Source organism: Quercus lobata, chromosome 8, assembly GCF_001633185.2.
Source record: "Quercus lobata isolate SW786 chromosome 8, ValleyOak3.0 Primary Assembly, whole genome shotgun sequence".
Lineage (NCBI taxonomy): Eukaryota > Viridiplantae > Streptophyta > Magnoliopsida > Fagales > Fagaceae > Quercus > Quercus lobata.
The window spans coordinates 17401459-17543100 of record NC_044911.1 but is presented as its reverse complement, the minus strand read 5'-3'; the positions used below and the strand labels follow the sequence as shown (position 1 = coordinate 17543100).

Sequence of the window (141642 nt, the reverse complement as noted above, 5' to 3'; positions counted from 1 at the left end):
TGGGACACGGGCATCCTTTTTGTCCTCATGGTTTGCGCCGTCCTTCTGGTTCTCTGTAGCAGGTTAGCAAACTGCGTGATACATAGATTTTCAAGGTTGAGCCTGTAATCAAAAAGCATGTTGGCTACACAAGTTTCCACGAGCTCCTTTTCTTCGTGGTCCCCATAGCAGTCTAGGGACACATCTTCAAATCTTTTAATGAACTGGACGGGATCCTCTCCAGGTCTCTGCCTCACCATTTGCAGGTTCTGGAAAGTGATCTTGTCTTCACCAGGATAATATTTGGCGCAGAATTTTTCCATCATCTCATCCCAGGTTTTGATGGACCCGGGTCTCAGCGTGGTGTACCAAGTGTATGCCCTATCCATTAAGGACTTGGCGAATTCCCTTAGACATAATTCTCTGTCTCCTGCATAGGGGCCCATAGTGTGGATAAACCTACTCACATGTTCCACAGCACTTCCATTTCTTCCATCGAAAGGATGGAACTTTAGGGGTTCGTACCCCTTAGGGTATGTTTGGCCAAGAAGTTATGGAGGGAACGGGGGATCCCAAGAGAATTTCTTGGGGATCCTTAAGAGTTTTTCCCTTTCTTGCTCCAAGAGGGCATTGACATCTGCCAGTGTTAAGTACTGAGGGTTGGCTCTTCCTCCCACTGCTGACCCTCCTTCTGGCTGCGTTCCATCTTGGTGACCAGTAAGGGGAACATTATCTCTGATTTCCTGTGTCCTGCCTTCTTTGAGAATACGAACTTCTTGCTCCAGATCCTTCAACATTGCTGTCATCCTGGCCATAAGGTCTGGTTCCTGCCTTGTGTGTCTTTGTTCTAACACAACCCCCTGTTCTACCAGGGGTATCCCACCTCCTTGCCTGGAAGCTACCTCGTTTTCTCCTACGGGCTCAGAGGCCGTAGGTGGCACATTAGTTCCTTTGCTGTTTCTTTGTCTTGGAGGCATACTCTGTGAAGGGATTGCTTCTTTCCTCTCCTTTGCCCAGTCCCCAGCAGAGTCGCCAAAATGTGAGAATGCCTTTTTTTTGTGACACTCAGGCCCAAGGATCCCGGGCCTAAATAAAAGGTTTGGTGAACCGGGCCTTGACTCACCGTAGCTAACAAGCTGTATAAGAATCAAGTGATATACAGGGGATGCTCCTGACAATAAAAAAAAAAAAAATGACAAGCAAGGATATTCGTATTGAAGAATGCCAAAAAAAACAACAAGGTAAATTCAAAAGGAAAGAAGCAGGATTAGCAAAGTGATACAAAATTAATGCTAAGGGGATCCTGGGATTAATGAGGCATATTTCATTAATACATTGTCTGTTAAGTTACAGAAAACTCACTAGGACGTGATACAAGGTTCAATCAAGGTTAAAAATTATAGTCTTGAGTGGCTATTTTAGCCTTCAAAACTTGCAAATTTTGATACTCTTTGAATCCGAGTATGTGCAATAGTGGCTTTTACAGGATACCGGGAAGCAATGTTCGTTTTCCCTTAGTATTTTTCTTTCTCTTCACCACAGATTTACTGATAGTTTTTTTATCTAGAAAATCTCTTCTTTTTTGTGCTTCACTCTTTTTTTCGCTACCATTTCTTCGCAACCCATCCCTTCCTTTTATAATGGAGTTTTGGTCTTCCCGGGGAACCGTTGGTTCCCTTGTTTTACCTTTTTGCAAACAGAGCACGTCCTGTACCTATCACTCGGTAAGTCCCCTTTTCGTTTTTTTCTCATTCTTTCCTTCTTTCAGCTCTGATTCTTTTGAAAGTTCTTGGTTGGCCATCTTCTTTGGGACGTGCTGAGGTATGCCCTTCTCGGCATCCCCGTTTTTGGCAGTTTCCACTTTTCCCTTTTCTTTCCCATCTGGGCGGAATCCTGTTCTGCCAACTTGAAAGCCGCTTGTTATCATTCTTTTTTTCGTGCTTCCCTGTTCTGGTTTCCCGAGGTTTTTTCTATCTGTGCCATGAGAGGTCGCTGGGTTCTACTAGCGCTTGTGTTCTTTTGCTTTTGTTTCTTATTTTCTTCTTCTGTCTTTTTCTTTCGAGCTGTCCTAGTCTTCCTTTGTCTTTGTGCCTGAAAGGATCCACGCCTCTTGATGGTTCCTGAGGATCCTTACTTCTTATCCCTTGCTGTGATTCTTTTTTTTTTTTTTTGGATGCTTCTTCGTCTGGGCTTCAAGATCTCCTGGGCCTTTTTATTCCTTCATGGGTCTCCTGCATCTGCTACTTTGGGCTTAGCTTGATTTTTCCTTTTGGGCCTGACTCATTCTTTTGGGCCTCCTTCAGTATGATCCTTTTTAGACCTCAACAGACCTAAAAGGAGAAAGAAAAGAAGGAACTCAAAAAAAAAAAAAGGGAAAAGAAAAATAGAGATGAAATGCTATTTTAAGGGAAACATGACTCACCTGTTTGTTTGGATAAAGGAGTGTCTCCCAAAGTCTCTTTATCTGACAATGTTTGAGGAAACACAGTTCTGATGGGACTAGGAGTGCGCTCAAGACGGGGACTTTGAGATGCAGGGATCTTAGAGGTTTCGGGATCCTGAGAATCCTGGGAACCTTGCATCGGTTGCCCGGTCTCCTCAGCCAGGCCACCACTAGGGGGCTCCTCACCCACAATAGGAAATGCAACAGAAAGGGCAGTAACAGCTTCTTTCGAAATTTTGCTGGTCATAAGAGGAGACACCTCCACCTAAAAAAAAAAGGAGGGAGAAGAAATGCTAAGTGAAAACAACGGGGTAATGCTAACAACACAGTGCCAGAGCAAAAGGATGAAAACATGAACAAAGAAAACGCATACCACATCGTCACCAAAGGATTGGCTTTTGCCCTTCTTGTGATCAGACTTGCGTTTGGACTGCAAAGGAAACCACCACTCGTCAGCAAAAAGAAAAATATTACAATAATATGAACAAGTGAAAAAGAGAGAAGAAGGAAAGAAGTCTTGCCCTTCTCTCTCTCTCTACAGATTCTCTAGAAGTCTTTTGCTTACTACGAGTACGCCCAGAGGGTCCTAAAGGGGGCTGGGATACAAAATTAGAGGATCCTAAAGAACCATGGACTGAAGCAGTCACAGGAACCTGGGAAAAAGAAGACTCTACCTTGGTCTTCTTCCGGGTCCTTGAAGCCAAAGGTTACCCGACATCCTTGCCTTCCTGGAATACCAAAGGTGTTTGAGATTTCTCAGTTTTTCTTCTTTTCATCTCAGGACTAACCTTCACGCCCTCTGTACTTTCCTCAACATCAACTGTTTTCATTTTTCCTGGCTTGACATCCTTGCCTTTACCCGAAGCGGTAGCAGCACCTATTGTCTCCACTGTACCTTTCTTAATAGGTACTCCAGAGGAAGTGCCAATAATGAGACTGCAACCCAACCAAGTCTCAGGAAAATCTTGCGCATAAGTCACCCAACCTCCCCTGGAGGCATGCCACTCTACGAACCCAACCTTGCTGCTTATGGCAGCAGAAACAATTCCAGCGGTAGGAAGGGATAAACGCCTATTGAATGTCGGAGCAGAAGCAATACCAAGATTCGGGGTTTCCTGAACTAAACCAGAGCCAACATAGTCAATGAAAGACTTCTGTATTCTTCTCCAATAACGAGTATAGCCACTAGAAGCAAAAACTCCTCTCTGGGAGTTAGGTACTGCAAATTGGGGGCTCCTCCGTGACCAATAAGAAAAGGCCTGCAGCCTCAAGAAATGATCCAAAGAAGGAAGGGACGGCACTACGTCCTAAAAAACTGGAGGAATGTCTTGGTCAATACCAAACTGCCGGAGCACTCGGTGTGCTGAATAATGGGTATATTTTAGGCCACTCAAAGAGGGCATAGGAAGCCAAGAGGGGCTAGTGCAGACAAGATAAGCCAGACTGCCCTCATCACCACGGCGCAAGTCAAAAGTATTACCTGTAGAAGAAAAAAAAGAAGACAACACAGAATCACACGCAAAGCCAGGGCCAAACTCACGAGGAGATCTCCAATGTAAGTTCCTTGCTTGATCAAATAACTCCACCAGATTGAGGCCACCACCTTTCAAGCTAATCCAACGAAAAATAATGGGAAAAGCATCAGTCAAATTGCCACAAAGACCCTTCACTATGTCAGGGGATCCTTGGAATTTATCCTTCACAAATTTCAAATTCCTGCATTTGGCTAAAGTAGCTGCAGAATGGTCCCACATAAAAATCTGAAGGATAGCACAATGAAGAGACGAGGTAATCACATAACAAGAATCACCCACGGTTTCATCTCCATGAAGCTGGTCCAATTGAGAATACAGATGACCCAAAAACAAAGGGGCTAAAGGATATTGGGTACCTCGAGCCAACTTGATCGCTAGTGGAAAAAAGAAAGACTTAACCCCGTACCCAGGAAACTTGCTGAACAAGAACTTGCTAAGCCAAAATGCCAGAAAACCAGCCCACCTCACTTCCTTATTCTTCTCACGAGAAAGGGTCATCACCCATCTCCCCATCCTAGCCGGCTTACCACCAGGAGAGGCAGCACGACCACCAAAATGGCCAAACAATTTATCTTCCACCACAAGATCCTCTTCAGAAAGGTTGATATCAAAGGGACTCTTATCACCAAACACCAGGAGAAGGAAGTTGTTAACCACGTCCTCCAGGGTAATCGTCAATTTACCAATAAAAAAGAAAAAAGTATGAAGGGAAGGGCACCAACGACGTACCAGATGCCTGAGCCCTTTGGCGTCTCTGAAACCCTCAAGATTTCTGGAAATAGCCACTGCCTTTAGGATACCGGTGCGCTCCAGACGACCCACAAACTCCGCATCAGACAGCTCCTTGTCTACCTAGATGGGCCAGCCTTGGATTTTTCCCAGGACAAAATCAAAGAAGATAGGCACCGCCTTTCAAATTTCTTGTCTAATTGAAGGTCAAAAATCTCTCTAGGGTCTGGAACTTGGGCGGAACCGGCAAAACCCGCTTGGCCAAAAAACATCCAGGCATGAGGAGACGGAGGAGCCTCACCATGAGATACATGAGGAAAAAACGGACTAGGAGAATACCAGAGATCCCGTAAAGGGAAGGCCGAACATTCAGTAACCTCATGAGAATCACTCGGAGCGGAACCAGAAGAACCTTCGCCCTCAGAGGGACTGGGGGTACGCTCTCTCCTTTTTCGGGAAGAAGAAAAAGCCGTTAGAACAACACGAATAATGAGAAGAGAAGAAATTGAAAGAACGAAAAAGGGGAAGACGGGAATAACAGAGAAGAAAAGAAAAAAGAGAGACCCAAGAATGAAAGACTCAGAGAAGCAAAGTGATAAGGTGAAACGGCTACAATAAAGGCGCAAAGAGCAGTTGGAGAAGACAGTGTATGGAAAGACACGCCAGTTGCCAAAAATTTAAGTTTGACGAAGGGATTAATCAGCAGTTATTAATGAAAAGTAACGGGAAACGAGAAAAGTGGGTAGAGGAATTTTACCTCAAATACTCAACTGCCACGTTCCGTGCAAAGAGGAAACTGCAAAAAATAAGGGAACGCAATACAAAAAAAGAACTAAGGTGACCAAAAGCAGCAGAAAAAGGCCGGGATCCTAAGTAAGAAAGAAGGTAACCCAAGAGAAGTTAAGAAAAAAAAGGGGATCCTACGAAAATCTTAGAAAACCTGAATTACTCACGCGTGGGCTTCGGGCAACCCACGAGCTCGGGGGGCTAAATGTTGAGGTCTAAAAAGGATCATAGTAAGGGAGGCCCAAAAAGAGTGAGCCAGGCCCAAAAGGAAAAGAACAAGCTAAGTCCAAAGAAGCAGGTACAAGGGGACCACGAAGGAATAAAGAGGCCTAGGAGGCTTGAAGCCCAAACAAAGAAGCATTGAGAAGAAAAAGAAACCCAAGGCAAGAGGTTAAGTAGTCAGGATCCTCAGCAACCATCAAGAGGCGCGGATCCTTCCAGGCACACAGTCAAAAGAAAGACTAGGACAGAAAAAGAAAATAAGAAACAAAGCAAAAGAACACAAGTGCCAAAAAAAACCCAACGACCTCTCATGGCACAAGCAGAAAGAGTCTCGGGGAACCAGAACAAAGAAACACAAAAAAGAGAATGGTAACAGGCGGCTTTCAAGTTGGCAGAATAGGATTCCGCCTAGATGGGAAAAAAAAGGGGAAAGTGGAACTGCCAGACGGTGAGGCCGAGAAGGGCATACCTCAGCACATCTCGAAGAAGGTAGCCAACCAGGGACTTTCAAAAGAATCAAAGCTGAAAGAAGGAAAGAATGAGAAAAACGGGAAATGGGACTTACCGAGTGATAGGCACGGAACAGGCTCTGTTCAGAAGAAGGCAAAACAGGGGAACCAATGGTTCCCCGGGAAGGCCAGAACTTCATTATAAAAGGAAGGGGTAGGTTGCGAAGAAAAGGGGCAGTGAAAAAGAGAGAAAAAGAAGAGATTTTCTAGAGAAAATAACTATCAGTAAAGTTGTGGTGAAGAGAAAGAAAACACTAAGGGAAAAATGAATATTGCTTCCCGGTATCCTGTAAAAGCCACTATTGCACATACTCGGATTCAAAGAGAATCAAACTTTGCAAGTTTTGAAGGCTGAAATAGCCATTGAAGACTGTAATTTTTGAGCTTGATTGAACCTTGTATCACGTCCTAGTGAGCTTTCTGTAACTTAACAAAGAACATATTAATGAAATATGTCTCAGTAACATTATTTTGTACCTCTTTGTTGATCCTGTTTTTCTTTTCCAAATTTATCTTGTTGTTTTGGCATGCCTCTCCATACGAATATCCTTGCTTGTCATTTTACTTGTATTGTAGGAAGCATCCCCTGTGCATTACTTGATTCTTAAACAGCTTGTTAGCTGCGGTGAGTCAAGGCCCGGTTCACCAAACCTCTTATTAGGCCCGGGATCCTTGGGCCTGAGTGTCAAAAAAAAAAGGCACTCTCACAGCTTCACACACATATACACTTAGATTAGGTTAGAGTAAAAATTCTATCTTGTAAAAAAAAAAAAAAAAAAAAAAAAAAAAAAAAAATTCATAACACCATTTGACATGGCTTGCCTTTAGACAAAAGTTTTCTTCACAATTATGATATTAATGTGCATTGCGGCCACTCCAGAAGCTGGAAAGCCATTCATGTTGGAGAAAGAGAATGAACTATCCATGGACAAAAGTCACAAAACTGTGCCCTCACCTGGCGTTTTAAAGAACGTTGGAGTCTTGCCTTCTGGTCCATCTGGGCGCGGAGTAGGCCATGGTAAACATGACCATTAAAATCATCTTTCTTTTCCATAAGTTAGAGTAGTAGGTGCCTTGCACACATGCATTATAATAATAAAGAAAAATATTATTTTTCCTATGTTATCACCAAATTTAACCAAAATAAAGGAATTAAACTTTATGTTGCACTGATTCGGGTAAAAAAAAAAACACTAAAAGAGACTAATGCGTGGTTACTCACCAAGGGTTTCAAATATTGAAACTTTAATAATATTAGAACAATCTAATGGATGATTAATATTTTACAACACTTGATAAATACAGATTTAAATGGAAAATAGAGTGGAGACAAGATTTAAACTTATGACTAACTGTTATGATACCATAATAAATTACTGATTCTAATGAAGGTTTAAACTATTAGAAAATTATGAATTTAACTATCTAAAAATACTTTCAATATAGCTTTAATATTTTCATTATAATGGATGTTCAATTACTCTATTAGGATAATATTTTTAATAAATTTTAATATTTTATATATCGGGCGATAAATGTCATTTATCAAATAAATGCTACACAACTATGAAAAGAGTGATATTTACAAGTTTATCCCTTCAATATTTTTATTGACAACCATTTTTTTTTCCATGATTTACTAAGTTGAAAATCACTTAACACCATTTGAAAATTTCCCAAATTTCCTCGCATTTTACACTATTTTCTTATCAGTGACTATTTAAGCACTTCCTCACGTATAAAATTTCCAGAATACAGTTATTGTGAAACCTATACAGTCAAGACAGGTTACTGGAAGGAAGCAGAGAACATAAAGGTGCAAGGAACTTTCAAATGGTGTAAAATGCCCTTTGTACTTAGGGACAAAATTTTGAAATTTTTGAAAAGTTTTAGTTGTGCTTGGTATGCACAACCTTAATGCTAGTTTTTGTATTTTACCCCAAAAAAAAAAAAAAAAAAATTTACAACTTACCTATCGGGCTATTAATTGGCAGCCATGAGGTTATGTAATAATCAAACATATAGTTATCATTTCTAAAATAAATTATATATTTTATAAGTTTATTACCAAAACCATGTAACACATTAGTCTTCAACTAATTTATATAAAAAACAAAGGGGCCAAAAACTAAGAGTATGAGTACATTAATGATATGAATAAAATCAAGTGACACGAAAGTTTTCATTAATGTTTTCATAAAATTTAAAGTAACATGTTGTAATTAATACCCAAATAAAAATTGTAGTTTATGGTAGGCTCATGTGCAGTGGCAGCTCCGAAAATTCTTTTCAGGTTGGTCATTAAAAAAACTTTAATTAAAAAATTTTAATAATAATAAAACTTGAATATATTAACATCACAAAATAAAAACATACGCAAATACATAAAGATTTAAAATTTCCTTTCACAAGTTTTCATATTTTGAAATCATTGTGTGATATGATAGTTTCACTATCAATGTTATCAACTACATCTTTTTCCATGTACACAACCAAACATTTATTAAGCTACTAATCTTCCTTTCAATTACTAATATATTTCCTAAATAGTTGCTAATATAAAAAATAAAAATAAAAATGCATTATCTTTTTGAAAAAATATACCACATAAATCCAACAAATTCAGCGAAAGACTAAAGCAAGTACTAACAGACTAGCTATTTAAAAAGTGTACATTTTTATGTATAACAAAAAAATAGTGATTTTTAAATATGCCATTTGAAAGCACAATTTAAAAAATCACAATTAAATGTTTGATTTGGGCTTTTAGGCTAATTTGTTTATTTGGCCAATTTTTGGAAAGTGTTATGCTCACAACAGTTTTGTAACATTTTCACAACAAAACCTAGACAGTAAATTTTTTTTGCTATTTAGGATTTGTTACAAAAATATTGTGAACATTGCATTTCTTGCAATTTTTTTGTTCAACATTCAACGGACCAAAATTTTGGAGAGGTTGAATTTTATTTTTAATGGGCTCAAATTTTATTAAGGGTGTTTAGGTTTTTTTTTTTAGGGTGGTCAAGTTTTTTTTTTTTTTTTTCCTAGGGTGATCAAAAGACCCATATTAATTTAAAACTCAAAATTTTTTAAGGTATATTAAAAAAAAAAAAATCAAGGTGGTCCCCTTGTTAGTCCTTGGCGCCACCTCTATTCATGTGAAATGAATGTTGCATAAATTATAGCTTGACACCTCATGTCTCTAATGTGATTCTTTTTCTTTTATAGTCCGTTTGGATTGAGGGGGAGGGAGGGTGAGTAAAATAGAGTAGAGTAGATTTAGCTCAAAATTAGCCTATTTTTAGTCAACTCTACTCTACTCCCCCTCCTTCCCCCCTTAATCCAAACGGGCTCTTAAGTAACTGTTCTTGCAATGCATCACGCAAGTTTCAACATCTTCTCTATTATCTCTTTTATTCTATGTAAGTAACGTTTCATATCATTCTCGTATTCTCCACTCAAGCCTAAGAGAAATGATAGAGAAAATGCAATCTTTTTCACATTTGGAATGGGCGGTCTTGGGAAAAAGACTAGGAATTGGTGCCCTATCATTTAACTCAAGCACTCCTGTCCTTGAATTTAATCATTGTAGACTACTCTAATTGCAATAATCGAACATGCTGCTACAGATAGACCTGATTTTAGAGACCGTATTCATTATTACTTGTCTTTGTGGACAGATCACCCTTTTATCACCCTTTGCTGCATGATGCTAGGGAAGTATGGCCGCAACACTATTTCTAGTACACTAGAAATGGTTTGGTCTTGAATACTCAGCAATTATACTTGGGTTGCTCTATTAGTCTTCACTGAAACTATCGTAGTAGCACATATATAGGCAGGGGCAGAGCTAGGGGGTTCGAGGGGGGCAACTGCCCCCTGACTCCTTCTAAAAAAGCTCATAAGCACTAGTATGTAGAAACCCTTAAATACTTTTCCCCTTCTGACCTAAGAAAAAAAAACAAAAAAGATACTTAAACAAGAAAATAACTCCAACACCAAAGAAAGTGGAAAATTTACACAGCATAGAGGCATTTAGGGCACTTTATTCCACTTTTAAACCAAAATTGACTTTGCCATTGTTTTAAAAAACTTTTATCTTCTCCTAGGATTTAGCATGTCACTATTCACAACACTTTGGTTGTTTATCCCAATTTTTCCTTTTTTATTTTAAGAAATTTAAATTGTTTGTGACTCTATAACAAAGCATTTGTAGTGAGAAAAAACAGTATGATATATAATTATTGGGTCCATACTCCATATATATGCATATTAATTGCTGCACTAGTCAAGATTAGACAGCAATCAACCATATTAAAGAACAAAGCTGGGAAAATGAAAAATTAGATTACATGACTCGAGTCCCTAAATATGAATAATTTGATGTGTTAAATTGTCACTATATTATGAAAGTTGCAAATACAAAGGTAGTTGAAAAGCAACTATCCTAACCGGGAAGTAGGAAGAAATGGAAATGGAAGCATCAAATAGAGAAAACATTGCATTACAAAAGTTAAACAATTGCATAGTACATACATAATACACCATAAATTAGTAATGCCACAAATAGACAAGCTTCCCTCATGGCAAGATTTGACTTCTAATGATGTCTAGATGATAATAAAAGTACAACATGAAACCAAGAGGCTTCAATATTTGCTTTTAGCAATGTTGGAAAAACTGATTTTAATGTCTTTATGTATTTAAATTAATCTCTTGCTTTGGTTATTATTTGTTAGTATAATTTTTTATGAAAATGAAATACAGTTGCTCACAATGGTTTATACTTTATATTGATTTTTTTTTTATTAAAAAAAAATTTAAAAATATATTTACTTTATATCTTGGCTCCCTCAACTAAAATCTTGGCTCTACCACTGTATATAATTAATTGCTATTTGGCATGTGATGAAGTGCAAATTCGTCAATCGAATTAAGTGCGTCCAGATGGAGCTAATCCCTCATCTCTGCGACTGTAGAAATGGTAAGGTAGCTCCCTCAGAGTGGCCACCAATGTGGTGCCTGCCATAACGTCTCTAATACCACAGTCAGTACAAGGAAGCTCTTTGGAAAAAATAAAGCAATGTAGTAGAACAACAATAAGTATTTCTAGGTGTGTCTCTGTACATTGTGCTGGTGCTTGTGAGGGCCTTATATATGTTTCTATAGCCCCTAGCCATTGTGGCAGTTATTATGACTTTAATGCCTCTCTTGGTAACGCCTTGTGCCCAATAATGCGGACTTCAATGGGCTTCCAACGGTCCATACAGCTGTCTTTGTAACCACCCAAGGTATTATTGCCCGTATTGAATGGCTTTGCTACCTCCGTCAATGATGTGGACATCTGATCAGCTCATCCTAGGGGATAATCTTGTTGGTAATAATGACATCGTCCATGGAAGTTAAGTTCGTCAGTTGCATCAGGTGCCCCTCAGGCTCTGTGGTCATCCATGTGGCAGCGATCACCAAGAGGCGAAAGGTTTTTTTATTTATTTATATATTTTGTCTCTTGGGATTTCCCTCCATATTCAATGTGTAGTGGCGACGCTGGGTGTGTTATGGCCACGTGGCGCAACCTAAGGGGTGGTTTTAATGCTCCATTTAGTGTGACTCTCAGTTTTCTTGTTATTTTTTCAGTTTTCTGTGCTTAGCTTTTTAAACTTCCTTCCTTCTCTTTCTTCCTTACTTTTCACTTTCCCTTTTGCTCTGTGTTTTCCAAGTTGCCATTGCTGACCTTGTGCTACCATTGTTGTTGTGAACCTTCTGCGTTTTGCTCTCTCTCTCCACCGCTTTTGATTCATGGCCTCTTTCCTCCCACGATTTTTCTTTAAGTAGATAACTCTGTGGCAATTTCTTATTTTTCTTTGACTTTTCTGTGTTTTTTGGTCTTTCTGGGATTTTTACCCTTCTTCTTTTTTGAGTCCTATGCTTAGTAGCTCTGAGGTTAGGGCCCTTTGTCCCTCTGTCTCTTTCCTTTTCGCCTGGTTAGGGGGGTCTTTAGGTATTTTCCCATATCTCGAGAAGTTCATATTAGAGGGTAATGGCTTGTGTATAGTATTGGGTGACTTGCTACTACTGCTTCGTCAATCAATTGATTGGTTTGAGGGTTTGATAAGGGAGCGGGGAGTGATGTTAGAGGTGAGGTCGAGCAAGTTAGAGACTGGGTTATCATCTAATGATAGACCCGTGGAGGGGGATACTACCGTCTCTGCCCCTCGAGAGGTTAGGGCTTTCCATACTCTTGAGGAGGTGTGTGGTTTAGATAGCAGTACACTCTCTAGGTTTAAGGACAGATTTCAATTCCCAGATAGGGTTAGGGTCGGTCTACCTAGTGAGGAAGATCGGGCTTGCCACTTCTTCCCTGGGGAAGTATGCTTCTATGAGGTTGCCTTTCTTTGTGGGCTTAGGTTCCTCGTCCATCCCTTTATCATGGAGTTGTTGGGTCACTTTGGTATTGCTCTTAGGCAACTTATGCCTAATTCGTGAAGGATAGTGGTCAGTTGTATGGGGATATGGCTGGCTGCTACAGACGGAGATATGATTAGGGTGGTCGAGCTCATCTACCTATACCATTTGAAAGCATCTAAGGAACATGGGTATTATAAGCTGGTGCCATGGGAGAGGAGGACTAGGATCATCCGGAATCTACCCTCGTCATTTAGATATTGGAAGTCCTGGTTCTTTTTTGTGTCTGGGGACGATTGGGAGACTCCCTCTAACGAAGTTTGGGGTGATCTCCTAAGGCTGCTTCGTCGGTGGAGTACCCCGAATTTAGGTGCGTCATTATTCCTCCTAGCTTCTTAATTTTCTTTGTTTATTTGTCATCACTTAATTGTTTTTCTTATTGTCTTGTGCAGTTAAGAGACGACCCAAGCTCAAAAGTAGGTACAAGGGACGTGTTGAGAAGGCAATCGAGTATGCAAAGACGATCGAGGACTTTGACGATCTGGTGGATCCATGGACTCTTTCCTTCTACTGCCTTGGTCCTAAACCATCTGCTTTTGTCTTGCGAAACTTGGACATTGAAGGAAAAAAATAGTAAGTGTTAGGCTCATCCATGCTAATCTTGTTGTTCCTTTTTTTTTTTAAGTGTTCTCCTTTTGTAGGAATGACTACTAAATTTAACCAGGGAATGTATGCCCGGATGAGGGTTAAGAAGAATGAGCCGCTATCCAATCTTGGGACCAGGGGCATGCGAGTGATGGAAAAGGGGATTCCCATCACTACAGCAACACCGTCCACTCCTACTATCATATCGGTGAGGACGGCTTCCCCGGCCACTTCAATTGAGGAGATTCCTCCTTAACAGAGTAAAAGGCAGAGGACCGGGGATAAGCAAAAGGAGAAAGCTGACACCCGGTCTTCTAACGTTTGGGATGATGCCGGGGTGGTGTAAGCTAGGACGCAAGACATTTTTACTGCCGATGATATGAAGGTGTTTTCGAGAGTGTCGACCAATGAGGTTGTGGGTCGTCATCTCCACAAGCTTGTACAGGTATTGTACTAATGTGATCTTCCATTTTTTTCCTTTTGTGTTGTCTCTAACATTGGTCTCAATTTTTAGGTGCTTGGGGGGAGCTTTCATATCACTTCTGAGTACCTTACTCAGGAAGAAAAGATTACCTCATCAATGTTTAGGCTGGAGGCGAAAAATTCTAAATTGAAGAAGGATTTGATCACTGCTATAGACGAGGCCAACTTTGTCAAGGAGAAAGTTAAGTCTCTAGAAGATGACCTCAGGGCGGAGAGGCAGCTCACGTTGGAAAAGATCACTTCTAAGTACCTTACTCAGGAAGAAAAGAATACCTCATCAATGTTTAGGCTGGAGGCGAAAAATTCTAAATTAAAGAAGGATTTGATCACTACTATAGACGAGGCCAACTTTGTCAAGGAGAAAGTTAAGTCTCTGGGAGATGACCTCAGGGCGGAGAGGCAGCTCACGTTGGAAAAGGATGAACAACTCCTAGCCACTCGGGAGAAGCTGAAGGTCATTGCTGCCAAGGCCATTGAGGGTTTCCAGCAAACTAAGGAGTACAATATTGTGCTCTTTAGAGCATTAGCATTGGAAAATTCTAATTCTACTCTATTTAACCATTCCAGAAAGCCACTTTATCATTATACCATACTATTTTACAATACCTCCCACATCCCAAAACTCTATTTTTATTAAAATATTATTTTTTAATCTTTCTTTATTATTTCTTTCCAACCTCACTTTTTTTCAAACTTGGCATGATTCCAACGGCTCCACCATCACCAATCACCACAACACCACCACCACACCACACCTCCACCTCTACGGCTCCACCATCATTAATCACCACACCACAACCTCCATGGCTCCACCATCATCAATCACCACACCACCACCAAAATGCTTCAGCCTAACTACTTCAGCCTCTCATCATACACATTACACAATTAGAAAACCCAAACCTATTTCAGCAGGCTCGCAGCCATTGATGAATGCAGAGGAACTCATGAACCCAGACACCGCCGATCAACCCCAATCACAACAGGGAAAAAAAAAAAAACCCCAAATCAACCCCAATCAAAACCCAGACACCGCCGCCACTAGATCAATATTTCCTCCATCGTTGATCAACCCAGATCAACCACCAAAATCCCACCAGAGAAAAAACCCAGACATCGCCGATCAACCCCAATCACAACAGGGAAAAAAAAAACAAAAACAAAAACCCAGATTAACCCCGATCAAAACCCAAACACCGCCGCCGCTAGATCAATGTTTCCTTCATCATTGATTAACCTAGATCAACCACCAAAATCCCACCGGAACAAAAACCCAGACACTGCCGATCAACCCCGATCACAATAAGAAAGAAGAAAAAAAAAAAAAAATTCATATCAACCCCGATCAAAACCCAGACACTGTCGCCACTGCCACTGCTAGATCAACATTTCCTCCATCGTCGATCAACCCAGATCAATGTTTCCTCCACCGTGATGTGTGATGTTAATGTTGGGAGGAGGATGATGTTTGGGTTTGAAGAGAGGAGAGAGCAGATGAGAAAGAGAGAAGGAAGAGAGAGAAGAGAACAGAAATAATGAGGGAGAGAGAAATTTTGGGGGAAAAGCAGCTTAAAATATTATTATTATTTTACAATACTGCTATAGTGCAATTCTAAAGATAGAATTGCATTGTAGCAGTATTGCAAAAAAATTTGCAATACTTGCCTTTAGCATTCCCTGATGCAAGACGTTTTGGAGCTTAAAATGCCAAATACACCTTACATATGGCATTAGCATTCTCCAATGCTAATGCTCTTAGTTGGTACTTCAAGGGCTTCGAGCTTCTCCGTTGGTACATGATCAAACATCCTACTGGAGTAGACCTCGAGAATCTTGATATGGAAGTAGTTGATCAAGAGATGGCGACAAACAAGGCTACTCAATCTACTGCTCCTAAAGCTACTCCCGGGGACACTCCTATGCCTCCTCCAGATGGTGACAATGTTGCATAACTTTTGACCCTGCCTTATGTTCAATTTGTTGTTTTCTTTATGTATTTCGCTGCCCGGTGTATTTTGGGCTTTTAGTTATATTTTCAAACAATATTTCTAATTTAAGAACAATGCTTTTAGCCTAGCATTTATGGGCTTTTAATTTTAACATTAAAACAATGGTAACTGCCTGTTGTTTTTGTGCTTTTAGTTATATTCATGATTGCATACTTACTTGCTCGTCACTCTTTTTCTTGTTGTGCACTTTTTGTTACTCTTTTCCTACATCAATACTTTACTTTTGTCTAGGTGGATTTTGTCGTACATTAGCCTCGTTAATAACTTACATCTGTCTAGGCGGAATCTTTTGGCTTTGTTACATCTGTCTAGGTGGAATTTTGTTACTTAGCCATTATTTTTTCTTTTCATGACTTACACCCTCTTAAGGGATCTTGTCATCTTTTGGCTTTGTTTGTAACTTACATCCGTCCAGGCAGAATTTTGTTACTTAGCCTTTTTTTTTTTTATGACTTACACCCTTTTAAGGGATCTTGTCATCTTTTGGTTTCGTCAGTAACTTACATCTGTCTAGATGAAATCTTGTTACTTAGCCTTTTTTTTTCCATGACTTACACCCTCTTAAGGGATCTTGTCATCTTTTGGCTTCGTTAGTAACTTACATCTGTCCAGACGGAATCTTGTTACTTAGCCTTTTTTTTCCCATGACTTACACCCTCTTAAGGGATCTTGTCATCTTTTGGCTTCGTCAGTAACTTACATCCGCCTAAGTGAAATCTTGTTACTTAGCCATTTTTTTTGTTTCCTTGCGAGTTTCAAATTACTAGACTTGCTTGCACTGACACATTAGCTGAATAATTCTTTTATTACTTTCAAGAATGAATACATTTGTCGGTTACATTTATTGGTGGTACTTCTTCAAATGCTCGATGTTCCATGGTCGTGGGAGTCTCAATCTGTCTATGGTCTCCAGGTGATAGCTGCCTTGTTTAAAGTAATGGACGACCCAATAGGGTCCCTTCCATATGGGGCCGAGTTTCCCTTGGGCAGGGTTTTTGGTTGCTAGGGTGACTTTGCATAGGACGAGGTCTCTTATGTCAAGTTGTCTGAGCTTCACCCTCATGTTGTAGTACTCGGCCATCTTCTGCTAGTACTTCGTCATCTTGTGAGAAGCTTTTTCTCTAACCTTATCTAGACAATCCAAGTTGACCCTTAACTAGTTGTCGTTACCCTCCACTTGGAACATCTCTCGCCTAATGCTGGTTGCTCCTATCTCGACCGAGATTACTGCTTCGGTGCCATAAATGAGTCTGAAAGGGGTTTCTCCCGTTGGTGTCCTTGCCATAGTCTTGTAAGCCCACAAGACATTGGGAAATTCTTCTGGCCAGGCCCCCTTTGTGTCGTCCAATCTGGTTTTGATAATCTTAAGTAGCGTCCAATTAGTCACCTTTGTCTGTCCATTTGCTTATGGATCCCCTGAGGATGAGAACTGGTTCTTGATCCCTAGGTTTGAACAGAAATCCCCGAAGCGTTGGCTATCAAACTACCACCCATTATCTGTTATGATTGTCCATGGAATCTCAAACCTGCAAATTATATTCTTCCACATGAAGCCCTAGATTCTTGCTTCAGTAATGGTTGCTAATGCCTTTGCTTCAACCCATTTTCTAAAGTAATCAATGTCAACCGGAAGGAATTTTACCTATCCTTTACCTTAAGGCAATGGGCCAACGATGTCGATTCCCCATTATGCAAATGGCCAAGGGGAGGATATCGCCGTCAGTCTCTCGGCTGGAAGGTGTTGGACATTGCCAAGCCTCTGGCACTTGTAGCACTTCCTGACGAGCTCCCTTGCATCTACCTACATTGTGGGCCAAAAGTAATCCGTTCTGACAACTTTACTTACCAGGGATCTGGGGCCTGCATGATCTCCACAAACCCCTTCCTCTTCTAGAATATACTTGGCTTCCTCTTCGTCTACATACTTCAGGTAAGGCATGGAAAAGTCTCTTTTGTACAGTGTATCATTCAGGATCGTGAATTTGGCAGCCCTCTTCCTGACCTTCTTGGCTACCTTGGCGTCTTGTGGGAGATGTACATCCTGGAGAAAGGCTATGATCAGTGACATCCAACTACCTATGTTCTAGATTGCAAATGTGGAGATTTCTTTGATGCTAGGCCGTTTCTGGACTTCCATCTCCAAGCTTGAGCTGATTGATCCTTCTTCTAACAATACTAGTTTCGCAACTTCATCTGCTACCATATTCTAGCTTCTGGGGATCTGCATGAATTCTACTCGATCAAATTCTTGGATCAGATGCTTCATCAGTCTGAGGTATTTCTGCATTCTTTCCTCCTTTGCTTCATATTCCTCCTGAATCTGCCCTATTACCAGCTTAGAATCACTCTGGATAAGCAGGTTTTTTGTTCTTAGTGCTTTCCTAAATCTTAACCCTGTCAATATTCCTTTGTACTTGGCCTCATTATTGGTGGCCAGGAATTGCAGTTGAACTCCATATCTAAGCATTTCTCTGTCAGGGGTGGTTATGACAACCCCTACTCCCCCCCCCCCCTCCTTTAGGCTAACGAACCTTCGGTCTATATCTTCCACCATTCTGTCTCGTTGGTGAGGCCATTCTTGTTTGGGAGGGTGAATTCAGTGATGAAATCTACTAAGGCTTGTGCCTTAATGGCTGTCCTGGGGTGGTACTCAATGTCGAACTGTCTAAGTTCGATCGCCCACTGGTCCATTCTCCTTGTTGCTTTAGGGTTGTTCATGGACTTCTTGATGGGTCGATCCATCATCACCAGGATAGGGTTCGCCTGAAAATATGGTCGCAGTTTGCGCGAGGCTACTATTAACGCGAATACAATCTTTTCAATCCTTGGATACATAGCTTCAGCACCTTAGAAAGCTTGACTGACGTAGTAAACTGGGAGTTGCTTCTTATCCTCTTCTCGAATAAGGGTTGTGCTCACGGCCATAGCTGATACCGCCAAATACAAATATAAGTTTTCCCTTTCCTTGGATGGACTCAAAAGGGGTGGATTACTCATGTAATATTTAAGTTCCTGAAACGTTGCCTCACATTCATCAATCCAGGCAAAGGCCTGCTTCAATGTCTTGAAGAAGGGCAAGCATTTGTTCGTCGCTCTGGAGACGAACCTATTGAGAGCTGCAATCCTTCCTATGAGCTTCTGTACTTTTTTGACAGTCTTGGGCGATGTCATGTTAAGTATGGCCTACACCTTCTCCGAGTTTGCTTCTATCCCCCTTTGGGACACCATGAATCCCAAGAATTTCCTCGAGGCTACACCAAAGGCACACTTGCCAGGATTCAACTTCATTTGGTATTGTCTGAGGGTGCCAAACGTCTCCTTTAGGTCATCCAAATGGGCAAGTTCTTCTTTACTCTTGACAAGCATGTCATCCACGTATAGCTCCATATTCCTGCCAATTTGCTTGCTGAACATTTTGTTCACTAACCTCTGGTAAGTTGGTCCTGCATTCTTCAATCTAAAATGCATTACCTTATAGCAATAGAGCCCTTGACTTATGATGAAAGCAGTTTTCTCCTGATCCTCTTCAGCCATTTTTATCTGGTTGTATCCTAAGAAAGCATCCATGAATGTCAGTAACTTATGCTCGGCTGTAGAATCCACTAGCTGGTCTATCCTTAGTAGAGAGAAACTATCTTTCGGGCAAGTTTTGTTCAGGTCTGTGAAGTCCACGCACTTTCTCCATTTCCCATTTGCTTTCTTCACTAGGATGATGTTTGTGAGCCAATTAGGATAGTAAACCTCTTGAATAAAGCCTGTTGATAATAGTTTGTTAACCTCGTCTGTAATTGCTTAATTCCACTCTGGGGCAAAGACTTGTCGTCTTTGCTGGACGGGCTTTCTCTCCAGGTCCACGTTCAGCTTATGCTGAATGACTTTTGGAGATATACCTGGCATGTCCTCGTGACTCCACGTGAAGACATCCAGGTTTTCTTTAAGGAACTGGATGAGGCTTGTTCTCATCTCAGGACTTAGTGTCGTCCCTATTCTTTTTGTCTTGGTTGCCTCTCCTTCGACCAGTTCTGTTGTCTCCAGGGCTTCCACTTTATCTTCTTCTTTCTCCTCGATCATCCATGTATGGTTCTTCTTTGCAGCCAACACGGCTTGGTAGCACTCTCTGGCTAGGACTTGATCTCCTTTTATCTTACCAACACCGTTCTCAGTTGGGAATTTTACCTTTAGGCAATAGGTGGATGTGACTGACTTCCGTCAATTGAGTGTGGACCTCCCAATAATCACATTGTAAAATGAGGGGTAGTCTACCACCAAAAAGTCTAACTGACGGGTTAACTGCCCAGGTATGTCTCCACTGTTACTGTCAATGTCACTATGCCCTTGGGATATACTCTGTCTCCACTGAAACTAACAAAGGGGGAGTCAAATGGGCGCAGTCAAATGGGCGCAGTCTTCCTGGATCTAACTTCAGCTATTGAAAGCAAGAAGGTAGATGATGTCTGTGGAGCTACCATTGTCCACGAGGATTCTCTTGGTATTGAATCCTTTTATCGTGAGCATTATGACTAAGGGGTCGTTATGAGGCTGCTTCACACCCCTAGCATCTTCCTCGTCCGTCTGTTTCTGCTTAAACAGGGGTATCATATGGACGCTATTCACCTGCCTCTAACGTGCTTTCCTGAGGGATCTGAATGACCCACCTGTGAATGGCCCTCCTACGATCGTCTTTATCTCCCCAATCACATTCTATGGAGGTTAGGACATGTGATCCTAGTTTCTAGGCGAGGACTCGCACTGGTTTTTGTTATCATCCTTAAACCTGCTAAACTCCCCCTTCTTTACATACTTTTGCAGTTTTCCTTTCCGTATCAACTCCTCTGTCTGCTCCTTTAGGTCCCGACAATCTTCTGTATAGTGGCCATGATCCTTGTGAAACTGGCAGTACTTCTTCTTGTCACAGATGTTAGGGGATGAATGTAATGGCCTTGGCTATTTGAAGTAGTACTCATCCTTAATCTGCGTCAAAATTTTATCAACAGGAATAACTAAAAGAGTGAATTTTACCGTTCTAGGAGTTTTCTCGTCTTTCCTTCTACCCTCATCATTAGTCCGATGATCTGGACACTCCCTTTTTTGTCCTCTACGATCGTCATCTTTCCTTCCCTTGTCCCCCGGCTTTTCCACATCCTTTATGACGGTTAACACATCCTCAGTGTTCATGTACTTCTATGCCTTCATGAGCATCTCCGCCATCATCTTAGGAGGAGTCTTCGCGAGTGAAACCAAGAATACTCTGGACTTCAACCCCGCTTTAAAGGTCGTCAGTTGCACCTTGTCGTTAGCTTCGTCCACCTCCAGGGTCTCCCAAGTAAAGCATTTCATGTACGACCTCAGGGTTTCTTTCTCTTTTTATCTAATGGTGAGTAAATGGTCTGCTGGCCTCTTCGGGCGTTGTCCTCCAATGAAGTAGCGCAAAAAGGCGTTGCTCAACTGCTCGAAGCTGTCGATGGATGATGTTAGTAACTTTGTGAACCACTCCCTAGCAACTCCTTTGAGAGTGGTGGGGAAGGAATGACACAATATTTTGTTAGGAGGCTATTGAAGGCCTAGTGTCGTCTTGAAGGTGTTGAGGTGGTCCTGAGGGTCTTTAAGTCTGTCAAACAGCTCAAGCTGAGGTAAGCAAAACTTCAACAACACAGGATATTCCAAGATTGCTGCGGTGAAGGGCGAATTTGTTGCCCTAACCATTCTATCCAAGCTTCGATCTGTTTTTTCTTTAATGGTGTTCCTCAGCTCGTCCATCTCCTTTCTCATCTCCCGGAGAAGATCCGAGTTTTGTTCATCTGGGGTAACCGGCCCTCGACAGTCACTCCGCTATCCCCTTCATCCTCTCGATTGGCCCTAAACCGATTCTCCTCCTACTAAATTTGTAGCCTCATTTTTTGGTTTTGTCTGGTGAGCTCTTCAACGGTGGCCGCTAGAGCCTAGACTTGCAGAGTTGAGGCTGGAGAATCCTGGTTGGACTCCATCTGAATATAGAAGTTGATGGAAACTACGTTTTCGAATTGGAGTACAAAAATGTCGTCCCCACAGACAGCGCCAAACTGATGAAGTGCAAATTCGTCAGTCGAAGTAAGTGCATCCAAATGGAGCCAAGCCCTCATCTCTGCAACTGTAGAAATGGTAAGGTAGCTCCCTTAGAGTGGTCACTGGTGTGGTGCCTGCTGCAACGTCTCCGATGCCAAAGTCAGTACAAGGAAGCTATTGGGAAAAAATAAAGCAATGTAGTAGAACAACAATAAGTATTTCTAGGTGTGTCTCTGTACCTTATGCTGGTGCTTGTGAAGGCCTTATATATGTTTCTATAGCCCCTAGCTGTTGTGGCAGTTATTGTGGCTTTAATGCCTCTCTTGGTAACGCCTTGTGCTCAATAATGCGGACTTCAATGGGCTTCCAACGGTCCATGTAGCTGTCTTTGTAACTGCTCGAGGTATTATTGCCCATATTGAATGGCTTTGCTACCTCCATCAATAATGTGGACATTTGCTCAACTCGTCTTAGGGGATGACCTCGTTGGTAACGATGACATCGTCCATGGAAGTTGAGTTCGTCAGTCGCATCAAGATGCATTATGCAATGTTCTTTGAAATATCTATTTTGTGGGTCTGGTGGTTCATGGCTTAACCAAAACTATGTATAAAACTCTTTTTTCCTAATTATATATGTAAGAAAACTTAATTGTTCATGAATTGTTCATGTAATGGATGTTTTTTACAATTCTACAATCATCACTATCAATGTGACATATACAGGCCTAAAATAGTTGTAAATTGTAATTATTAAGAACCATGCACTAAACTATGGTAGATGTTGTAAGTTTGTAACGTGTACGTACCAACCTGGCAACCTCTTTGGTAACTTTATTTTATTAGTGTCCGGAACTTTCTTTTCTTTTCTTTTCTTTTGTTTAGGTAACTTTTTTCAATTTTTTTTTTAATTGATTAAAAATATTACTACATAAATATTCCGCTTCTCCCTTCGATCTAGGCTCCGCATTTCCATACGCTTAAGGCATAGCAAAATATCATTAGGCTCAATTCACCTGATATTAACCCCGTTGGTATCTTGAAACAACATGAACTTGGCCAAATGATTTGCTTTCACGTCAGCATTCACCATACCATCAAAACGATCTTAAACAAAAAACGTGGCCAGACGGTTGTATCTAACTATCCCTCTGTTAAATCCAGATTCAAAATTCCGTTCTCTCTGCCATTTCGGGGAAGTTTGGTATAGGAGTTTAAATATATATTTTCAGTTTTTAAATAATATTATATATTTTTATATATTTTTTATTTATATATATTTTTAAAAAATACAAATAATATTACTAGAATAACATTACCAAACGGCTCTTTGTTACCTCAATTTTTTTTATAATTTATTGAAAAATAATACTAAAGATACTAATTTTTTACAAACTACTGATGTGATAAATAATTACTGTAAATAAAAAAGTGATGTTATTGGTATGTTCAAATAAGAATCAATAAGAAGTTAACCACAACAACAGTTTGTAAGAATGTTATAAAATAGTTTATAACTGTAGCATTATTTTATTGAATCATAATGTTAGAACCACAATAAAATTCATAACTTTTATTACAATTTGCTCACATGGTAATTTTTTTTTTTTTTTGGCTGAATTGCTTACAAGGCAAATTATAAGCAATGGAGTAAAAATAATTAACACACAATGAACAATTTATGAGTTTTATTGTGATATAGCATTATTGTTATTGAATTGATCTCTTGAAATAAGGGACAATCAGTTTCATAAGAACTTTCCAATTTATTTTTATATTTTTTGTTCCATTCATTAGAATATAGATCACGTTAAAATTATGATGCCAACGTTGTCCCTAAACATTTCTTCAAATTTTTATTATTATTTTATAACTTCGAAGTCCTTGTCATGACATCCTGATGAGTCCACCGCTTCTTCCAGGTAAAATGTGGTGGTGGCACTTGATTTTCCCTCTTACTGTCATCCAACCCACCACTGACAAACAACGTGGTACCGACACATCCGTGTCGGCAACGCAACACGCCAACTTTCCAACCAAACCACAACACCTGTCCTCAACACACTAAAAACCAAATGACCAAAAACAGTAAACAAAAATAAAAAAACAAACAGAAACCTAACAAATAGAAATATTCAAAGCCTTAAACTTTAAACCTACCATTGCAATAGCTTATTCTTTGCCACCTTTCTCTCCCAACCTCTGATCCCATCTTTTTCTGATCATAGTCCCATTATCACAATACACAAACCTCTCTGCTTTACACACACTCTCTCTAACTTTCTCCATTTCCATTTGTCAAAATAAGGCGCGACGAAACGACGTCGACGTAGTACACAAAATGTCACGTCGTTTCCTCGCCTGTTTTGGCAAAACCGGGAGCAGTAAAACGAAGCCGGCGTCGTCGTCGTCGTCTTCGGCGGAACGTAACAACGTGACTGTCGACGTGTCGGCGGAGGAGCAACGACGGGGTGGGGCGGTGCTGGTGGAGCTGTTCTCGTCTCAGGGCTGTGCCACTTCACCTGAAGCTGAGGTTTTGGTGTCGAGGTTAGGGAGAGGGGACTTTGATGGGCTGGACTTACCGCCCGTTGTGTTGTTGGGCTTTCACGTGGATTATTGGGACTACATGGGTTGGAAAGACCCATATGGGTCGAGCCAATCGACTGTGAGGCAAAAGGCTTATGTTGAGAGTCTCAAGCTCGACACCATGTTTACACCTCAGGTTGTGGTGCAGGGTAGGGCTCAATGTGTTGGCAATGATGAGAATGCTTTGTTAGCTGCGATTAAAGAGGCACCAAGATTCCCTGCTCCTACATTCCAGGTTAGTATATATTCATTCCTCTCTTTCTATTTTGTTGATTCAGATTAGATTACTATTATGTTGTGTAAATATATGTGGCAAGAATTTTAGCAATTGCAAGATTTTTTTTTTGTTACATAAAAAAGAATAATATGAATAATTGCATGTATTATTTATTATGTGATTTTTTTTTTTTTTTAATTTTACTGCATGCGAATGAGTTGTTATACCCTATAGGTGGTCTAAAAATGGCTAAATCCAAAACAAGAACTTGCATTATTCATCACAATCATTTCTGCTTGTACAATTGGTTTTTTTTTTTTTTTTTTTTTAATGTGATAAGTAAGTATATTTGTTTCTCAAAAAAAAAAAAGTGTCCTTGTGCAACACAACACGCATCTAAAAATGGTCACATATTTGACCGTCGAATACACAAAATATTGAATAGAAGTCTTAACCTTTATTTTATTTTTATTTGTTTTGGATTTGTGCCTATATACTCATATATGCTCTTACTTCTTATTCGTCATTATTGATTTCTAAAATAGTTAGTTGACGAGTAGAACATGAATGATTGGTGAGTCATAAATAATATTATAGTACTTAAAATATAGATTAAAAAAATGTAAATCAGAAGTTTTATCAAATTGGGTTCTATGACAAAGACAACATATTAGATGCTAAGGTCAATTCCAATTAGCATTAAGTAAAGTTTATTGCTAAGGAACAAGAAATTTGGAATTTGGAATCAAATCCCTTCTGCACCAAAAATAAATATATGTTAGCCTTGTAATAAAGAAAAATTATAATAGAGAGTTTAGTTAGGTTCAAATTCTAGGATACTGTTAAAAAAGAAAAAAACAAAAGTAGATTGAAGACTTGCCGAACAAGTGAATTTTACAGCTGTGGCATACGCGTTTGTGTGGTGTGCAATTTTAGGTAGGCCGGTGGGGTTTGTGGGTCACTAGCATCTATATACCTGTACCTGTACACCGTCAATTTTCGACTAAAAGTAGTATTTCATTTTTGTTGTAGATCTTGAAAGAAATGTGGACACTCGACCATCATGGTGGTTACACAACACCAAAGTTGGAAAGTGACTTTCTTACCTAATGAGAGTTGGGGAAAGCCACCTGTTAATCTATAATTGAAAATAAGAGCAAAATTTAGTACAAATTTTCATCTACTCAATCTACTTGAACACGATTACATAATTCAATGTCAAATATAGTAAATCTATTGGCAACTATGTCATATCATTATCAACATGAAGATTTAAAATCACTGCGAGCATATGGTAAAATGTCTAGCTTTTCATGCTAATCTTTCCTACCAGGAGTTGAATATTGTATTCACAAAATGAAGCTTAGGATAGAAAATTGATTTATTATCACTATGCAGATATTTTTCAAGTGGAAACTTTGATCACTATGAAAAATTTTATTTGAACAGGCAATATTCCAAAGATCTGGATCAGACTCCTTGCAAGTCTCCCTATCAGGAGCTCTAAGGACAAAGGTGGACAATCGTGGTGCCAATGTCATGGTGGCATTGCATGAAAGCGGATTGGTGACTGACTGTCCAAAGGGTGAGAACAAAGGGAGAGTTCTATCCAATGACTTTGTCGTTAGAAAACTCGAAAAGCTTTGCACTGTTAAAGACATCTCTGCCAAGAAGACAGTAACAGGATCTGTTAATTTCCCCCTATGGCAAGGATTCCATGGCAGCAAATGTGGCGTTACCATCTTTGTTCAAGATAGCTCTCATCTAATTTTTGGTTCACAGAACTTTCAGTTGCCAGATGACATTTGAGATAGCTCATCTGTTGTTTACTATAAATCAAGTTGCGGCGGGCACGATTTAGTCTATTATGTACAGGATGTCTATGTTAGGGTATTGATTTCTTTTCTTTTTTATGAGTTTGCGTTTTTCTTCTTGTTACTGGCTGGGTTTTTATAAATAGGAGATGGAGAGAGACAGCTCCATTAATATATAAAAATCCTTCTTTTTAGGTTTAGAATTGAATTTCCACGTATTGCATTATGTGGGTGAGAGATGTGAGTGAGCAACTTTGATTTCTATGTTAATTTTGTATTGATTGGCTTTTTATTGCTTTTAGATCAAATGTGAACTCTTTCTATATTCATTCTTGGCCTTTATATGCATTGGGAAGGCCTAATTGAAATGGCCTTAGACATCAAGAAATGAGGCAAGTATGTTGTCATCCATGTTTCTGTATATGTCATTTTTGTAAGAATCAAGACGGTAGTTTAATCTTGGTTCTATTCGAAGTTAATCAGTCATTTAAAACTATGCCATTATAGTTAATTATATGCTGTCCGGGCTGAGTTCACAATCACTAATAGATTCAACAGAAGTGAGATATATAGGTGCAAGTTTATTTTATACGAAAGCTGAATGAACATTTTCCAGGAGCTAATTGATGTAGCAGTTTTTGTTTTTGTAGAGAGAGGTAAACCAATTCTCATAGTTCATCCCTTGCCCCTCATCAGGTTTCTCAGCAAATGCTATTAGCCCTGTCATAATCAGCCCAAAAAGCCTCTAGAGTCTCAAAGGGCACACTACACTTAATTAGATCCCCAGCAAGTAGCAACTCAATTGGATTATTACCCTCAAGGATTATTCCATCTCCATGTTAGTCCAGTTTTTAAAATCCAAATATTTTCCTCATGCTAACTTTCTCCAAACAAAAGGCCTCAACGTCTTCCACCAAATCCATCATTCAAGGCAGAAATCCTTTTTTTTTTTCCATTGAAGTGCGTTCACAACCGTGATTCCAACTAGAACTATTATCTTTTCTCTCTCCTCTTCCCTTCCCCACAATTGTCCCAAATGTCCTCTAGAAAACCACTTTTCATCTCCTGAGGGAATGTTATTGGTCCCAATTAGTTTGGCATCAATCCCAACTCCCCAATTCCTATCTTTTCTTTTCTCTATCTAATATATTTTCTTGGTGCCACTCAAATATAGATAAGAATTAGGTCCAGTGTCCAATTACACTGGACCCAATGGTCTCAATCCAAGTCCCTCGAATATTGCTTGTCATGATTTTCAGCAGTTAAGCCCTCCCTGGCCTTTGATTTTCATATATACCATTCGGCTTTTATACCTATCCGGTAACCAATTTATTTTCCACCAAGAGATCCCTCTAATTAATTATGAACTCATTCAATTTATCATTTTTCAACCTACTAAACTCTAATAATTCTATTATCATGGCAAAAAAAAGTTTTGTAACTCTACTGGTTGACACTTTTAGTATTTCTAATAGAGATATTTATGATTTAAATCCCCATTTTTCCCATTGTAATTATTAAATAATAATAATAATAATAATATATCCTTTAGAAAACCCCTAAAATCATCAAATGGATTTCTTGCTCTCCTCCTCGAGGGGAAATTTAAGTTTAATATGGATGGAAGTTTCAAAGGCAATTGAATTTTGGGTAATTATAGATGCTCTATCTCTTCTATTTGCATGGTATTTAGGGTACCATAATCTCATTCTTGAGATTGATTCTACAGAAGTATTTACCATTCTTACTACCTAAATCTATCCCCCTCTCTTCACTAATTCTTTGGTTCTGAACTTCTTTTTAGAAGCTAACAAATGTACCTTCTAAAAAAATCAATAGTATTTAAAACCTATAGTGTTTGTTCATGATGATTACTCTTTATCATCAAGCCAAAATGTTAATTGGTTTTTAGTGTAAGAAGAATTGAATTACATATATCTTATTCAACGACAAAAGACTTTATCAATTGAATTATCTAAAACCTACAATGATTTAGCTATTTGAGAAATATCTATAAATGATGCTTCTTATTTAAATTGGATTTGCCCATTATCTTTGTATTGTGTTTCTATGGGAAGTCCAATAATTATCTACTCCAAGACCGGTTCTGGGTTAGGTTCAATCGGGAACCAAATCCAAAACCAGTCTAGTCAAAATTGGCAAAAAATACTCAAAAACAGAAAAAATTGATCAAGAACCGGTAAAAATAGAGAGCTACCTCTTTTCTGATTCTTTTTACCGTTCCGATTTTTAAAACTATACCAATATATATTAGACTGCTATTTAATTTAATTCTATCTTTTCTTCTTCCCCCCCCCCCCCCCCCCCCCCCCCAAAAAAAATCAATAACCAAAAAAATAAGTGTTTTAAAATAAGAACTCACTACCAATTAGATAAATCATTTCTTCTATAGCCACATAACTTGCCAAAACTTTTGTCACAACTTAACTACTTTATCATGTACAACTTAACTACTTTATCATGTGATCAACTGTGAATGATGGACAATTATTTTTCACATAAACTTACTATTTTTTTCCATCAATCATTATCAACCGTTCCAAAGTCATGGCAAGAATTATGAAACAAGAGTAGCTTCCTTACACTTAGATTACATTTGAAATATGCTTATTTTGTTGAAACTAAAAACTTTTTACTGAAAGTACTGTAGATAAAGGTAAAAATTAGTTAAAATAATACAATAAGACTCATGAATAGTACCAAAAAATACAATAAGACCCATAAACAATAACAAAAATAAACTAAATAATAAAATAAACTGACATTTTAAACCAATGTCAAACGCAACTTGAATTGAGGAGAAACAAAAGCTGTCCTTACACTCAGGTAACAAGTGTGGCCGGTTTTTGCGCAGCTACACCCTTAATAGGAAAAAGTACACTATCTCCTACAAGGTATAATTATCCCCTTAATGGAGGAAATAGTTATTGATCTTTGTTGTCTTATCAGTTGAGTGAGGCTCACCTACTCTGAGAGGGAGGCTACACGCATGCCCTACATGATATAATTTTCCACTTAATGGAGGGAATGGAATCTGATCTTCGTTGTCATATTAGTTGGCACTAAATGTAGTTGCACTAAGGGCAATAAATAATGACCTAAGCACAAGGGCAGAGATCCATGTAAGAAATTAAAGTACTTCCAAGGAAACCGATGAACTTATACTTACGAATGGAGTAAAATACTACTTAAAACAAACAAAGACTAAAAGCCTGACATAAATCAGGCACTCTAGACACAAAAATTTACATGCATTTATTTTCATACAAGCAAAATCCATTATCTACAAGAACAATGGCTCAGTCCAAAATCTGGTATCTTGATCCTCATATTCCTCCACATGGACTTTCCGACTGAGGTCCGTCCATCTTCCCACAACAGTTACTAGATGAGTTGTGGTGAAACATACAACATAACCACATTTTTGTCCCGACAAAAGCACTTGCAGCTGGAGCAAATCACACATTATGCTGAGTCTACCGCTTCAACCTGCTGTCGAGCCAGGTATTTCTCCCTTCGCTCTTTCTGAAAGATACAAGTGTAAAAGAGATAAAACAAGTTAAATAAGATGAGAATTCAAATGAACATTTATGCAACAATAGACATGACAATAGATACGAATTTGTACCCATTCATCTATTACAAGCCCTTCCCCAACAACCCGAGGTCCGGTGTCTACAGGAGGTTTCTTGCGTGTTTGTGATTCAAGAGCAGCCTCAGCTTCAGCTAATTGACGCTTCAGTTTTTCCAATGCCTAGGATGAGATTGAAAATACATACACACACAAACAATGTCATTATGTAACACTTGTTCACCACATACAGTAGTTAACAAAACAACCTTTGACTTACAGGACTATGACGCTCCACGTCTAAAAATACAACCCGCAATATTCGTTCAACAGTTACTTCATCCTTTTGTTCCTCAAACTGCGCAAAAAATGGTCAAATCAAATGACAGATCTTAGGTTAGCACCAGAAAATCTCCTGAAAGCATAAAAAAATAAAAAAAATAAAAAAAGTAAAACTACTGCAATCATGTTTAGCTCAGTTGCACACTTTTAAATTGCTAGTAGAGGCTAAATCCCACTATGTAAATTGACCAAACTGTTATTTGATCCTTTGTTCAAGAAACTGTTTGAAAAAACGGTCCAACAACAATATTTAGCTTTGCATTGCCTACAGTAATGAAAGAAAACTAGTACCACTACTACATTTATATCTAAATCTGAAGAATTTAAACATGCCATGAGGTAGAATTCCAAAGACAGAAAAGCAGTAAACATTGTGCACAAAGGAGAATCCAAAACGGGGCATTAAAACATAGACAAATTATAGGAAACTTGTTAGCAGTTGCATCTCTAACATATGGCACAGCAGAAATAATCTTTAATACTATTTTTTTTAATAGCTATATTTCTTATATATGGATTTCTTTTTTATATCATGAGCACAATTAACATTATAAAAAAAAAAATAAATAAGTATCACTTTTGACTTGGTTCCTTTGGCAATGTCTGAAAACTCTCTAGCACTACATATTTCCTATCCATAAGTATTTGGAGAAATAATTCCAGGACTCCACAATCCAATTCTGTGATCGATGATCTTTTTATTAATGATATGTGCTAATATGCAAAGATTTTGCAACAATGAATATTTAAATATAAATATCTCACTTAAGCAACATAAATAAGCATATTATCTCCCCAATTCTTGTAAGAGAAATTTATGGCTAAATCCAGTTGCCTATATCAAATAAGTTGTTTGTTTAGAATAGTAATCTCTCCCAAAATTAGTAATCTCTCTTAATTTTGAAAGAGAAATTTAGATAAGCTAATAATTTAGCAAACCTATTACGATACTCCAACGTAAGTTTTACTGAAACCATAAAGATTACTCTGTTTTTCAACAATAACACATAATTTTACATTTTAGTTCCTTATTTTATTTTCTTTCTCATCTGTCAATACCAAAAAGTATGTTTTTCCCACAAAATAGTAGACACATCAGCATTATTGCAACCAGAAGCCATTTAACATACCAGCTCAGGTACATAATCTATTCCTCCTTTGACCTTCAGACTCATGATCTTGAACTTAATCTTGCTCTTCAAGTCCAATTGCTTTTCATTGTTCTCAACATGCTCCACAAATTTGAACACTGCCCAATCAAATTCACAAGAAAGAGTGGAAGTTAGATAATATATGGGCAAGTGCAATACAAACATAAAAACAGAAACATATATAGAATATAATTATAATCCCTACCCAACCCCAGTTTCCCTACCAATACAAAAGTGAAATTCCAAACTCCAGAGCTCAAGAATAATACCTGTTGCAATAATGCTCTCTCCAGGAGCAAGGATACCACCAGGAGGACGCATATAACAGCTCTTCGGTGCCGTAGTTTGAAACTAAAGCAAGACAAACAAAACCATTAATTAGATGGCTCACTTAAAGTTATTTTAAGTGCCAAGTATTGAAAATTATTTCAAACCTCATAGAACTAAAACTACAGGTCTAAAATGCTCGATTCATAACACCACCGACATCTTGGGATGCCGCACCACATCAAAATATAGTATATGACTGTAAAACAATAACAACAACAACCAAGCCTTAGTCCCAAGATTTTGAAATCCGCTAAGGATTCACAAAAGACGAATCAGGTCGGCTGACACATTATATGATTATAATACCTCTCCAAAATTCGGCCAATCAGTATTTAAAGTACATAAAATCTAAAATACTACAAACTATCAATACCAATGTAGTGAATCACACGAAACAACATTAAAAAATAGATAAGCCAAAATAAAAAGAAACCAATACCTTACCTTAAACGCCACATGGGACCTACTGGTGTTCTTCAATCTGATCGCGCTCTTAACCTGTTTACCAGGCTCATCTTCACAAAAATACAATACCAAACACAATCAGACAACGAGAAATTCATCGAGATTCACAATTTTGAAAACTAAAAAAATTCAAAACCCAATTTTGCAAGTAACTTTTTTATTTTTTTGTTTTTGAAAAAAAGTCAAAATTGACAAAACAAAAAAAAAGTCAAGAAGGTGGAGTAAAACGACGACGTACTTGGGAAGTAGAGGTTGCTGGAAGGGTCAAGGCGAAGCCTTCGGCGAGGTGGGAGTAGCGATCGAGCAACGGACGACACCGTTTTGGGTGGCGGCTTCGGATTGGACGGCCCCTCCACGTGTCGGCCGCTCAGACTCCCGATGTTACTATGAGTAAGATTCTGTGTGGAAGATGAAGACGACGACGTATTGCCCGACTGCCAAAACGGACAGAGCCTGAACAGCTTCGTGTCAGACTGTGATTTGTGGTGGTGGTGGTGGCTGTGATCCGCTATAGCCATGGTGTGTCGCCAGAACCTTAATCGTGGCGAATCACTATTGGCGGCGCTGGTTTTCTTTTTTCTTTTTTTTTCTTTTTATAACTTTTTGTTAGTTCTTATCTCATGAAGTCTTATTAAATTCCTGGAAGTTTCGCTTCTGTTTGGGGGCGAAAATACATATATTTTTTGTGTGAAGTCTAGGACAAGTGGGAATGAGTGAATATCTTTGTTTCGGTGAGTGTGGTGTGGTGTGGACTCGAGGTTGAAAAATGAAGATGGGGAATTGGAAATTGGAAACTAGCTGTGGGCTAAATATAAAGGCGGATTTAAGAGGTGGCATTCTTCTGGAATTTATTTTGATTTGACATCCGCCCTTCCCTACTGGAATTAACCTTTTCTTTTTCATTTTATTCTATTTTTTCCAAAAGTGTACTAAATATACTTATGCTTAAATAAAAAAATAAGTGAGGAATACGAGTTGTTTTAAAATTTTGTACATAAAAGCTATAAGATAAAGAAATAGGTTATGCCAAACCAACACTTCAATTCATTTTTTATAACTCTCTAGGTATTTATATTAATCAAATTGACTCCTAAAATATATTTTAGTTACCCTTTATGAATAGAAAAATAATGTGATCATCACGTCACCTTATTAAGAAAATTCACCAATTGACTTGTTTTATTGATCACATGATAGTTACATAATTTTTCCACTAAAAAAAATAATAAAATATTACTTTATGGGTCAATTTGATATATAAAGTTTAAGAGTTATAAATAATAATTGAGTAATTTCAGTTAACTCAATTGATAAAACATTTTAAGTTTAATTTCTACTTAGGGCAAGACTTAAGTACAGTACTTAAGTGCTATTCTTTAAATTCCTTTTTTAAGATTCTGCCATGTGGATTTTTGCACATAGAATGAAAGTGTATTTTTTAGTTAAGTAATCACATGGTTAAATCTTAAAAGAGAAACATAAAGAACAGTACCTAAGGTAGTGTACTTTCTACTTATACCATTCTCATTTATACCAAAATATCATTTGATTTCCAAATATGATAATAAAAAGCAATTATCAATGGTGAAATTTGAAACTATTTTTAAAAGAAAATTAAAAAAAAAAAAAAGTTAAAATCTAAGGATTTTTAAAAGAAAAAAAAAAAAGTTAAAATCTAAGGACTTCATTTTATTATTATTATTATTTTTGCAACTAACTCAAAAGCCAGTGTTATTATTACATTAATTTAAGCCTAATATGGGGTTTCAGATTGTACTTTGGGACTCGGAAGTCATTAACTCAGGTTTTAAGGGCGAATAGATGTCATAGGTACAAGTAGTTGCGAACATGATTAAAGAGGCTGCATGAGACACGATTCTGTGAAATATAGCGAATCTCATATACGGGGCGTATAAGGCACTTCCAATCAGTGTGCGACAGAATGTGATATGTTCAATGGAGTTTGCCTTTTGGTTGGAAAGTGGTGTCACGCGCAACAGTGATAGAGTGAAAGAAGCTGTAACGGCATATTTTGTTTCATTTAATTTAGTAGATGTATTTGGTTTGATGATGTAACGGCAATCTTTTCTTGAGTTGAAGGGCACGGTGTTCAATGATGGGTTTATGGATTAGGTAAGATGTTCGTACGGCATTTACAATGGTCGGTTTGGTTTGTTGGTAAGGTTTGGTAAGGGGGGGTTAGGAATTAATTAGGTGAATAATGCCCTTCAATGTGTGAATTCAGTGGATATGAAACCAATTTTGGCTGAGTGGGGCTTAATAAAATAATACTTAACAAAAACAAGGATTAATAAAATTAAAAAATAAAAATAAAATTGTGGTAATAAATTACTAGTTAGTTAATTATTATTACACATAGTTAGTTTACTGTATACATTGATAGTGTTTTTTGAAAATTCGATTTTAGCTATAATTGTAAAGGGTCACTTTTACTAGTGCCTTTAAACATTTGTTAAAAAATTATTTTAAGAAATTTTTATTACTATTTGCATCAAATAAAATAAAAAAATGTGTCAAAAAGTCAATTGTCTTTTTCGTATCTTATAAAAAGTTTTTAAAAATATTTTTTTGAACCAACATCCTTTGAGCATTATTAACTTTTCCCATTATAAAATAGTGAAATCATATTTTTGAAACATGATGATTTTAGCAAGTGTGTATGGACACACTACTCTTACTTGTTAAACCCTTTTTTTTTTCTTGAAAAAGGAAGCACTATTAACTTAGAAAGGCAAATGTCTTTTCTAAAGATGCTTTGGAAATCAATTTCCACCTACTCATTTAAGATTGAGTTTTTTTTTTTTTTTTTTTTTTTTTCACATTGAAAAAGTCTAAGATCACGCCAAAAACAATATAATTTATACCATAGTTGTCTACATGATAGACTCTAAATGTTAAAGGAAAAAATTGTAGGTACATATAAAAGTGATAAACAATCAATTACAATCTAATATATAAGATAATTGTGGCAATTTATATGGTATTATAAGTTATAATTGTCTTTGACATTAGTGGTGAAAGTAAAATTGTTCATATTTGGAACAGGCCTTTTGCCATTTATTGGGAGATTTAGACATTTTTGGTGATATCTTGTATGTTTGTTACTTTGTTTCGTCCAGCTTTGTTGTCTTGTCTTCCAATCTAGTGGTAGGTTCTGATGTAAATATGCATGGGGTGCTTAAAGTCCAAACACAAGGGGAGACATTGTTCAAAATTTAAATTAAATTATAGCTAGTTGGTTGGATTTTAGGAGTATTAAAAAAAATAATCATGTTAATGAGTACACTTAGAATAATTATTAATAAATTATTTTTAAAAAGTTCGACACTATTTTCTTTAAAAAAAATATATAAAATCATTAAAAAATTAATTAATTTTTTATTATCTCATAAAAAAAATTAAAAAAAATTTCCTAAATCAATATCAATAATCATTAACTTATCCCCTACCAAAAACAAATTAATTATACAGAGATATTGATTCACTTTCAATATCGAAGTTAACGTGGTTAGATTCCTTGCAACGTGGTAGCTTGTGGCAGTGGTACTAATGTACTACAAATAATAATAATAATAATAATAAAAACAATAATAATAATAATAATAATAATAATAATAATAGATTCTCAAAAAACAATAATAATAACAATAATAATAATAATAGATTCTCAACAAATTTTGTACATAAAAGCTGTTAGATAAAAAAATAAGTTATGTCAAACCGACATTTCAATTCATTTTTTATAACTCTCTAGGTTTTTATATTAATCAAATTGATTCCTAAAATATATTTTAGTTACCACTTATGAATAGAAAAATAATGTGATCATCACGTGACCTTATTAAGAAAATTCACCAATTGATTTGTTTTATTGATCACATGATAGTTACATAATTTTTCCACAAATATATATATAAATATATATATATATATATATATTGTAAGAACTCAATTTGTAACGACCCCAAAATGGTATTAGGTTCGCACGATAAGGGTCCAAACAATATAATTTGTAAAGCGTGGGCTGAAAGGCTAGGCCTTGGTCACCGGACGGTGGGTAGTCATGGTACTCATAGTGGACGCATAGAGATGAGCTGAGGCTATCCGTGGATCTTGTCCATGAAACTTAATGTTCTTATTCTTTCTTTCCCTTTTCTAGGCACCCTGGTTTCAGGCCCCCTTTTTTTGGTGCAAAAGCCTTTACATTATATAGCCCTTCTCGGTTGATCCTGACCCTTCATCTGTTGGTCAGGCAGGTACCTACTCGAGTACCTGTCCCATCAGCCGCTTCCCCCTACTTTCTGTTAGTTGCAATAACCGAAACCACACTGTTCAGGAGTCTTTTCCCATCAATATGGTTATGATGTTTGTTGGCGCATTCAATGCGGAGGTGACGTCTTTTCTTTGAACCACTCCCACTCTGTACCCTCATGTGGGTCCCATTCTACTCGTCTTTTCTTCTGGGGGCGCTTTGGAGGCTACCTTTGACGACATGTCGCTTTTCCCTTTTAAATCTTGGGATGCCGAGGACAGGGTCATCCTCGGCTGCATCTCTAGGTTATTTGGTCTTTCACTACTTGTCCTCGACAACTACTTTCCTCTGCACGAGCCCTGTGTCCTAATGGAAAGTGGGCTGGGTTATAAGTTCTCTGGCCCCACTTATATATATATATATATATATATATTATTTTATGGGTCAATTTGATATATAAAGTTTAAGAGTTATAAATAATAATAGAGTGATTTCAGTTAACTTAACTGATAAAGTATCTTGAGTTTAATTTCTACTTAGGGCAAGACTTAGGTACAGTACTTAAAAAAATAAATTATGCCAAACCGACACTTCAATTCATTTTTTATAACTCTCTAGGTTTTTATATTAATCAAATTGACTCCTAAAATATATTTTAGTTACTCCTTATGAATAGAAAAATAATGTGATCATCACGTGACCTTATTAAGAAAATTCACCTATTGATTTGTTTTATTGATCACATGATAGTTACATAATTTTTCCACAAAATATATATATATATATATATATTATTTTATGGGTCAATTTGATATATAAAGTTTAAGAGTTATAAATAATAATTGAGTGATTTTAATTAACTCAATTGATAAAGTATCTTGAGTTTAATTTCTACTTAGGCAAAACTTTTTTTTTTTTTTTTTTGAGAAACACTTAGGCAAAACTTAGGTATAGTACTTAAGTGCTATTCTTCAAGTTCCCTTTTTAAGATTTTGTCATGTGAATTTTTGCACATAGGATAAAAGTGTATTTTTTAGTTAAGTAATCACATGGTTAAATCTTAAAAAGGGAACTTAAAGAACCGCACCTAAAATACTGTACTTAAATTTTGTCATTCTACTTATACCATTCTCATTTATACCAAAATATCATTTGATTTCCAAATATGATAATAAAAAGCAATTATCAATGGTGAAATTTGAAACTATTTTTAAAAGAAAATAAAAATAAAAATAAAAAGTTAAAATCTAAGGATTTTTAAAAGAAAAGAAAAAAAGTTAAAATCTAAGGACTTTATTTATTTATTTTTGCAACTAACTCAAAAGCCAGTGTTATTATTACATTAATTTAAGCCTAATATGGGGTTTCAGATTGTACTTTGGGACTCGGAAAAAAAAATAATAACAATAATAATAATAATAATAGATTCTCAAATAATAATAATAATAATAATAAACACTGACTGTAGACGTGGATGCCAATTGTCACCAATCCAATTGACCAAAATTCCTTACTCGGAAAATGAAACAGAAAACAAGGTCTTAATCATAACATCTTTCTTTCTACATGCATTGATAAATGACAACGTTGATAACTAAATAACTTAATGCCAATTATCATCTTGTGTTTTGATAATCGGTGTGGTTGAAAACTTTGTAGCCGTTTATATACAGGGCGTAACTTTAAACAAACTTATTTTCTAATATCTAATCCATTATCCCTTGTTACCCAAAACAAAAAAAAAAAACAACACAAACCTTTGAGACAACAATTGATGTTTTTCTTAAACTAAGGCCTAGTAGTAGTAGTGACATTTTGATTAAGATAAATGCTGGTGAATAATGACAACTGATGTTCTCATTTCAATTAAGTTGGGAAAATAAGGGTCCATTTGGTACGTGTGTTTAAACAACAGTTTTCAGTATTTTTTGGAAATATGTATAGCTAAAAAATTGTATGAAAATATGTGTAATGTTATTTAAAAACTGAAAACATGTGTTTAAACACATATACCAAACAGGCTAAGTTTTTTATAGCGGAGAGTTTAACTTAGAAGAGATTATTTAAATTGGAATATTGTGCCTATGGTCGATCAAATTATAATTTTTAGTTATAAATATGGTGAGATTTAAAATTAATTATAACATCCCTTTTATGATAATTATTCATGAGTATTCAACCAAGAAACCAATCGTATTTTTTAAAAATCATTAGTCATTTTATTTCATGATAAAAAACTTTAACAATTGAATTGAAATAAATTATAAATTTTGTTTTGGGGAGGGGGGGTTGGAACATAATACAAGAGCAAAAGTGGGATTGGAGATCAGCCAAGTCAAACCCCTAAAGGCTGATTGGAAATTTAGAGTAGTCACAACTGCTTTTATTTCATTCACAACCACCCACTCAGTATTTTATGTGATGTGGCATGTCCCCAAAAAGGATGTCCCAATCACCATTTAGAAATGTGTCCCAACCTGGCAAGATTGGAAAATGAAAAATTACGTCATCTAAAAGCACGATGGGCAGGTAATAATGCCATAAGAGATCTAAAAGCGTGCCAATTGTGGCTATAGTATCTTTTTCAACGTCAGAGGGGTGTATGAAATTCTAGCCATGAAAAATATTATCCGAAATCTTATCTCATCCACCACCATTACATACTTAACCATCGGAGTGCTCATTTACTACCCATTGAAATGTTTTCGTGCTCTTTGTGTGCAAGGGTTTGTTGTAGTAAAATGCATTTGTGAGAGCTTCCATCAACAACCCTTCCTAATTTTGTCCCACCTGCAAACCTTCTATATGAAATGAAATATTAATCATAATTATAAGTCTCTTAGCTCAAGTGATACATTTTTCTTTCCTGCGTGTGTTATGGGCTTAAATTTCACTCCACAATTTACCTCTCTCTCTCTCTCTCTCATTCTTGTAAAAATTTAACTACTGTTCAGTATAAAGAAAATAACAATCCTAAAATCAAGTGACTTGCTTGTTGAGCTCTGGACCCATGAAGATAGGTTGGTACCGATGGCGAGAAAGTAGAGAGCTAATGACATGGGAGTACTATAACACTAGTATCTTGTTATCATTATATTTGATAAAAATCAAAGGTTTAAAAAAATTATTACTTCACGTAAGTTACACCATGTTTAACTCTTTTTTTGAGAAGGTACACCATGCCTAACTTGAATAATTGAACCTCTCTCTCTCTCATATATATATATATATATATATATATATATTAATCTCTGTGTGTGTGGTAATACTATTGGTTCGTATAAATAAAAGCCAAATATATAAAACCTAGCTATGACATTTGCTGAGATAGGATAATTGTACAAACAAATACCCAGGATAAAAATGACCATTTCAATCTAATTGTAAGACAAGTATTTAATTTCTTACTACTAAAAAGCATAGTGTTAATTTGGAAATTGTAATTGTAATGATCATATCTTGTTCGTTGTTATAAAATATTCGAATAAGTGTGAGTTCTAATTAGTTTAACTAATAAAATTTCTAATAATCGAATAAAAGATGTGAAGTTGAATCTTATTGACACCAAAAATTAACCGATTAGTATCTTGAAACAAATATAAAAATTAATAAGCATGGAGTAGATGTTATATATTCTTATTTTTAAAAATATTAAAAAAAAAAAAAAAAAAAAACCTAATCATCTCTCTTATAAAAAAAAGCTTCAAAGTAAATTCACGTTTTAGTGTGTGTTCTGTATAGTTGTCAAATCGTGAATTGTACCGTGAATCAATTTTTGATTTTTCTATATCATGTATCATATCGATTCGTGTATCGTAAGATATACAAACACCTAATAAAATTAGAAATAATTATAAATATACATATATAAAAGGTACATTCATTATAAATTCAAAATATATTCAACTAATGACCAATTTAATCATTATTTATGTAATAAAATTTAACAAAACTAGCTAAATAAATCAAATTAACTTATGTTTATAACATGCACATTCAAATTGATTAAACTCAGAAGTAATACATGATATATGAACCAAAATAATAATATATTTTCATTATCTTGGCTAATCAACTCCATCTAAGTCAATGTTATTATCATGTTTAGTAGCTTGCAAAATTATTTTTTCATAGACATTTTCTTTATTATTATCAACATTTACTCTCTTTCTTTTTTTTCTTTTTCTTTTTTGGTTTTTTTCTTGGCATTCTAGCCTTTTAGACTCAAAATAATAATAACAAATTAAAAAATAATTATATTTTCATTTAATACATTATTAATAGCATAGAAAATAAATTTGCCCATATGAAAGTGAGTATTATGAGTATAGTCTAAATTTTGTAGGAGAAAGAGAAGGGAGGAAAAAAACTCATAGACTTGCTATTTCATTAGACTCAATTAAGTTTCCCAATAATTTTATACTAACAAAGTCTAACAACTTGTTTAAATCAAATAAAACCACAAATTTTAACAAAAAAACCCATTTTAAACCCACATGTCTATGTATCGTATGATACATATGATTCACCGATACAATACGATTCATACAATACACACCAATGTATCGGACGATTCATGAGTACTTACGATACGCCCTTATGATACGAAACTTTTTGTACACGATATGTATCGTGTATCGTACGATACTAACAACTATGGTGTTTAGCATGGCTTAAAAAGCCAACTTATTTTACTATTCAACTTATTTTTGCTACTATTTATGGATCCCACTGCATTTTTTGGTACTATTCATGGATTCTACTATACTATTTCAGCTACTTTTATCTTTATTTACAGTACTTTCAGTAAAAAGTTTTCAATTTTAGCTAAATAAACTATTCCCAAACGGAAACGGACCCTTACTCTGGCCAAACACAATTGAAATTCAAATACATAATGTGAAATCTCATTCAAAGTTTATTGACTTTTCATGGTTCTCTTTTGATTGAATTTTTACATAATTAATTGTTTAATGGAATTGCAATCATCCTTTTGTATTGTTTATCATTCTTAATTTGACAATCATCTTTTGGGATTGTTCATTAATGATACCAGAAAAAGATACCCCAACTCTTGAAATTTTTTTTTTAATAAAACAAATCTGAATTCTTGAATCTTTAATTTGACCATCATTTTTTGGATTTTTTAATTCTTATTGTACTAATACCAACTCTTGAATTCTAATTTGACTTGAAGCAATCAATAAACTCAACCAACAAGTAAAGGGGAGCAGACTCCTTTGGTATTGATTTGAAATTGAGAAGAAATTTATTCAAACCCATATAACCAAATTCATGATGGTCTTATCCCCTTACGCTACGCTATGGCCCTCACATAATAGTAGCAATTTTTTTGATATATTTATAAAAAAAGATTTTGGTTTTCTTGAGAAGATTTTTATTTTTCATAACTGAATGGAAATGCTCTAATGCCTGTGTGTTGTGACTGCTCTCCACAAGTATATAATAGTTTATTTGTGATTTTGTCTTCCAAGTCCAAAAAAAAAAAAAAAAACCTACGAAGTTCCTATAGATTCCAATTAGCTTAATTTATAATAAAAAATTGTTATTGAATAAGAGATATGAATTTAATCCCTACTTATATTAAAATAATAATAATAATTACTGCTTTAATTTGATGAAAAAAATAAATTATTAAGAATAGACACTATAATTTGAAACTATCTCTGATAAAAATTACACGGTTCCAAAAACAAGAAAAATAACTTATTAATTGTGTTCATTCATAAATAAGGAAATGGGGGAAAAAAGAAATTTATAAAATTTAAAAAAGAAAAAAAGGAAGATGAAAAAATGGAGCAAAATAGCTCTAATTTAGATTAGTCATTAGACTCATTATATGCTAAAGTTTAATATAAGCCTAGAATTACACTCATTGGTCATTGCAGACTACTTCTATGACAAACATATCTTCTTCTTCTGTTTTTTTTTTTTTTTTTTTTTTGCCTAGAATTACACTCATTGGTCATTGCATACTACTTCTATGACAAACATAAAAAAAAAAAAAAAAAAAACATTTTTTTTTTTTAATTACGTATCTCCATATTTCACAAAAAGGTATATAAAAAACTAGAAAATAAAAATTAATTGGGTCCCCAGCAAATCAAGTGCAAGAGATTCTCAGCCTTCTCTTTCCTCCTCTTCTCATCAAGTTTCATCCTCTGTGCCTGAGTCAAACCCCCAGCTATTTGCCATAACTTGTTTCCGTTATTATTGTTTGCAGATTCTGCCACAACATTTGTCTTCGGCTGAACAGCCTTGAATGCCAACTCATACTTGCACACCTTACTATTACGACCCATCTCGCTTTCACTTTCTCTCTCAATTACTTCACTGAAATATGACAGAGGAGTAGAAGAAAGATATAAAGTTTGGTTTAAGGTGGTAGTTCTTGAAATTTGTTGATCGCTTAGAAAAGGTTGTTTTGCCTAGTAAACACTGCCAGTTTGGTTCATAAATATATAGGGCCATAGGGGAATGAATAAAGTGGGCTGGAAGCCTGGAATTAAATTTGCTAGAGTATTCTTGGCAGGTGGTTTTGTGAGAAACTGGGGTTGATTTCTTTGGATTTTTCACGGCTCCCAGATTTCTGGCAGTGGTTTTCCAAATTCCAGGGCGGTTTACTTTTGTTTGGTTTCTTAGTTCTTAATTAGTGGAAGCACGTGATTACGAGTGCTCTTATTTTAATTAATTTGGTGATTTAGCTTAAGCATTCATTCCAAAAATTAAGAATAAAAAATTAAGAAAACACTCTTTTTCTTAGAAACACTCTTTTTTTCTCAAACATCACTTTTCAATTTTCCACTTGATAATCTTAGGAAACAACCGCACACTCACAGGCCCATATAAAATCAGGGAACAAATCTCAGCAAACCAACACACAAGTCTAGAAAATCATGATCAAGAAATAGAGTTCATCCAAGAATTTACTCATTTTTCCCACCACACCATGACATCACCATCCATATCACCATTTGTGAAACTCATCTACAAAATCAATGAAACCCCCCAGAGCACAAACCTCGGCCTCCGCAGCCTTGGAAGCATTATTCACAAGCAAGTTGCACGCTGATATAATCCATATTATTTTATGTAATTTTTGGATTCTTAAAAAAGATTATTTTTAAAGTTTTTTTAGGCTATATAATTGATGCGGCACAATTAAATGACATGACATTTTTTATTGGATCAACTATCGCATGTGAAACCCTTGGGGGTAATGGCTTGGAATTTTACACGCCCGTTCAAACGCTAAACCTCTCCCTATGCTGTAGTATGGGGATCTTGATGCAGGGCTTTATCCGGTAACACTTCCCTGTGCATTTTCAAAAAAAGACCATCGCATGTGGAGTATTTAAGGTATATTTGATTGGAGATGAAATAGGAAGGATGAAAAATAATGGAAAAAAAATATGAGAAAAAATAGGTTTTGTTATTGTTTGATAAGGAGAAAAAGGAAGAAAATTTTTTAGTGGATCCAAGCATTTTCTTCCCTAGCCCAACAAAAACTCATCTTTCCAAATTGGAGAGAAAACAAGAGTGGAAACTCCAATTCTCAAGTAATGACTAAACCTACCCCACACAACATGTCCATTTTACTAAATTTGTGTTAGGGGAATGGATCATAGGTAATGTTAGGGGAATGGATCATAATTTTGAAATTTGAGGAACAACATCAAGATTACGTCAAATTTTAAATTTGTAATTTACAATTAAATTCAATTTTTAATTGATATGACATTTTTTGCTAACTAAGCAAGTTAAACATTTGCTTTTAATTACGCCCTTTAATGTGACACAAGAATTTTGTCAACCACATTAGTAAATTCTACAAGCGAGATGATAGTAAAATGTGAATGAACATGTTTTAAAGGATTAAGGATTAAGGATTAAATTTTTTTTAGGATCAAAGTGAAAAGTGAAAACACCCAAAAAATGGAGGATGAAAAACATAAAGCCTAAAACCAAGTGGATTGGAATTAAATTTCCTTAAAAAAAAATATGTGCAATGAAATAAGAGCACATATTTGGGATTACACACACTCTACTGATAGTACAAAGAAATTTAAAATTTGATTGTGCTCGGACCCCAACAGCTCAAGTCCATGATTTTTTTCATTGACTCCTCCATTGATCGTTTCTTCTTATCAGAAACTGCAGAGGAAGATGTGGCAGAGGCTTCCTTGGCTTGATAATATGATTTATCGTTCTTGGTACATTGTTGCGGTGATCTAATTGGATAATTCCAACTACAATCACCTTGTTCATTCAAAGTTGAACTCATGCTTGTTGTGCTCTCTAGTAATTTAGAAAAAAAAAATGAGATGTAGTTTGATGGGTTAAAGACTTAAAAGAGAGTTATGAGAAGTTGGGATTTCGATTTACTGGTGTTAGGGAGTTGAGGTGGTTTTTCTTATATAGCAGTGTGGAATTTGAATGTGCTACAAAACCACAGGCGTTCGTTATTACCTCGATGTAAAACCACAGGCAATTGAGTCCTGCTTTGGAGTCTTTGGAGAATACTACTGGAATAGTCTTTGGAGTCTTTTGGGTGAGTTTGGTTCAGTTTTTAAAAATTGAGTTTTTTGAAAAAGTGAAGTTTTTAAAAAGTGTTTTATGAAAAAGTATTTTTTGTAAAAATTCAGTGTTTGGTAAAAAATATTAAAAAATGCTTTTTCAAAAAGCTGAGTGTTCGGCTAGAACTTATAAAAGTGGTAGTTTGAGTTGTAAATTACCAAAAAATGACAATATATATAAGAGAGTTTATTTCATAATTAAATCAACTACTTAATAATACTTACTAAAAAAACTACTTAATAATAATAATAACAACAACAATAATAATTTATTGTTAACTAAAATTTGTTGTAAAAATATTTTTACAATATTTTCACAACAAATCATACATGGTAAGTTGTCACTGATTTTAATTTGAACACACCACTTAAATTATTTTTTCCACTAGTATTAGCTAGTAACAACCCACCACTTAAGATTTATTGTGAAAATAGTATGAAAATATTATAGTAGCATTTCTTAATTTTATTTTTCTCTTTATCTCTTTTTCTTTCATCCACACATTTATTTTTATATATTTTTTCATCTTTTTTTCTCCTCCACACACGTGTATTCTTTACTTCTCCATATCTCCACTTTTGACTTTTCTTTATACTTTTCTTTTTCACCAGAACACACCAGAAGATCAAGCTTCTAGAATTTGTCCACTCTCATTCCAGAACATACCATTTCTTTTTTCTCTTTCTCTACTTACCTCCACACATTCAGTCACACAACCTACACCCACGCACTTCTTCATCTTGATCTTCACAAGTAATTTGGGAAGAAGATGAAGAAGAAAGAAGAAAGAAGAAAGAAGAAGAAGACGAAGAAGATTGATTCGGATCAGTTAAGAGAAACATTTACCTGCAGCAGCACGGTCCGGATTGTGTAGCAGCACGGAGGAGAGGCTTGTTCTTGAAGATGAGATGAGAGGAAGCCGTGACTTTCTAGCTACAGACCTTGATTTATCAAAGGGCAAAATTGGGTTTTCAATCAAAATGGTTGGGCAATTTGGTAATTGAAGAGAGCTTCTCAATGGTAACATTTATCAACGCGCGTTAGCTTTTGTAAAAGCTTGTCAGAGCTGTGTTGTGTCAAAGCCACGTTTGTTCACATTTCAAAAAGCCACGTTTTAGAAAAAGCAGGAAGTTTGAGTCTTACCAAACGGGCAGATAGAAAAAATGGTTTGAAAAAGCACTTTTTGCACTTCAAAAGTGCAAACAAACGGGCACTTTGTCTTTGTCGTTGTTTAATGTTATTTGATGAAGCCGAAAATGTACCTCGTCAATATGTTCCTCATCAGTGAAATGGACAATCTTCGAGACCTGTTGTCAAGACAAGAAGAAAGCAAAGGAATGTCTTCGCCGGCGTGAGGCCAGTTGAGAATACTCCGATGGTTAAGTCAGATTACGTACTTCCAAAATAAACTTTCTCACAGTTCTTTCTCTCTAGTAATTTTACCTGTCTCGTACCTTAGAGCTGGGATCACCTTTTATAGCTTTCTTCAGGTTGGTGCAATTATGTTCATTAAATGCTGGGTTGAGCGTTTTTCTCCTGACCGTTGCATTTAATGGGTAATGATAATCTCAGTTAAGGCACAACAAATAACCGTTGTGCCGTTATTGCTTTTGTAACTATCTCGGTGTAGTTATGGATTGCCAGTTGCCCAGCTAGCATTTATATGTGCTATCAATGTGTGCACGCATGCCTTTGATTGTGTCGGCGGGGTCTTGCCCCTACGTTTGTCTCTACAAAGGACGCAATTGTGATCATTGCTCTTACAAACGACCTATCATGGATGTTCGTCAGTTGCCCCCCCATTCCGTGGTCGTCATGAGTTTGGACGATCTTAGGAATGTGATTGGACGCGATGATCTAGTTTTCTGCAATTTTCGAAATCCATCATTCTGGTTTGAATGTGAAGTGACTGCTCCTTCAGGAAATGGGCATGTGTTGGTTCTCGATTGGGGGTGCGTGCGAAGTTACATCGGTTTTGGCACGCTTTAATTTTGGGTTTTCCTTTTTAGAGAAAACCATTCCCCTACCTTCGCTCTATTTTGCCTGGATTTTGAAGCGCCAAGTGATCTTCATCTTCAAAATCTCTAGTAAGGTTTCTTCACTTTTCGTTTTAATGGTTGGTTTTAAGCATCTCAGTCAAGAGTGCCCCTCGATCTCTTTTTTCTTTGCCAAGTTGGGAGTCTTCCTTGAGCACTCTTCTAGTCGACGTCCTCAGTTAGGTCTGTTTGTGTCCCGTAGTTCTGCTATTAGGCCCGTTTTGTTCACCCTCTATCCCCTAATCCGTCAATCTTTAGTTAAGTATTACTTAGAGATGGACCTTGTCAAGTATAGGGTAGATGATGTCAGGTCTAGTGAGTTGGAGACCGGTTTGTCTTCCAATGCTGAGTCTTTAAACCAAGTTGTTGACACCGTAGTCTCCAAATTGCCTTCAACCTCAACCTCGCGGCCTTTGCATGCTCTTTCTGAGTTTTGTTCCCTCAAAGAAAGCCATTTGAAAGGTTACAGGAAGAGGTTCCAGTTCCCTAAAGGAACTTCCGTCAGATTGCCCCGTTTGGGTGAAAAGGCTTGTAATTTCGCCCACGGGGAAGTGTGTTTTTATGAGGCCAACTTCCTGTGCGGTCTTCGTTTTCCCGTTCATCCCTTCATCATGCAAGTGTTGGACGAGTTTCAAATCGCTCCAGGTCAACTTGTCCCCAATGCTTGGAGGATGATTATTAGTTGTATGTCTATTTGGTTGTATGCCTGTGACGGGGTGATGATAACCCTGAATGAGTTTTTGTATTTGTACCGTTTAAAAGCTTTAACCCACTATGGCTATTTTGAACTCCTGCCGTGGGATAGGAAGTTTAGGATAGTTAGGGGTTTTCCCTTTTCTTTCCATGATTAGAAATCACGATATTTCTTTGTCTCAGGTAAAGGTTGGGAAACTCTGTCTGATGACTTCTGGGGAGAAGTCCCCAGATTACTACGAAAATGGGAAGTCCTAGCCCTTGGTGTGTGTCTCCATCATTCTTCCTTGCTTCTTTTCATTGTTTGGGTTCTTCGTTTGATGAATCTCTTTTTCTGATCCACTGCAGCTCTTGATCGACCTGACTTAGAAGACCAATATCGTCATCGTGTTCACGCTGTGCTTGCTTACGCTTGTGAAGTGGACGACTTTGACGATTTTGTTAATCCTCGTCAGTTATACGCCTGCTGCTTAGGTCCAGAGCCTTTGAGATACGTGTTAAAGAAGATTCGTCGAGAGGAAAAGAGTAAGATCTTGTCTGTCCTTAGCCTTTTCAATTTTGTTGCTTTCCTTAACTTTGTCGTCACTCTTGCTAACTTCGTCACTTTTTTCTAACTTCGTCTATTACTTGTTTGGCCTTGGTTTCCCTCTATCTCTTTAAAAAAAAAAGAAAAAAGAAATGGCAACTATATATAGTAAAGATAAGTATGCTCGTATTAAGGACTTAAAGAACGAACCTCTGGCTAAGTTGACATCTGATTCGAAGAAAAGAAAGTTTGGTGATGAAAAGGTTGATGCTGCCCCTTCTCCAACTGTTAATGTAGCTCCTCCTTCTCCAACCCCCTCACTGGAGGTGACTGCTGTAACTCCCCCACTCACTCAAAGGGGAAGAGCAAGATTGGGATGAGTGTGTGGGACGACCCTACTACTGCCCTAGGTCGTGCGCACAATGTTATCACCAATGACGAGCTAAAGGGCTTGTTGTCTATTCCTTCTCATGAGCTCGTCAGTCGACATATACACAAATTTATGTAGGTAAGCAACTCTGCTCTTCTAGTGTCGCTTTTGGATTTTGTCTTGAACACAAGTGTAACTTTTCTTTTTTCTATTTACTCCAATCAAGTCCTTGGGGAATCGTTGCGCATTACTGCAGACTATCTGAATACAGAGAAGAAGGTCGTGGTGGCCACATCGAAGGCAGAATCTGTGGAGGTTGAATGCTCTCAATTGAAGAAGGACTTGACCACTACTATGAATGAGAAGAACGAGGCGAACCAGAAGATAAAGGAGCTGATAGAAGCCCTTCGTGTGGAGAAGGCTTTGGTCGTCTAGAAAGACGAAGAGATTCAGGCGGCTCTTTTGAAGACTGACCAGGAAAGGGCCAAGGTCATCAAGAAGTTCAAAGGGTTAGAAGAATTTTCAGACCTCCAGTTCATACAGTACTTCAAGGGGTTTGAGCTCTTGCACAGATGGACGATGAAGCACCATAGCACGGCAGTAGACTTTTCCAACTTAGATTTTGAGAAGATTGATACCGAGATTCTTGAGGACAAGTCTAAGGAACCAGAGAGGGATAAGTCTGGCATTCCAGAAAAAGATAAAGCAACTGATGGCAAAAACATGGACAAATCCTCTACCCCTCCTTCTTAATTTATCATCGTTTCCTTTTTTTTTTTCTTCTTATATTTGGAAAACAATAGTTACCCCCTTGTTTTGAGGTTTTATATTTTTGATGACGAACAGCTGCCTCCTTGTCTTTGAGGCTTTCAACTTTTTTGAAATGACGGGTTTCCCCTCGGTTTTGGGGCCGTCTTACAAACTGCTTATGACTTTTGTGCTTAGAATTATAACCTTGCTTGCTGAATTCTTCTGTTGATGATGTTCCTAAGGTTTTTCATAGATTATGTTTGCCCCCATAGCTCTGATTCTTGTTTGTGTTGATGGAGTATTTGCTCTTTCGTTTTGGACTTAGCATTTCCCTAGCTAGCTTTGATGAGGTCTTTGCTCTTGTGATTCACACGCATAGCTTTTATTGCTTAAGTTAGAATTTAACCTTGCCAATCGTGTTAACGGGATTTTCTTTTTTACCCTTGTGATCTAAACTTAGAGGTTTTGTCACTTAGGTTGGGTTTTAATCTCGTCATTCATATTGATGGGATTTCTCATCCTTGTGATTCAAACTTAGAGTTTTTACCACTTTCACTGGACTCTAATCTCGTCATTCTCATTGACTGGATTTTTTATCCTTGTGATTTGAACTTAGAGTTTTTATCACTTAGATCAGATTTTAATCTCGTTAGTCATATTGACGGGATTTTTTACCCTTGTGATTTAAACTTAGAGTTTTTATCACTTAAATTGGATTTTAATCTCGTCATTCATATTGACGGGATTTTTTACCCTTGTGATTTAAACTTAGAGTTTTTATCACTTAAATTGGATTTTAATCTCGTCATTCTCATTGACTGGATTTTTTATCCTTGTGATTTAAACTTAGAGTTTTTATCACTTAAATTTGGATTTTAATCTCGCCATTCTCATTGATGGGATTTTTTATCCTTGTGATTTAAACTTAGAGTTTTTATCACTTTCATTGGATTTTTATCCTCGTCATTCATATTGATGGGAATTTCTATCCTTAACTTTAGGGAGCCCTTCCGTGAAATGTTACTGTTTTGATCATTTGAAAGGAAATGATTTTGCAAACGCTTGGCCTATTTTATTCATCCTTGCTTATAAAAAGGGAATTACAAGGAAACACAACAAGTGCTAAAGATAAAATATTAGAAGGAAATGAAACATATGCATAATGAAAGTACAAATACGAAATGAAAATCAATGTCTCGCTTATCTGTGAGTGGATAAACGAGATTTTCCAAATCTTGGAACTTATTAAGGCTAAGGCTTTGCTCCTTTACTGATAGCACTTCTTAAGATTTTCAGCATTCCATGGACAAGGTAAAGCCTTTCCTTCTGTGTCTTCCAGGTAGTAGTTACCCCTTCTTGAGTAACAGACGACCTTGTATGGGCCTTCCCAGTTGGGGCTTAGTTTTCCGTCGTTTGGATCCTTGGTGGCTTGTGAAACCTTTCGCAGGACCATATCTCTTGGGTTGAATCGCTTTAGCTTGACCCTCTGGTTGTAATACCTTATCATCCTTTCCTAATATAGGGCCATTCTCTGCGCATCATCATCTCTGACTTCGGGTAAACAATCCAAGGCTAACTTGAGACCTTCGTCATTACTTTGCTTGTCGTACCACACTTTCCTAATGCTTGATACTCCAATCTCCACAGGGACCACTGCTTCTGTTCCAAAAGTCATCTTGAAAGGAGTCTCGCCCTTCAGGGTTCTTACCGTCGTTCTGTAGGCCCACAAAACTCCTAAGAGCTCGTCAGGCCATGCCCCCTTTGCCCCCTTAAGTCAGGTTTTGATTAGTTTGAGCAAAGTCTAATTTATAACTTTTGTCTAGCCATTGGCCTGTGGGTGACTAGGTGAAGAGTAATGGTTCTTTATACCCAATTCTCTGCAGAAATCTCTGAATTTTCTGTTGTCAAATTGTCGACCATTGTCAGAGATGATGATGCGAGGGATTCCAAACCGACAAACAAGATTCTTCCACACGAAGTGCTGTATCTTCGCCTCTGTTATGACTGCAAGAGGTTTTGTTTCCACCCACTTCGTAAAATAATCAATAGAAATGACCAAAAACTTTACCTGTTTCTTACCACGAGGTAGGGGGCCTATTATGTCGATTCCCTATGTGGAGAATGGCCAGGGTGAAGTTATGCTCATCAAATGCTTTACTGGGACATGCTGCACATTTCCAAATTGTTGGCATTTGTCGCACTTCTGGACGACCTAAGCTGCATCCTTCTGCATTGTTGGCCAAAAGTACCCTACGCGAACAACCTGATCGACGAGTAAGCGTGGTCTAGAATGATTCCCGCACACTCCTTCATGGATCTCCCTTAGAACATATTCAGCATCTTCTAGGCCAAGGCACTTCAAGTAGGGCTGAAAGAATCCCCTTTTGTACAGCTCGTCATTCAAGATTGTAAACTTGGACGACCTAATCTTGACTTTTTGAGCTTCGGCTGGGTCTGACGGAAGACTACCATCCTTGATGTAAGTGACTATTGGATCCATCCAGCTTTTTCCTGACAGTACACAACTCACTTCAAGTCCTTCGATGCTTGGGAGATACTACACCTCCACTAACAAATTAAGTTATCTCTCGCTGGTCTCTGATGATGCCAGTCTGGCAACCTCATCTGCTTCAGAATTTTCTTCTCGGGGTACCTGGGTTATCTTGAAATCATCAAAGTTAGAAATTAACTGACTAGTCAGCGCTAAGTACCTCTTCATTCTATCCTCCTTAGCCTCGTATTCACTATTCATCTATCCGGTCACGAGTTTTGAATCAGAGTTCAACTTCAGGTTTCTCACTCCCAGAGCCTTTACCACCCATAGGCCCGTCAAGACGGCTTCATATTTTGCTTCATTATTCATCGTTGGGAATTGGAGTTTTACCCCATATTTGAGGATGTCTTTTTCAGGGGAGAAGAGAATCACACCTACTCCGCCTATGCCAGATGCCGCTGAGCGGTCTATGTACATCATCCAGTACCCTGATTCTGGATCTTGCTCGGCCGTAGTGAATTCAGCGACAAAATCTGCCAGTGCTTGGGCCTTGATTGTTGTCCTAGGCCTGTAATCAACATCGAACTGGCTCAATTCTACTGCCCATTGAACCATTCTTCCTCCTGCGTTTGGCCTGCCCATGGCCTTTCGCAATGGTTGGTCCATCATCACCATTATCGTGTGTGCTTGGAAGTAAGGACGGAGCTTCCTTGATGTAACGATCAAGGCAAAGACTAGCTTCTTTATCCTCGGGTATCTTACTTCTACCCCTTGTAAAGCTTGGTTTGTGTAGTAAACTGGCCTTTGAACCTGGAGTTCTTCTCTGATGAGTGCCAAGCTTACCGCTGTCTGAGAGATGGCCAAGTACAGGAATAAATCCTCCCCCTCAACGAACGGACTTAACAATGGTGGTTTGGACAAGTAATCTTTGAGAGCTTGGAAAGCTGCTTCGCACTCGTCTATCCAATGGAAAGCCTGCTTCAACGTCTTAAAGAATGGTAGGCACTTGTCCATCGCTCTGGACACAAACCTGTTCAAGGCTGCTATGCACCTCGTCAGTCTCTGAACTTCTTTCACACTCCTCGGGGATGTCATATCCAATATAGCTTTGACTTTCTCTAGGTTAGCCTCTATACCCCTCTACGAGACCATGAACCCCAAGAACTTGCCAGATGACACCCCGAATACACACTTAGCTGGGTTCAACCTCATTTGATACTTCCTTAATATGTCGAAAGTCTCCCTGAGGTCGTCTAGATGTTGCTCTACCTTTTTACTCTTCATGAGCATGTCGTCTACATAGACCTTCATGTTCCTTCCAATCTGTCTGTAAAACATCTGGTTTACTAACCTTTAGTAAGTGTCTAGCAATATAACCCTTGACTGGTAACAAATGCAGTTTTCTCTTGGTCCTCCTTGTTCATGCAGATCTGGTTATAGCCTGAAAATGCGTCGATGAAAGTCAACAACTCATGGCCGGCCGTTGAGTCCACCAACTGATTGATCCTAGGGAGTGGAAAACTGTCCTTAGGGCAGGCTCGGTTGAGATCTGTAAAATCCACACACATGCGCCATTTCCCGTTGGATTTTTTGACCATGACAACGTTGGCCAACCACTCGGGATAATAGACTTCCCGGATGAATCCAACTGTCAAAAGCTTATCTACTTCTTCCATAATTGCTTTGTTCTGTTCTGGGGCAAAAACTCGTCGTTTTTGCTGGACGGGCTTCTTGGTAGGGTCAACATTCAGCTTGTGCTCTATGACCTCATTGTCTATCCCCGGCATGTCTTCGTGAGTCCAAGCAAAGACGTCTAGATTTTGCTTGAGGAACTCCACAATCTTGCTCTTCAAGACGGTCCTAAGTCCTGTCCCCACCTTTGTCACTTTCGTCGTGTCCCCGTCTACCAAGTTCACTTCCTCCAACTCTTGGGACAACTCTTTTTGTTTCTCCTCCACCACCCACATGTGGTTCTCTCTTGAAGCCAGGACAGCTTGATAACGTTCCCTAGCCAATAGCTGATCTCCACATATTTAGCCTATCCCATTTGGAGTTGGAAACTTCATTTTCAAGCAGTAAGTCGACGTTACAGTCTTAAGCCTTTTCAGAATGGGTCATCCCAAGATGACATTGTAGGACGACAGACAATCGACAACCAAGAAATCTACTTGAATTGTCACTTGTGTTGGGTGTGTTCCAGCTGTAACGGATAACGTGACGATTCCCCTTGGGTAAATTTTATCTTCGCTTAAACTGATCAGTGGAGAATTAAAGGAACTGAGCCTTTTAGGATCCAATCTCAATTGCTGATAGGCCGTCATATACATTATGTCTACCAAGCTTCCATTATCAACTAACACTCTCCTCGTGGTAAATCTTTCTATTCCCAACGTGATGACGAGTAGGTTGTCATGGGGTTGCTTTATCCCACTTACATCTCGTTCAGAAAACGTGATGTCGTCATTCTCTGACTGTTGGTACTTTGGGGATGGATGTTTCATATAGATACTATTGACCTACCTGTAATACATCTTCTTCAAAGACTTGTATGACCCTCCTGATATGGGCCCTCCTGCTATCGTTCATATCTCCCCTACAACTTGCTTTGGAAGGTCTCGTCCATCATCCTTGGCATCATCATCGGTTTTATCGTCAGCCCTTGACCGAGGTTGGTGATCCCTTTCGACGAACTTTTGAAGCTTTCCTCGTTGGATCAGCTCTTCTATCTGCTCCTTCAAATCGTGGCACTCATCAGTATAATGGCCGTAATCTTTATGAAAATGGTAGTACTTCTTTGGGTCACACTTCCTTGAAGACGTACTCAACAGCTTGGGCCACTTCAGCCCTGGTTCATCCTTTATTTGCATAAGGATTTTGTCCGTCGGCATAACCAACGGGGTGAAATTCATCTTTTTCTTTGGGGCGTTAGGGCTACTTTTGCTGTACTTGGCCTCTAAGTATGAATCCTTGCGATCCTTCTTCTTTCCATGGGACTCGCTGATCTCTTCCTTCTTCTGTTTTCTTATTAGCCCCTTGGCCATAAGGGCATCCTCCCCATTCATATACTTCTGGGCTTTGAATAGCAGATCCGTCATGGAGGTTGGTGGCGTTTTTTTCTAATGAAAAGATGAGGTCGGGATTATTGAGTCCTACCTGGAAGGTCGTCATGATGACTTGATCATCAGCTTCGTCGATCTCCAATACTACCTTATTGAACTACTTCATATAATCCCTCAAGCTCTCCCCTTCCTGCTGCCTTACTATTAACAAGTAAAAGGTTAACCTTTTGTGACGTTGTCCTTTAATGAAATGGCGAACAAATGAGTCACTGAGTTGCTCGAAATTCGCAATGGAAGAAGTTGACAACTTGTTAAACCAAACCCTTGCAGCCCCTCTAAGGGTGGCAGGGAATGATCTGTAGATAACCTCGTCTAGGATCTGTTGCAGGTTTAAAATGGTCTTAAAGGCCCCTATATGGTCGAGGGGATCTTTTGTCCCATCATAGAACTCTAGTTGCGGCAAACGGAATTTTGGAGGTAGGGGGCACTCCAAGACACCGGGTGTAAAAGGCGAATCTGTCCATTTAAGCATGCCATCCAAGTTCATTGCTGTCTTTCCCTTCATGGCATTCTTCACTTCGTCGAGCTCTTTCCGCAGATTCTACATCAAATAGTTATTGCCAGGTGTAGACTGTCCAATGTACTCTGATGTATCTTTTCCCTTGATATTCCCATGGCTGCTGGCTTCCTCATCATGCCTGCTATGACTCTGCCAATGATGCGAAGTGTTGCTGCCCTCTAGACGGGCTCATCGTTTTAGTTTTTCATTTTGCCTCATTAACTCTTGCACATTTGCTGTTATGGCTTGGATTTGTTGAGCCATCACCACGGGATCTGGAGGCGCTGCCGCTTCATTGTCCATCTCAAGACAGGAACTTTATCGATAGGAGCACGATGGTTCGAGTAAGGGTTAACTCGCTGTGTTCCCACAGACGATGCCAAACTGATGAAGCCGAAAATGTACCTCGTCAGTATGTTCCTCGTTAGTGAAATGGACGATCTCCGGGACCTATTGTCAAGACAAGAAGAAAGTAAAGGAATGTCTTCGCCGGCGTGAGGCCAGTTGAGAATACTCCGATGCTTAAGTCAGATTACGTACTCCCAGAATAAACTTTCTCACAGTTCTCTCTCTAGAAATTTTACCTGTCCCATACCTCAGTGCTAGGATCACCTTTTATAGCTTTCCTTAGGTTGGTGCAATTATCTAAGCTATAAATGTGTGCCGCATGCCTTTGATCGTGTCGGCGGGGTCTTGCCCCTACATTCGTCTCTACAAAGGACGCAATTGTGATCGTCGCTCTTATAGACGACCTATCATGGATGTTTGTTATTATTGTTTATAGACTATAAATTTAGTAGTAATTGTAATAATAACAAGTAACAACACATGCCGAATGGTTGAGTCAATTCATCTTCGGTTTTTTAGTCAGCTCATTTGTCGTGAATTACCATTACCAAGCTAACCAAGAGATGGGTTTGTGGCTGATGAACAAAAGTTAGACTGTTTTGTTCTCTTCTTGTGTGCTATGGGGAAACTCCAAGCAAATCGACATTTGTCACTACCTGAAGAAAGAGGAAATGGAAATAAGGTACAACTTGGGTCAAGTCTAGTTGCACCGACCCGTCACGTTGGTGATACGTGTCTATTTTTGGTTGTCTTATTGTCCTAACTGGTCAAGTTCACCAATTGTATCCACTTTTGGCCACATGTTATCATCTCAACAGGTCTAATAAACTAAATACACGGTACCCAAAGCCAAACTCATAGAAAGGAGAGATAACCATGTTACAAGCTTATTATAAAGTCTATACAAATTTTGTATGATCAATAATAATAAAAACATATGAGAAAATTTATTGACCCAACATTTGTGTCACAATCTTATTTTATTTTTATTTTTTAATTCTAATGTGGTCTAGTTTGATCGATGAAAAAAAATGGTAAAAAATGGTGGATACATGTGAAAGTGATTAATTATCACTCACAGTCGATCACCTCAAACAAATTGTGGTAAAGTTATAGAAAATGATGTGGTTCTAGAAGAATTGAAAATGTAATTCAAATATTCATTTGTGAAAAAAGTTTGGCTCCAAACCAGTTTAGAGTTATCTTCTTCCAACCCACTATGTGGCAATTGAAAAACTCATTTATATGTAGTTTTAGTCATATGACTTATTAAATAAATTATGTGACTTGTTTAAATAATATACATTGATAGTTTTATAAATCACCACATGTTGGGTTGGATAAGATAGCCCAAACTGGTTTGAAACTATAATAATCACATTCATTGTCACACCAAGTTGTAGATATTATGTAATAAAATTTATAAAAGTCCCTCTGTCCCATATTGTTGGTTTGCTTATAAAATCCAAAATTTTAAGAAAACAATGTAATACAAGTTTTCAAAACGATATTTCTTAATTTAAACTTTATTGAAATAACGGTGTCGACTTTTTAAATACGGTAAAAGTTTTGTTACAATTTTTCTCAAAAGAAAAAAAAAAAAAGGTATGTTACAAAATTTCTAGTTTGTCCAGCAAATAAAATAATAGTTGTCGCCTATTGTCCAAAATATTTATAGTTAATCCAATGGAAAATGATTCACCATCTCCAAAATAGCATATTTACAACCCATTTTTCAACAAAATTTCATCTTTTTCCCATCTCGACACAACTAAGGTACCTACGGGTCCTTAACACTTCTTATTTTTTTTAAAGAAAAGTTAACAAATACCTTAATAACAGCATTGGTTTAGAAATTATAATTATTGTATCAATACTATAACTCAACCCCCAATTAAAATTCCTACTACACCCCTGCAAATAGAGATGTGAGAAATTGAGGGTGTTGATCTTGGTAGTTCCCATTATAATTTTATCTGTTGTAAGATATTAAGATGCACATAACTTTTTTTTGTCAGCCCAAAGTACAAAATTGAAACAAAACATAGAAATACAACAACAATAAAGTTTTAATCCCAAAATTTTTGAGTCAAACTATGGATCTTCAATAAATTAGTTAGAATTGACTACATTTATTCTTTTTCTTCATTCTATTCTATTTAAAGTTATATGCTTTGTTACTTTATTAATTGACATGTCTTTTTATTCATGTATTTTTTGTCATCTTGTACCTTTTTTTGTTTTCTCAACTTGGATCAACCTACTCTTTATTACCATTGTATTAGTCACTTTCCTCAAAACATGATCAAACTATGTCAAGTGATTCTCTTTCATCTTTTCATCACTAGGGGCTATCCCTATCTTTATGCAAATTTCTTTATTTTGAATTCTATCTTTCCATTTATTTTTACTTACCCATCTTAACATTCTCATTTTCTACACTCATTTTTTGAATATGTTGTTTTTTAACAGCCCAACATTTGGTATCATATAGAATATAACTAGACTTACAATTGTCTTATAATTTTTTTATTTAACCTAATAGATATTTTACGATTGCACAATTCTCCTAATGATGTGTTTTTGCACATCATCCATCATATTCTTACTTCCTCTTTTACGTCTCCGTGTATACATCGGAATCCAGACCATAAATACTTCGCTTAAAAAAAAAAATTATTTTTATTTTTATGGGATGAATACTTCACATTCGACAAATATTCAAAAACATAACTATGCCAAAACAAAAGCACCTATACCCAAAGTAGGCCCCAACTGAGGTTTCTTTAGTAGAAAAGTAGGAGTATAGGATGCTGCCACATTAGCAGATTAGCTATATCTGCCGGCTGCTGTCTTCCGTCGGATCTCCTTGTGCACAACATCAATAGACCATTAAAAAAAGAAAAGAAAACCACGGACAGATTAGCCAATTGCTTAGGAAACAGGCCCCTGTATTTGGAAAGTGGAAATTAACCGCATGATTGGCCATTGTGCTTTGTGCTGTTTTTGACTAAGGGACAAAGGTTTTGAATAAAAATACATCACAAAGCACAACTTTTAAAATGATATATAAAATTAGGATTGGATTTGAGATATATTTCGTGTAACTATAAATAATATTATATTTTTTAATTAGATGAAAATTTTGATAAACTCATTATTTGATTATATTATTTTTGTATATTTTTAATATTTGTAAAATTTCAAGATAATCAAAAACTAATAATCATTTCATTAATCAATTATTTAATTCTGTTGCTCATAACATTATTAGACATGTTAGGTATATTAGCGAGTTTTCAATATAAATGGAGGATGTTCCTCCACATGTCTCACTATTGCAAGAAAATTCAACTATATCAACTAAGGTTACAAGTTGTAACTTACAACTTGTAACCTTAGCCTTGTAACTTTAGCCGATATAGCTAAATTTTCTCAATAAAATTACAGTCTCCTTCTATATAAAATATTTTGGTACGAGGTATGAACCCTACTTTCTATTAATGTACTATTTGATTTTTTTTTTTCAACAAATACATCACAATTTAATTTTTAGTTTCAACTAATGCAACCTAACCTAACGTTTGTAGGGTAAATAATTATTTTAATTTTTAGTTTTAACTCATGCAAACCTCACACGTGGCAGGTAAATAATAATTAGACATTATAACATAGTGGATTAAAATAATGTGCTACATTGAATTGAAAATTTTTTACTCTTACCCATTCGTATCAAACTTTAATGATGTATAACTTAGAAAATAAGCTAGATCTCACTTTTTATTCTAGTTATCAAATTAGCCCTTAATATTTAGCTTTTGTCAATTTAATCCTTCCCCTTATCAAAAAAAAAAAAAAAAAAAAGTTAATTAAGTCTTTCTATAATCTGTTACCTTCCTTTTGCTGCTCGTTAGTCTCTCAAACGCACCGATTTAAGCCTAATCTTTCCATTTAAAAAATAAAAAATAAACCATTTTTTTTGGCGCAATAAACAACTAGGCTTTCTGTGTTGCCAAATCAAATGATATTTTCCCAAAAAGAAAAATCTGATCACTTCCCCCTCTCCCGAAGTGAGTATCACTGTTGCAGCGCAGGTCCCATCTTTATTATTTTTTTCTTTTTTTGGAAATGCACATTAATTTTGCACGTCCAAATATCAATGTGCTTTTTTGATTACTTTGATGTATGGTAGGTAAGTTAAACATACTTTTGAGTATTTTAAACAATATTATATACTTTTTTAATACTCTATTCGTCCCATTTTATTTGTCCTCTATTTCATTTTGAGATGTTTCAAAATATTGTCCTGTTTCTAAAAATAAAAGTCATTAATTTACTAATATTCCTATTATATCCCTATTAATTTATTAATTTAATTTTTTGATAAATCTATGTAAGAGTAGTTTTGGAAACTTGTAAATTTTTAAAAGGTAGACAAAATAATAAATGATGTTCCCTTAAAAAGTTTGACTTTTCAAATAGGACAAACAAAATGGGACAGAGGGAGTATATTTTTTCATCCACACATATATCAAAAACTTCCAAACAACATTACTCAAACTACTTTATGAAAAATGTTTTCATTTTAGGGAGTGGGGTGCACAAAAATAATGGCGAAACTACAATGTTGGTCCCTTAAGTTTACCTTATGTGCACAATTGGTCCCTCAAGTTTAAAGTGAGCACAATTAGTTCTTCAAGTTTTAAAACTGAGTTGTATTAGTCATTTTATTAACTGCCGTTAGTAGTGTTGCTTACGTGGCTAACAAAACAATGATTTGTTATTTTTTTTACTGATGTGGCATTTCTTTTATTAAAAAATTCCAAAATGCGAAGTTGGATCAAAGAAAAAGATAAAGCAAAGCAATGGCTCTTTGGTATCAAACTCCTCCTCCTCCTACATTGAATCGTATCTCACCCACTCTCAAACTCAACTCATTACGCTGCACCTGCAGCTACAACCTGTCTATTCCGAATTCCAGACCCACCCACATACCCGAACTTGAACCCGAACCCATATTCGCCTCCGTCAAAACCTTCATTCCTGCCACCGTGGCTAACCTTGGCCATGGCTTCGACTTCCTCAGCTGCGCCGTTGACGGTCTCGGAGACTTCATCTCCCTCTCCATCGACTTATCCGTCCATCCCGGCAAGATCTCCATCACGAAAATATCTGGCGACGCCGCTGGAAAAATCAGCCGCGATCCTCTGTCCAATTGTGCTAGAATCGCCGCGATCAAGGTTCTGAAAATGCTCGAAATTTGACCGGTGGGACTTCCTCTCTCTCTAGAAAAAGGCTTGCCTTTAGCCAAGCCCAGTGCGTCCACCATCGGTATTAAAAACCAGAAATTCTTGGAGGCCAGTGCAGTTGTTGGCAAGCTTTCTGATATGGTCCAAGCACTGATCAACAATCTCCTTGCCAACTGAGGCGGGTCAACCTGGTAAGAATGCGAAGTTGAGTTAGGATGTTCATTTTGCATTCGCTTGCAAATTTGCAGTCGAATGGGGTTCATGTGAAGGATGGTGGCGGTGGGGTTAGAGTGGCAGATCAGAAACTTCTCTTTTTGTGGATAAACGACGGATTAGAGATTTGGTATGGGGGAAATTGTTTTGTTTTAGATGTTGTAATTAAAATGGCCCAAAAAAAGAAAAATGAAAAACATTGACAAGTGTGAAATGCTTAATAGAATAATGGCCACGGGCAAAGTTGTTGGCAACGTGTAATTTTTTTTTTAATAATTTTTTAATAAAAGAAATGCCACATCATTAAAAAAAAATGAAAAATTATTGTTCCGTTAACCACGTAAGCAACACTACTAACGGCAGTTAATAAAATGACTAATACAACTCAGTTTTAAAACTTAAGGGACCAATTGTGCTCACTTCAAACTTGAGGGACCAATTATGCACATAGGATAAACTTGAGGGACCAATGTTATAGTTTCGCCAAAAATAATTATAAAAAAAAAAAAAAAAAACTTGTTGGGTTCACTTTAAACTGAAAATCATTAGTTTTTTTTTTTTTTTTTTTTTTTTTTGTAATTCTAAATTATTATATGAATTAACACTTTCATTCACAACATGCAATTTTTTGGATTAAGATTTTTTTTTTTCTTGGTTTCACACTCAGGCAGCTTCAGTTGAGGGTGGAAAATGTTTTCTGCCCAAACTAGCGGACAACATTTTCTACCCAAACCTCATTGTTTTTTATTGACCAGGCTACAAATTTTCCGTTGACCAGAATTTTCAATCATGCCGAATAGTAATACTGAAAATCATTAGTTTTTTTTTTTTTTTTTTTTTTTTTTTTTTGTAATTCTAAATTATTATATGAATTAACACTTTCATTCACAACATGCAATTTTTTGGTTTAAGAATTTTTTTTTTCTTGGTTTCACACTCAGGCAGCTTCAGTTGAGGGTGGAAAATGTTTTCTGCCCAAAATAGCGGACAACATTTTCTACCCAAACCTCATTGTTTTTTATTGACCAGGCTACAAATTTTCCGTTGACCAGAATTTTCAATCATGCCGAATAGTAATACTGAAAATTTTAAACCAAAATAGATTGAGCCATATATGTTCCTTTGGTTCTTTCTTTTTGTGTGTGTGTCTTCTTTTTCAACTGTATAGTTTTTTCATGGAAGAATCTTTTTTTGTAATTGCATATAAAAACAAGGGAATTTCTCTTGATTCTACTGCTGAAGATAATATAAAATCCAACTTAAAAAAATAAAATAAAATGAGGATTGGAGTAATGTGAATAAGTTTTAATTTTTTTAATTTTTTATTTTATGGGGAAATATATAAGTTTTCATTCAACAAACTGAAATTGGATTACAACAGAGAGACAAAACTAAAAAAGCTGAAACAGTCATATATCCTCCCGAAGGAGATGTTCTACACAGCTGGGATTAACTCCCTTCCAAATTTGAGAAGTACCCGAGAGTCTTGCAGCTTTTGCAAGTTCATGAGCAACTCTGTTGCCATCCCTTTTCAGGTGTTGGAAGGAGCACCAGCTGAATGAGGCTGAGAAGATTCTAATGTCGTGAAGGATGAGCCTAATCTCACCACCAACCACACCTTGGTTTAGAGCTTGGACAATGGAGAGGGCATCAGACTCAAAAATAGCATGAAAGATTCTCATTTTCGAGGCAAGCAACACTTTATGAGGAAAGGCAACGGCTTTAGTTATTTCTGCAGTGTAGGGTGACGGAAGGATCTTGTTGGAAGCTGCGATGGGGTTACCTTGGTTATCTCGAATAATCACCCCAATGGTGGAGTTGGTACCATCATCAGAGGCGACGCCATCAACGTTTATTTTAAAGAAACCCAAGGAAGGGGCTCGCCAATGCGCCCACGTTAGCTTGGCATGATCACAGTGAACAAGAGCATAGGCAGTTGTTTCAATTGCCTTGTCACAAATGGGACAAATGCTGGAACAGTTAATGCCTCTGTGACTTAAGTTTTGCATGGTGGGGAGGCCATTTACACATAGTCTCCAAGCAAAGACTTTAAGTTTTGGAGAGACTTTTTGGTGCCAAATCCTCTTCCAAAGTTGTGAACTTGAGTTGCTAGATGAGCATTCCCCTTCATCAGATGGCTTCACAATGCTTGAAGCAATATGGTAGGCACTTTTAACTATAAAGGTCCCACTTTTATTTCCAATCCAAATCAGGCTATCTTCAGGCAGGTTATAGCTCAGTGGGATTGATAGGACTGTACTAGCTTCGAAGGGTAAGAAGAGAAAGTTGACTACATCAACTTTCCACCATTTAGTGTCCTTATCAATAAGGGACGATACCATTGGGAAGTCACCTAAATCAGATGGCGGGGAGATCACTTTGAATGTTGATGGCGTTGTTAGCTACTTATCTTCCTAGATATGGATTTTACGACCATTCCCAACCCTTCATCTTATCCCCATCTAGATCACTTCAAGGCTATTATGAATGCTTTGCCAGGCGTAGGACGGGCTACAACCTTTTTCAGAGCTAAGAATATCGTCATGAGGAAAATACCTGGCTTTGAATACTCGGGCCATAATAGAGTTGGGGTTAGTGAGGATTTGCCAACCTTGTTTGGCCAACATGGCTAAATTGAAGGCTTGAAGGTCCCGGAAGCCCATTCTACCATGGAATTTTGACTTACACATTTTCTTCCAACTAACCTAAGCGATTTTGTGCTCTTTGTCTTTCTGACCGCACCAAAAGTTACACATCATATTTTCCAAATCAGTACACAATGTCTTAGGGAGCTAGAAGCAACTCATTGTGTAAGCTGGGACTACTTGTGCAACCGCCTTGATAAAAACCTCCCTCCCCCCGATTCAAAGAAGCTTCCCCGTCCATCCAACAAGTTTTTTTGCTACCCACTCCTTGATTTCTGCAAATACTTGGGATTTTGATTTCCCAATGATGGAAGGAAGCCCTAGGTACTTGTTGTGCCTCGAGTCCTGCATTGGGCCAAGTAAGCTCAAGATGCAGTCTTTTGTTTCTTGTGGGGTATTTGGGCTGAAGAACGCCGAAGGCTTGTCAGTATTAATTTTTTGCCCTGAAGATACTTCATAATTTTTGAGAATGTTGACAAGTTTCTGACATTCATGGGCCTTAGCTTTGCAAAAGAGAAGGTTGTCATTAGCGAAGAAGAGGTGGGTGATTTTAGGGCAACCTCGACAAATGGAGATTCCAGAGATTTGTTGATTTCGGGTTGCTTCATGGATAAGAGCCTACAAACCTTCTGCACAGAGCAAGAATAGATACGGAGAGAGGGGATCGCCCTACCTAATGCCCCTAGTTGGAGTGATGTTTCCAAAAGTCTCACCATTTATGATCAATGAGTAAGATACAAAAGAGACACAGTGTATGCTAAGATCAATCAGCTTGTTATTAAATCCCAAATTCACCATAACCCCTTTGATAAAATCCCATTCCACCCTGTCAATAGCCTTATTCATGTCAATTTTAATTGACATAAAGTTTTCTTTCCCCACATTTTTATGTTTTAGATAATGCATGAACTCAAAGGCCATTAAGACATTGTCAGTAATTAGGCACTCGGAGGTGAAGACACTTTAGTTCTCAGAAATGATGCTCAGCATGACAAATTTGAGTCTGTTGGCCAAGACTTTTGAGATGAGCTTATAAGTAATACTACATAGGCTGATAGGGCGGAATTCTGTAATTATGGTGGGGTGGTTGGTTTTTGGGATGAGGGAGATATTGGTTTTGTTGATCTTTGTCATAGGCATATTAGAATTCAACACATTCAAAACCACATTTGTAATATTAGGGCCTACAATGTTCTAGTATCTATGGAAAAAGACAATAGACATATCGTTGGGTCTGAGGGCTTTTGTTGGGTGGATCTGTTGCAACGCTTTGATTACCTCATCTCTAGTGAAAGTTTTAGTGAGCTCTGTGTTAATGTCTTCCATAACACGTCTCAGGATAAAGCTAATAACTTCATTAATTCTGGTGGGGTAGGTGGTGGTGTAGATTTTCTCAAAGTAAGCCACAGCAGTGGCTGCAATATTTTCTTTGCCTTTACACCACTGGCCATCATCATTCCAGAGCCCCATAATAGTGTTCGTTTTCCTTCTTTCAGACACCCAAGTATGGAAGAATTTGGTATTTTGGTCCCCCTCTCCGTATTAGTGAACCTTGTTGCATTGGTGCCACATGGTTTCTTCATTGTCTAGGAGATTGTTGATCTCCCTTCTAAGTTGGTTGATTTCTGCCCCAAAGTTTCCTTGGTGGTCTTGGGCAGTAAGAGAGCTGAGTGTTTTTCTTTTCTCTTGGATTTTCTTTGGAATGTTACCCACCACGCTTTGATTCCAATTGGTTAAAGCTATGGCACATCTCTAAAGGTTGGATGTAATATCTTCAGGATTGGTAGAGAGGGTGCCTGAGCTCTAAGCCGATTCAACAATTTCGACAATGTCTACCCTTATAGATTTTTTTTTTGGGGGGGGGGGGGGGGAGAGTCAGTGATTGTGAGGATGAAGTGCTTAGAGGTTGATTCGGCCAAATGGTGAACTTTTGGATCTCTAAAATGTTCTAGCCACTCAGAAGTGGCGAAGGCTTTGTTGAGGCAGAGCAATATTCTATGGCTTCCTTCTTTCATGTTGCTCCAAGTGAAGTATAGGCCATAGTATCCCAGATCTTGGAAGCCACAACTGTTTACCTCTTGACGGAAGCCCTCTGCTTTGGGGGTGATGGGCTCCTCTTGCTTTTTCATTCATGGAAAGGATTTCGTTAAAGTCACCATAGCAAAACCAAGGCAAACAATATTGATTATTGAGAAAAGAGATGAGTTTCCATGATTCTTCCCTGAGATGGTTTTTTGGGTACCCATAAAAACCAGTGTATCTCCAAGTGACACCATCCTTTGGTTCAGTGATTATGGCATCAATGTGATGATTCAAGTAGCTCTTGATTTCGAGGTTCGTATCACCGGACCACAGTAGTGTAAGGCCTCCACTTCGGCCTTTGCTAGAAACTATCAGGCCATTTAAGTAACCCAGTCTGTATTTCACTTTCTCCATTTGTTTATTTTTTTAGTTTTGTCTCCAATAGGAAGAAAATTTTGGGATTCCAGTGCCTCACGTAATCACAGAGTGCAAAAACTATCCGGGGTTCCTAATTCCCCGGTAGTTCCAACATAGTGAATTCATTACTCTTGGCAGTGATGCTTTGCAGCCATTGCCGGTCTATCAAAAGTGTTGTTTGCATCTGTGTGGGGTGTGTCATGGAGCTTCTTGTGGGGCCTTTTTTCATCTTTGTCTGAGAAATCAAGCTTGCCTGTTCTTTTGGATCCTGAGAGCCCACTAACATTTTGGGTATGTGTGTTAGGATTTTGGGCCTGTTGCCCTTGGTCTTTGGAAATTTTTTTCCAATTTCCTTTGCCTGGGCCTCGCAAGGGAAAAATTAATTCTTTTCCATCCTCCCACTTTTCCATCCTCTCACAATTTTCTATCCTCTCACTTTTCTATCTCCCTAACCAAACAAACATTTAGGATGCCATGTACCCATGTCATATATGTGTCATATTGATGTCATACTGACCATTTGATATTATAATTTTTTTGAAATTACTGGTGTCACTGTGTCCATACACGAACTCGTGTCCGTGTTTGTGCTTCCTAGCCTTTAACAAGTACAACTTTAAAAAGATCTGCAAAGGTCCTATGATGCTTTTGGTAGAGTGGAGAAAATTCTGTTTAGATTTCCAAACCAATTGAGCCTATTCACATAACCACAGGGTATGTCAACAAGTTTCTCAGTGATCATCATAGAGCGAGTAGACCTCACGAGGGGGACATTGCGTTTAAGTAGATTCTATCTAGTGGGAAGAGAATCCTTCACAGCTTACCACATAAAATGAAGAATTTTATTTTGGACCTAAATCTTCCATACACCTTTCCATAACTTCAAAGAGCTATCCAAATTTGAGGAATATCGATTAACATTGAAGGATTCTAAAGCTAGCATGCGATATGCACTCCTAACTAAACAATTACCATTTGGAGATAGAGGCCAAATTAATACATCCTTATTAGAAAAAGCACTAACATGGATTCTCTTTATAGTCTCTGCTTCCTATAGGTAGAAAGTACAAACAAGAAATTCATCATCCCAAAACTTAGAGTTGGTACAAAACAAGTCACAATTTTAAGCAGCTTTGCAATTAAAGATAACCTTGCTCCGAGAAGGTTTTTTTTTACCTAAAGGAATTTTGCCTTGCTCAAGCAATGACTAGTTGCATTTACATTCATCTTAAGTCAAATATTTCAACATCCTCAAGTTTTTTATGTTTATATTTTATAGTGGCCTCTAATTTAAATGTCATCATAGTTTTCAAGAAATCATATTTTTTCAATAAGCACATATTCACATAGCAACAATTGAACCTGATAAGGAATATTTCTACAAGGCCAAAAAGAAATCAACTCAAGTTAGTTGTCTGACTAAACCTCAGTCATCTAATAGGGTCTAGTCATCCAACACCAAGAACTCAATTGACAGGGTCAATCAAATGACCAACTAATAGACATCTTAGTCACTCAACAGCCCAAGTAAATAGACAACCTTGGACATAGTCCCGCAAATATAAAATACATCTTCCATTCCATGCCTGTGTGTATGTGGAAAGCCTAACACATGAGAGTCGTCATGTCTCCAAAGAGTTGTTACGTGCCTATGGGTTGTCAAGTACCCTACCTGACACCATGCGATATAGTCAACCTTGACAGTCATCATGTACCAAGGTGTCGTTGGGTACCCTTACTAACACAATGCGATACAATCCACCTTGACAGTTGTCACATACCAAGAGGTTGTCAGGTACCCTTCTTGACACCATACAATACAATCCACCCTGACAGTTGTCATGTACCTAGGGGTTGTCAGGTACCCTCCTAACACCTAACATGTGACATGAGAGTCACCACGTAACCATGGAGTTGACACGTACCCCCCAATTGTCAAGTAGCATTCCTGACGATTTGCAATGCAACCTACCCAACATCTACACTTTCGACATGCCATGGTAAAAGAGTGAGTAGGACTTGACAAATGGTCCTTTACACTTGGCTCCCAAACTCTTGTGTGGTTTCCACTCTAGTAACTCCATATGGAAAAAACTTGCACACCATACCCAAAGATCCTTCTACATATTCGTATCCTCCAAACATAGGAAGTTAAGCTTGAAGATCTAGGAGCATTAACTCCATATACTCCCTATAAGGGAAGAGCCTATATTCACGGGATCTTAGTCAACTCTATATCACTATATAAGCATCAATCCTCCTATTTTCCAAGGTACGTAGAATTAGGGGTGTCCAGCTAGAACGGGACCCGATCCAACCGACTAGACTCGATCGGAATCGACCCACCCGCGACCGATCCGTGAGCTCTGGTGGTCGGTGGCGGGTTGCAAATCCCAGAAACCGAGTCCGGCGGGTCGGATGGCGGGTTCTCTCTTCTAAAACCCGCCCCAACCGACCCGACCGGAACCTTGACGAAATCTGGCGAAATAAGAATTTCCCGGCGAGTTTTTGGTCAGAATACCTTAGATTTTCATGAGATTTGGGTTGGATTTGGGGAGATGTCACCGAATCTAGTGAGATCTCAGCCAGATCTGGTGGAAATCTCACCGGATCTAGCGAGATCTCACCAGATCCGGTGAGATCTCTGCCGGATCTAGATCATTTTGGCCTGAAATCAACTATTTTGGCCGGATTTTCCACCGTGGACGGTTTCGATCGAATCGACCGTGTTTCCAGCGCAAAATCGACCCCTCCGATCCAACTCTCTCGCCGGTCGGCGGCGGGTCAGAATGTTCTCCACCCGAGTTCGGCGGGTCGGTCTCGGGTTGGGCACAAACCCGACCCGGACCGACCTGTGGACACCCCTACGTAGAATTCCTAAATCTCATACTTTTGGAGTTATTGGGAATCATTCAATCACTAACTTAACCTTCATAGGGTTTTTGGCCGGCACTCCACCGGTATTGTCTATAGGTTCTTCACCTTTTATTCTTTAGGTACCCCATTGTCATTACATGTTTAGACAATCGACTCACTGATAATTTTGTGCATCATCAAAACCCATACAATACTAACTCTTTTGGTACCTCATAAGCAAACAAAAGGAAATTGCTCCAAAAAGAGAAAAAATAAACTTAACTTATATAATCTATTGTATTCTATTTCTATATTTAAAAAAAATCACTATTTAAAATAAGTTTGCAATTAAAGATAACTTTGCTTAGAGAAATGTTTTACTAAGTGGCATTTTGCCTTGCTTGAGCAATAAGTCGTTGCATTTACATTCATCCTAAGTCATTTAATTCAACATCATTGGGTTGGTTTATTCTAGTAATTTCTAATTGAAAGTGTTATCGTAATTATCAAGAACGCTTTTTTTTTTTTTTTTTTTAAGCAATTCTTCACATAGTAACAATTGAACTCATACAAATTTTAATAAAATTTTATAAGATTTACTTATTAATTAAGTACTAACTCTTTTTTAACACACACACGGGGAGAAGTTTAAAGTCTGTACTGTGTATCCAAGAGTTAGGCCTTTTTGGATATACATCACTGTCAATTTCATTAAGACATTCTCCCCTTTCCATGTGTGTATGTTAAAAATACTTAGTATTCTTTAAAAAAAAAAATACCAACTCTTTTGGTAGGTCAAAAGCAAATAAAGAGACATTAAAAAAAGAAAAAGAAAAAAAGAAGATAAAAAAAAAAAGCAACTTAACTTATAATATATTGTACCTTCTCAAAAAAAAAAAAAAAAAAAAAAAACTTATAATATATTGTTCCCTATCAAAAGTCACCATTTAAAGCAACTTTTCGGTTAAGATAACTTTGCTTAAAAAAATATTTTTCCAAAAATAATTTTTCCTTGCTTGAGTTGTGAATCTTTGCTTCACTTTCTTCCGAAGTCATATATTTCAATATATTTCAACATCAATGGGTTGATTTATTCTAGTGGCTTCCAATTAAAGGTATCATAATAATTTTCAAGAACACATATTTTTTCTATGAGATTAAATTTTATAAGGATTTGATGTAAATAATTTGATTTACACCCTCCAATAAGGATATGCCATATCATAATATTATTAAAACATAAAAATATCTGATCACACATGATAACATCTCAATAAAATACCAAATTTAAGGTTTTAAATAAAAGGCTAATGTGGTGTTATTAGGTGTAATATGATATATTGAGTTTTAAGTAAAAAGCTAATGCGATAATTTCTTATTGAATGATGTAAAATATGGGTTTTACACTCATTCCTTACAAAATTCAGATTCTTTTTCTATATGCAAATCTTTCGCATAGCAACAATTGAACCCATACAAGTTGTAACAAAATTTATAAAAATTACTTAATAATTACCTACTAACTCTTTTGGTAGTTCATAAGCAAATAAAAGGAAATCACTATTTAAAAAAAAATTAATTTATAATCGATTGCACTCTATCAAAAACCACCATTTAAAACAACCTTTGGATTAAAGATAACTTTGCTTAGAGAAATGTTTTACCAATAAGCATTTTGCCTTGCTTGAGTAATGAATTGTTGCATTCACTTTCATCCTAAGTTGTATATTTCAACATTATTGTGATGATTTATTTTAGTGACTTCCAATAAAAAATGTCATCATAATTTCAAGAACACGTGTTTTCTATGAGCAAATCTTCACACAGTAACTATTGAATCCATACTGCAGGTTCTAAAACAATTTTAGAAAAATTACTTATTATTTACCAGCTCTTCTGATAGCCATAAGCAATCCAAGGAACATTACTCAAGAAGAAGTAAAAAAAAAAAAAAAAAAAAAAAAAAAAAAAAAAAAAAAAAAAAAAATTGTAATCTATTGTACTCTATCCAAGGGGCATTTTTACCTTGCTTGAGCACTAAATTGTTGCAGAAAAAGAAAACATCATCGAGTTGATATATTCTAGTGGTTTTCAATTAGGTGTCGTCAAAAATTTCAAGTAAATATATTTTTCCTGCAAGTTATCTTATGATAAATGAATTGAACCCCATGAACTTCAATATGGCTTTTTGATAACATTTTTCTGCCAGCAATATTGGGCAAAATACTGTGCATGTTTAAACCTTATAACCCTTGTGAAAAGGCATTATTTATGAGTCCAGTTAATGTATGCCCTTAGAGCACATATTAATCATTTATTTTTGGAAACATTTATGGAGAATCGAAAAAGCTGTAAAAAAAAAGTTGGTAACTTTTTCATTTTTTCATAAAAAATTTCCTAAAATAGTTTACTAATATATGCCCTAAGAATACACGTTAATAAAACCCCTACTTAAATTGTAAATATCTTAACTTAAAAATGTCCATATTTCAAAAAGTCAAAATATGTGAGCAAATATACTTTTGACCAAATAAGTTCACTTTTTTAATAAAATTTTAAGGTTATGTATCCATTTAATTGTATATAAAGCATACAAGTTTCTAAGGTAGGAAACCAAAAAAGAAGAAGAAAAAGACTATGCCTACGAAATTTATGAGAAAACAAATGATGATAGTGATGGTGGAGTTGGTTATCCTTTTTCTAGTTGAAGTTAAAGCTAATAACTTTGCCCTTACCTTTGCACATCGCCCTTCACTTCCAATCATGCTTCCTCATTCCTCCACATATGATGAAGTTCAAGAATATTTTGTTGATTGCATTCTACACAAATTTCATAATTGTCAAAATAAAGATAACAAACATTCTGTTCAATTTTTGACATGTATGTTTAATAGTTTTGTAGAGTGCAAGGAGAAACACGAACATCATACGATGCCCAATATTAATAGGTTTCATGATGCTCAAGCATGCATAGATGCATGCCTAGAAATATCTAAATCTAGTTTTGCATCTTGTTTTGAAGATTGTTATACAGCTGATTCGATCATGCATTGAGATTTCATTATCGCATAATTCAGGTATTTTTTCCAATTTTATATTTGGTAAGTAGTTCACAAGATGTGTGTGTGATGGGGAGAGGAAGAAGAGGGGGATAGGATTGTACGCATGCACGAACAATATATCAATGAGCAGCAACTAAGATTGCCTACATGACTTTTTGGCTAACAAGTGTCGTTTCAATAACCATGGATGTGTTATTCTCATAAACAGTATAGTTGTATCAATTTTAATTGATTATATTCCACAAGTTTTTGTAAATTTTAAATTAGAAGTTTTTTCAAAAGAATTGTCTATTTTTTAATACTTAATTTTTATGTCATCAAAAACTAAGAACTTAAAATTTCTTAGGTGTAAAGAAAATTTGGGAAAATTACACTTTACCCTTTAAATTATGACACATTTTACACTTACTCCCTTGAAATATGAGAATGCATACCTTATCCCTCTGTCCTCTCCCCCCCCCCCCCTTCCCAAAATATATCCCATTTTACACTCACCTTCTAAACTATGAGAATGCACATTTAATTAAGAAGATGGTGGAAGCAACAATGGGTATATGAAACGCTTCAACTAAAAAGGAGAGAATAACGATTTACATTTGAAAGGTCAAATTCAATCACATACAAAGAATAACAAGATAAAAGAATAACGTGATTGAGAAGAGAATTTGAGTTTGTATACGTGTCAATGGGTTATGCTTTGAGAAATTTACATGTATCATCATTGTATGCGTTTATCAGTTTAGAGGATCCAACTTTTATAATATATAGTATAATAGATAAATTGATTGATAGATGGGCAAACTAATCCAACCTAGCCTGCATACACAGAGATAAGATGTCTTTAATATATTCTCTTATTGAATATATCCTTTAAAATAAAACTAAACACCAACTTGTCTTACCACAAATATTTTTTCAAAATGCTTTTTGTCAACTTTATTTTTTGAATTTATGTTTCTTATATTTTTCTTTTTTGTGGTTTCAACTTTCAGATTCAACCAAAACAATCTCAAAGTTGGTGCAAGAGCTAAAATTATGGAAATTTTCAATAAGTTTTTTTTTTTTTTTTAGATCTTGTTGTATCGATTGTATAATAATTTTATTTGGAGATGCTTAATTTCTAAATTTCAAACCATTGTATATTTGATTTTAAGTTTAGTTGGATACAGGTATTCTTGGCCCAAAACTGTTGTCATATCAATGTGAGTGACCGCAACCTCGGAAGTGCCCCTCATTTAAATTTAAAATTTTATTTTATTATTTATTTTCTAAAAAAACGTTAATTAAAAAACAAAAAAAAACGGTGACACCCTCAAATCAAAAGAGAAGAGAAAACTCACCCCCAAATCCCGACTGAGAGAGCTATCTTCGACCACTCCCTAAACCCAGAAAGAAATCGTTTTCGGGCGGCGGCTCCAAAGAGGTTTTCTCGGCGTCTCCGGCCACTACTCGGCCTGCTCCGGGCAATTCTCGGTTGGGTAAGTTCAAAAATCTTTGGATTTTTCAGTTTCAGTGTTCTTTTGGATATTAGCTTAGTTTTGGAAACCAATTCCCTTGTGATTGTGAACCAATAATATAACAGAACCCTATATTTAGTTTAACCAAAATTATTGATCTTTTTGTTCATCGTAGTAGCTTATCATATTTTTCTTGATTGAATGTTCAATATTTTTATGTGTGGTTACATTCACTCTACAGCATTTAGGGTGCCGTACCCGTGTCATACTGGTGTTATATCGGCCTTATTGCTCATGTCACTGTGCCGTACCCGTATCTGTACTTGTGTCTGTGTCCATGCTACCTAGTTTATAAGTTGATTGTCAAATGCACTATGTTAGCTTTCAATATTTGTTTAGAGAGTTCATTTAGATGCTCTATTATACTAGTGATCACAAATTCAAGTAGGTTCGAAAAACTTTTTTGTCTCTGCACCTTGTGGGCAAGATCATGTTTGTTGCATTTTATTTTTAATTAAATTTCTGGGTAAAGTATTGTTAGTGGTTTGACCACTTATAAATTAAATAATCTTCTTAATTTTACTAATATGGGGCCTTGGGCCAGACTATCATTTAGTTGAGACTGACTTGCAGTAGGATTTGAAGCTAGATGAATGAGCCACTGGAGGATTTTAATTGCAAAATGAATTTCGGGTGCAGATTGAATCGTTCACTGTATCAGGTTGAATAAGATTAGACATGCACAATTGACCTGAATATATTCATTCGCTGAGCGCGGAATATATTCAATAAAAGACATCATTTGTATGGGTCTTCTTCCTGTTTTTCTGACTCCTAAATTCTTTATTTTCACTTTTACACTTGCCCCATAACATATCATTAGTTGGATTGTCATGTAAGCAGCTATCTAAATATTATTATTTTTTAAGTGAAAGGAAATAAGATAAGGATTTTCAGATTATAATTCTCTGACAATGAGATTTTCATCAAGAATACTCTCATTTATAAGATTTGGGAAGACAAAGACCGCCAGAATTGTTACCGGCCACTAGAATCCCTAAGTGAGTGGAAAACACGGTGACAGTAAAATGGGTAGAGCTTTGTGTGTCTTTTGGCCTTTTGAGGATGGAGGTTGATGAAGGGAGAACATGTATCTAGCCAAAGAACATGCATCTCGCGGTGTTGGAGCGGTTGCCTGGTGGAGTTTGAGATATTGGCAGTGGAATATGAGAGAGAGATGGAGAGTTTTTGAGATTTTTTTTTTTTAATTTTTAATTTTTTATAAGAAGTGTTTTTGAGATTTGATTTGAGGGAGAAAGATGTAGAGTTTCTGAAATTTGATTCCAGAATGAAAGAGAAGGAGGAGGCAGGCTATTGAAATTTTCTTGGGTAAAATGGTATTTTGGAAATGTGAGATGTGTCCCATTTTAATTGGTTGGTCTCACCAAATGTTGTGCTGATGTGGAGAGAGTGTCTCATAAGATACTTTCTTGCTGAGTTGTGAGACAACATTTAATTTGCTGCATATGTGCTTCAGTCTAAATGACAGCTGATATGTTGTCTCCTTCTCAGATTCAGAGACTTGATGACACTGAATTTAGAAATCATTGGGCAAGAGCTTATATAAGGTAGCCTTTTCTTTATGCCATTTTTATAATTTAGTTGGATTGTTATTAGCCTAAACTACATTTTGAATCTCAAGATTTTTACATTTCTGATTTTGTCTACTAAATTTTTACTTTTATTTATATATAGAAATTTAGAGGGCTAATCCTTTAAAAACTTTATTGAGGTATTTTTTTTCCTTGTCTGTAGTTGTTAGTGAGCATTCCACAAATAATTTTCTTTAACAAGAAAGATGCATTTTTGGATGTTTATTTAGTCATTGTTGATATATGAGTGAGTTTCAAACCCCCCAAAGTGGTTATCTGATTCAATTATCCCAAAAAAAAAAAAAAATGATTATCTGAATCACTTTTGGTCTATGTTATTGGATAGCAATTAATCTTCATACTACGTAAATTTTGAAATTAAATTGCATATGACATTGTAGTAAATTTATCTTTATGTACTAATAACTTTTTCATGAATCATGACCTAAGCATGTGCCTTGTATGTGCCATCAATACTAGTAGAGAGAAGCAGAGATCAATCATAAACCAAAATTTTCCCCCTAAAAAAAAACTAGGCTTTTGCTGTTTCCAAATCAAATGATTTTCTTATCTCCCAAAGAAAAAGCAAAATCATATTATTTCCCCCATTCCCAAAGTGGGTATTGGCATTACTTTGTCCCTCAGTCTCAGCGTCTGCAGCTTCAGCTTCATCCATCCCCAATGAACAACAACAAAAATGTTGTTCCTATTTCGCAAATTGGGATTATGATTTGATCATTTGAGGTTTTGTTTTGGGGGATAGGTCTCAACGGTAATCAACAACAACCATCAGCATAAATTAAATGTTTACCAATGATCGGAGACAAGAAGAGCGAACTGGAAAATATGGAAGTCCAAGGCTGCAATACCTTCAAGTACACTACCTTTTATTTTAAGAATTCACTTTCTTATGCTGTCTTTCTATACCAGTTCTGTTACATATGGTTTACCAAAGTTATCTGAATATGATGATTCTTAAACTATTCTCCCCATTTTGTTGCAGGAATTGGTGAGTCAGTTTCAAAACTCTACTGATGAAGGTATTATACATCATAATCATATTCTAGATTACTGCTCCGTTTGTTTGTGATGACTTCTTGCAACCTTGGAAAACAGTTTGTGCTGTTTGGTTTGTGTTCAGATGTGCTTTTCTGATTTGCTTATTTGTTGAAACTAGGGAAAAAAAGTTTTCTCTTTTTGGTGTGGGGTGCGTCAAAATAAGCTCAAAAAGCTATTTCTTTTTACTTGTTGAACGCACTTTGCACTTGAGTGGGGGGAGTCAGTGGGCCATTTTCTTCTTCAATGTTGCATAGTGTATGAGTTATGGACAATAGTGTGGAGTTTGTTTGGTCTTATTTGGGTTATGCCACAGGGTCCTTGATTTGTTAGCAACCTGGCAAGGTACCTTTGGTAGAAACGGAAATATAGCTTTTTGGAGGGCTGTGTCACATTGCATTACGTGGTGTCTTAGGCGGGAACAGAATGCTAGATGCTTTGAGGGATGTGAATGGTCTATTATTGAGATTTAGTCTCTCTTTTTTTGTACTTTACTGGACTGGAGTCTTGCTTTTAAACCTTTTCCCTGTCCTAATTTTCTAGATATGCTTGAGCATTGTAATTTGAAAGATTGATTGTACTCTTCCCTGAGTACACCCCTAATGTACACGGGTGTTTCCTTTTTTATCAATAAAATTTTCGTTACTTATCAGAAAAAAAGAAAAAAAAGTATATACAATTTTCAAGGTACTGCCTACAATGATTGACTGCTACCTTCTAAAGCCTAGTTCTACATGCAGATAACCGGTCTAGTAAATGGGCTTTATGGATTCCATAGATCTGATATGACCAGAGCTACTGATGTAATATTTACTGCTGAGTTAAGTTGATGACTGTTGATTGTTTATATCCTTTATCACCAACTTGAATTGAATGGCTATTGCAACAATGAGTTCTAATGCTCTACTCTTGTCTCTCACAATATGAGGATTTCTCCATGTTGTTTCTAACTAAATTTTCTATTTCATGGAGTATCTTGTTTTAACCGTTGAACAATTACTACTATGGCAAGTATTGTGCTACTCATTATTGTACAAACTTTTGCCTCAACTGACTTGTGCTTATGAGTATACCAAACTTGCTGAGCAATTTTTAGCAATGGTCTTTGGCAAATGGCATCTCTTGCCTCAATAAGAGAGGAAGGAAAGTGAAGTCGTGTCTAATCCTGCAGAGGTGCTTGAATTATTTTGTTTATTAAAAAAAATTTCTGAACAATTATGTTTTGCTTTTCTAGTTATTGGTCTTTTTCTTCAGTCATTGTATTCATAGGTTGGAAGTCATGATACAAGAGCCTATTTCTCTTGAGAACGCATACTATAAGAAATTCTCTCAGCATAGTTTTGAAGCAACTCAGGGCACAAGCAAGTGATACAAAGTTTATGCTAAAACTAAGTCCTTTCATTAATTTTTAGCAATATTTTCAAAATAATTATTGTCTGATTTTGTCAGTTTCAGGCACAGGCTATAGTTAACTAAGATTTGTTCAAATGACAATTAATTCATTCATGGGCATATCCTCAACTCTGAAACTTGTAATTAACCAATTGTTATATTATTTACAGAAACAAAAGAGAAAATTGCAGCTAATTTGGCAAACTTTGCATATGACCCGTACAATTATAAATTCCTGCGCCAGGTACAGAAGCTTTTCTTATTTTTGGAGTTTTGAATTATATGGATATAAAGGAACTAGAATACTTTCATCACCATTTTCACCTCATAAAAATTTACTTACAGTTCTTAAACAGCTCAATGTTTTGGAACTTTTCCTTGACTGCATGACAGAACCCAATGAAAGGCTTGTGGAATTTGGGGTTGGTGGGATCTGCAATTCTTGCGTTGGTAAGTATAGCAATTTAACCCTCTTTGCAGATCCTAAGAAATCCTAAAAATACTTTGTTTCTATTACAAGATATAGTTATGGCTAGGCACCGGCATGTGCATTATGGAGTTTTTTTTTTTTTTAAAATTTTTTTTCCTGCAGATTTAGCGAATGCTGCAATTGTCACTCAGAGTGGTGGGATTCCTCTTACAATTCAATGTTTATCAAGCCCAGTTAGAAACACTGTAAGTACCAAGACTTGTAAAGTCATCAATGTTTTTCACTCTGATTCAACTATTTGATTCTTGGTCATCAAACTTCTTAGCACTAGCATCAGAGTGAAGGAAGAATATACTACAGATAGCCATCATTCACTAATTTTATATTCTTTTTCTTTCAATTTTAGGTGAATTACGCACTTGGAGCTCTTTATTATCTCTGTAACGCATCTAATAAGGAAGAGATTTTAAAGCCAGAAGTGGTTGATATCATCAACAGGTATGCTGCAGCCGAAGCTGTAAGTGTCAGCTTCAGTAATCTGGCCAAGGCATTTTTGGACAAACATGTCAGAGCAAGTGAGGCCTAAAGCATGCTTCTCAAGGTGGCTCATTTACAATTCGTTCCTTATCTTGGCTAGAGCTTGTGTTGGTTCCTTGTTTGTTCTAATCATTACTCAAATCCTTGTATTGGAATTCTGTCGTACGGTTTTATGATGGAATTATGTGATATTTTGGGTTACACCAATATGTAAGTCTGGGACAAAGGCTCAGGTTGTTATTGAACAGGGATAGCAGTAAAAATTTAAATGGAGACGAGGAACAAGATCCCAGTTTATTTATATTAAAGATACGTAAACTTATATAGACAAATCCACCTATATGATTCCCTAGCACATGGATTTGAGTACTGAGAATTAGAGTGGCCACTTCATGCAAAGTATACCGAAAACTTCATCCAAGACATCCCCACATGGAACTAGCACTAGCTAATGACCCTAACGTCACAATTATAACATGTAAAATTGAGCGAAATCAATTGAAAAAAAAAAAAAAAACACGAAAAAAAAAAAGGATGTTTATGCACAACGTTCTCACATGCTTTTACAAGATGAAGACAATGAATTACATAGAGATTAGCATAGTCAATCACGGAATATATTGGGGAAAAGCTGTTTGAACTTAGAAGGCCAAAATCCAATCTGTATTACTTAAAGCTGATATTGCTTTTATTCCAACCATAATGGCTACCTCATGTGATATTTGAACATTCCACGGTGCACTTGTGCGATAGTAGCAGCAGCTCGTTTTTCATCAAGCGACAATAATCTGAAGTTGTAAATTTCAAAGTCAAGAAAAAATCCCAGCTTTTCAATCTATTTTTGCGAAAGATGAGGTAGGGGATATTGATATATAGCTTTAAAGAAGATCAAGTTTTTACTTTTGCAAAAAGACGAAGACAAATTTACAATGTTGCAGGAGACCTTAATACATTTATTTGAAAATATATAAATATGAAGAAGAAACCAAGGCTATGTTTGGTTAGAGGTGAAATAGGGTGGACGGAAAATAAATGAGAGAAAATAGAAGTGGGTGTTATTTGGTAAGGAAAGAGGTGGAAGAAATTTTTTGGTAGGGCTTGGGCATTTTCCAACTAGGCCCACAAAAAATTCATTTCTCCAAATTGGAGAGAAAACAAGCATGAAAAGCTTGTTGCTTGTCCAATTACCATATTTCCACAATTTGATGAGTCTATCTCTCTCCTTGGCCTTGCTTCTCTTTTGTTTCGTTTGCACAGCCACAAGCAACCACGTGAAACAATCAAACAACATGTCTAAGGACATAATAGTAAATTTATATAAACTTCATTTTTTATACTCTCATTTTTCTCCACAACAAAACAAAAAAGATTTCTATCCCTCAACTTTTCCATCTCTCCAACCAAACACACTTTGAAGGAAAACTAAATCTTTTTTATCCTTTCACTTTTCCATCCTCCTACTATTTTTTACCCTCCCACATTTCCATCATTCTAACCAAATAAACTCTAAGCAACCATGCCTTCAATAAAAGAAGCACCACCCTAGTTTTAACTAATCAAGCTCAAGTTCAAACTTATAATGCTCCCCAGCCCCATTGGAAAGAAAACTCTAATTCCAAGAAGTTCTTCTATATAAAGTGAGTATTTTTAAGACTTAAATTCAACCCTCTATATAAAATTGTGTTAAAATTTTGAATTGGAAAATATCAGTTGACAACATAATCTAAAATATGTGTGTACCCTTGGTCCTTTGTAAGGAAAACACCAAGGGCATGTTTGGTAGACTGTAATAGACACTGTAATGTAATAGATATTTCTATGACATAACTATTCGGTTGTTTGATTATGTTTTTATTATAATGAATAATTTTTCCTTATAAATAGCTATTCTTCAAAATGAGGAATAACTATTTCTTATCAAAAGTACTAAATATCTATTCCTTCACCTTATGTAATAACTTTTTTAAATTTCCTAGAAAGCCATTAGTTGCCACATCTTCAAAAGAAAAGAAAATAAATTTTCCTTGTTGTTAATTATTAGCTCTATTTGAACACTCTAAAATAAGTATATTTTAGGAAATTTGACTTAAAAATGATTTAATTACACATTCTTTTTATACTCTACTAAATTGTAGATGCATATTCAAAATTTTATTTCTAAATGATTACCAAACTAATAAATAGTAATATTTATTACATTTCAACTTAATGTATTCTTTGTAATATTTATTCCTATTTCCATGTAATAATCATTACAGTGTACTAAACGTGCCCCAAGTTCTAAAGCTACTTGAAGATGTATGTTATAGGAAGCTCACTCAAGGAAACCACAATTCTCGCTCGAGTAAAACATTAGGGCCGCTTGCTTCATACTGTCAAGATTGATGAATTAGTTGTCTCCCTTCAAACCTACGAACTCTCCTGGCCTTAGCCTAATAAAAATAAGTCATTTACCTTGAAAATAGTCAACAAAGAAGGAAGTGATACCTCAAATGTGTTGGGCTTTATGGAGTCTAGTTGTGTTTGATTTGGTTGACGACCCAACCTAATCCGAATAATGTTGCGTGGTTTTTAATGGGAGATTTACTGAGGCTTAGTCCCTGTTGGCCCAAGTCGGATATAGAAATCGTTTTTTTGGTGATTAAGTTTTTTTGTGGTTGTCGTTCTTAAGAGACTGAAAACACTGTAGCTGCACTTTGTATTTTTCCCTGATAATAGTGAAATCCTTGCAACTCCATTGACGTAAGCAAATTGCCGAACTACGTAAATATTTTCTCGTGCGTATGATTGTTTTCTTTGGCATGTGTTTTCTCTATTTTTCTCTTGTTTCTCATAGGTTGGAAATTTCGGGTTTATTCCCTTCTACTGGTATCAGAGCCTAGGGTTAGGTTTGAGTGGGAATAATGGCAGAGGAAGTAGGAAAGACGTTTGGAATAGAAAAGTTCGATGGCGTAGACTTTGCGTATTGGAGGATACAGATTGAAGATTATCTCTATGGGAGGAAATTGCATTTGCCTTTTTTGGGGACAAAACCTGAAACTATGAAGGCTGAGGAATGTGCTCTTCTTGATAGACAAGTACTGGGAGTTATTAGGTTAACTCTGTCTAGGTCTGTTGCACACAATGTTGTAAAGGAAAAGACTACAGCAGGTCTGATGAAGGCTTTGTCTGGTACGGATGAAAAGCCGTCAGTAAACAACAAGGTGCATTTGATGAAGAAACTGTTCAATTTGAAGATGGCAGAGAATGCATCAATAGCACAATATCTGAACGAATTTAACACTATCACAAATCAATTGTCGTTTGTAGAAATTGATTTTGATGATGAGATTCCTGCTCTGATCGTCTTGACTTCTTTACCAAATAGTTGGGAGGTAATGAGGATGACAGTAAGCAATTCTACAGGAAAGAAAAAGTTTAAGTACAATGATATACGAGATTTAATTCTGGTTAAGGAGATTCACAAAAGAGATGCAGGGGAAACCTCAGGATCTAGTTCTGTCCTAAACCTTGAGACAAGAGGCAGAGGTAATGACAGAAATTCAAATCAGGGCAGATCAAAATCCAGAAATTCTAATTAGAACAAAAGTAAATCTAGATCAGACCAACAAGTACAATGCTGGAACTGTGGGAAAACATGTCACTTTCGAAGACAATGCAAAAGTCCTAAAAAGAATAGTAAAGATGATTCTGCAAATGTTGTAACAGAAGAGGTACGGGATGCATTATTTCTTGTAGTAGAAAGTCCATTTGATGATTGAGTTTTGGACTCAGGAGTTTCGTTTCATACCACTCCACACCAAGAAATCATACAAAATTATGTTGCAGGTGATTTTGGTAAGATGTATTTGGCTGATAGTTCAGCCTTGGATGTTGTAGGTATGGGAGACGTCCGAATATTGTTACCCAATGGATCTGTTTGGTTATTGGAGAAGGTTCGACATATTCCTGACCTGAGAAGGAATCTGATTTCTGTTGGACAACTTAATGATGAAGGACATGCAATACTATTTGTTAGTGGTACTTGGAAGGTTACAAAGGGAGCTAGGGTATTGGCTTGTGGAAAGAAGATTGGTACTCTATATATGACCTCAAGTCCAAGAGACACAATTGTAGTTGCTGATGCAAGTACTGATACAAGCTTATGGCACCGCAGACTTAGTCACATAAGTGAGAAAAGGACGAAGATACTGCTGTCAAAAGGAAAACTACCAGAATTGAAGTCCATTGATTTTAACATGTGTGAAAGTTGCATCTTAGGAAAGCAGAAAAAGGTGAGCTTCATGAAAACTGGCAGGACATCGAAAGCTGAAAAATTAGAATTAGTACACATTGATTTGTGGGGGCCTTCTTTGGTTGCATCCCTTGGAGGTTCAAGGTACTACATCATTTTTATTGATGACTCAAGTAGAAAGGTATGAGTTTATTTTTTGAAAAATAAATCTGATGTATTTGAAACTTTTAAGAAGTTGAAAGCCATGGTTGAGACAGAAACAGGTTTGAAAGTAAAATGTTTGAGGTCAGATAATGTAGAAGAGTATATAGATAGAGGGTTCACTGAGTATTGTGCTGCACAGGGAATTAAGATGGAGAAGACCATTCCTGGGACATCACAGAAGAATGGTGTGGCTGAGTGCATGAATAAAACTCTTAATAAGCGTGCTAGGAGTATGAGGTTGCATGCTGGACTACAAAAAACTTTCTGGACTGATGCTGTTAGCACTGCAGTTTACCTGAAAAACCGAGGATCATCAGTTTCCATGGAGTTTAGACTTCCTGAGAAGGTTTGGAGTGGTAAAGAGGTAAAGTTTTCATATTTAAAAGTTTTTGGTTATGTTTCTTATATTCATATTGATTCTGATACTCATAGTAAACTTAATGCAAAATCTAAAATATGTTTTTTTATTGGCTATGGTGATAAGAAATTTGGCTATAGGTTTTGGGATGAACAAAACAGGAAATTCATCAGAAGTAGAAATGTGATATTTAATGAACAGATTATGTATAAGGACAAGTCAACTGTAGTGCCAGATGTTACAGAGATAGATCAAAATAAATCTGAGTTTGTCAACTTAGATGAATTGACTGAAAGTACTGTCCAAAAAATGGGTGAAGAAGATAAGGAGAATGTAAATTCATAGGTAGATCAGAGTACATTTGTAGCTGAAGTCCGTAGATCTTCCAAGAACATTAGACCTCAACAGGGTTATTCACCCACTCTAAATTATCTCCTGTTGACTGATGGTGGTGAGCCAAAGTGTTATGATAAAGTCTTGCAAGATGAGAATTCAAGCAAGTGGGAGTTAGTCATGAAGAATGAGATGGATTCCTTGTTGAGGAATCAGACATGGGAACTGACTGAATTGCCAGTAGGAAAGAAGACTTCACACAACAAGTGGATATACAGAATAAAAAATGAGCATGATGTTAGCAAACGTTACAAGGCCAGATTAGTTATTAAAGGGTTCCAATAGAAGGAGCGCACTGACTACACAAAGATATTTTCTCCAGTTGTGAAGATGTCAACAATTAGACTGGTACTGGGAATGGTGGCTGTAGAAAACTTACATCTTGAGCAGTTAGATGTGAAGATAACATTCCTTCTTGGTGACTTGGAGGAAAACATTTACATGATTCAGCCAGAAGGGTTCATTGTTTAGGGATAAGAGAATCTAGTCTGCAAGCTGAGAAAGAGCTTGTATGGCCTAAAACAAGCTCCTAGACAGTGGTACAAGAAATTTGACAATTTTATGCATAGAATTGGATTCAAGAGATGTGAAGCTGATCACTATTGCTATGTTAATTTTTTTGACAATTCTTACATTATATTACTGTTGTATGTGGATGATATGCTTATTGTAGGGTCTAGCATTGAGAAGATTAATAATCTGAAAAAGCAATTGTCAAAACAGTTTGCAATGAAGGATTTGGGAGTTGCAAATTAAATTCTTGGTATGAGAATCATTAGAGACAAGGCTAATGGTACATTGAAACTTTCACAGTCAGAGTATGTGAAGAAAGCTCTCAGCAGGTTCAACACGAATGAAGCTAAACCGGTGAGCACACCCTTGGGTAGTTATTTCAAACTAAGTAAAGAATAGTCACCGAAGACAGAAGAAGAAAGGGACCATATAAGCAAGGTGCCTTATGCCTCAGCTATTGATAGCTTGATGTATGCTATGGTGTGTACAAGGCCAGACATTGCACATGCAGTGGGAGTTGTGAGCAGATTCATGAGTAGGCCTGAAAAGCAGCATTGGGAGGTAGTTAAGTGAATTCTGAGATATCTAAAGGGTTCATCAGATACATGTCTTTACTTCACAGGTGCAAGTTTGAAACCGCAGAGTTATATAGATGTTGATTTTGCTGGTGATATTGATAGTAGAAAAAGTACTACTGGGTTTGTATTTACTCTAGGTGGTACAGCTATATCATGGGTTTCAAATCTACAAAAAATTGTTATTTTGTCTACTACAAAAACTGAGTATGTTGCAGCAACTGAAGCTGGAAAGGAGATGATTTGGTTACATGATTTCTTAGATGAATTGGGTAAGAAGCAGGAGATGAGCATTCTACACAATGAAGGTCAGAGTGCAATCTTTCTTGTTAAAAATTCGGCTTTTCATTCAAAGTCGAAGCATATATAGACAAAATACCATTTTATCCGTTACCTTATTGAAGATAAGTTGGTAATACTTGAGAAGATTTGTGGATCTAAGAATCCGGCAGACATGTTGACCAACGGTGTCACTATTGAGAAGCTGAAGCTGTGTGCAGTTTCAGTTGGCCTTCTAGCTTGAGGATAGAAGGATGAGTTGTAGGGATGAAGGATTGTTTTTGGAGGATTGCGGTTGATGTTGGTGATTGAACTAGTCTCCAAGTGGGAGATTTGTTGAGTTTTGTGGAGCCTAGTTGTGTTTGATTCGGTTGACGACCCGACCCGACCCAAATAATGTTGCATGGTTTTTAATGGGAGATTTACTAAGGCTTAGTCCATGGAGCTCTAGCTTGGGCCTAGCCCATTGTGAATCCTGTGCGTAGGATATAGAAACCGTTTTTTGGTGATTAGGTTTTTTTGTGGTTGTCATTCTTGAGAGACTAAAAACAATGTAGCTGCACTTTATATTTTCCCCTAATAATAGTGAAATCCTTGCAACTCCGTAGACGAAGGCAAATTGCCAAACCACGTAAATATTGTTTTGTGCGTGTGATTGTTTTGTTTGGCATATGTTTTATATATATATATATATATATATTTTTGTTTCTCACAGGTTGGGAATTTTGGATTTATTCCCTTCAAAATGAATACTGGTTGAATGATGAGGACTTAGCCATGTTTACTAAGAAGTTTTGACAGTTTCCCAAACCTAGGAAGAAAGATAACTTTGGAGAACTACTTCTAAGCCCAAAATGATCCAGTACCAATGCTAAAAACAAAAGGGTTTATAAGGGCAATGAGAAAAATACATAGGCAATCAAATGTCATGGTGTTCTAGATTTGGACATAATTGAGCTGGTAATATGTCCAAAATTTTTAAGGACCAAAGGAAAGGCAATGAATCTGACATTGAGTGATGAGCCTGATAGTGAGAAATCAAATGATTTTCTTGACAGCTAACCTTTATTGCCTTCGTTAAAGAGTAGTAGTCAAGAGTCTAGGAAGCAGGAGACTAATAATGATGATGGACTTTAGGTAGCCTATAAATAAACTTTTTAAGGAATATACTATACAACAGAAAATCTCAAAGTTGTCTGTTAAGAAGTTGAATGACATGGAGAATGATAAGAGCATTTTAAAAATGCTAAATGCTATTTTTTTAGCATTTTTAACACCTCAAATCATAAAAACATACCTACAATAAAGATGCTAAATGCTAAAATATTTAACACTCAGCTACAGTGAGCTGTTATTGATAAAGCTCACTGTAGCTAGATTGTAATTTTTTTTTTTTTTTAAATTATCACCAGCTCTCTCTTTTCTCCCTTCTCTCTTCTCTTTCCTCTCTCACTTCTCTCTTCTCTCTCCCATGCCTTTGTTTGTTCTTGGTGGTCCGTCGATGGTTGTGGTCCAGCAGGGTGATTTGATTTTGTGGCTCTAGGTTCATGGGTCTAGGTTCTATGGTTTGATTTCATGGGTCTAGGTTATGTGTTTTGATTTCAGCGGGGTGATTTGATTTTGTAACTTGGTGGGTTCGTGGGTCTCGGATCGGTGTGGGCATTGGCATTGAGGGGAGATCGGCGTGGGTCATTGGCTAGGAGTTTGGCATGGATCATCGAGTTGATCGACGTGGGTCTCTAATCGTTGTGGTGGTTGTTGGAATTGTGGTGGCTGGTGGCTAGCAGTGGGTAGGATTTCTGGGCTGAGAAAGAGAGAGAGACAGAGAGGGAGAGAGAGACAGTGAGACCAAGAGGGGGAGGATAAAAAAAATAAAAACAAAAAAAGAATAAAAAAGAATAAATAAATAATATTTAAATGAAGTTGTAAAATAAATAGAAGTTTTGATGTTGAGTGTATTATAAAATGAGTTGTTAAATGTTATAAAATGGATTTTTGAGATACTAAATGCTAAATTTTAAAACCCTTGATGTGAATGCTCTTGGCTAAAGCTGATGTAGCAAAAAGGTTGACTAAAAAATATCAGGAGAAAATGCCTCCCTACTTGAGAAAACTAAAAGAGTAACCTGAAAACTTCAAATCTCAGCCGAAGAAAATTATATTGAAAAACTTTTAATCAATTGCTTGGTAATCAGAAGACTAGCTGTGAAAAAAATTGGGTTAAGACTTAAGATACCTAGTGACTCAGGGATCCTTTATCCTTTCTAAAAATAATGGGAGAATCAAGAATGGGTCCGAACATATTGTAATTATTTTAATGCCCAAATATGCATTGTTGTGGCAAACTCCTCCACCATCCTTAGGTGCATAGGTGATATATGGCGCACACTCCATTCACGAGTTTCATAAAGTTGATTTTTCTCATCTTGATAGATAATGGGGCAGTTTTTTTTTTTTTTTTTTTGGTCTCGCAAGCTCATGTGTTAGCAAAACATACACATTAAGTATTGACGGTTTCATTACTTGGATTTAAGAGATTTTTTATTTTTTTAGAACAAATTAACTCTTTTTCAAAATGTAATTTATGCTTTTATGTCATAATAAAGTTAACAATTTTCCTTTTAAAAAAAATCCAATTCCTAACTATTATAGGGTTGTAATATTTGGTAAAAAAAGAAAAAGAAAAAGATAACCTTTGTAAAAAAAAAACCTAAGAGCATTCGCATTAGTTTGTACAAAAATTCTTATCTTCTACTTTTCCTATTTTTACATCTTCACTTTTCAAAATTCCTTATAGACTATATATTTTACATAACATTTCATTAAAATATAATTTTTTTTAATTGTTTATTTTTCTTCACATACAACAATCATCATCAATTGTAAGTTCCAATTAGCTCAACCGGTCAAGTCTTTGATGGTTGAATAAGAGATCTAACATTCAATCATTGCTTACACCAAAAACCAATTGGTGTCTTAGTATGATAATAAAAAATATCATTAAGAGCGAACGCTATAGGTTGAAACTTTAAAAAAACAAAAAATCATCATCTATTTTTTTTTTTCATCCTTGAGATATGTAAAGAAATAATAAAAAACTAAATGCAAAATAATGAATTTAGATAACAAGATTACTGTAATAAATTTGCAAATTTACACAATCATACAATGTGGGTTATTTTTAAACAAAATCGTGTAAACATTCATTTTTCTATTATACACTCAAGTGGTCTAAGATATAGCTTTAGAAGAGCTTCTCTGAAGAAAAAAAAAAAGCTTTAGAGGACGATATATATATTTTTTATATAAAAAAAATTAAAAATTAAAAAGGGTTTTAGGGTAGGGCGTGGGTGGGTTTATTTATTTTTTTGTGAATGGGTTTTAGGGTTTGAGGGCTACACGACTCACACCTATATATGAGTATCATCAGATCAATGATCACACGACTCAACACCTATTCTCAGTTGAAGGAAGAAAGCAAAATGTCGAATTCGAACCTGCCGCCGGAACTCATCGCAGACATACTGCCACACCTTCCCGCGAAGTCTCTTTCTCGATTCAAGTGCGTCTCCAAGCCATGGTGCACTCTCATCTCTCATCCTGATTTCGTCAAAACCCATCTCCACCGCGCCCAATTCCGCCGAATCCTCCTATCCTCCGCCAACTCCTTCTACTCCATCGACCACGAAACCGACGACCTCGCAGCCGCAGTCGATCTCCACTACCCTCGCGACCAAACCCAAAACCCAAAACCTCAACCCCACGCGGTTCAGATTATCGGGTCTTGCAATGGCCTAGTCTGCATTATGACTCAACCCGACATCTTCTTCATATTCAACCCAACGACCCACCAGTCCACCCGATTACCCTACGCTTCAATCGGGTTTGGAGGCTCGTCTGCTGCCATTGGTTACGGGTTCGGTTACGCGCCCTCCATTGACGATTACAAGCTCGTCAAGGCCGCGCCCTCGCCTGCCATTGGTGTGTTTTCTCTGAGAGACGGTGACTGGAATACGAGGAGTGGCTTTCTTTACCAGGATCCGGAGAACCCAACAAGGCCTGGCCATTTTTACCGGAATCCAATTCAGGGCGAGAAGGACCCACTTCCACCTGCGACATCTCTCAATGGTTCTCTCCATTGGGTCTTCAAACTTCACAGTACTGGAGGCAAGTGCATCATTGGCGTTTTCAATTTGGAAACCGATAAGAGGGGGTTCATGCAGGTGCCCGAAACCGCCGTGTCGGGTTTTAGCACAGGGGTTGTGAATGGGAGTCTATGTTTGATGCATCGTGAGGATGGTCTAAGGCGTGGATATTTCTGGGTTATGAAGGAGTATGGAGTGGCAGAGTCTTGGACCAAGATTTTGGTTGAAGACCCGTTTCTTGTGGCAAAACCGTTGTGTTTGTGGAAGAATTCCAAGATTTTGATCGCCAAGGACAAGAAGGAGTTGGTTCTGTTTGATCCCAAGGATGGTACATGCAAGAATTTTGAAGTGGCTGGCATTCCGGATAGGTTTTATGCGGATTCATATGTGGAAAGCCTTGTGACTGTGCCAGTTATCACAAAAAAGAAAAGTAAACTTGAATCGTTTTGCTTGTGTTTCTGATTATGAGTTTGCAGTTTGAATTTGATAATATGTTATACTGTGATAATGTCTTAGAAAGCCTTGTGACCTTGCCAGTTATCGCCAAAAAGAAAAGTAATTTTGAGTAGTTTTGTTTGTGTTTCTGATTATGAGTTTGCAGTTTGAATTTGATAATGGGCCAAAATCCTAACTATGTAGTTAGTAGTTCTGTTTTCCAAACTATATTTTTTACTAGCATTTCGAGTTTAAGAGACTCGATTTAGGGTCTATAAATCGTGGCACTTTTTCCACGTGGCATCAGTGAAGAAAACCACAACAACAAAAAATGTGTTCATCAGTGAAGAAAGAAAAAAAAAAAAAAAAAACCCAAAGAAGAATATGTCTTCATCAGAGAAGGAAAAAAAAAAAAACCCAAAAATAGAAACAAGGGTCGCGGGGCGACCTGGGTCACGCGGCGGCTTGGGTCGCGTGCGGCCTGGGTCGGCTTGAGCTCCATCTCCATTTCTTCTTCTTTTCTTTTTTTTTTTCTTTCTTTCCGCGTTATTTGCTGTTTCTGCATTTTGGGTCATTAATAATATTATTTTTGGGTTAGAAATTGAGTCTTAGAGACTCGATTTTCTTGTAGATGCCACCTGGAAAAAGTGCCACATCAGATGTGAACAACTCATAAAAATTGAGTCGCAAAAACTCGATTTATACACCCTAAATCGAGTTTTTTAAACTCGAGATGCTAGTAAAAAATATAGTTTGGGAACCAGAACTACAAACTACGTAGTTAGGATTTTATGGCCATTTGGCCATTTTGGCCTTGATAATGTTGTAGTAGTTGCAGCTACTAAATTACATCAGCTTCTCTTAAACTTATTAGTAAATTTATAATTTCAGTATTTCTTGTGTTTGATATATTATTCCATTTTGGTTAAGGGGTGAACTGCTAAATATTCCACCCCCAAAACGACTGAATCAGTACGTGCCCCAATTTCATTACAATCTGCACATGCTATAATTAAAACAAGCCATTGATTCGTTGACACCACTTACAAGTATCTTGTCTTGCTCACTCACACCACTTAGATGTCTCAACTCAACCCTCAAAAAGAAACCTATTTTTTAAAAGTAATAGCTCAATACATAATACCCTAATATATTCTATAATAGGAGAATAAATACAAAAACTTTGCAAGCATGGAGAATAATTTTAAACTATAAAAACTTATAATTTAAACAATCTATTGATGACATAGCTATTGATCTTTAATTTTCTAGAAATTTTGCAAACATGAAGGATATAAAAAGAAAATGTAATCCAATGGTAGATTTGTTAAAATTCACCTCCAATAAAAAAATATTGAGTAAGGTTGTAGCCTTAGGTTATAACAAATTTTGTAGCTAAACTTTGTCCTTAATTTAATTTTAATAGTCTGTCAATTTTTATATTCTCACCGTAACTTTTAAATTTTCAAATTTGAAGTTGTTATTTCCTTATTTTATTTTATATTTTTATGATTTTAATGCTTTCCTAGTAAATTAGAGATCTTTTATGGTTCTTATTAACCAAAAGAAAAAAGAAAAAGAAAAAAAAAAGATCTTTTATGGTAAGAAAGTAAAGAAGCTACTTTTTAGAATACTTTTATTTGTAAATCAAGTTTATGAATAGTTCCCTTAAAAGTTACCATGGTTTTTTAGGAGAGTTGTGGTGTGTTTTTGTATTAGAATCCTTTTTCCTCTCCCTTGTGTGTGTTTGTTTCTTAAAAACAAAAAAAGTTTATGAATAATTTTACTCATAAAATCAAGATTATGGAGCGTTTACCCAAAATAAATAAATTTATGTAGCAATAATTTGAAAATTAAAATAAAATTTCTCTATATGTTTTTAAGCAAAATAACAAGTTAATTATAAAAAGGAGGTCAAAACGAAAGAGCCTTATGCTCTCAATTTTATGTTGTTGACGCATGTGGTTTAAGTATTGTTCATAATCCAAATTGACTCCTCTATTTTAATTTTGATAACTATAACTAACTGTTGAGGGGGAAATTGATTCCTCTAAATAAAATATGGAAAAACCAACCCAAAACTCAACGATGGGCTCTTGAGATGATGTCCAAAAGCTTTCGATGTGGTGATGAGTCTATCCAAGCAAGAAATAAAGGCTGCACTTTGACAAAATAGCATCAAAAGCCCAATAAAAACACTTCACAATAGTTAATTAGTATGTAAGATCCTGTTTTGATAATACAAGAAAAATAAATTCTCCAGCGATAGGGTGAAATTACACTTAAAGTCTCGCAGTTCAATTATTAAATAGATTTAAGAAAGTGCTTACTTCTGGAAGTCCTTGTGTGTCTTGGTCAGGGGGATTTATTGTACTTTCAATTATCATTACATCAATATGAGGGAAGAATTACACTGTTATAAATACATTATATCCTTCAATAATAAAACAAAAAGTAAAAATTAAAGATTCCATAGTGAGAAGAAAGGGATTAATTGGCATGGTGTGAAGGGAGAGAGAGATTCCAGCTCAGTTAAGTAAATGTTGAACTAAGATTCTTGGATAGCAGACTTAATTATCCTAGAATTTAGCCATAAATGAGAGATTTTCTTTTGGGGCTACTTTGCCTCTTTGGGTAATATGACACATGGTGAGTATTTGGGGTAATCTTGCATTAAATGTCAAGATTTCTGAAGCTGAGTTTAACCAATAGGATTAAGACAGGTATCAAGAAGGAATCTTAGTGCTACAACTGAGATTTAGACCCTAGGAAGTAGGATTCAACACCTCAAGCCAGATGTCAAAGTTTAAACCCATTTTAGAGGGTTCTGTTGGAGATCCCTTTATACCCTCCAAATCACATGTTCCCAAAATTTTCCTTTTAGGATTCATGGGCTTGACACATGAACCATTTCTTGAACATTTTTGACATTTATAGCATTGATTTGTTGAGATTTGGGTAACTTGGTTTTAGCTCCCTTTCCACTGGAGATATATTCTCGAGCGAAATGATGAAGTTCCATCACCCATTAGACTTCAGCTGATGTCACAACCTTTGGGCATTTGTTCACATCAGGTAGAGGGTGACAGAAAGTTGATGTGATAGCCCCTAGTTCATTCTCAAAGGCTTGATTCTATCTTGTAGGGGCCTCCAGCTAGACATTGGTCAAGGATGAACAAGATGGGGGCTGGTTGTCTATTTTAGTTCTTTGTGCTTACTAGAGTTCTTCGGATTGGGCTTGCTCACGTGGGTTGGACCCTCTGGGTTGGGTTGCGTTCATCCCCTCTTGAGCTTGTTCTCTTTTTATAGTATATTTGGACCTACAAAACGGACATCAATGACACATTGCCATGGGTTTTCATCTCTCATGGACACTTATTATTAGTAAATGTTTTGGGTTTTGATGGATATTTGGGCAATGAGTAGTAATATTTAAAATCAAATCATAAGCTTAATTACTTCAAAACACCTTTGTAAATAACATTTACTTATTTTTTTGAAATGATGAATTCCATATCCTAAGTTATGTTTATGGTTTCTGAGAATCATGTTATAATTTAAATGGTGAGCTTGTAGGATGATTAGTTACCTTGAGATTTGAAAATAAATATTATGAATGTTGTGATATAAATAGTGACCATGGGTTCTATATAAATTCCATGGGTTTATAGTGGTATAAGATAAATATCATAGTTTTAAGATAAACAACTTTCCATGAGCTCTCATAAGATGATTGCCATAGATTATAGTAATATTGAAACATTGTTCATCATTGGATTTTTTAAGGGAAATAATTATGACATAGTATTCTTGCCAAGTATTAATAATCTTGAGCTTTTAATAAAATAGTGCTAATGTAAATTAGGTTTTTAATATTACCAGTGAGAACTGGGTTTTTTGACATTACTAATGGGAACTGGGCTTTTTTATGTTGCCAGTGGGAATTGGACTTTTTATATTGTCAATGAGAACTGAGCTTTTTGATAAATAATTTTTCATGAAATTAAATCTCATCGATTTGAATTCCACTTATAAAATTGTTTTGCCACATACTTGAATTTTGGATTTTAATTATGGATTTGAATTCCATTGATAAAATTATTTTGCCATGTATTTGAATCATGAGCGTTAATTATGGATTTGAATTCCATTGATAAAATTGTTTTACCATGTATTTGAATCATGAGTTTTTCAAATATTGCTAAGCATAAAAATTCTTGGGCTTTAGAAAGAATGAGATTTTAACTTGCTTAATAAATAATTTAGGCTTTACAAAAATATTGGGTTTTATAGTGTTTTACATTTGTAGCTCAATTTTGTGATGGAAAGATGAATGGTTGTGGGCTAGCATAATAATAGTAAAAAATATTTAAGTATTCCCAATAATTTGTCAATGACGTTTAAAAAATAAATAGTTATTATTTAAATAATATTAGGTGTAAAAAAAATTACCCTATCACTAACAGGCAACAATTTTTTTTTTTTTTTTGACTGAAATGATAGAAGTATATTAAAAATAAGAAAAAGAGTACCAAGTTCATAAACCTGAGGGCTGTACAAACAGCCAAGCTCAGTGGTATGCAACCCTAAAGCTAGACATCAAAAACAAAATAAAAGAAACTAAAACAACTATAACGAAAGGCCACTGAGAGTCAGTGGGTTTGACGGGCTAAAGCTAGACGTTGGTATTCTTCAAGCAGGGACGTTGCAGCTTTAAATATGGCATTGGGCTGGGTTTGACATTGCTCAAAATGGAAGCGGTTTCTTGCGTTCCGCAGGGACCATGCAATCATTGCCCAGCTTTCCAACTCTTTGGCGGAAAGTCTCTCAATCATTGAATGTGTGAGGAAGCAGAAGCTTGGCATTACCGAACAACTCTTCTGAAGTTTACCCTGACCAAGTGCCCAAACGTTACGCGCCAAAGAACACTCCCAGAGAATATGGCATTTTGTCTCGTCACTCTGCCCACAGAAAGTACACGTCGGGTCGATCTGGACTTTGCATCACAGGAGATTGGCTCAGGTAGGTAGGATATCAGAGTAAGCTCGCCAAATGAAAATTTGAACTTTAGCAGGGGTGTTTAAGGTCCACACATTGTTCCACATGCGTTTGTCTTGGCTAGCCATAGAGTGCTCATCTGAAGGAGGTTTGCTCAAACGGAGGGCCACCTGATATGCTGTCTTGACTGAAAACGTTCTTCACTTATTTTCATTCCAACAAAGCTTGTCTCTTCTGTTAGTATTACCCAGGTTGATCTTCAGAATATCGTCCCTAGTGGAGTTGTAGAACATGGCTGGGATTTTTGCTCTATCCCATTGTCGATAATCCGCGTCAAACAAAGCACTCACCTTCATAAACCGGTCTGCTCCAGGTCAAAAACTTGGGGGGCGGAGTAGCCATTTATGGCTATCAACACCAACAGTCATTCCATCTCCAATTTGCCATACGGAGCCGTCCCTAATGAGGTTTCTAGCTTGGGGTAAACTTTGCCAAACATATGATGGATTATCCCCTAACTTCACATCCATGAGAGAGCCTGTGGGGAAATATCAAGCTTTATACACACGATAGAAAAGTGAATGCATACCATGAAGTAGACGCCAAGCTTGCTTTGCTAGCATTGCTAGGTTGAAGGCATTGATATTGCGGAAACCCATCCCTCCTCCATTTTTTAGAGTGCATAACTTACCCCAATTAATCCAATGATTTTTTTTTCTTCTTTTGTCCCCACCAATACTTGGCCAACACCAAGTTAATCCCATCACAAATGGTCTTTGGGATCTTAAAGATACTCATGGAGTAAGTGGGAATCACTTGGGCAACAATAAGGACTTCCCTCCCAGCCTTAGAGATAAACTTCTCCTTCCAGCTCATAACCCGGTTAGATATCATTTCTTGAATGTCTTTGAAAGTACTCACCCTAGACTTACCCCCAACCATTGGCAAACCCAAGTATTTTTCACAGTCCGTCATAATTTGTGCCCCCAACATGCCTTGGATTGCTGCCTTATCCTCTAGTTGTGTATTATGGCTAAAAAACAAAGATGTCTTCTGTTGATTTATAGCTTGACCGGAGGCTTCTTTGTATTGTGCAAGAATTTTTAGCAAATTTTGGCATTTTGTGGTCTTAGCTTCACATAAAAGGAGACTATCATCTGCAAAGAGTAAGTGGGATATTTGAACTCCACCTTTATAGGAGCTGATCCCATTGATCTGGTGTGTCTCTGTAGCCTTTTGCAACAATGATGATAATCCCTCAGCACATAGTAAAAAGAGATACAAGAAGAGAAGGTCACCTTGTCTAATCTCATTGGACAGAGAGATAAATAATTTTGGTTCACCATTAATGAATACTGAATAGGTTGGCGTTATGACTGATTCCATTGCTCAATTAACCCATTGCTTTGACACCCCAATCTTCAACATTATCTTTCGGAGAAAATCCCACTCCAAATGGTCATAGGCTTTGCTAATGACCAGCTTCCTAGCCATGTGACCCACTTTCCCTCTTCGCCTATTCTGCATTTGGTGTAGCATCTCATAGGCAATAGTTGTACTATCTGTAATGAGTCTATCTGGCATGAAGGCACTCTGAGAATCAGAGATGATTTGTGGGAGTAGATTTTTTATTCTATTAGCCAAGACTTTCGAGACTATCCTATATACCACATTACCCAAATTGATTGGCCTATACACTGAGATGAGTTGTGGGTTGTTCTTCTTTGGTATCAAAGCAATGTATGTATAGTTCATCTTCTTCAAGTATTTGCCAGAGTGTAACACAGAGAGCACGGCAGAGGTAACAACCATAAATTTTTTATAAAAAATGAAAAAAATTAATACTTGGCCCCAACATAATCCTTAACCCCCTTAAACAAAAAATAAAAAAATCAAATAACAACAATAAAAATTAATCCAAAAAACAACAACAAAAGTCCAACAACAACAAATGAACAAAATATTCAACAAAAATCCCTTTCAAAAAAAAAAAAAAAAAACTCCTAATTATTCAAATTTGTAACTTATTAAACTCATTCTATAAAAATAATTTATGATTTCATTTTTCCTAAAAAATGATATCAAGAGAGACATTATGGCCCTGAGTTCTCCTTAGTGGAGCCAACAACTTTGCTTTCCTCGACATTGCTATCATAGTAGCAGTGGTGGTTCTAGGAAATTTTTTTAATGTGATTATCAAGAAATTTAAATTATACAAAATTTAATAAAAAGATTACTTCATATATTGACAAAAACACACACACACACACACACACACACACACACACACACAAATACATAAAATCTTACAATTTACTTTTAGGGTGAGTTTGGTTCAGTTTTTTGTAAAAGTGCATAATGAAAAAGTGGAGTTTTCAACAAGTACATAATGAAAAAGTGCATTTTCAAAAAGCTGAATGTTTTGTAAAAGTTGTTAAAAAGTGCTTTTTGAAAAAGTTGAGTGTTTGGCTAGCACTTATAAAAGTGGCAATTTGAGGGATAAATTATCAAAAATGACAATGTATATATAAGAGCATCTCCAGCGGGTTAGATAAATTTTTGTACTGTTTGGACAATCAACAGTGACATTTATCTTTTTCCTACCCACTTTTTTAATTTTTATTTTATAATCAAATTTATTCTTTTTTAATATTTATTTATTCTTTTTCTATTCATTCTCAACAATTATATTTTTCAACAAAAATGTTATATCCACAATATTTTTTGCAATACTTTTACAAGAATCATAACAAAATCTTATATGGAAAGTTGTTAGTAGTTCTAATTTGAACCCATCACTGAAATTATATTTTTACTCACCAATATTAGCTAATTACTTAAAATTTATTGTAAAAATATTGTGGTAATATTTTTAAATTGTAATTTCTAATTCTTTGCCTTTCTTTCATCCATACGTTTCCTTTTCCTTTTTTTTTTTCCTTGCATTTTGTCCATCACACACGTATACCATTGTCCACATCCTTTCCTTTTTCTTTTTCTTTACTTCCACTTTCCAGAAGCTCCCTCATTCTTTCTTTTTCTTTTTTTTTTTTTTTTCCTTTACTTCCACTTGATTCTAGAAGCTCTCCAACTCTCTCTTTTTTTTTTTTTTCCTACTTGATTCCATAAATTCCCTAGCTCTCTTTGTGATATTTGATTCCATAATCTTGCTTGCCTTTTTGGTGTCATTATCTTCAAAGTTCAAACACACAGACACACATGGAGAGAGGAGAAATCGCCTTTCCTCCACCACACCGCCACCGCTGCTCCTCCTCCTCACTACAGAGTGCATGCAACCAGGGGTCATATCGGCTTCTATTTTTTTTTTCTTGATCATTTATTGTTGTTCTAATTTTTTTTTTCCGTTCTTGATTTGCTATTGTTGTTGTTTTGATTTTAGATTTGTTGTTTAAATTATATCAGTTTTATGAGAGCAAGAATTTTTTTGCTTTTATTGTTGTGGTTTGATTAATTTTAAGATTATGTTTTTGAGTTTGTATTTTGATTATGCTTGAGATGGGAGGCATGAGAGGAGCTTCGTGCAAAGGGAGAGCAGAGAGATGAGATGAGGGGCGTGAGGCTTCAGGCGTGAGAGAACTGGAATTTTTATGGGTATTTTCGTAATTCACCATCAGCCCAACGATAATAGTTCAAACGCGAATGCACATTTTGATTTATGGACCTCCTGCGGTCCATAAATATTGCGCGTTTTGAACGCATTTTTTGCCTGGACCCAAAACGCAACTTTTATCAAAAAGTTGCGTTTTGGGCTGAGCCAAACGCAATTTTTCTTTAACTTTTTGTAATATGGGCATTTTCAGCTCCTAAAAGTGCAAACAAACGCACACTTAGGAATGTGTTTTTTTATTTTATTTTTTATTTTGAAATCATTGTATAATAGTCTCTTTATCAATTCTAGAAACTACATCTCTTTCAAAATTTTAGTTAAATAAAATTTGTCTTGAGCCTTTTCTTTTTGTTTGTCAAGACTTGATATATTGTTAAGAGAACCAAAGTTTAAGAACAAAATCTAGCTACAAACTTAGTTATAGCCTAAAGCTACAACTTTCACTAAACAAATTAACATGGCTACGTATTTTGAAAATCTAACCATTGAATTGTATGTTCTTTATGTTCTTAAAACATATCAAATTTCATACTAATTGGATGTTATTTAATATTCAATCCATAAACTTAATTTTTATATATAATTTTAGACTACAAAAATTCAAAATTTAAACATTTAATTGATAACATAGATATTGATCTTTGATTTTCTTTAAATTTTGCAAGTATGGAAAATATTAGGAAAAAAAAAATGCAATCCAATAGTGGATTTGTCAAAATTCACATACAATAAAAAAAATTGAGTGGAATTGTTATCTTAGTCTACAAGACTACAATCAAATTTGTTTCCAAACTTTGTTCAAAGTTTAATTATGTTAGCTCTAAAAGAATTTAGGTGGTGACAATTTTTTTTTTAAGAATAAAAAAATCATGAATTTTTTAAAATTTATATATAATAATTATTTTTTTCCAAGTTAGAATGGTTATGTGGCCACCCAAGACACAATGTGAAGCGAAAGCTACCACTGTATAGTAGCTCTTCTTTTTGTTCTCATTTTATCTCTTATTAATTTCTTTTTTCCTTTTCATTTTTTTAATAGAAGGAAATATATTTGTATGTTTTTATTTTTTTTATTAATATATTTAAATTTTTTTATTAAATTTTTTATAATTTAAGTTGTAAAACTTTTATGTATTTGTCAATAACAGAATCTTCAATTAATATTTCATTTCCTTTTCTTTTCTTTTATGTAGAGTGAGTGTTTGGATCCGCATTTGTGTTTCCACGTTTATGTTTTCAGCCTCTTTTTCTTTTTCTTTTTCTTTTTTCCTCACGCATTTTCTGCTTTTTGAGAAAAAATACTGTTTATCACTATTCACAATACTATTCACGCACTGTAGCAGCACTATTTACGTACTGTTTATAGGACCCACAGCCACTTTATTCGAAAAAAAAATATTAAAAATGGGTTTTACGGTACTATTTATACATTTAAAAATTATTTTGCTATAATATTTTCAGTTTTCAATTTCAGCAAAAATAAATTGTACCCAAACGAATTGATAATCTTTTAATTTACGCTCATGGCATTTGTGGTAAGAACATAAATATACACATATTTAAAAATTATTTGTTACAATATTTTCAATTTTCAATTTTCAATTTCAATAAAAATAAATGGGACCAAAACGAACGGATAATCTTTTAATTTATGCTCGTGGCATTAGTGGTAAGAACATAAATACACATTCACACGCACGCTGCTCTGCAGCTGAAAATGTCGAACCTGCCGCGTGAACTCATCGTAGACATACTGTCCCGACTGCCGGTCAAGTCTCTCTGCCGATTCAAGTGCGTCTCCAAGCCATGGCGCACTCTCATCTCTCATCCCGATTTCGTCAAAACCCACCTCCACCGCGCCCAATTCAAGCGACTCATCTTAGCCTCCGGCAATTCTCTCTACTCCATTGACCACGAAACCTCTTTCGAAAACGACGTCGTCGCCGTCGCTCTCGATTATTTCCCTCTCGACCAAAACCACCAACTCTCGATTGCAATTATCGGTTCTTGCAACGGCCTCCTCTGCCTTAGGTCTCAACCCAACACCTTCTTCGTTTTCAACCCGGCTACCCACGAGTCTGCCCGAATACCCGATGCCCCGACTCCTTACGGGTTCGATCACGCTATTTTGGCATATGGGTTCGGTTACACTCCCTCTATCGACGATTACAAGCTCGTCAAGGCCGTCAACGCACCTCTCGTGGCTGTGTTTTCGCTGAAAACCAGCACGTGGAAATTGGTCGAGGGCTTCCACTACGAGGTATGGGAGGGCTCACTTCCATGTGGGACTCATCTCAACGGCGCTCTCCACTGGGTATTCAAGCGTCGCAGCGGAGGTGAGTGCGTCATCGCCGCCTTTGATTTAGAAACCGATACGATTCTAGAAATGCCGGTACCGGCAATTTCTGTGTCGGGTTTCAGCACTGGGTCTTTGAAAGGGTGCCTTTGTTTGATGGATCTTGTCTTTGGCCTAAGGCGTCGAGATATTTGGGTCATGAAGGAGTACGGTGTGGGAAATTCTTGGACTAAGATTTTGGTCGTGGACCCGTGTTATGAGGTGAAGCCGTTGTGTTTGTGGAAAAAATCCAAGATCTTGATGACAATCGATGGGAACGAGAACGAGAACGAGAACGGGAACGAGCTGGTTCTGTGTAATCCAAAAGATGGGACGTGCAAGAATTTTGAGGTAGTCGACATTCCGTTTTGGTTTTATGCAGATACATATGTGGAAAGCCTTGTCTCGCCCAAATTTTCTGCAATAGTTTGAAGGTGGTCTATGTTTGTTTTGTTGTGTTTTCTGATTTTGAATGTTATTAAGTATTTCTGCTGATTCTTAAGAGTTCTTTAGCTTGCTTCTTGAGATTTGGGGCTTGTTGGTGACATGTGGTTACTTCTTACATTGTAATTGTACTAATTCCACGTTCTCATTATGTTTCAATAGACTTTCAAAACTTTGGGTTCAAATACTAGAAGAAATATGTTGTAGACCATGTGTATCGTTTAAAGAAAATTCTGTATATTTACAAATACTTTTAGCAGTTCAATTAGGACCCCAGCAGCTCAATTGCATAACTTTTCTTAGCGATTCCTCGGACATTTTCGTATTATCACATTTTAGAAATAGCAGAAGAAGATGGAGCAGAGAGCCTCTTGGCCTGAGAATATGATCTGAAACTCTTCTTGGGATGTTGTTACAGTGACCTTAGTGTATTGCTCCACCTGCAAATCCCTTGGTTTTTCATTGCCTCCACTGCTCCAAGGCTTGCTGCCACTGTCCAATCTCTGCTTGTTGAACTCATATTTCTTCCCGACTTTGAATTAGAAACTAATTGCATAAATTGGAAATGAGAAGTTAGAACTTAGAAGCCTGAAAGAGAACAGCTTTGAAGGTGTTGAATTGTCAAATAGCACTTTCTTATGTAATGAGGGAGATATGGCAAAGTGTGGAAAGAGGTATGACTTATGAGGACGGAGGCAAAGTCTACTCTCACAAGCCTCCAGAACATGCCTAATCAAATCTATAGCTGCATGTGTATACTTCATGTCCTCCCCGGGGTATCCAAATACAGTTTGTTCAAAGATAGATGCACTCCTTAGAGAATTTTGGTGGGGAAAAAGGGGCAGCAACAGGACAATATAATATACTTTATATCCAAAGGCATGGGATACCATTTGCCAAACAACTACAGGTGAACTTGGCCTTCAAAGAATGAAAGATGTAAACATAGCCTTGCTTACTAAATTAGGATGGAGTGTTCTTGTACAAGAAGAAAAAACTTTGGGTGAAATTTCTCAATGCGAAATACTTGCGGGGTAAATCTATATGGAAAGCAATATATGGAACTTAGCTTCTTGGGCACGAAGATCGATTTTAAACACTAAAGAGCTACTTCTCAATGGATTTTGCCATGTAATCAAAGCCTTGCATGTGATGTAACTTGGATGAACACGAACAGTTTGATGGAATCGCATAAAATGCCTGACCGTATAAAAATTGTGGACCAAATTAATTGTGTTTACAGGAATCCCCAAGAAGCATGGGAATACGTAGCCCAAGAAAGTAAGCATATTTACAGCTGGAATCCCCATCCTCACCTGTATGTGAAGTTGAATTTGATGCAGCAATTGAAAAGACAAGGCCAGCCTAGCTGTGGTGGGTAGGGACCACACTGAATTATTAGAATGCACTGATCCATTGATAGCTGAAGCAAGAGCAGCACCTTTGCCAGCAAGTAAAGCAAAATCAAAATAAATAGTTTTTCAATCAAATTCATTATCGAAATTCACAGTTCATTACCTGAAATCCAACTTTGCCCAGAGAAAGAGAGTGACTATTTCTATAATTAAAAAAAAAAAATCAAGCCACAAGAAAAGGCACACTTTTCTCTCCCTCTTAATTCTTGAAGAAATCAAACTTTTTATTTTTTATTTTTTTATTTTGGCATGTTGCTCACCTTGGTGTTCTTTATTTGATAAAATCTAATTTAAGATTGACTATGTTATAAGAAAGCTTAAGGAAATTCGTCATATTATCAATTTAAAAGTGTTAGGGGATTTATTTTTTGTTTATGTTACTCACACCTTGGCGTTCTTTATTTGATAAAATCTTATTTAAGATTGACTATGTTATAGAAAAGATTAAGTAGTTATATTATTAATTGAAAAGTGTTAGGAGAATTTAAATTCAAAACTTAATAACATCTGAGGTTGCGAGGTCTTCAGTCCGCTCAGGGATACCTCTCAATGAAGCTGTTCAATGGATATTCAAGCTTTGTGGTGGAGGTGAGTTTGTCATTGGTGCTACAGATTTAGAAACTGACACATTTAGGGACAACATGCCCGTTCCTGAAACCACCTTTGTTCGATGGATCTTGTGGAGGGTACAAGGCGTCGACCTTTTGGTAATGAAGGAGTACGGAGTGGGAGAGTAGTGGACTAAGATTTTAGTCGAAGATCCGTGTTATGTTATGTGGTCAGGCTGGTGTGTTTGTGACTATGTGGCAGAATTCCAAGATTTTGATGGAAACAAATTAGAAGGAGCCGGTTCTGTGTAATCCTAAGAATGGGACGTGCATGAATTTTGAGGTGGATGGCATTCAGGAGATGTTTTATGCAGATACAAATGTGTAGAAAGCCTTGTCTCGCCTAATTTTCAGCAATAGTTGAAGGTTGTCTTTGTTGTTTTCTTGTGTTTTCTGATTGTGATCTACCACTTTTAATGCAATCGAATGTAATAAGGAATTTCTGCTTTCGCTTTCTTAGTTCTCTAGCTTGCATTGTTGTGATTAGGGTGTTGGTAATTTACTTCTTGCATTGTAGTTGTACTAATGCCACATTCTCCTTTGTCTTTGCACTTTCTGGCAGAATTGACCTCAGTTTGAAAAAATGTCCAAGATCATTTCGATAGATTTCCAAAACTTCTGAGTTTAAATACTACTTTTAGTAGAACACTGTAACAATATTAGGGTTTTTTGAGCGAAATTGTTACAACTCCGTGGATGTAGGAAAATTGTCGAACCACGTAAGTATTGTCTTGCATGTGATTTTTTTTTTTCTCTATTTTTGCAACTCACAGATTTGGGAATTTCGTACATATTCTCATCATAAAGTAGAAGATATATGTCGTAGGCCGTGTATTTAAATAAAAAAAATATTGCAGTATATTTACAAACAATACTAGGAGCGCCTCAATTAGGACCCCAGCAGCTCAAATACATTACTTTTCTCAGTGACTCCTCTGACTCTTTCGTATTATCACATTTATACTTCTTAGATATAGCAGAAGAAGACGGAGTAGAGAGCTTCTTGGCCTGAGAATATGATCCCACACTGTTCTTGGCATGCTGTTGCAGTGACCCTAGTGCATTGCCCCACCTGCAAATCCCTTGGTCTTTCATTGCCTCCACTGTCCAAGCTCTGCTTGTTGAACTCATATTTCTTCCTGACTTTGAATTGGAAACTAAGTGAACAAATTGGAAATGGGAAGTTAGAACCTTTTTTTTGTTTTGTTTTTTTTTTTGTTTTTATAGGGAAAGAGGGGATATTTAGCTTTGATGGTGTTGAAGTGTCGAAGAGATCTTTCCTATATAATGAGAGAGATGGGGATGTGCGGAAAGAGATGTGGTGCAAGACTAAAGGCAAAACCAACAGCAGTTTGGAAGGGACCCCTGGTTTTCTAATATCAAAACCAATAATTACCGTGGCAGCTGAATTGCTCTGCCTTTGAACCTAGCCAGAGAGAGAAAGCGAAAGATAGAGACTAGCCAAGAAACACACAAGCCAACTTGGGGAATTTGTGGTTTTATAAGATAAGAAAAGAAAGGAAAAAAAAAAAAAAAAATTGAAAGCACAAGTGGGTTGTGATTAGATGATAAGCACAAGCAGAATTTGGTTATATGCAGAAGCACAAAACTGAAGATGCTATATGTCAGAAGCTAATAGTGACAGGGGAATAAAACTGACTATTGAGGATGTATCAATCGGATTCAATCTTGTACAAACACGTGGAGGAGTTTATGGATTTTATCCTGACCAAAAAATGTTCAATGTTTGGTTAGGAAAAATTGATAAAGCAAAGAATAAGCAGTATAAAGAATAAAATCGAGGTTTAGTTTAATTTGTGATATTTTTTTTTTGATAATTTATGGTTATAAAAAAAGAAGAGTGGGTATTCAAACCATTTTTCTCCCTGTAAAGAAAAAAAGACAATGCAACACCGCTAATTTCATAATAGAAACAAGTTGTACCAAATTATATATTCTCTCTCTAAATTTATATATATTTATGCTCATGTTAAGTCATATCAACAATCATGTTATTTTCTCTTTTTATTAGTCTTTTAACGATTCCACAACTTCCACTTCAGCTTTCATAACCTCCCTAACTCTCTCTCTCTCTCTCTCTCCATTGTTTTCAACTTCTCATGTATGCTTTTTATTGCCTCAGACTCTTCCTATCCTCCTTTCTTGCCCTTTCCTCTCCTCATTGAACCCAACCATTTTATACCTACTCAATTGCCACCACCACCTTTATAAAAGCAAAGAAATAATATATAAACCATTAGCCGTATGGTCTCTTTTAACTAGAAGATGAATAGTTTTGGATTTAGCTCCTACCAAAAAAAAAAAAAAAAAAAACTCATTTTAGAGCAATAATCCTGTATTCTTGAGTGGAGATATCGCTCTATTCCTTATAAAACTATATGGTATATCAAGTGTATTTTATATATTGGAGTATTATAAGTTTTTATTTTATGTATCTTTTACAACGAATTGTTGCCAAGGCAAAATGGTTTGATCTTTGTTCCAATACTAAAGGTAATCCCAATATTTGCAATTCTATGTTTCCATGTGTTTAATAAAATGACTATAAGAAGAATTTAAAAAAATCAAAGATGGTCATGTTTGTGTAGAAGAACAAATAGGAAAAATGAATGTTGAAGATACTATTATGTTAGTAAACTTCATTCATAAATAGGTTTTCAACACAACGAAAAATTCCTAATTTTGATAGTAAAAATAATATTGTGCAACAATAATTTTGATACATTATCCTCTTCTCCATTAACATGTTCTAGCAATTGAATATTTTTTCCCCTTTACCACCTAGATTTCAAAAGTTGAAATAATGAACAAAGATTTGCATAACATATACTTCATATTGGGATGCATCATACCAAAAAATATAAGACACATACAATAGTTTTGATACATTATCCTCTTCCCCATTAACAGGTTCTAGTAGTTGTAGATTTTTCCCCCTTTACAACCTAGATTTCAAAATTTGAAATAATAAAAACAAAGATTTGCATAATGTATGCTTCATATTGGGATGCATCGCACCAAAAAATGATAAGACATATAATATACTTATATAACAAATAATCTTTATTTTCATTATCCACATCATCTTTTCCAAAATTGAATAAACTATCTAAAAATTTTCTAACTCTAATACTAATAATAATAATCAAAGTCCTATCTAAGATGGTTCATTGAATATAGAACTGATTAAACACTATAATAATAACTCTTTGTTTGCTTAGATAATATAAACATATGAGTATATGAGTATGTTATATATTGTTTTAATTACTTTAAATTACAATCAATTGTCTCCTCCTCCATTATATTAGAAAAAAAGTTTAGGCTTTAATTAATTTTTTTATTACTTAATATCAATAAGTCACAATAATCATTCAAATAATAGTTACATTCTTACTCATATATATATATGAACAGATCAACAGACCATAACATGGAGTCCAAAAGTATGAGAGTAATATTCAACCGCACAAAAATTTACACGAATATTTGTCTTCTTTTTATTTTTCTACTTCTTTCTTTATTCTTGTTGTTATTGTGTCAATTTAAATTCATTGTTATTGTAAAACCATGTTTACTCTACACTATTTAATTATGAACTTTCTAGGGTATGTCATATATTTGATGTTTGATTTAAATGATTTCTTGACAAAATTTTGTTTGAATAATTTAATAAGTTATGTTATATATATATTTGGTTATTTGTTTTTGCAATTGTAGTTTCTTATGTGGTAGGAATTTCCTTTTGGCTGTTCACAAAATGATTCTTAACAAATCTTTCTTATAGATTTTTACTTTAAAATAAGTACCATATAATGATTATTAATGATATTCTCATGCATCACATGGTTTTGCGGTAAGTTACGATATAAAATTAAATTCTATTTGAAGCTAGAATGTATGGTGTACAGACTATATTATGGAGTGAATGAATAATGCAATACTTCAGAAGTCATAAAGGGTTTAAATATAGAGGACATGCCAGTTAACCTAGTTATAGTACAATATCAATATAATTATGTAATAATTGTATAAATACAATACATAATTAAAAAGAAAGAAAAAGAAGAAGTATAATACAGCATAAAAAATGTGAAGATGTCTGCGAGTTGAACATGGATGCAACAAGTTATATATAGTTGAAAGGAGGTTTGAAGAAGATGATAACAAACAAGGTAATGATCAATCTTGATATGCTTGATCCATTTGTGGATGACTCAATGAAACCCATCTATATCTATATATTACTAAAAGCTGAAGCGTAACGTTTAATGCTGTTGCTCTCACGTTGTGCCACATCAGCTGCCACGTTATTTTTTATAAAAAAAAAAATATAATTTTTCCTTCAATTTTAAAATGGTTTTTATAATTTTCAACCCTATAAATCCCAGCCCTATAAATACAGCCCACTACTTATTTATTTACTTCCACTATCACTCTATAATAAATTTGTATAATTAATCCAGCCTACCTCTTATTTATTTAGTTCCACTATCAAACCCAACCCAAAGTCTTTTCAGTTTAGCCTAAAGGAAAAAATTAGGAAAAAAAACAAAGTGACCAAATAGAAAGGTGGAACTCTTTTTTGTGTGAAAAAAAAAAAAAAAAAAAAAAAAAAAAAAAAAAAAAAAAACGTTGAAGCCTTCTTGCGTGGGAAAATAGAGAGTTTGAAAGCTACCCACCTTCCTGCTCTACCGTTTCGCAATAACGATTGCCTATCTAATTTCCTTCCTTCTTTTATTCCTTTCCACACGGTGAATAAATATTAACAGAAGTTGCCTGCTTTGGTTGAGGTATCTCTACATCTCAATTCTTTTTTTTGGGTGCAAAACTTTTATGCTCTGTTTATATTAATATGAGACCCTTTTTTGTGTGTGTGTGTGTGTGTGTGTTTGTGTTTATATTAGACAAGCATCCTTGGCATGCTATTGATGTGTTTGTGAGATTGTCTGAATGTCGTTTCAATAGTGCTATAATTTTACAACCAAAAAAACTATTTTATTTTACCTTGGTTTATTTGGAAATATCTCAGGTCTCATTTTTTTAATGTGTTGTGGCTTATTGGAAGAAGGTAAGACTCTGAAGTAGTGAAGTATAAGTGTTGGTGGCACGTCTCAAATCACCTTCCAACGTATTTCAACATATAAGACTCCATTTCTTTAATTAATTAGATTGTACTTCTCATTTATGCGTAGTTTTAGAATCAAAGCAAATTTTTTTTGGTGTTTCAATTTTTGTGGTAAGATTTCTGCATAATTCTACATAATTTAATTGCATAATCCTTGGCAGCCAAAAAAATTATTTTATTTTACCATTGTATACTACATTATTTAGATTGATATCGACTTCCCACAATTGATATTAGATCGTACTTCAATTTCATGATTGTATAACATGGATTGGGTTTTAGAATCAAAGCAAATTGTTTTTGGTGTTTCAATTTTTGCAGAAAGTTTTCTGCATAATTCCGCATAATTTTACTACATAATCCTTGGCATGCCATCAATATGTTTGTGAGATTGTCTGAGTGTCGTTTCAAAAATAGAAGGAGTTGTTTATGTTGCTCATAATTGCTACCAAATGCCAGTCTTCAAAACATGGTTATATACATAATACTTTTCAAAGGTTGATAGGAACTCTTTTTATTATTAGTTTTTTTTAAAGACGATTACAGAGTAATCTAATGTTTAATTTTATTTATTTATTTCCTTATGAATGATAAATAGGAAGTTACTAAGTTGTGTAACATAAAAAATAAACAAATAAATGAATGCAGTTACATCATGTGTCCGGTTGAGAAGATAGAGCCCGGTCCAAAATCATATGTTTTAATTCCACATCCTCCTTTTATGTATTTTAATATTAAGGGAACATCATCCTTATCATGTATACTTATAAAAAAAAAAAAGTTGAGATTTTAATATGTTTTTCAGGTTTAATTTTTGTTTCGCTTTTAAATATATTAGTGGACATATTGGAGAGTGGATTATGGTTTGGGGTTGTACGCAATGAGGACCAGTTCTACTTGCCAATGAAAGTAAGAAAGAATCAGAGTCATCAACAAAAAATCATAACGTGGAAATTCTAAGCGGGTTTGATGTCCTTAATTTTGTCATCATTGTCAATGTTTTTGGTGACTGTTTTGGTTGTTTGTGGTGATTTTTTTTTCCATATAATTTGGTTTTTGTTTTAGTTTTTGATGTCCTTAATCCAATAGTTTTTATTTTTTTATTATATATATTTTTATATGGATGATCAAATTTATGATTTTTAGAGACTTTTCTGGGTTTTGCATATTGAATTATCTTCTCACAATTTTAATTGAGCATCTATTTGGGTGTTGAGGAAAAAAAAGTGAAGCAAAAGTAAATGGAAGCACAATCAATTGTGAAGGTGCTTTTTAGATACCTTTGTGAATTATGAATTTTACTTTGTTAATTTTCCAATTGTGGATTACTTTGTAGGTTTTTGTAGGTATTCTTTTTAGAGAGATTTAACAAAGCAATGAACTATAGCTTTGTTTTTTTTTTTTTGTTTTTTGTTTTTCTCTAATAAATGTATTTTTTATGTTATTTCTTCTAAGATGTTTCTATGGTATTCTATTCTATTTCACTTGTGTTGGTTATTTCAATCTAACATATTTGGGAACTCTCATATCATCATTCATTTTGGAAGAAAACTGTAATAACATCTTTTGTTGCAGATGCTTTCATTTTTTTTTTCCATGTTTGTAGTTGTACGTCATTAAGCAAGGGTTACAGATGATTCTTTATTCATTGTTTATTTTTTTTCCTTATTTTTTTTGTTGGTAGTAAGCTTAATTTAATTACTGCATTTGAAGTTTTTTTTTTCTCCTTTGTCCTTTCTTATTATTATTATTATTATTATTATTTCTCCAAAAGAATATACTACTATATATGTAGTATGTTAGTTGGAGAAGTTCAATATTATGTTATGCTTGGTTAAATGAGATTTTTACTTTTTTTTTTTTTTGGGGTTTCAATTTTTATAACTTTTAGCTGTAAGTTCCTCAAGGCTTGAGTTTCTTAGGGATTTTGTGCACGATAAATCTCTCTCTTCCCCTTAAATTTGCTTTTTATTTTTTTTTTATAGAGTTTACCCAAAAAGTTATTTATTTATTTTTTTTTTAAGTGAAAGAATTTTGATTTTGTAAATTTTTAAATTTTGAGCAAGTTATTGGGGTTTTAGTACATAAATTTTGCAGTTAGAATATTGTTTCAAATTCGGAGAATTTTGGGGAGTGTAATAGTGTGAAAATTTTATAAACTTTTGCTGTCTAGGAAGCCAACTTGAGTCTAACAAGAAAGCCATGAACAACTTAAGTCCAACATGAAGGCCATGAACATCCAGGTAGTTTGTTGGCATGTTTTTGCTTCAATTCTTTTCCTTCCACTGATATAGCTTTGTCGTTTGATTTGTTAGTTAAAATTGAAAAAACAAAATTTTCTTATTCTAGATGAAATTGTTTATGGGTTTTTATTCTATGTATAGTTTTCAATGTAACTAACATCAATTCAATACACAAACATGAAGGTGGAAATGAGAGTTCTTGATGCTCTTTTCTAAAGCTCTCTCTGATCTATTAATTTCTGTTGCTTACTATTTCAATGTTAAGGATTCACTGACAAACTTATTTTGTATTTGTACTATTGTTTTACTTGTGGGGAAAATTTGATGAGTTATCTATGCTTGTGATTTGTAGTTTGTATTGATTCGCTGGATGTGAATGGTGATGTAGGGGGACTTAGACGAAGATGATGAGCTACTTGTTTTCTATCTCAAGGTTTCTGTTTTTACTTTATAATAAGCTGTAAATGCGTAGTAGTTTCTTTGAAATCTTATCTAGATTTTATTTATAGTCATAGGTTCAACATAATATATTCAAAGAAACTCCTACTAATTTTTTTTTCCTAAGTTATTGAATCAAACATGCATCCAAAATTTGTTTTAAATGGAAATAATTCAACTGATGATTATTGTAAAGTGGTGGGTTGTGCTAGTAGTATTAGGCTGCTTCTTGCCGCACTAGGCCCAAGTTTTTTGGATAAGGGAGTTGGGATCGGTCCAACTGCAACTCAATTTGGTCCGGTATGTGTGTAAACTATGCCTGGTTTGCCAAGAATGTGTTTGCGGCAGACAGAGCTGTTTCAAGTAAGTTGTGGCAGACAGACATAATAACAAAACAAAAAAGATAAAATATCTGGCTACTTAGTAAGAAATGACCAAATGATCCCAAGGCACAATCACAGTAATAATAATTACTTTTACAAAAAAAAAGAAAAGAACAAAAGGGAGCAAATAGTAATATATATGGGTTAATCAGAAGATGAAGAAATCAACTTAAATTTGGTCCACAGGAGCAAAACCAGAGAGGAAAGAACGTTCCTTCTCAACGCAATTAATCTCTCAGGAAAATCCTACCATGGAGATTAACTACCCTGAGGAAAATGGACCTGAATGGTTGATGTACAATGGCTCCTTTTGGTTTTTGACAAAGAGCAGGATTTCGTGAGGGAGAGAGGGAATCAATCTACCGGTGCATGCCTGCCATTCTATTTCTCTCTCTATTTTCTTCTGGTTGTTTTCTTTCTTTCCCTCCCACTTGTTTCTTTTCTATTTGTTGGTATCTCTTTTCGAATTCCTATTTCTTAGTTATGGTTCCCGTTGTTGCTCTGTTTTTTGTCCACGGCAAGGTTCTCATTTGATAGTGCCTGCCGTGATCGGATTTTATTGTTTTAGCCCTTAACCTCCTTTGTTTGGTCTGGGTGTACTGGCCGATCACCACTGGTCCATCTGTGTGTCACCCCCCCATTACCAGATAAAGAAGGGTATTTTGTTTGTTTATCTGCCGTGGCACCCTTTCCTGCTATGGTTTGAGTCCTTTCTCTCTCCTTATCCCTCATGGCATGTACCTAGTGGTTCTAACTCAGCTTGCTTCTTTTGGGTAGTATGTCATCCCAGTTAGACACTTCCCCGAAAGAATTTGAGCCGGAACCTCAAAAATAGATTTTTCCCCTCTCTCCACCACCAAACCACGCCCTTTGAATCTTTGACCCACAACCTCACCATGCCCTGTATTGGCTGGGTACAGGCTGGTGGTGTCTGGGCCTTGCGCGTGCCTCCTTTCCATGTGTGTACAAAATCTGCCTACTAGTCGTTCGCCTACCATAGTCTGGAGGCTTGCCTGCATAGTCTGCTGTCTGTTCCTTTTGACTTTTTATGTGAGCTGCTTTTCGATTTCTCGCTCCCCTGACGAACTGGGCTTTATTTGATACCGGGTCTTACATTTCTTTCGGCCCATTTCTTGATTACCCTCATTTCCTGCTATATTATTCTGTCACTCCTACTGTAATGACTCAATCTTGCTAAGCCTTTTTAGGCCAGCCGTTTACTCTTTCCCCCAATGGCTTAGTGTGGCCATTGGTTTTCCTACTTATGGGCTCCTATGTCCCTTTTGTCTTCCTCTTGGGCATCCTTGGCCCACTTGCTTTCTTTAGGATTCCTTGGCCCTTTTACTAATTCTGCATTCTCATGGGCTTTTACTAACTTCATTGGACTTCCTTGGTCCAATTATCTTATTCTCTTCCTTGGGGTTCATGGGCCTGCCATTAACCCCTTACTTTCTTTGTTTGCATTACTTTGGGCCTGTGGTGGCCCTTTCTCACTTTTCTTCATCATAGATTGCCCATGGGTATGTTATTTCTTTTTTTCCGGGCTTCTTCAAGCCCACTTACCTCTTCAAGGCCCATCTGTTTATTTTATGGGCCTGTGATCCATTATTCCTGCCGCTTGGGCCTAATGGTTTTTCCATCTATTTGCCAATTCTTTGTTGCCCTTGTCGTTGGGCTTTCTTCTTCCTACTTGGATTCTCACAAATGACCCTTAACAATTATTTACCTTTTTTTTTTTCTAGACTAGAGACGAATGTTTACATTGAATTGTGTACCTGATGATGCACTCCTACACATAGATAGCATGGAAGAAAACCATAAATTGGAGTTCTATGGAGTTCTTGAGAACTTGCCTCAAGTTATGGTTAGGAGTTCTATGATGATTGTATGTAACTTATTATAAAACATGGTGGAAAAATTGAATCTAAAGGAAAGAGGAAACGTATTGGCTGAGAGCAAGCGTCACAAATGTCTCAAAGGCTGTTAGCGCATGTGGACAAGTTTGGGGTTTGATGGTGCCATAGAAGTTTCAGTGGAAGTCTTCTCTTAGTTGCTAAGCTGTTATCTATGTAAATTAGGCTACTTATTGAAAAAGAAAATTGTAAAGTAGGCCAGATATTGAAACGTCTTTTATATTATGCTTTCAAATACAATTTTTATTCAACTTTGATGTTGATTTTTATTCCCTTTTAGATTTTATAGAGTAGGAACACGGAATTTGTATTTTAATTTTTTGTGTTTTCTGTATGCATATCCACACTCCCGCACACAATATATACACTATCAACTTTTATAGTTGCATGGCTAGATAGTTTAGCAAATACCTGTTAGTCTTAAATGGGGTTTTGCATTTTAATAAATCTAATGAATTCAAAGTGGAAATTTGTTAAATAGCACCGATTGTGTTTTCAACCAATTAAATTTTCAAGAAACATTTGATATTTTTTTAATGAATTAGTTTATATAACATGCCTCATTAAATAGATCAATCACCAAATATTTAGAAACAAATTATAAGTAGCATGTAACTTTGCAATAGGAACTAAAGATTAGACTTGCATATCTCTTTTCCAACTACAAAATGTACCAATAATGAGAAACACTATTTGAAAGGAGATTTAATTGGAAAATAATTGTGCTTGCTGAAGGAGGAGTAAAGATTCATAAGATTAAAATTGTAAGTCTGGAATGGAGAGGTTATGATATGGACACCTGTTTATAAAATTTCCTCATCCTATTTATAATACTCATCTCTATCTTTAAACGAATAGATCTTTTTCTATTATTAATATTTATTTAAAAAGACTTGCAACAGCTTAATTACAGTCCTCTAAAGTTTTCACCTAGCATGACACTAACTTCAAATTTATAAAATCCTTTCTATCTAATTTTAAGTTAATTAAATTTTACTAACTTGGGAAGACGGTTGATCAGCTCCGGACTAACTACAAGGCCTATTATAGTTGTATCCTTTCCACATCTAATTCCAAGACAATAACTTCTATCATCATGAATCCTACAATATATTGTTTATACATATATAATGCAGCTTAAGTAGTAAAAGATGATTTGAAATAACCGGTGGATAACATGAACACCCTATCAATAATGAGGACTATTTTAGCAAAGCATTTCATTTTACTATAAAAATTACCACGCGCAACGCACGGGTCAGCGACTAATTCACAAATAAAAGGTGACAATTCTCATGAAATGCCTATCTGCTTGTCATTGTGAAACTCATTCACTGCTCTACAGAAACCCTCTCTACATTTCCTGTTTATACCTTCTTTTCTCAGTAGAAAGGGAAATTGCAAACTTTTTAAAGACATGAAATCTTCTTGAAGTGGATATTATAAAAGAGTATTAAAACATACGATGAGCCACTTATATTAATTCAAAATTGGCAATATATTTACAAGAAGTGTAGGGGATCAGTTAGGACCCCAACAACTCAGGTACATCACTTTTCTCAAAGACTCTTCAGATTGCTTCAGCTTGTCGTTTGTCACTTTACTAGATATAGCCGAAGAAGACTGAGCTGAGAGTTTCATGGCTTCATAGTAGGATCTGATATTGTTCTTGGCATTCTGTTGATGTGACCTTAGAGGATAGTTCCACCGGCAAATTCCTTGGTCTTTCAATGCCTCCACTGCACCAACGCTTGCTGCCACTGCCCAAGAAGCTCTGCTTGATGCACACATAGTTCTTTCTTACTTTAAGTTGGAACTGAAACAAATGGGAATTGGGAAGTTGGATTTGACAGATGTAAAAGAGATTTTGGGCTTTGATGGTGTCCAAGGTAAGGAAGGGGCCCTATATATAAAGTGTGAAGATAGTGGCAACTAGCAAGTGAGAAGAAATGGAATGCAAAACTAGAGGCCATTTTGCTAACAGTTTGGCAGAAAACCCTTGAGTCTTCCAAAACCATTTACATTTGCTTAACCCATACGAGGACATTCAGAAGAGACAGAACCAATAAGAAACCAAATTATAGACGTGTGAGCGTGACTAAATGGATAAAGAAAATATAGGTGGGGTTGATAGCATTTGTTTTATGCGCATCCCCAGTGGGTCTAATAGTATGCACACCAAAAAAATCATATCTTATCTTATTTCTTTGAGTCATGGTGGGTCCAAAGTAAGGAGAGTGGCAAATTTACTCAAGGGTGTGAAAATTATTGTGACGAATCTAATTTTTTTTCAATCCAATCCGACCCGATACAGTGAATTGGTCTTTCATGAGTTGGTCTTTTCAATTTTTTTTTTTTTTTTTAAAAACCTCGTCTTAGTTCGAGTTCTAATTGACAAATTTTTAACCTATGCGTCCCAACCCAACCAACCCATGTTATTAATAGTTTGAAAATTATAGGTATTTTAAAAGTGTTAGCTTAATTTTTTAAGAATTTTTTTGAAGCAATTTTTTTTTTTAGGTTTTTGAAACCTAGATTAAATTTGTTTGTTTGATTCATTTTGTTGTTTGAGATAAACTGCTGAAATTGCAACCATCTATGTAAACTATGTAAATTTGTAAACCTAGGTCTAAATCAAGGAAGTCAATACCGTACTGGAAGTTGTACCGGTTGAGCTAGCGGTACGATATATTTCGAATACCGATCAATATCGGTGTACCGTTTCAGGTTTACGGCTATTTTATATAATACTTTCATGTAAATAAGTCCTTCAAGATAATATATAAAGAATATCTGAAGTTCACAACTCATTAGATATAAAATCTTAGTGAGCAGTGAGCACGTCACTAATCACTAGCCCTTCAGGTCAAGTCTTAGACCTGGCTTCTTAAGTTTAAAAATAATTTAAACAAATGATGAGAAAAGACTTGTCTTTTAAATTTGAAAATAATTAAAACAAATAAAGAGACAACTCATTCCCACTGTCACATTTCCCAAGCAATCTAAACCTGGTAAGTGATAATTTCTTCTAGTCTTTAATTAGCTTTTCTTCTTCCCAACATATGCTTCTCTGTCTTCAACTCATTCTTCTCATTTTTCAGTCTCAATGTATGCTTCTCAGTCTCCATCTCCTTTTTCTCACTTTTCAGTCTCTACTACACTTTGTCTTCCCCAGTTTTTCAAACACAGAGTAAAGCAACAAATTATTTCTCTCTCACAGCTTCAGCCTTCACTTGCTCTACCTCTTTCTCTCCCTTTCTCACTTTTTCTCATCTTCTTCTTCCTTTTCTTTTTCTTTTTTCTTCTTGTTTGTACCAGTCCAAAACATCTTTACTGGTCGAAACAGCCGGATTTCACCGGTACGGCCGATATTTTTTTCGGTACGAAACAAGAGGTGTACCTGTATTGGTGCACTGACCGGTATGGTACGGAATTGACTTCCTTGATCTAAATACTTGAATGAAAGCTCAATTTAAATTATGCTTGATAAAATTGCACAAACCCAAGACCCTAACCAAGTCAATCATTACAGGTTGGATTGAGTTTGTTTGTTTGTTTGTTTGTTTTTTTTTTTTTTTTTTTTTTTTTTGAGACAAAGATAGAAATTTTATTTGATAAAATATGCAAAGAGTACATAAGAACCCTGCAAACAAAACAGGGGAACCTTGACCTTTGACCCTCTACTAATAGTAAAACAATTATGCAGGACAACAAACTATTTCTGCATAGACCACACCATTACATCAGAACATTACATAGACAAACAGGGGTATTTGACCCTCTGCTAACAGCAAAACAATAATGCAGAATTATGCAAAAACAACTTTTGCAGAATTCAAAAACAGTACATAGAAACCTATAAAACAAGCAGAGGAGTCAGACAACTATTACAACATTACAGGACCTATACTGCAGAAGCAACAAATATGTAGAAAAACAAAATAGTTTCTGCAGAAACAAATAATTAAGCATGATAGAAAAGCAGAAAATAATCCATCTCCAGTTCGTCCAAATGGATAGTCCAGAGCCTACAGTGTAGGTTGATCCAAGAGTCAACCCAGAAGAAGGAAAAACGTTCATGGACAATAGCACCACTCTATAATTTGAGTCTCCCATGGACGACATGCTCGTCCATGAAGGTCGTCCATGAACAATCATCGACTATCCTTGGATGACCAAACCGTCCTACACCAGACAGACGAAAGCGCAACACTTAGAACTTTCGACTAAACCCGCAATTATCTCAACAGATCCTTCAAATAAGTTAACTTCCGTTAGCGGTTACAGTATTGTAGCCGTTGAGGAAGTTAACTCTGGACTTGTTGGCTTCCACAAATCCTGGGGAGGTTATTGGACAAATAACCGTCCCAAGCTCCCTATATAAAGGACCGGTCTGAACCCGACAGTGGTAAGATTTTTCTGAGACAATTTTCCCAAATACTTGGAACTTCCTTCTCTGCGAGACTAACTTCTCCATCGGAGGGGGTTCGACCGGTCTTCTCCGGTCTCCTCTTTGATTGTGTTTTGTTCCTTGTAGGCCTTTAACCGTTTCGATAGCCCACCGAAGCCAGGCCATCCACCTTACTGATTCGGAGCGATATCAGTTGGTGTCGTCTGTGGGAACGAGATTGTTTTGCGACTTTCTTTTTTGCGACAAAGGGTTAGGATGGTTAGGACCAGGTTGAGGGCTACTAGCCCTGGCCATCAGGGAAGCAGAGGTGCTTCAAGTGATCCCCAGCATGATCGCCAATCTGCACCAGTCATGCAGACGTCGTCCATTCAGCATGTGCAATTCATGGCGGTTGCAATGGCGGAATTGACTCGCCAAAACCAGGAGTTAAGAATGGAGATCAATCAGAGAAGACAAACATGTGAGGAACACGAAGGAGGAGGACAGGCACAAGAACATGGTGGCAAAGAGAATACTGAGATTGGAAGTCAGTTTAGAAGCACCACTTCACGGGCGGTGCCACACTTGAAAGAGGAGATGGACCAAATGAAGAAAGTCATGGAGGAAATGAAAGAGAACATGAGGAGGACGAATCCTATAGAAGATTTGGTCCACAGAACTGACTCTCCTTTTACGGCTTCCATCAACGGCCACCCTCTACCATTAAAGTTCAAACTGCCATCCCTGGACTCGTATGATGGGACGCGTGACCCATTTGATCACATTGCAACATTCAAGACAACGATGCACTTTCAAGGGGTCCCTGATGAAATCATGTGTCGAGCCTTCCCTACTACCCTTAAAGGCCCAGCACGAGTTTGGTTCAGTAAAATACCCCCAAGTTTCGTAAGTTCTTTCGAAGAGTTAAGCAAATTATTTGTTAACAATTTCATCAGGGGACAGAGACACAAGCGTTCTTCGTCCAGCTTGCTTACCATAGAACAAGGGGAAAACGAAAGCCTGCGATCATTCATCACTCGTTTCAACAGAGAAGCCCTTAGTGTGGACGAGGTAGATGACAAACTTCTATTGGCAGCCTTCCATAACGGGATCAACTCTGACCTATTTATCCACAAGCTATATGAGAAGGAGCCTCAAACCATGGCTGAGCTCGTCCATTCGGCTCAGAACTTCATGAATGCAAAAGATGCGATCATAGCCAAGAAGAGAAAAAGAGCTGAAAGGATGGAAGCGCACCCAACTCGACACTCAGAACAAGCCCCTCGTCCAAAGAAGGGACGGACGGAAGATAAGAAGGAACGAGATAACCAGAAGATAGGTCCCTTGGGAAGAAGCCAGAATTATACGCCCCTGAACGCTCCACTTGATCAGGTGCTCATGCAAATCAAAGACGATCCTTCTTTAAAATGGCCAGAGAAGATGAAGGGGGATCCCAATAAGCGCAATAAGAACAAATATTGTCGCTTTCACAGGGACCATGGGCATGACATAGATGAGTGTTATGACTTGAAACAGCAAATTGAGAACCTTATCAGACAAGGAAAGTTGAGGCACTTCATTGGAAGGGATCATAAAGATGAGAAGTTGAAAGGCAAAATGGAGGAATCATCCCAGCCCCCACTAGGAGAGATAAAGATTATCGTCGGAGGGAACTCGATGGGGCAATCTTCCAAGTCGAAGAAGACGTATCTCAAAGTAGTACAAAACGTCCAACTCTTTGGATGATCACCGAGGACGAGATCAATGGACGAGCCAACCATTTCCTTCACCGACGAAGATGTTGAAAGGATCCATCACCCGCATGACGATGCGATCGTCATTACACTGCTTATTGCAGATTATACAACCAGGAGAGTGTTAGTTGACAATGGAAGTTCAGCAGACATATTGTACTACCCTGCCTTCCAACAGATAAGGCTTGGACGGGATCAACTTCGTCCAGTTTGTTCACCACTGATAGGATTCAGAGGAATGAAGGTGCAGCCCGTGGGTAACATTACATTATCAGTTGTGGTAGGGTCATACCCGCAACAAATAACTAGGGAAGTCAATTTCCTCGTGGTAGACTGTACCTCTTCGTACAATGCCATTATTGGAAGACCAACTCTTAATAGTTGGAAGGCGATAACCTCTACCTACCATCTATCAGTCAAATTCCCTACGGAGTACGGGATAGGGCAAGCACAAGGAAATTAGTTGGCAACTAGAGAATGCTACTTAGCCATGATGGCTTTGGACGAACAGGTGCAGACAATGAGCATTGAGGAAAGAAGAGTTGTTGCAGAGCCCACGGAAGTATTGGAAAATGTTCTTTTGCAAGAAGATGATCCCGAGAAATTTACCAGAATTGGAACGGGTATGAAGGAGAAGGCAAGAAAAGACCTCATTCAGTTCCTGAGAAAAAGTATCGACGTTTTTGCATGGAGTTATGACGACATGCCAAGAATCAACCCAAGTGTGATCATTCATCGATTGAATGTGTACCCCTTTTTTAAGCCTGTTCGTCAAAAGAAGAGGGTATTCGCTCCCGAGAGGGACAAGGCGATCAAGGAAGAGGTTCAGAAACTGACTACGGCACAGTTCATTAAGGAAGTCTATTACCCGGATTGGTTAGCCAATGTGATGATGGTGAAGAAAGCAAATGGAAAGTGGAGAATGTGCGTAGACTTCACTAACTTGAACAAAGCATGTCCCAAGGATAGTTATCCTCTGCCACACATTGATCAATTGGTGGACTCTACTGCTGGCCATCAGTTGCTGAGTTTCATGGATGCCTTCTCAGGATATAATCAGATCAAGATGGATGAAGCTGATTAGGAAAAAACTTCCTTCATTACCAGCCAAGGCTTGTTTTGCTACAAAGTGATGCCCTTCGGTTTAAAGAACGCAGGGGCAACTTATCAAAGGTTGGTAAATCACATGTTTCGTCCACAGATAGGACGAAATGTGGAGGTTTATGTCGACGACATGCTTGTGAAGAGCATAGACGAGGGAAGCCATCTAGATGACCTATAAGAAACCTTTGAAACACTTCGGCGATATAAGATGAAGTTGAACCCAAGCAAGTGTGCATTCGGAGTATCGTCGGGAAAGTTTCTGGGGTTCATGGTCTCACAAAGAGGAATCGAGGCGAATCTAGACAAGATCCAAGCTATATTGGACATGGAGCCCCGAAGAGTATCAAGGAAGTCCAATCCCTTACAAGACGAGTTGCCGCTTTGAACAGGTTTGTTTCGAAAGCCACAGACAAATGTTTACCTTTCTTTAAAGTCCTTAGAAAGGCATTTGAATGGATGGACGAATGTCAAAGGGCCTTCTAAGACCCGAAGGACTATCTCACAACTGCCCCATTATTAAGTCCATCCGTGCAAGGAGAAGAACTGTACCTATACTTAGCGGTGTCCCCACACGCCGTAAGTTCAGCTTTAATCAGAGAAGAGGGGAAAGTACAAAAACCGGTGTACTACACTAGTCGGGCACTCAAAGGAGCAGGGGGAAGGTATCCACTTATAGAGAAATTGGCTTTTGCACTGATAACGGCTTCTAGGAAGTTAAGACATTACTTCCAAGTTCATGTCATCAATGTCATGACGGACCATCCGCTTAAGAAGGCAATGAACAAGCTGGAAGCCGCAGGACGGCTGATTCAGTGGGCAGTGGAACTTAGTGAATTCGACATTCGGTACCAACCAAGAAATGCAATAAAGGCTCAAGCCCTAGCAAATTTCATCGCAGATTTCATCGCAGAGTTCACTCCGAGTTACGAGGATCTGGGGGAAGGAGAGTACAATAACAAATGGGTCGTCCATGTAGATGGATCGTCTACATTGTATGCTGGAGGAATAGGAGTTGTTTTGCAGTCGCCGGAAAGAGACAAATTAAAGTACAAGGCCCGTTTGCAATACCAGACTACTAACAATGAAGTGGAGTATGAAGCCCTTTTAAAGGGGTTGGAGTTGGCCAGGTCCATAGAAGCAGACTCAATACTTGTTTTGGGAGACTCTCAATTGGTCATAGGCCAAGTAAATGGGACATGCGAAGCCAAGGAAGACAGAATGAAGAAATATCTAAGGAAGGTAGTATGCCTTGTAAAGAAATTAAAAAAAAAAAACAGATTTTGTTCAAATCCCAAGGGAAGAGAATGTGGAAGCAGATACTCTAGCGAAGGAAGCGTCTGCGAATGAAGCGTTGGACGAGTTGGATGAAGTACACTACATGCCGAGTATAAACCTTCCAGAAATGATGCAGATAGAGGGTGACGGCAATTGGATGACCCCAATAGTGTCGTACTTGAAGGACGGAAGGCTTCCAAAAGAGAAGGACGAGGCTAGGAAGCTCAGGGTCAGATCAGCCAGGTACGTACTCATGGACGAAGTGTTATACAAAAGAGGTTTTTCTCAACCTCTCTTAAGATGTTTGGCTCCAAACGAAGCAAATTACATGTTGAGGGAGGTTCATGAAGGAGCATGTGGAAACCATTCGGGAGCTATATCACTCGTCCATAAAGTCATTCGTAGCGGATTCTATTGGCCGACCATCCTAGCTGATGCCAAGGCATATGTCAAAGTATGTGATCAATGTCAACGCTTTAGCAACATTCCCAGACAGCCAGTAGAGTATCTCACGCCAATGATGGCCCCTTGACCGTTCGCGTAATGGGGACTGGACATTTTGGGGCCCTTTTAAACTGGAACTCAGCAAATGAAGTTTCTGGTGGTAGGAATAGATTACTTCACAAAATGGGTGGAAGCCGAACCCTTAGCAAAAATTACGCAGCAAAATGTCAAGAACTTTGTTTGGAAGAACATTGTATGCAGATTCGGGGTACCTAGAGTACTAGTGTCTGACAATGGACGACATTTTGACAATACACCTTTCAGGGAATTTTGTGAACAACTTGGAATAAAGAACCATTACTCCTCACCCTCCCACCCACAGGCCAATGGCTAGGCAGAAGTAGCGAACTGATCCTTGTTGAAGATCATCAAGACTCGGCTCGAAGGGGCAAAGGGAGTATGGCCGGATGAGTTACCAAGTGTTTTATGGGCTTATAGAACAACAGCAAGAACTCCAACAGGGGAAACTCCTTTTAAACTAGCCTATGGAAGTGAGGCAGTTATACCGGCAGAAGTACACATGACGAGCCACAGGGTGAGGAAGTATCAAGCTGAAGAAAATGAAGAACAGCTCCGTCTTAACCTTGACCTTATGGACGAGGTCAGGATGGATGCAGAACAGAGGACAGTGAGGTACAAAAATCTCATGGCAAGGCAATATGACGCCATGGTGAAGCCTAGGCGTTTCAACATCGGGGATCTTGTCCTGAAGAGGGTTACCTTGGCAACAAGAAACCCGGCCCAGGAGAAACTTGGGCCAAATTGGGAAGGACCTTATAGGGTTATCAACTGCAAGAGGTAAGGATCCTATTATTTGGAGGCTTTGGATAGGCGGAGGCTAGAACACCCTTGGAATGTTGAGCACCTAAGGAAATACCATCAATAAGTGTTGACTCTTGACAGAAGTGTACTTGGACGAGATACCTAGACGAGCAGAAGTGTTTACTACTATTGTGTGTTTTAAGTATTTTAATAATCCCCTAGAAAGTACATTAGTGTTTTCACTTTTGTGCTATTCATGGACGAGTTGGTTTGTATTTTTAATTCAATAAGGCACTAGCTCACGAGCGTGTGCCATGCCTGTGGACGAATGTTTACATAAGTTTGGATTTTCAAATATATATATATATATATATATATATATTGTGTTTTCAAGTATATTATTGGAATCCTTTGTATGTCCATTCAGATTGATCCACAAAAAAGAAAGATAAGCATGGACAAAATCCTTGGACGCAAGGATACATCGTCCATAAGCTTTCCTTTATATTATTGGAATCCTTTGTATGTCCATTCAGATTGATCCACAAAAAAGAAAGATAAGCATGGACAAAATCCTTGGACGCAAGGATTATCGTCCATAAGCTTTCCTCCAAAGGAAAAATGAAACAAGGTACATCCGTCCAAAGCATGAGACGAGATGAAACCTAAGCTAAAAATGAAGCTAGGTCCATCCGTCCAAAGCATAAGACGAGACGAAACCTAAGCTAAAAATGAAGCTAAGGTCCATCTGTCCAAACCATAAGACAAGATGAAACCTAAGTTAAGGATATATCCGTCTAAAGCTCAAGACGAGATGAAATCCGAGAAGTGTCCGTCCGAGACACGGACGAGCAAAGACCTCAAAACTAGCTTAACAATCCATTGCATTGGACGAGAAATCGCTGGGAAGTCTAATCATCAAGGATGACAAAATGATCGTCCATAATTTTGAATGATGAAAAAATCTAATAAAAAAAGAAGTCATTCATAGACGAGCTATACATAAGCTTAAAAGAATCATTTTACTCTATCTTGGTGATGTAATAAAAAATTCACCCCCGTATTCAAGACGAGGCGAACTGAATTCCTAGGTGGACGAACCACATAGTCTCAAATGATATAGCTTATGAAAATAAAAATTTCATACATAAAGCTGGAAGTGTATATATTCAAACACAATGGAAGATGAAAATAGAAGTATTCATTTTTTCATGAAATTTAAAGAAGGGTGGACGACCCACGTCCAAAAACCCCTTAAGTTGTGAAAATGAAACTGTATATAAAACTCGTCCACAATCTTAGACGAGAAAATTGTACTTATATGAACTGGAATAAAAAAAAAAAAAGAGAGAGAAGAAACAAAGCCCAAAACAACGAGCACTTCCAGATAAAAGTAAAACAAATTTTCAAGGAAATTGCAAATCATTTGGGCAAACTAGCCTTGGGGTCGTCCTGAGTGACTTCAGTATTAGCGTCGTCCATTATGTTGACGTCCTCGGAACTCGTCTGCAACAAGGAACTCTCTGTAGCAAGGGGAAGCTTGAAGGAGTTGAAGTCCAAATCAGGATATGCCTCCTTAGCATCAGCACGGAAGTCTTCATAGCCAGCTGCATAATGACTGTCTAAACGATTCTTATACTCATCAGACTTCTTAAAGGCCGCAATAGCTTCTTCACGTGCCTTCTCCAAGGACGAGGTAAGCTCTGAAACTTGTCCTTCGAGATGGACGATGCGGGTATCCTTCTCTAAGTTGTCAGTTTTGAGCTCTTCCACTTCGTTCTTCAGCTTCGTCTCGCTTCCCTGCAGATGATTAAAATCCTCAGTCAACCTCATGACCTCCCCTTTCTTGAGCAAAACCTCATGGCTTAGCTCCTTAGCCTTATCCTTGGCCGTCTTAGCATCTGAAGCAAGCTCCTTGGCTTGACAGGTTGCTGTATAAAACTTTGACATAGCCTGCATTTAGATGAAAAGGAGTTAGACATTTCATTCAAGATAAAATGTTTACACACAAGGACGAGGAAGAAACTTACCTTGAAAAGGTCATGGATGCCAGAGCGTTCAAAATCCTTCACTAACATGTTGTAACATTCGTTAACTTCACGCTCAGTGATGATCCCTTTGAACGTCCTCCATGCGTAACCCTCGTCCAGAAGCAAATTAGGTGGACGATTAGAGGACTCAGAAGGGCTAGGCTTATGAGAAGCTTTGGGAGGAGGGGGAGGATCAGACTGGACAGGATGAACTGTTTGGACGGGCTCCACGTCCACCACAGGTTCGTCCAAGTTCACTGTTGGTGGTACGAACTTGGGAACCTTTGGAAGGGAAGTCTTACTTGACTTTTGCTTCTTGTGGCCATGACGACTGGGGAGGTCGTCCAGATCCACAGCACTTGAAATTGGCTTAGACTTCCTCTTCCTAGCCTGGACGAAAGCCACTTTGGCAGTAGGGGCAGCAACATCCTCGTCCCCGCTAGTCACTGTTTTCTCTTTATTTTCCCTCATCGTACTTATCCCTATGACGAGGAAAATTAATTAATTAAAAAAGAAAAAGAAAAGAAAGGAGAGCTAAAGTAATAAAATATAATGGACAACACTTACTTCGACGAGTCAACTCTTCGTGACTTAAGTTCTCAACAGTAGGAACTGGACCAAGTCCCCAAGTTGCTAGACAACTAAGGGTAACTAAGTCGTGGAAAGTCCTTCCTGGAAAGGTGCGAACCACTTCTATCCGGTCCAAGAAAAACTTATCCAAGTGTGGACGAACAATAGCTGCATCACCAAGAGAAAGGGTTAGACAATTGACAGATATAAAAAAATTTTAAAGGACAAACGGGATAAAATGGAAAGAAAAACATACCCTTAGGACGAAGACGACCTAGAGGGCTGGTAAAAGATGGGAAGAGGGGATTACCCACATCAGCCGGGTCCCCAGCCCAATTTCCAGAAATAATAAAAAATTCTTTTTTCCAAAGCCGGTCAGACGAACTACGGCCATTTATTAAGCTGTAATATGAACCTCTGGACGAGAACTGGTAGAAACCAACAGATTTTTTGATCTATGAGGGCTTATAACAGTAAAGGAACTCGTCCACTGTAATTGGACAGTCCCCTTCCAATGCCTCACGCCATAATACTTGCATGACAACTATCGTCCTCCAACCATTGGGGTTGAGCTGGTTAGGTCCAATACCCAACCTTTGGAAGAGGTCTCTACAGAAAGAATTTAGGGGAAACCTAAGACTAGCTAAAAGGTAAGAAGCGTATACCCCTAAGCCAGAGGAAGGAGAACAACACCATTCTCCGGCCTTGGGTAGACAAGGGTTAAGCTCTTTAGGGATTTGATATCTATCTACAAGAGTTTTTAACTTAGCACCGTCTAAGGTGGATGCTACCTCTGGGGCACAACTATAGATAACATCTTCTTCGTCCTCTTCCTCGTCTTGAGGGGGACTAGATGGCTGTCTGGACGAACTAGCCCCAGATGCAGAAGCCGCCCAACGTCGTTGTTCCTGAAATTCCTCTAAGGGAATGCTAGGAACCCCAGACGAGTAATGCTCGTTTGAGGAATCATTACAGGACGAGCTATCTACACTACCCTCACTCCCAGAAGAACCGTCTTGGTACTCGTTTATCTCTCTCTCTAAACTACTAGACGAAGACATGGCTGAAATGTAGAGAGGACTTAAAATGAGAGCCTAAAAAAGAAAGAGGAAATACCTGATGAAACTAGGACGAGAGCTAGACGAGGATCTTGGACGAGTTGGCAGAAGAGAGAATGAGGAAAAAAGTAAGAGGCATGAAAGAGAATGCACTATTTATAGGCCCCAGCAACAGGATCAACAAAACAACACTCGCCACTCAGAGATTGACACGTGGCGATTCCTTTGGGAAACGAGATCGACACGATTGGCCAACCAACAGTTTTGCAACACGTGGCATACGAAAAAGTGAAATTTTGTTAAAATCACGACAATGTCCTAGACGACCCTTTGAACAAAGGGGCAACTGATAGAGAAGCAGAAAATAATCCATCTCCAGCTCGTCCAAATGGATCGTCCAAAGCCTACAATGCAGGTTGATCCAAGAGTCAACCCAGAAGAAGGAAAAACGTTCATGGACAATAGCACCACTCTATAATTTGAGTCTCCCATGGACGACATGCTCGTCCATGAGGGTCGTCCATGAACAATCATCGGCTATCCTTGGACGACCAAACCGTCCTACACCAGACGGACGAAAGCGCAACACTTAGAACTTTCGACTAAACCCGCAATTATCTCAACAGATCCTTCAAATAAGTTAACTTCCGTTAGCGGTTACAGTTTTGTAGCCATTGAGGAAGTTAACTCCGGACTTGTTGGCTTCCACAAATCCTGGGGAGGTTATTGGATAAATAACCGTCCCAAGCTCCCTATATAAAGGACTGGTCTGAACCCGACAGCGGTAAGATTTTTCTGAGACAATTTTCCCAAATACTTGGAACTTCCTTCTCTGTGAGACTAACTTCTCCATCGAAGGGGGTTCGACTGGTCTTCTCCGGTCTCCTCTTTGATTGTGTTTTGTTCCTTGTAGGCCTTCAACTGTTTCGATAGCCCACCGAAGCCAGGCCATCCACCTTACTGATTCGGAGCGATATCAAAGCAGAAAAATAACACTATGTAGAAACACATCAGATAAGAAAAAACTATCAAATCACATTCAATTGCTTGATTGAGTAGCTACCAAATGTTGATACTCCTGCAAAAAACCAAGTGCTCCATCAAGAATGGACTTGGGTTGAATTTGGATATGTTCAAAATTATATTTATTTCGAGCATTCCAAATTGCCCAAGCTGTCACCGTCCATCGTTCCAACTCCAGTTTAGAAAGTTTGTCCATCAACCACCTAAAAAGCATGAATATATCTTGAGCATCATTTGAACATTTTGAAGCTTTCCTCTGCAAAGGGCCCATACATTTTGTGCAAAAGGACATTCCCAAAGCAAGTGGGTAGCGGACTCCAAGTGTTGGCAAGAGAATTCACATCTTGGATCAATGTTAATCTTTCAGCGATACAGATTATCCCGAGTCAGCAAAACATTTGAACATGCCCTCCATACAAACATTCTTACTTTAGGCGGTACATTTAAGCTCACAACTTCCCCCAAATTTTTCGTTCTGCCATTAAACCAGAATGCTTAACTCGTTGCTGCCGCCCCATACGAAGTGCAACTTGATATGTTGTTTTAATAGAGAAGCTTTGAGACCTATTTTCCTTCCAAACCAGTTTATCTCGTGAGGATAGCCTTGACAGTGGCAGCTGCAGAATTTCCATGCGTGTCTTATGAGCAAAAAGATCAAACACCTTGTCCCTATCCCATTGTCCAATGGCATCATGAATCAAGTCCTTCACCAACAAATTAGGCTAAACTTCTCCCAAAAAAATTAGTTTATGTGTCAACCATTTATGAGTTGAAACATTAATATATGTTCCATCCCCAACCTGCCACTTTGAACCTTCCTTAATTAGATCTCTAGCTCCTAGAAGACTTCTCCACACATATGAAGGATTGCTACCAACCTCTACATCCATAAAGGAACAATTTGGAAAATATCTTGATTTATATACTCGATAGAATAGAGAATGAGTATTAGGAATCAACCTCCCAGCTTGTTTGGCTAACGTAGCCATATTAATAGCTTGTATATCTCTAAACCCCATACCACCTCTATCCTTTCTAGTACAAAGTTTTTTTCCAATTGATCTAATGAATTTTCTTTTCATCATTTGATTGACCCCACCAATATTTAGCCACTATAGAATTAATGGCATCACATAAAGCCCTTGGGATTTTAAAAATACCCATAAAGTAGGTAGGAATGGCTTGAGCTACCGTTTTGATTAGGATCCCTCACCCCGCTTTAAAAATATATTTCTCCTTCCACCCCAGTACTCTATTAGTAATTTTTTCCCGTAGATCTTTAAAAGTATTTACCTTTGATTTTCCCCTAACCATTGGCAAACCAAGATATTTTCACATTCCTCCATAATTCTTTCACCCAACAAAGCTTGTATATCCTGTTTTACCTCCAATCTGGTGTTTTTGCTAAAAAAGATAGAAACCTTCTGTCTATTAATAGCTTAGCCTAATGCCATCTCATAGCACTCAAGAAAATGCATTAGATGATGACATTCTTCCATAGTAGCTTGACAAAAAAATAAAGCTATCATCTGCAAAAAGCTATTTGTACATGATAAAATTCCATGAATGCTCTATGATGCCACTGCCTTCCGAATCAAAGATGAGAGTCCCTTTGCACATAAAAGGAACAAGTATGGGGATAGTGGATCTCCTTGCCTTATACCCCTAGAAGGGGTAACAAATCCCTTAGGCTCTCCATTAACAATCACAGAATAAGAAGTAGTAGTCACTTTTTCCATTGCTAATTGCACCCATTGAGCATCAATACCCAATTAAAGCATAATATGTCATAAGAATTCCCATTCAACCCGATCATAAACCTTTCTAATATCAAGTTTAATTGCCATCTACCCATCTTCCCTTTTCTTTATTCCTCATCTTGTGTAATACTTCAAATGCTACAGTAATATTATCAGTTATTAACCAGTTAGGAACAAAAGCACTTTGTGAGTCTGATATTACATTGGGCAAGATAAGTTTTAGCTGATTGGCTAAGACTTTTGAGACAATTCTAGATGCAACATTGCTAAACTAATAGGTCGATAGTCAAAGACATTTTTTGGATCATCCTTCTTGGGTATTAGTGTAATTCATCTTATGGAGAATATGACCCGAATTCAAAATAGACAACATTGCATCAATTACATCATTGCCTACAATGTGCTAATATTTTTGGGAAAAGAATGGAGACATTCCATTTGGCCTAGGTGATTTGGATGGGTGCATGTGAAAAAGAGCTCGCTTTACCTTATCAAGTGTATATGGTTGAAGTAGTGTTTGGTTGATGAAAATACTTTGTGTTCTTATTCCCTGTAGGTAACCAAATTGATCTAGATCTCTGCCTCCAAAATAATTCCTCCTGTAATAATAAAGCATTTATCTCATCCTTCACTTTTTGGATCACTTCAAGATTATCTGCATTATTCATCAATGTAAGATTCTCTAACTCCAATTTTTTCTCTTCTATCTTTATCTTCGAGTTTCCCAATTGTCTACTCCATCCCACCAAAGACATACAACACTTTTTAATTTTTTCAAATAATCTGTACATTGGGCTACCTGTGGTTATTGCACCATTCCAAGCTTCATGAATAATTCCCTCGCATTCTGGATGCGTTGCCCACTTTTCTTCAAATTTCTTGGGTATATTTTCCTGCGTGTCCCTTGTGTATCAACATTGGTTGTGAGCATTATTGGGTCATGGTCAGAATATGATGCTTAAAGGTGCGTAACCTTGTTGTGTGGAAACAAAGCCTTCCATTCGATTATAGCACATGCTATATCTAGCCTCCCTTGAACAAAAGCTTCTCCCGGACATCCATTCCTCCATGTGAATATATTCCCATAGAAGCCAAGATCAACTAAGCCACAATGCAGTAAAGCAATCCTGGATTTCTCCATTAATCGGTTTGGCTTTGGTATTCTCCCTTGTTTCTCAGCAGAGGTTAAAATCTCATTATAATCACCAATATGTAGCCATGGTAATGAACTTCTACAATGCAGATTTCTTAAATATCCCTAAGATTCATGTTACGATGTTCCTCCAGTTTGCCATAAAAGCTAGTAATTCTCCATGGTGAATTCGGATCAATCATAACACGTGCATCAATATGATTGAGGGAATATGTCTGAACATGTAGATCAACTTCTTGCTTCCATAACATGGCTAAACCACTGGCTCTACGAATACATGGGACTGCAAGCATCGATTGATACTGTAGTTTAGCTTGAATTCTTCTCATCTCATCTACTATTTGTTTTGTTTCCATGAGAAACAAAATTTTGTGAGCTTTTTCCCTCACTAAATGAAAGAACAGTGACTGCACAGAGGTTCCCAAGCCCCCGACAGTTTTAGCTTAAGATATTAATTGTGCTTAGCGGAGCTGAATCTCAGCCTCCGCCGTTGTGCATGTTGAAGAATCATTTGCAAACCTTTGCACGTTTCTTGTCTTCATTGGGTTCCAAATTTTTTCTACGCTTATTTCCCACCCCACTGGTAGCATGCTTCGTTTCTACCTTAGACGTAACATTAGGATTTTTAAGTTTTCTCCACTTATGTATTTGTGGCTTACCTTGTTGTTGTTTATCACGTGACAGGGAGTTTAATTCCAACTCATCAAGGGCTTCACTAGCAGGAGGCATATTTTCATCCAAACTTTGCTTCTCATACAAGATAGGTACACTAATCAGGCTGTCTCCAATAATTTCGGGGTCCTTCTCTATCCCACTTTCACAATTTAAATCCATGGCATCACGGTTTAAAAAACTACCATCTGATGGATTAGGAAATTGGGCTTCAATCTTGCACATACACGTGAAAGCAGTAACATGTTGTTCAATATTCTCTATAACCGTTGCATGGTCATCAGTGTTATCTTGTGAGGTCCCTGGTTCTGAATTATGAGGTGGTTGTGGCGACAGATTGGTATATTGGTTGCCATCATTCTCCTCCATGTTTCTCCTTAGTGGGCTAGGTGGTCTGTTTCTATTATTATTAACATTCGATTTACGATAACCTGCTCTTAGCCAATCACCATACGGACTATCTCTACCATCCTTGATCTTTTCCTTCATGCAAGCCTTTGATTCATGTCCTAAAAATCCACAATTGAAGTAGAGCCCTAAAAGGCATTCATACCGAAAGGCAACCCATACTCGATCCCCTTCTGGACTAATGACTAGTGCACCTCTCTGGATTGGTTTATCCAAAGGCATCTCAACCTGGATTCGGAGGAAACAGGCTTGGTCAAATGTTATGGCCTTGCAGTCAACAGCAACAACTCGACCAATTCCACTACCGATATCTTTACCCGTCTCTTCATTTATAAGATCGAAAGGAAGTCCCCATACTTGCACCCATATAGGAATGTGTAAGAAATTAACAGAGAAAGCCATCACCCCCTTTTCCCATCACCAGAGTAGTAAGAGGTGGTTATCAAAACTCCATGGACCATTTTTCATAACCCATACTAGTTGGCTTTCCAAAGAGAATTTGAACTGAATAAGCCCCTCTCCCACATCAGTAATCTTCAAGTGTTGACCAAATTTCAATACACCCCTTAAAAGATTTTTTGCCGCCTGAAAGTTGATGGGTTTTGCTGTGTTGAAACGACCAATGAGAATGAGAGACCATTCCTCAAGAATTTTCTCACGATGATTTGAATGGACAGTAATAGCCTCACCTTCTTCCTCCGTCAAATTAAACATTTGTAGACGTTCAATGAAATCCGAGTCCATGATGGACTTAGAAAAGACACAAGATTGTCAAGAACAATAAAGGGCGGTAACAAAGAAAAGAATAACTAGAGAAACAAAAGAACGAGACAAGAAGAGGGAATTCACAGTGAAAAGATAAACAAGAAAATTAGAAGGAATTAACAATGGACGAGCAAGAAAACTAGGAGCAATTTACAGTGGAAAGATAACTAGCAGAAATTAACCGTGAATTAACAGTGGACATTACAAGTACGAAATGACAGAATAAACAAAGTAAACAATGCGGAACCCCAAACCTAACCATATGGAAGTCTCATCATGGTGGGGTAAAGAAAACTACTAGGCAGTTGAGATAATCTCACCTTCAGTGAGAGGAAACGCTCCTAGCCAAAGGAGAGAAAATTTGGAAACATTTTTTGAATTGGTTTTGAAACTATGATGGTTAGAGCTAGATTGGGGATTTTCCAACCCAAGGTGGCAAGGATGGGTTGAAAAGTACTACAAACCCAACCAAATTTAACCCATACACAGCCCTATAGTGGTGTAGCTAAAAACATTTTTCATAAAGACCAAGCTATATCTCCACCAAAAAGTAATAAAATAAAATAAAAAAATTCAAAGACTATTGATCATAATATATATATAGTCAAATTTATAAACTATAAACTATCTTTTAAATTATATTAATCACAATAAATAGTATGACCCAAGAGGGAGCAGTCCCACCTTTTGGCTCATAATATCTTTTAACAATCCTTCCATAGCTTCACAAAATCCCCTTCAACGTTTCTTGCTTACACATTTCCCCCACGGTTACAGGCAAGGAAATTGCACTTCAAAGAAACATTTTGAACACGTACAAGAGATCTTCTAGAAACTGATATTCTAAATTTCTAAATAAAATTTATATGAATACTAAAAATACTCATACTGGTGTCCAAAATCAACCATGAGTAAAATGAAATAGGTAGGGATGAAAGAGAACAATTTGGGATGAACTAATTTATATTATCATTCAAAATTGGCAATATATTTACAAGAAGTGTAGGGGGGATCTAAGGACCCCAACAACTCAAGTACATGACTTTTCTCAAAGACTCTTCAGATTGCTTCAGCTTCTCATGATTCACTTTACTAGATATAGCCGAAGAAGACTGAACTGCAAGTTTCTTGGCCTGATAGTATGATCTGATATTGTTCTTGGCATGCTGTTGAAGTGACCTTAGAGGATAATTCCATCGGCAAATCCCTTGGTCTTTCAAGGCCTCCATCGCACCAATACTTGCTGCCACTATCAAAGAAGCTCTGTTTGTTGCACACATTCTTTTCTTTCTTGCTTTAAATTGGAACTGAAACAAATTGAAATTGAGATGTTAGGAAGATGTAAAAGAGATTTTTGGTTGTGTTTTGTGGTGTCCGATGTGAGGATGGGCTCTTATATAACGTGTGAAGTGAGTGGGGAGATGAAATGGAGTGCAAAACTAAGATGGTTTTGCCAGCAGTTTCGGAGAAAACCCTGGTATTTGGACTCCAAAACCATTTGCTTAGCTCATAGTCACTCAGAAGTGACAAAATAATAGAGTAGGAACCAACTAAGACACAAGTGGGACTAATGGATAAAGAAATGATAGGTGGGGTTGCTATTATTTGTTTTATTATGAAGAAGGCTTAAAGGGGCTTGCTTTCAAGTTTTAACCTTATCCCACCAATTCGATAAATTTCGATCTAATCGAATCCAACCCACACTTGGGTTAATTTTTCATGGGTAGAGTTTTTTGAGATAAAAGATAGGAATTGTATTGATATAACCAAACAGTATACAAACAAAAAGTATTACCCTGTTCCAACATAGACAGAACAGGGGATGGAAAAAACTATTACAAGGACACTAGACTCATCCGATGCTTGTGTGCTAAAGCCCAGCCAATCCGAGAGGCGTGGACGCTTAGTTTAAGAAAAACAGGAACAAAAAGTTGAAAATATTTTCTTTTTAGAAAAATAGTTTGACCTAAAATGAATTTACAATCGAAAAATATTTTCCGTCAAACCAAACACAACCTAAAAGAAAGAAAGAGCCAGTACTTCACTTGGTTGGATGTTGGAGATTAGAGAAAAGATAGAAGAAGAATAAGAAATTGTGGTTCAAGGCGTCAGCAGCTTAGCTTGAGCGGTTGAGCCATTGAGGCATGCACAGGTTGTAGCATGAGCAAGTTGTCGGTTAAGGTACAGAGAGAGAGAGAGAGAGACGACAACGACGACAATGCAACATAAACATAAGGTGAAGTCGAGGTGAAACAAAGGCGAAGGTAAGGCAAGAACACTAAGAGGAAAATGATATAACATCCTTTATTTCTAAACTCTCATAAAAGTTAAATGTTGAAGCTAAGCTAAAACATATGACCTAATATATTGCTAAGAGAGTGAATAATATTGTGGAAAGGGGGCTCATTTATAGAGCCTAGTTAACCTAATAGTAATAAAATAATAATACCGGTACAACGAGGTAGTGTGATAGAGGGATTTGTTCCCTATTCATTGGGATCCCCTCTCCTTTTTTAATGGTTTCCTTTTTATTAAGGCTATGTTTGGTTGGAGGGATTATAGGGAGGATGGAAAATAATGGGTGGAAAATGGTGTGGAAAACAGTGTTTTCCACTGTTTGGGAAGCAAAGGAAAACAGAGAGGATGGAAAATCCGGGAGAAAATTTTCCTCCCGGACCCACCAATTTTTTTCCTCCCAAATCGGGAGGAAAACTGTGGAGAGAAAGCTGCTCTTTACCGTGAAATTACACAAATGCCCTCTCCACCTACCCTCCTCACAAACACAACGGTTGTCTTGGAATCAAGTAAAAAAAAAAAAAAAAAACCAGAGACCGAGAGCTGGAGAAAAAAAAAAGAGAGAAAGCACTTCTTGAATGAGGGAGAAAAAGAAAGAAAAGAAGGGGGAGATAAAGAGATAAGGAAAAACGTGTATGGAGGAAGAAGAAGAAGAAAAAAAAAAAAAAAAACCAGAGGGAGCGAGCTGGAGAAGATGAAGGGAGAATGAGAGTGTTGGAACGTGTGTGGAGAAAAAGAAAAAGAAGGGGCGGGGATAGAGATAACGAGTGTGGTGGAGGAGATAGCATAAAAAAAGAAAAAAAATAAAAAGAAAAACGTATGGCTGTAATGAAAAGATTGAAAAGAGAAATAATATAAAAAATAAAAAATCCTAATTGAGAAATGTTACTACAATATTTTCATAATAAATTTTAAGTAACAGATTGTTATTAGTTAATATTGGTGAGCAAAAAAATAATTTCTGTGGTGGGTTCAAATTAGAACTAGTAACAACTTTTCACATAAATTTTATTGTGAAAATATTGCAAAAAATGTTGTGGACGTAATGCTTCTTATTAAAAATATAATAGTTGGTAAATTTTATATTATTTAATGAGTATAAATAAATCTATTTTTTACCAATTATGTAAGAAGGGTTTAATAGTCAATTTATATAAACTACTTTTTCTATCCTCTCACTTTTCTTTTCAACCAAACAAAAAAGTTTTCCATCCTCCCACTTTTCCATCCCTCCAACCAAACACACATGAGGGAAAACTAAATATTTTCCATCCTCCCACTTTTCCATCCTCCCACAATTTTTCATCCTTCCACTTTTCCACTCCTCCAACCAAACAGACCCTAAGAGTGGTTGACCTTCTTTAGATATTTGTCTCTTCCCATCATTGGAGGAAGTGCTCAATGAACTTCCGGCTGTCTTGACATTATTTAAGTGTCATTCAACCATTAATACATATGATATTGTGGGTGCAAGGCATTCTGCAATGCAAAGGTGATGGGTACTTCCTTAGGAAGTTTCCCACCCTCTCTCCACCCATACTGGCTACTGTTGCTTCCCTCAATTCATGCTGCCTAGGAATGGCAATGGATTGGGTTCGGGTCGGGTTTTTCCATACCCGTACCTAACCCACGGGCCAGAACCCATGGCTCGAACCCAACCCGTTTATTAAATGAATTTTTTTACCGGGGCCCAAACCCGCCCAACTAGGCCACTTCAGTGCCCAATCTTCAACCCCTAACAGTGGCCCAATCTGTGGCCCAATCAATTAAAAAAAATTGTTTTCCTAAGAAAAAAGAATCACAGCAATGCAACACAAACAACAAATCCAAATGAATCTCAAATCAAATTCACGATAACCATTCAAATTTCCTATTCACAGAAACCAAATACATTTGAAATCAAACTATTCACAGAAACCAAATACATTTGAAATCAAAATCTAAAACAAGTACATGCAAGGAACATCAAATCTTAACAACAAAATCTAAATCCCTAAACCCACAGGTTAAACAAAGAGAATCTAAATCCCCTAACCCACTAATCAAATAAAGAAAAAAATGGAAGAAGAACATCAAAAACCATTGCCGTAAATCATTGTGGTTGTTCGTCTTCGTCTTCGTGGGTGAGATCGCAGAGGCTTTACGGCGAGAATCTTAGATTTTCGTATTCGTCTTCTTTGGCAAAGAAAGTGAGACCGAGAGGCTGAGAGCATGAGAGAGGTGTGGCTAACAGTTGGTGGCTGACGGCGTGAGACATGAGAGGAGAGTGAGTGAGAGTGGGAGAGGAGAGTGAGTCAGAGTGGTGAGTTGAAGAGAAAGAGATGAGAAGCGGCTAAAGTCTGAAGAGATTGTGAGGGTAAGGTATTTTAGGGTTTTATCAATATATATATATAAGAGGATATTTTAGTAACTATACATATATATATATATATATATTTAATCGGGTTCGGGTTTGGGCCGGGTTTTTGTAAAAACCCAGACCCGACCTGGACCTGCTTTGGGTTATTTTTTAAAACCCAAACTTGACCCTATTTTTAATCGAACCGGGTACAACCCGGTCCATTAGGGTTGGACCGGGTTGGGTACTCGCGGGTCGAATAGAAATTGCCATCCCTAATGCTGAAAGCCAAGGGCGGGTCCCTCTCATTCACCTTAGGAGGTCCACATTTGAGGCACTTCCTTAGGCTGTTATGGGCCCTTGTCCAAGCCCCTCTTCATATCTCCCATCCTAAGGCCTATCTGTTGGGCTCGTATGCTCCTTAGACACAACCCAGTAGAGGTGCTATTCTTTGATGCCCCCCCCCCCCAGGTGTTGATGTGCTACCTAACTCCATCCAAAGAATGGTTTAGAGCATTCACATCAGCTCTTGGATAATTGTGTATAAATGTGTAAAATACACATTTTGACCGTTTTTACACATTTTGAAGCAAAAAACACACTACATCAGTCCAGCTAAAATCATGCATAATCATCTAAAATTTTCAACGAGCTACAGTACCCGTGTAAATTTACACGGGCACTGTAGCATGTGTATTTAGTTTTTTATTAATTTCCGTTGGCACCAATTTTTCTCTCTCTTCTCCATGCACAACGACCTCAACGGAAAAACAAACAAACCCAAACGGAAAAAAAAAAAAAAAAAAAAAAAAAAAAAAAAAACCAAAAACGGAAAAACAAAAAAGAGACAGATCGGTGCTTATCGGAACGATCGGAGCTCGTGGGTCTCACTTAGTCGGAGCTCGTGGGTATGGGTCTTGCCTGATCGGAGCTAGGAAGATACAATAATTGATCGGTGCTTGTGGATCGGAGCTAGGGAGATCTTGGTCAAATCTGATCTAGTCGGATCTGATCGGTGCTTGTGGATCGGAGCTAGGGTGATCGGTGCTTGCCTGATCGGAGCTGTGGATCGGAGCTATGGATCAGAGCTAGGGAGATCGGTATAGAGATGATCGGAGCTAGGGAGTTGTGGATCGGAGCTATGGATCGGTATAGACCGAGAGGGAGAGTTGATTCAGAGAGAGAGAGAGAGCTTTAACAGAAAAAATGAGAAAGAAAAATGGTTCACAGAGAGAGCGAGAGAAAGCTTTAACAGAAAAAATGAGAAAGAAAAATGGGTTGGGTCCAGAGAGAGAGAGAGCTTTAATAGAAAAAATGAGAAAGAAAAATGGGTTAGGTTCACAGAGAGAGAGAGCTTTATCAGATAAAAATGAGAAAGAAAATGGGTTCAGAGAGAGAGAGAGAGAGAGAGCTTTATTAGGTAAATGAGAGAACGCACGCGGGTTGTTGAGGAAATAATAAAAAAATTGAGAATATCGATTATTTTATTAAAAGAGGTGTTAAAATAGATGAACTGATATGGGTATTTTGTAAAAGTGAAGGTGTAAAATAGAAAAAGTAGGTTTTTAGTGTAAAAATGGATGTGTAAAATGCATGGACTGATGTGGTTGCTCTTAGTACTTATTTTTCTCCTATATGAGTAACATGACTTTATAATTGTGTAATATTATTTATTATATTTTTTATGTTGTAGTAAATTCTTAATTAAAAGATTTAAATCAATGGTTTAGTAAACATATGGTAGAATTGCTTAATTGCTTACTCTTAACTTTGAATTCTAGAGAGGCACATGAATCTTATTAGAATTGATATATATATATATATATATATTTTCAGTTAACAAGTTTTATTTGCAAGAATTCATAAATTATGAAAAAAACTAGAATTGAAAATAAAACTTCACCATTATGAGCACAGTGTAGTTCGAAATCTGCAATTCAAAAAAAAAAAAAATTAAGTACTTTTTAAATCATGCCAATAGCTACTAGTGAATCAAAAATCAATAAATTATTACGCTCTGTTTGTTTCAACATTTATGTTTTTTGGAAAATTGTTCATTTTCCAAATAGTATTTTTTTAGAAAACTATCTAATTTTCCAGTATTTGGTAACGAGCTTGAAAATGAGCTTGAGAATGTTTTCTAATGTTTGGTATGCATTTTTTTAAAAATATTTCTTGTATAATTTAAAATATATCTATTATGTAAACCAACTAATGTAATCATTATAAATAAAAAACCAAGAATGAATTTGTTTTTTATGCTAAAATTTTGACAATAGATATAGTCGAAATTAATTAGTTGTCAAATTTTCATGATCTCTACCACTCATCTTGCTAATATATATGGACAGTAATGTACGTACACAAACACACATACATATATATCAACCATTTGTCTCTCTCTAATATATATATATATATATATATATATAAATATATAAACTTGATAGGGGAATACATTTTCAATAAGTATAAATAACAATAACTTTTAATTGTCTATTCCTTTTGTTGCTATACTAATTGTCTACTATAGTCAATCACAAGTTTTCAATATTAGTCTAAATTATGTATTTACATAATGTATTTGCATAATATATCATCACTACATAGTATCTGCCAACAAATGCAATTCCCCTAAACAATTATCATTCATTATATAACAATATTATTAGTCTACGGTAAAGATTATCCCATGTAAAAGCAATTTAGAGCAATATAGGTACTATGTTTAAAATTTTCATCTTTTACTTTATTCATTCTTTCTTCTTCTTCTTCTTTTATTTTTTATTTTTATTTTTTTGCACTTTATGTACAAAAAAGAAGTAATTTCTGCTTGGAATCCATCAAACAAAAAATTTCTTAGAGAAAAAAGAAAATCAAGCTTGAAATTCAAAGCAAAGAATTGGGATTTTGGTAGAGAGGAATGCAATAATTACCGCTACAAATTTGTTCTCCTTTGCAAGTTAGAGCTATTGACTGATCGATGAAGAAAAAAAACATAATCAGAGAATTGTGTTACAGAGGGGAAGAGAAACATTGAGAAAAGAGAGAAGAAAGGCAGTTAGAGAAAGAGAGATCTATGGAAAGAGGAGAGACCAGAGTTAGTGACAGTGAGGGTGTGAGGAGAGAAAAAGCAAAAGAAAGAGAGAAAAAGTGAGAAAACTTACCATGAGAGAGAGAGAGAAAGTACCAAAAAATTATGTTTCCCACGGCTACAGACAAATATAATATTTATAGGAGATGCAACGCGTGAGAGAGAGATTGTTTTCCAAAAATTTTTTTTGTAAAACAACTTATAGAAAATAAGCCTTATTTTTATTAGGGTTTTTCGTTGACCAAAGATAGTTTTCCATTGACCAATTTTTTTTTTGTGCTACCAAACACTGAAAAATGCAGAAAACTATCTTTACAAAAAGTTTTCCAGCGAAACAAACAAAGTGTTAATATATTTTCAAAGTGGTTGTATTAGTACCTACTCTCCTAATTTCTATTGCAAATATGGAAAGAACATTTTCACTTATGAATGTTAGGGTCATATTTTCAATGTTTTTGGCAAATTCTTTGACAAACGTACTTTACTTGTAATTTGGTAGATCTAAGTTGAATTTAACGTATCAAGAAATCTGTTGTTCAAACATATCAAGTGGTATCATTAAAGACATAAAGTTTGATCCAAGAAATAAGTGAAAAAATGTGTTTCATTCATAGTTTTAAAAAAGGGACTAGATCGGCCAATTCAACTGAGAATCGAACAGTAATCCGATTTGGTTATGCTTAAAAACTGAAAATGTAAGAAAAACCGGATTTAACCGGTAACCATCGGTTCAACTAGGAAAACTAGAAATCGGAATGGTTGAACCGGTTTTGTAAAATTGATGAAAGAGATCTAAAATGGAGTTTTATTTTGCAGAAAAATCTCTTTTTTTTTCTTAGATCAGCCGGTCTAAGTGGGTAAGGACATATTTTTTACTAAAAAAAATTTCTTTTTTCTCAGATTTGCTAGGCTTGAAAGAGTGAGAAAATTATTGAATGCTCATGCTTGTTGTTGAAACCAACCTCTTGGACTAGTATGAGGTATCCACAACTCTTCAGTGAGACAAAATGAGAGGATTTG

At 36.7% G+C, this 141642-nt stretch overlaps 11 protein-coding genes and 1 pseudogene across 15 annotated transcripts; 6 read left to right on the top strand and 6 right to left on the bottom strand.

Annotated features, from left to right (window-relative positions):
- The first annotated feature begins 23888 nt into the window (after positions 1-23888).
- Positions 23889-26814, top strand: LOC115958477. Its single transcript, XM_031076887.1, has 2 exons — positions 23889-24607; positions 26039-26814. Exons 1-2 carry the CDS (start codon positions 24128-24130, stop codon positions 26396-26398), a joined length of 840 nt encoding a protein of 279 aa, XP_030932747.1. The 5' UTR covers positions 23889-24127; the 3' UTR covers positions 26399-26814.
- A 2666-nt stretch (positions 26815-29480) lies between these two features.
- LOC115957477 (vesicle-associated protein 4-1-like) lies at positions 29481-33077 on the bottom strand. Its single transcript, XM_031075722.1, has 7 exons — positions 32522-33077; positions 32263-32333; positions 31758-31839; positions 31468-31586; positions 30276-30353; positions 30053-30178; positions 29481-29949 (listed from the first exon to the last, which is right to left on the bottom strand). Exons 1-7 carry the CDS (start codon positions 32799-32801, stop codon positions 29890-29892), a joined length of 816 nt encoding a protein of 271 aa, XP_030931582.1. The 5' UTR covers positions 32802-33077; the 3' UTR covers positions 29481-29889.
- Positions 33078-51348: 18271 nt separating this feature from the next.
- On the bottom strand, positions 51349-52029 carry LOC115956520. Its single transcript, XM_031074872.1, has 2 exons — positions 51793-52029; positions 51349-51558 (listed from the first exon to the last, which is right to left on the bottom strand). The coding sequence occupies exons 1-2, from the start codon at positions 52027-52029 to the stop codon at positions 51349-51351; spliced, it is 447 nt and encodes a 148-aa protein (XP_030930732.1).
- An 8825-nt stretch (positions 52030-60854) lies between these two features.
- Positions 60855-62161, top strand: LOC115956519 (homoserine kinase-like). The gene is made up of 3 exons (XM_031074871.1): positions 60855-61229; positions 61487-61581; positions 62119-62161. The coding sequence occupies exons 1-3, from the start codon at positions 60855-60857 to the stop codon at positions 62159-62161; spliced, it is 513 nt and encodes a 170-aa protein (XP_030930731.1).
- An 11558-nt stretch (positions 62162-73719) lies between these two features.
- LOC115955946 (armadillo repeat-containing protein 7) lies at positions 73720-79278 on the top strand. 5 transcript variants are annotated; one of them, XR_004084233.1, is made up of 8 exons: positions 73720-73931; positions 75483-75538; positions 76326-76437; positions 76566-76571; positions 78181-78254; positions 78356-78460; positions 78603-78685; positions 78847-79278. XR_004084233.1 is itself a non-coding variant. In XM_031074365.1 (8 exons), exons 3-8 carry the CDS (start codon positions 76366-76368, stop codon positions 79024-79026), a joined length of 540 nt encoding a protein of 179 aa, XP_030930225.1. In that variant the 5' UTR covers positions 73729-73931; positions 75483-75538; positions 76326-76365; the 3' UTR covers positions 79027-79278. The 5 variants fall into 5 exon arrangements, 4 of the variants coding, with proteins under 4 accessions (XP_030930225.1, XP_030930226.1, XP_030930228.1 ...); XM_031074365.1 differs by having other exon boundaries at positions 73729-73931; positions 76566-76602; positions 78367-78460; XM_031074366.1 differs by having other exon boundaries at positions 73729-73931; positions 74527-75538; positions 76566-76602; positions 78367-78460.
- A 9714-nt stretch (positions 79279-88992) lies between these two features.
- On the top strand, positions 88993-90224 carry LOC115954523 (F-box/kelch-repeat protein At3g06240-like). Its single transcript, XM_031072394.1, has one exon. It carries the CDS (start codon positions 89016-89018, stop codon positions 90138-90140), a length of 1125 nt encoding a protein of 374 aa, XP_030928254.1. The 5' UTR covers positions 88993-89015; the 3' UTR covers positions 90141-90224.
- Positions 90225-100414: 10190 nt separating this feature from the next.
- LOC115954670 (F-box/kelch-repeat protein At3g06240-like) lies at positions 100415-101703 on the top strand. The gene has a single exon (XM_031072591.1). It carries the CDS (start codon positions 100457-100459, stop codon positions 101504-101506), a length of 1050 nt encoding a protein of 349 aa, XP_030928451.1. The 5' UTR covers positions 100415-100456; the 3' UTR covers positions 101507-101703.
- A 76-nt stretch (positions 101704-101779) lies between these two features.
- On the bottom strand, positions 101780-102877 carry LOC115954671 (annotated as a pseudogene).
- Positions 102878-104348: 1471 nt separating this feature from the next.
- Positions 104349-104966, bottom strand: LOC115954606. Its single transcript, XM_031072511.1, has one exon. It carries the CDS (start codon positions 104670-104672, stop codon positions 104427-104429), a length of 246 nt encoding a protein of 81 aa, XP_030928371.1. The 5' UTR covers positions 104673-104966; the 3' UTR covers positions 104349-104426.
- A 10122-nt stretch (positions 104967-115088) lies between these two features.
- On the bottom strand, positions 115089-115741 carry LOC115958109. The gene has a single exon (XM_031076472.1). The coding sequence runs from the start codon at positions 115456-115458 to the stop codon at positions 115189-115191; it is 270 nt and encodes an 89-aa protein (XP_030932332.1). The 5' UTR covers positions 115459-115741; the 3' UTR covers positions 115089-115188.
- A 2592-nt stretch (positions 115742-118333) lies between these two features.
- Positions 118334-119803, top strand: LOC115956518. Its single transcript, XM_031074870.1, has one exon. The coding sequence runs from the start codon at positions 118334-118336 to the stop codon at positions 119801-119803; it is 1470 nt and encodes a 489-aa protein (XP_030930730.1).
- Positions 119804-133827: 14024 nt separating this feature from the next.
- On the bottom strand, positions 133828-134542 carry LOC115958432. The gene has a single exon (XM_031076847.1). The coding sequence runs from the start codon at positions 134173-134175 to the stop codon at positions 133909-133911; it is 267 nt and encodes an 88-aa protein (XP_030932707.1). The 5' UTR covers positions 134176-134542; the 3' UTR covers positions 133828-133908.
- Positions 134543-141642: the final 7100 nt, after the last annotated feature.

Excerpts from the sequence above, each read along its gene's own strand:
- LOC115958477 (XM_031076887.1), top strand. The coding sequence starts at position 24,128 with ATGTCACGTCGTTTCCTCGCCTGTTTTGGCAAAACCGGGAGCAGTAAA. Across the intron at positions 24,608-26,038 it reads TCCCTGCTCCTACATTCCAG|GCAATATTCCAAAGATCTGG; the intron begins GTTAGTATATAT and ends TTATTTGAACAG.
- LOC115957477 (XM_031075722.1), bottom strand. The coding sequence starts at position 32,801 with ATGGCTATAGCGGATCACAGCCACCACCACCACCACAAATCACAGTCT. Across the intron at positions 32,334-32,521 it reads CAGCAACCTCTACTTCCCAA|ATGAGCCTGGTAAACAGGTT; the intron begins GTACGTCGTCGT and ends ATTTTTGTGAAG. Across the intron at positions 30,354-31,467 it reads TAGATTATGTACCTGAGCTG|TTTGAGGAACAAAAGGATGA; the intron begins GTATGTTAAATG and ends TTTTTTGCGCAG.
- LOC115956520 (XM_031074872.1), bottom strand. The coding sequence starts at position 52,029 with ATGGATCCAATAGTCACTTACATCAAGGATGGTAGTCTTCCGTCAGAC. Across the intron at positions 51,559-51,792 it reads CACGCTTACTCGTCGATCAG|TGGGTGGAAACAAAACCTCT; the intron begins GTTGTTCGCGTA and ends TATTTTACGAAG.
- LOC115956519 (XM_031074871.1), top strand. The coding sequence starts at position 60,855 with ATGGCTCTTTGGTATCAAACTCCTCCTCCTCCTACATTGAATCGTATC. Across the intron at positions 61,230-61,486 it reads CTAGAATCGCCGCGATCAAG|TCGAATGGGGTTCATGTGAA; the intron begins GTTCTGAAAATG and ends GCAAATTTGCAG. Across the intron at positions 61,582-62,118 it reads AACGACGGATTAGAGATTTG|GCAGCTTCAGTTGAGGGTGG; the intron begins GTATGGGGGAAA and ends TTTCACACTCAG.
- LOC115955946 (XM_031074368.1), top strand. The coding sequence starts at position 76,366 with ATGTTTACCAATGATCGGAGACAAGAAGAGCGAACTGGAAAATATGGA. Across the intron at positions 78,461-78,602 it reads GATCTGCAATTCTTGCGTTG|ATTTAGCGAATGCTGCAATT; the intron begins GTAAGTATAGCA and ends TTTTTCCTGCAG. Across the intron at positions 78,686-78,846 it reads CAAGCCCAGTTAGAAACACT|GTGAATTACGCACTTGGAGC; the intron begins GTAAGTACCAAG and ends TTTCAATTTTAG.
- LOC115954523 (XM_031072394.1), top strand. The coding sequence starts at position 89,016 with ATGTCGAATTCGAACCTGCCGCCGGAACTCATCGCAGACATACTGCCA.
- LOC115954670 (XM_031072591.1), top strand. The coding sequence starts at position 100,457 with ATGTCGAACCTGCCGCGTGAACTCATCGTAGACATACTGTCCCGACTG.
- LOC115954606 (XM_031072511.1), bottom strand. The coding sequence starts at position 104,672 with ATGAGTTCAACAAGCAGAGCTTGGACAGTGGAGGCAATGAAAGACCAA.
- LOC115958109 (XM_031076472.1), bottom strand. The coding sequence starts at position 115,458 with ATGTGTGCATCAAGCAGAGCTTCTTGGGCAGTGGCAGCAAGCGTTGGT.
- LOC115956518 (XM_031074870.1), top strand. The coding sequence starts at position 118,334 with ATGGTTAGGACCAGGTTGAGGGCTACTAGCCCTGGCCATCAGGGAAGC.
- LOC115958432 (XM_031076847.1), bottom strand. The coding sequence starts at position 134,175 with ATGTGTGCAACAAACAGAGCTTCTTTGATAGTGGCAGCAAGTATTGGT.